The sequence below is a fragment of the Oenanthe melanoleuca genome, chromosome 1 (assembly GCF_029582105.1).
Source record: "Oenanthe melanoleuca isolate GR-GAL-2019-014 chromosome 1, OMel1.0, whole genome shotgun sequence".
Taxonomy (NCBI): domain Eukaryota; kingdom Metazoa; phylum Chordata; class Aves; order Passeriformes; family Muscicapidae; genus Oenanthe; species Oenanthe melanoleuca.
This window is the reverse complement of record NC_079333.1, coordinates 26,379,055-26,500,950: the sequence shown is the minus strand read 5'-3', so window position 1 is coordinate 26,500,950 and position 121,896 is coordinate 26,379,055. Positions and strand designations below refer to the sequence as shown.

Here is a 121,896-nt window from a genome sequence, read left to right as displayed (position 1 = left end):
TAAAGAACGAAAAACACCCAAGGAATGAAAAGCACCCAAATGTCAACTGCATACACAGAATATTGCTCTCCAAACAAGGCAGCTGGTGGTGACTTTCTGTTTCTCACATTACCCATGTTCATACACAGTCTTTGGTTTGTAAACTGTGTTGTTTTCATTTCTCTCACTAAACTCTTACATGTTTCGGTGCTGTCGGCTTCACTTCAAGGACTACTGAGCTGGGTTTGCTCCAATAGGAATGTTTCACTAGCACTAAAACTACTGGGCTCTTGGAATTTTTGGAAGTGCAGGCCATAACCAAAATGCTTTTTTTTAGCCCTTTCTGCCATCTAGTGCTCATCCCTGCTTGTGCAGTTAGACTGAGGAGACCCTGGGGCTCAATTCTGTACCCTAAACTGAGCTCACGGGCCACAGTCAGCAGCCTGGGGAAAAGACCTGGGTTTCAGAAGCAGTAAGCAGCTCTTGCTAGGTCCAGGGGTAGAATGTGATTTCCAGAATTTGGGCTAGAAGGATTTGTGTCTTCAAACTCACTTTCCCACCCCCCCCCCCCAACCATCTGAGCCATAATTTTAATCAAATATTGTCATTTGCAAGCTTTACAATTATAGTTGGGTTGGTTCTTACGTGGTGTAGTTAAAATTTGAGCCCATTCCAAGGAGGATGTAACAGATCAACAAAAGGGTTAAAATAACTTGTCTGAATAGCCTGCTTCTTGGGGTTCTGGACTTCCACTTTGCTCCTGTAAGTCAAAACTCCTCTTCCTTGTCAACAAGTGGAGGTGGCAAAACAAAGTTTTTATAGAGTAATGTCACCTGTAAGTTTTATTTGCCTGCCCTGGCAGAAGAACAACCAAGCAAAAACAGTAACAAGAGAATTGCAGTGTTTTCCCCAATGCATTCAAACACAATCCTTTTGTCTCTGCTCACACTGAGCTGCAGGCCCATCTACCTTTCTATAAGAGGTCTAGACTACCTTCATGCTTAATGAGGGGGGTTACTGACATCTTCCTGACAGATGCTTGTTCTTCCACAGGGAATCTGGGAAGAGGGAATTAAATTCTGCAGTGTAACCTGGCCCCTCCTGCCAGGCTGTCCAGGGGTGGTTTTTCTCTCATCAGGCTGCAACAAATCTCTCTGCTAATGACTCTCTTAAAATTTTCCAGCATGAATCAATAAGAACCAGGCATGCCTTGAAAAACCAGGAGCACTTATGTCTGCTTTAGGAAAAGTAGGACAAGAGTAATCTAGTTCTGCTATGCTCTGCTGAAGTTACTCTCCTTACTGTTCTTCTTTAGGTACAGTCCACCATTCTTGTCCTACGAGTCCTCTCTTCAAAATGGGAAATAACCTAGTAGGTGGCCTTTAGGAGCAAACTGTATCCAGTTCATCCATTTGTCTCTATGTATGTCCAAGATCCCAGGCCTGAGTCTTTCTCACCCAGTCATCTACCAGTATGCACTTCAGATATTCTCCCGCTCCAGTGACCCTATTACCACAGCTGAGGGCTCCTCCTCCATCCCTAACTCCTCCAGGACTGGCACAATGCTCCGTGTAGGTGTGAGGCAGATTAATATGGCAAAGCACAACACTGACTATGTGTGAAAGGGTTAGCCATGTATGCCTTGTGGGATAGTACAGCAGCAACACTTGGTTAAGCATACAACTACTAGCAACGTAATCAGTCAGGGATACATCTCATTGTGCTTTTGCAGCGTTCTCTGGGAGGGATTTACAAGCTGTTCTCCCCCTCCACCAAAGCAGGCAGGCTGGAGGTAAAGCTATTCCAGCTGGAGGAAACCAGTAGGAACCTAAGTAGCTTGGTCTAGTGCAATGGAGTCTACGGAGAGTATTGTCCAATATTTCCTGTTGGGCAGAAAGGAGAGACTGGGACATTACTAAATATAAATAGCAGGGCGCTCTGTCACATTAAATACTTTACATGTTCACACCCTTGTCTGTACACAGCATGCAGGATGTTGGGGGCTTTTTTATTTTCCCCATGACTGTGCTTTCCTGAAGTGAAACCGTGTACCTTGCTTTTGTAGAGCTGAGAGTCCTGATGCACACATGGTTACAGATCACATATAGTGGATAAAGAGGGAATATTATACATAGTGGGAAAGAGGAATATTATACATAGATGTAAAAGTGGGATATAGCGGAATTGCCCAGTGCCTCCCATAGTCAGCTGAGTTGCAGTCTGGCAGGAAAAGCTTTTGGAGGCAAGGCAGCATGCAGACTTCTGCTTAAGCCCCACTAGAGGCAATCTTCACTTGTCCTTCTGAGATGTCCTGGTTTCAATAAAGCAAACGCAAATTCAATCCAAGGCTCCCCAGACACAGTCCTTCCTCTGGAGGCACATGTGTTACCCTGCTGGCGTTAACATTAAGTGGTGGGGCTGTGTCACAGCGGTGTGTCTTTGTTGCCTTTCCCATACAGAAGCAAGAGGTAAGAAAGTTCCTCTTCGGGGCTGGTGTACTTTTCACAATCTTCTTCGTTAGGAATGTACCGTGTTCTCTGTGACAGAGCCACCTCCAGTGCCTATAAAATTTCGGGAGTTAACCGATGGCAGGGAAGGCTCTGCCTCAGGGCTTGGTACCTCTTCTTTGTTGTCTCCCACCACCGACTCCTGCGAGCTGGTCTCCGGGCTGGAAGCTGCCTGGAAGCTGGGCTCAGCCCCGAGGGGCTCGTTGATCTGCAGGGGAAGCAGAGCCCGGTGCCGCATCAGGCTGTCGTCACTGTTCTGGGCCTCCAGCGAGTTCCGGCGCTTGGCGTTCCTGTTGGCCATGGCGTTCTTCTGCGGCTCCTCGAAGCTCAGAGACAGGGTCACCGTCCCGCTCCCAAAGCTGACTTTCTGCTTGCACCCGCGCTGCTGCTGGCGCTGCCGCTCGGCGCAGGCTGGTAGAGGAAAAGGGTCCTCGTGGTTGCTCTTGCTGCTAATGGAGGAGGAAGGGGTGGAGCCGGTGGAGCCCCCCAGGCTGTTGGAGCGCTTGCGGGACACGTTGCTCCGTCTCAGTGTGGCCCTGGCGGCCACTTTGAAAGCGTGGGCAGCTGTGCTGCAGCGCACCTCCTCGATTGTGTTGCGGGAGGGCTTGAAGAGGATGATGTAGACTTTGTTGAAGAAGATGCAGGCCAGAAGCCCAAAGCTGGCAGCCAGTATTGCAATCACCTCCACAGCAGACACGAACTTGCCATACGTGCTGGCATAAGCAGGGATGAAGGAAATCCACACGATGAAGAATATCAGCATGCTGAAGGTGATGAACTTGGCCTCGTTAAAATTCTCAGGCAGCTTTCGAGACTTGAAGGCGAAGAAGAAACAGATGGCTGCCAGTAGGCAGGTGTAGCCAATGAGGAAGCCGAGTGCCATCAGGGAGCCTTCATGGCAGGTGATGAAGATGATCTCATCCTCCAGTTCATGGTTTCGGTAACTGGATGGTGGGGCCGTATAGAGCCAAATCACACAGATGACAATCTGCACAAATGTGCACAAGAAGACCAGGAGGAACTGAAGGTTGAGGCCCCACCACTTTCGGTGGAGACTCGTGGGGATCTTTGCCTCGAACACAAGGAGGACACGGTTGGTTTTCACCAGGATGCAGGAGATACAGAGGACAAAGCTGATGCCAAAAGCTGGCTGCCGCAGACGGCAAGTCCAATTCTGGGGCTCACCAATGAAGAACAATGAGCTGGAGAAGCAGCACAGCAAGGAAAAGAGGAGGAGGTAGGATAGCTCCCGGTTTGTGGCCTTGACGATGGGTGTGTTGCGAAATTTGGTGAAGACTCCCAGAACAAAGGAAGTCAGGAAAATTCCAAGCACAGCAAAGAGAGTCAGAGCAATCCCAAAGGGCTCAGTCCAGGCCAGAAACTCTATCTGCTTGGGGATGCAGGACGTGTGGTTCTCGTTGGACCAGTAATCCTCGGGGCACTTGTCACAGGCACTTGCATCTGAAAAAGAAGGGATAAGGAGAGGGGAGGTTTGTCAGAATGAGAGGCTGAAGTCTGAGATGACATATATGGCAGCTACACACTGGCCTTGATCTTTAACACATGGAGTCTTCCATTTCTGTGTGCAGATCCCCAGAGTCATATATTGATGTCTCAGAGTTTCTTACACTGAAACAATCAACCTCTCATGGGCCATATAGCAAAATACAAAGCATGCTTGGTTCTGGTTTAAAAGAAGTCCTGCCTCTGCACTCACGTTTTTTGTAATCCATTTCTTGGCAAAACTTTGTAAACTTTGATTGCTATCAGCTCCTACACAGGCTCTGTTTTTTCCTCTTCCTTGTTCCTTCACTTTTATCTTCTAATTCTGTCTGTCTTTATACCTCTCACACTTTTATCATCATTTGAATATCCTGCCTTTTTCTATTATAATTAAAATTAAAATCGTGCCTGCTTCCTTCAATGCTTTGAGAGCCTATTTCATATTCCATGGAGGCAAGTCTTAGTGTTTAAATTGCTCTTCCCTGAAGGCAGGCAATGCCCTTGACATCCAGCACATTCTCATTTCATGTTGGAATGCCAGGGAAAGATGTGTCTTAATGATATCACTCTCCCTACACCCAGCAAATGTGCCACTAACACTTGCAAAGGGAAAATTGCTGCCTCCATCTCCTTCGTGAAAGTAGTTGTGCCTGCTGTGATGACATGCCCATGCCATTTTTTTTTGCATTATCAAAAACCAAGGGCCTGCTGCTTCTGCTCTTCTGTGACTCAAATGGGTCTTGTGGTCTTTCAGGGCGGATTACGACTCTTTTGATGGCAGTAGAAAGGGGTTGAGAGCAGGGAGTTGGAGGTTTGAACTTACCTGTGCTTTTGGGATCTCAGCAGGATAGCAAGGGGCTGCAGCGAGTCCACAAACTCCTTTAACAGCAAGCACCCTCTGAGTTTTGCACCTGGGCACAGACACAGGCTCTGACCATAGCTTCCAGAGCAGAGATTAATGCTAATGAGAAAGTCAGGAATGCCCAGCTAACGACGCCAAAGGTTTGCAAACTCTCTTGTTCTTGAGGTGCGGTTGGAGAGACCATCCATGACCTGATATGACACTGCTTTCCTAAGGATTTCTTGCCTCACCTAAAGTGTTTATTTGGAAATCTGGCACTAGATGTGAAAGCTCAGTCAGAAGCTGTCATCACCAGGTCATTTCGTTTACATCCATTCAGCCAATAATTCTTATTTTTCTTGTGCCTTTTACCTGGAAGCTCGTTACAAACTGCAAGCTGCAGACATAGCAAAGTTAATTTTGTGTAGCAGGGAATCCAGAAGCCTCTGCCAGAGACAGGGGCAGCTATTTAGCACCACACCCTCATGACATGCTTTCACTGCTGTCTTGTGGTGGCTTAGAGACCGTGCTGCCACTGAAGAGAGTAAACCAGGTCTCCCTCCTCCTGCAAGGCTACTCATTCTTTCCCCCTCCCTTGTGCTGTTAACACTAGAGGGCATTCTCATTCTAGTTGGAAACACGCTCCCAAGAGTTTGTTTTTAGGAAAGCCTGAATCCAACTCACTCCATGGTCACACAAGTACCAGCACTGCTCCCAGACAGTGTGGGAGCAAACAGCTGGGGAAGGACAGATTGTTTCCACCAGTAGCATTGCTGTCTCAGCTGGATAAAACTGGTTGTAAAATTGCTCTCTATTCCTATAAAATTGGCAAGCACAGGACATAAAGACTACCACTGTCAGCTGAAATTGCAGCAAGAAACTGATGCAAAAAAGAAGACAGTCACCACCACCTCAGCACCTCCGCACCACAGCCAGCTTCAAAAATTATGTGAAAAACACCAGAAGACCCCTATTACACGTGACCAGAAATTGCTTCTCTTCAATCTGAAAATGTTGCTTCCAAGTATCCTGTAGTACTATATGGTCATGCTAAAAAAATATAATTCCTGTCTGATAGGACACAAATTAGATTCTCCCAAAGAACACTTGTTCAGTTTTGCAAGCAGTTTACTGAATTGTTAATCTCCAGCAAAATCCAGCAAGGTCTGCAGTGTTTGCTGGGACAGTGCACCGGAGAGGGTCTGAGAAGGTCCTGAGTGCCTTACAGTGTGGAGAGAACTGATATCCTGAAAGAATTTACTTGTCTTTCTTATCCTGGGAATGCCCAACTGAGGAAGCACTAGCGGTGTTGGAAATTCATAATTTTTCAACCATTTCTAAACCTGAGGTTACCTTTTCTGTCTCCTCCAGAACATGAGTGGTTTGATCCAAGCTCCCAATGAAACAAACAAAAAACATATTCATGGGTGCTTGGTAGGATCCAGATTCTGATCTTTTGCAGTGCCAGTGATCAACAGAACCTGTAGCTGGTGAAACCATAAAGGGAAATATTCCTCTCTACTTGTGAAATCTGGGATATAATGGATTTTATTTCTTTGTAAAGCATGTAATAAAACCCTGACATTTTGAGGAAAAGACAGATCACTACAGAATTTAGGATGGGGAATCTCTCCCTCCTCCAGGTTTTTGGAGGAAGAAGAGCTATGGGTACAGTGCAATAGAGTTTGCTTGTGGCTGCCTGAGAGGATTTCTATATGGAAGTTATTTTTCAAGTTCTCTGCCTTAATTTTCTTAATGCAGAGCAGAAGGGACAAGCAGGCTTAGCAGTAGACAAGACTCCTGAGGACCACAGGACTTTAAGCTTCTCAGAAGTCCCTCAGACTTTCTGTGAAGCCTTCTGTCAAGGCAGGCAGGAGCCCAGCACTGCAGGGAAGCGATTTCAGCACAAGGCCCTGCGGCTCTGCAGGCGTTACCTGTCTCGTCGCTGTACTCCCCGTCGGGGCAGTCCACGCACTCGAAGCAGCAGGTGGGCTCCCCCTCAATGATGCCCTTCCTCGTGCCAGGCAGGCAGTCCCTGCTGCAGTTAGAGAAAGGCACCTGCAAGAAAAGAGCCCCAGCTCTTAATGGTTATTGGTGTTAATGGTGCCAGTGCCTCACTTTGGCAAGACCTTGGCTTCCTCCAAAGGTATTAATGCTTGGTTGGCATGCTGGATGAAGAGTCTCAGATGTTCACTTCTTCCTCCCACAGAACAGATACATTTTGCACAGTTGTCCTTCCTCAACCCACTGCAGTGAAATTTCTTTGAAGGAATTCATCAAGGAAGAATAAGGAAGAGCAGCAGATCTTTGTAATCTCCACTGTGTTGTGGGCATTGCAAACTGGAATGTGACCATGATATACATACCCCAGAACAGTCATTTGATGATTAGAAGAGAAGACCATCAATCTCTACTGGCAGGAATTTAAGTCAGCCTTGGAGATTATGGGTCCTGATGTCTGATCCCCAATCTGATATATTGCATATTGTCTGCTAATAATTTAATAATTAAAATGGTTTTCTGAAAACTCACTTCTTCTTTAAGAACACAGAACATCTAAAATTGCAAATCAGTAGCACTTTATAGATCCAAAGGTTTCCAGACCTTTGCTGCTGTAAATGGTATCACCTGCTGGCTGTGCATTTATGCTGTGCCTGAGCCCACCTGAACATTGTTGTGTCCTGGCAGCAAGTGGTTGCACAGGCACACTCACTGCATGCCTGAAGTACACTGACACAAAGACTTCAGCATGATAAATGGAAGCCTGGGCCTTTGTAACACAGAGTCATGACCCAAGGCTGAGGCTGAAATTTAATTTCCCCAACTAAATTAAGGAAAAAGAGTTGGCAGAGAACATAGCTTTCTCACCTCAGGAGAGTTAAACCTACAATTTCCACTGCTAGCAAAGTACCGTGCTCCATACATAGTTAATGGCTGTTCTATTTGGAAGACTCCATTCACCTTTTTGCAAGTTTGATGCTAGTTTACCCAAGTGTTGCCAATCTGCTGATCTCCAGGAACCTCCTGTGCTGATGCACTTACACAATGAGCCCTAGCTATGGTTTGGAAGTTGTCTATATTCAACCACAGGGGAAGCAAGGCCCTCACTAATGACAACTGCTGTGCAGAGCTGACTGCTCTGTGGCTCAGGTGAGCACAGTCTCTTTTGCCTATCACTCTGAAGTGCAGCTGAAGCACAGTTTGGGAATGCTGGTCCTAAGGTGTTCATCAAGATTACATCATTGATGGGACAGACACTCCCAGCTTGAAGCACTCTTTGCTGTTAGTGCCTATTGCTATAAACACAGTGTTGCTATTCCTTGGGACAGTCTTTGAGCAGGCAGTGCATCCATCAAGAGGACTTCATCAGTCTAGGCTGTATTTCCCTAGGCTGCCACCAGTGATTTTGAACAGAGATGAATCAAAGGCCTGGCTGAAGTCACACACTGCTTCCCCATTATCTACTAAGTTGAGCTTCCAGAGAGGCAAATTAAATTGGTTTGGCATGATTTTATCTTGACAAATACATGTTGGCTTGTTCTTATCAGTTTATTATGCTCTAAGTGTTTATAAACAGTTTAATTTTTTTATCAAGTCTTTTAGGTTACTGAAGCTCAACTCAATTTTGTGTAATTCTCTTGGTTCTTTTATAACTGTTTTAAAAACAGGTATTACGATTGCTCTCTGATCCTTTGAGACATCATGTGTCCTCCACATTTCTCAAAGATGAATTGCTAGTACTTTTGTGATTGCTTTGGCTGAATTCTTAAGTATTCTGTGGGGAATTTCATCAAGTTCTGCTAAAATGAATCTATCTATCTTACCTACTCTTTCACTCAGTCTTTTGCAAGTCTGCCCAATGCCGAAGTTCCTGAAATTTAAACCTACATTTGAACTTTTGTTGGGGATGACAAGAGGCACAGTGAGTGAAATACTGGCTACTCCTTTTGAACAGGGCCTTTTATCTCAAAGAAATTGGAAGTCTATATGCTGTGAAAAAAAAGGCTGCAGCAGACACAGAGATTACAAACCCCTCCACTGCACAAAATTTACATGCCCTGGCATTACACTCAGCAACATCCTGTCACATTTTTAACAACATCCATAGTTTAGGACAGAGAATGAAGTTAAATATTGCACTGCTGTAGGGATTTAGACCAAGAGAACACAATTACTCAGTTTAAGTAAAAATCAATAAATAATTGTTGGGAAAAGTGCATTTGCAACCATCAGAAGGAGGGATTATAATTTCAGATTGTTTTAAGTTCCACTTGTAGTTTGTGCTTAGAGACTCCAAGTGGGCTTAGAAAAGCTCTGAGCTCAGTATTTCTCTGGTTGTATGCTCTGTTCAATTCAAGCCTCCTTCAGAGTGCTCTGGACTTGAACCAGAAGTGAAGTTGGAGTAAAGCAAAGGCTGAACTCATGCTGTAACTGTTTTGGGTAAGTAGTTAAGGCACAAGCATTGCCTGATCTATCAGCCAATGTGAATAATCACCTGGAAGTGAATTGCCTTGTTCATTAATCAGGTGCTGGTTTAAGACATTAAAACATCGCAGCAGGGCCTGGAAGTGACATTTCTGAGCTAATACTCTACTCCATGTGTCAATTCCCAGACCAGAAACCATATGCCCGCTCAGTATTCCCTCTGGGAGACAGAGTTTCTGCCTAGCTGGCTGCTGCCAGCTATGACAGCAGTTCATCTGGCTCTGGTCTGGTGATGTCTGCACCAGGTTTCCATCATGTGGGTCAGACACAGCCTGGCTGCTAGTGACAATAATTATGCCAAAAAGATTTCACATTTGCAAGAGAGTGGAGAAGGACCTAGGCCTGACTGAAGTCAATTGATATATCTTGAGATCACTACTTCTGAGGCTGCAGAAGCATCCTCATGGAGCATACAAAAAAAAAGGCAGCAGGTTCTGGCATCTTCCACTATTTGAGCACCATGGCCAAGTTAACCCAGGCAGATTGACAGGGCTTGTTCTGTTTGCAAGGCAAGGGTGTGAGGAAGTGGGTGAAGCCAGCAGAAAGAGTTGTAAATATAACTAAGAGCAAGAAGAGACACTTCTTGATACAGAGATAATGGGAGAGAAAGAGATGGCTCTTTTCAGCAATGAAACTACTGAGCTCAGGAAAATTTGATTTAGTCAACAACCAGAGTTGGGTAATGAACTTCTCATCCCTTTTGAAACACTGTTATAAAATTCTACTCTATCTGCTTAGGCCAGAAAAAAGACATAATTTAAAACATTAATACCCAGGGTCAAGAAATGTACAGAAGGGGAGGAGACATTGTCTGTTATTTCAGTGCATAAGAAGGGTATAAAAGACTATGGTGGAGACTGTGTATACAGTAAGGTGAATGGATCCTTTAATGAGACATGGAGCCATAATATGAAGAGTGTGCAGGGCTAGTCAAGTTTCAGCTTATGGATCTGGAAAACATTGCTGTGAGGATTTAAGCACTTACCTCCTTAGAAAATCCACCCCATAGGATCTTGTTTTCATTGATAAAAAGCCTCTCCCCCTTCTTGGCATAAACGTTGTAGTGCCCAACCTCTTCAAAGACGACTGAGCCATCCTCCGGAGAGAGATGCCAATTGATTATTGAGTAATTTCCTACCAGGTCCCCAAACTCATCAAAATCCACTTGCTCCCCCATGTTATTGGTGAAATTTAAGTGTCGCAGATGCTTGAGAACCTAGAGGGAGACAGAGAGACACTATGAATGCCTGCGTGTTACAACCCTATCACAGCACACATCTGCTATGGAGACAGAGAAGGATCACTTTAATACAAACCTTAATCTCTTCAAATGTTTTAGTTGCAGCAGTAGGAGGTTTTCTATGACACAGAGCCTGTACAAACCTTGTAGACAGCACAAGGTATTGTGGCCCTCTGGGTGGCTGGCAACCCATCTGTAACACTTACTGGTGCTACCCCATCATAAATTTAGCATTCCTCTTTGGTCCTCTGAGTCACCTCACTGAGCCCAGAGCTCTTTGTTAGGGCCAGGGAAGTGACAGCAGCCTCTCATGTGTTTCAGTCACCCATGCATCTTTCTCACCCAATGTACTTTAGTAAGAAAACCCCAACAAATCAAGCTTATTTGCCATATTGCAGACCTGGAGAATTCTTACCACATTTTTTTTGCTTCTGTCTCATGGTTGCATAGTTGAAAGTAATCACATTCTGCCTGTTCCCAGGAATTGTTTCCTGTAATTTTCACCTCATGCCTTAAAGTGTCATATAGAATCATAAAATCATTAAGGCTGAAAAATACCTCCAAGATCATCAAGTCCAACCATTAACCCAGCACTGCTCTATTCAAAGATATATATAGGTATATAAATAGAGCACTGCTCTATTCAAACCATGTCCCCGGGTGCCATCATCATGTTTTTTGAACACTTCCAAGAACAGTGATTTCACCACTTTCCTTGACAGCCTATTCTAAAGCCTGGCTACTCTTTTAGTGAAGAAATTTTTCCTAATATTCAATCTAAACCTTCTCTGGCACAACTTAAGGCCATTTGCTCTCATCATGTCACTTGTTACCTCTGAGAAAAGAGTAACCTCCTCATTGCCACAAGGGAGGAGATATATAGAGAGTGATAAAGTCCCCCTAAGCCTCCTTTTCTCCAGCTAAAAAGGCCCCTCCTTTCCTCAGCCACTTCTCATCAGACTTGTTTTCCAGACCCTTCACCTGCTGTGTTGCCCTTCTCTGCCCTTCTCTGCTCCAGCCCCTCCATGTCTTTCTTGCAGTGAGGGCCCAGAACTGGACACAGCACTCGAGGTGTGGCCTCAGCAGTGCCGTATATGGGGGAACAATCCCTGCTCTGATCTGGCCATGCTATTGCTGATACAGGCCAGGTGCCATTGGCCCTCTTGGCCACCTGGGCACAGCTGGCTCATGTTCAGCTGGCTCTCAACCAGTATGCTGCATGTCTCTAATCCCAGGGACAACTGTAGTTGTAAAGTTCATGATCTAGATAGCCTGACAAGTAAACCTAAGAAACTGCAGCATGAAAGAAAGCCTTTACTGGCAACTGTGTTACAATTCATCCACATTGTAGTTATGTTCAAAAAATAATTGCTGGTTTATGCACTTATCAGATTTCTCCCTAAGTTTACCTATGGAAAGATGAGTTGACTCTGAGGACACCTGGCTGTCAGCTGCCCTTAGACCTCAACATCATAGTAGCTGCTGTGGTTCTACTGCCTGTGACAGCTTGCAAGCCCAGTCTCTCTCCCTCTCTCACCTGTGAGTGCCCAAACATACAACTCTGGATGGCAAAATGTAAGAGAAACCAAAACTAGATCAATTTGTCTGGGCAGGCAGAGCTCTTTTCACCTCACAGACAGAACAGACAACATTGTTTGGATGAATTCTTTTCACCTGGAAAAACAGGGACAGGGGAACAGAATCACTTCATTAATTCCTGTCAGTATTGCTAAATTGCCTCATTTTTCTCTGTTTCCTTTTGGGATCCTCCTATCTCAAGTTAAAATCCCCAGAGCCACAGATATCCTCCTCCCACTGCCTGTTTCAATGCCAGCCTGATAGAGTCTGAAAAATCATTGTAGTACTACAGATGATGTGGCCAACAATACCTTTTCAGCTTGTGTGATGTTGATGGAAGGATATCAAAATATTGCCACAGTATTCAGTCTTTGAATAACAGGTGAGACAGAGAAGGCAGGATTTTTTCTGTCTTTCTCATCCCTGTTGCCCCTCCTCTGGAGACCAGCTCACCCATAAGGTGTGCAGATGGAATGATCTCACCAAAGAACCACAACCTGTCCCTGGAAGATCCCACCCAATGACGGACACAGCAAAAGAATGTGCTCTGTGCTGGCACTTTGCTATGGAGGGCTGGGGCATTGCCTGCTGTGGGTAAGGAAACAGAGACTTCTGCCCTCTCATTCTTCTCATTCCTGAGGGGTACCCAGCTCCATCAGCGGACAGTGGGAACAGAGCAGAAGCAGCTCTGAGGTCAGAATGGGTGACGAGGTCTGCAGACCCACAGTGATGTGTTGTCCTGCTTCACCTCACTTTGGCCTCATCTGCACAGGGGCTTTAATCTTGGTCTGCTTGTTACCAGAAACTTTGTCTGTCAGCAGTGCAGGTGTCCAGCAGGTCAGCTCGCATTTCTTTGCAGGCTCTGGCACCTACCACAGGGTGACAGCTGCAGCTTTGATATCCAAATCAGGTTTGTCATTATGCTGAGCCTAATGCCATGTTTCTCCTCACTCCAACTCAGTATAGCACTCCTATGCAGCACTACTGCATCCTTCTGAATGACACCAGGATATCCTGAGTATCACTGCTGGGTTGACTGTTACCTGTATAGACGGGAGACCTTGCCCTTGTTTGGACTGCAGTTGCTACACACACCAGGAGACAATCTTGCAAAAGCCATATTGAAGATCCTTCAGTTCAAGTCCTGCCTCTCCTGTTCAGTTGCAGCAGCAGGAGGCTTACTGGTCTTAGGGTCAGCAAGATGAATGGTGGAGAAACTCCTGGATCCTCTGAATGCAATTTTTTGTTTGTTTAATTTAGTAACATTCATATAAATTCATCTGTTCCTTTGCCTTCCCTCCTGTCATCAGGTTTCTTAGAAACTAATACACACCCCTGGCTTTTAGTGGGATTTTGTAGGATTAGTTTGACAGGATCTTTCCCTTGGTCACAGACACACACACTACACCTGAGGATTCAGGTTATAAATGATTTCATGTATGACCTGATATGTCCATCTCAGGGTTAATTTATATAAAAGCGGTGATCTGCAATTAATGCTGTCTTTCCCCAGGCAGAGTATAACAGTCTCAGCTCTGCAACTGTAGCTAGCAGGTACAAAATGTGTATCACAAAAGGCACATGACCCGATTAAAATCCCAAATGAGAGGCAACTGGAACAACAGAAATAACAAAGCCTGTTTTTTTTTCTTTTCAAAAAACAACAAAGTTTTTTCTTCAAATCTGAATTTCTGAGGGGCAACTTGTAAAATGAACTACCAGAACATGTTCCCTTTTTTCAAGAGCAAGAAAGTCCCAGGATCATATGTCTGTATCTCACAAGTTCTGCTCTTTACAGGGTGAAAATACAATTTAAACAGACAAAGAATATATAAGAATTAAACTTTGAAAGAGGAAGTTGTAGACTCTGAATAACCTATTTTATAGCCACCAGTTTATCAATGATTAGCTAAAGATTTTACAGTTAAAAATGTTTTGTAACTAAAGATAGCAACATGCATAACTCAATCCACACAGACTTAAAATACTGTCTTGGTTTGAAGGACAGGTGTCTGCCAATAAAAGCAGAAGCTTCTCTTTGAAATGGAGAATGTAAACCCCCCTCCCTCCAAATTATTAAAATTTTGAAATTAAGGGGCTCTCAGGCAAAGATATGGGAATTAGAAATAACAGTTCTTTACTAGGAAAATTAAAATAGAAATACAATATTACAAGAACAATCCCAACCCTGACAGAGTCAGAATACAACCTGACACCCTGTCAGTCAGGGTGTTGGTAGCAGTCCCATTAAATGGTGGCTACAGTCCTCCAGCAGTGGCAGATGTGGTTCAGTTGAAGCAGTGCTCCTGTAGAAGGTGCAGTTTTCTTCTGAAGGTCCAGAGATGATGTGGAAAAGGTCCAGTTTTCCTCTGGAATCCAGTGGAAAGGCGGTGCCTTGCTGTCCAAAGTCTCAGTTTTTATCTAGGAAGGAAAGGCTTGGCTCCTCCCCCTGGCTGGAGCATCTCCCAGTGGGATGATGTAATTTTATCAGTCGTACAGTGGGACTCAATGGCCCAGCAGCAGATGATATCTTCCTGGAGGGAGGATGGGTTGTGGAAAAGATAAAGATGATTGCCTCATCTTGTCTTAAAGATGGACCATTAGCAGATGGTATGTGCCACGGAGCTAAGGATCACTGCCCCACCTGGCTTCAACAGATGGGGATAGAATACACATTTCTGGCCACATCCTGTGTTGCAACCCAAGACAAAGACTCTGCTTCAGCCAGGCCAATAGCATGTGCCAGGGGTAGATGTATCATATCCTGGAACCAAAAGTTTATGAAAGAAGTGCTAACCTTGTGGCTTGGATACACTCAGCAGCTGGTGGAAGCCAGTGGGGAGAGCATTGTGCAAGGTACTGTCTTCAGATAATTATTTCTGTAATTTTTCCTTCTTTTCTTTTCTCTCTGTCACAGACTTCATGTTGAATTGCACTATTATTGGAAAGGACTTGCAACCTGCCCTCAAGTTCACTCTCCCATACCACTCTCCTGGTAAGGCCATTCCTAGCCATGCAGCATCCCATACTTTATTCAGGACAGATATTCTGAGTCATGTGCTTTCATGGGAGGATCATAAAGCTGTGACATAAATACAGTTGTATTAGACCAGGCTGGCAGCTTACCTGCCCAGGACCCTGTTGTACTGTGGCCAACAGCAAATACCTACAATAGAAGCACAGGGGCTGTGATACTTCTCCTGAACACTCTCACCCATTTTGCAGTTCAGTGACTTCCTGGGCCAGAGGTTTTGTGCCCAATAACCTTCAGGCAGATTTTCCTTCTATGACGTTGCGCATTTGTGTTCTGCACCTGTGTGAACTTTTCACATCCACAGCCTCCTACAGCACAGAAACCCACATTTTATGAGACAAGCACCTCTTCATCCCTCTTGGAACACAGCAGCTACGAATCTCTTTTGATGACCTTCATGTTTATATTGGCAAAGAACTGTCATTTGCTGGTCATCTTTTCCATGCCTCTCAGGACTTTATAACTACCTCTCTTCAGACACCCCTTTCTCAGGCTGCTAAGCCCTATCTGATGTTGCTACATCTTCTACAGAAGCTGTTTCACTGTCTCTTCTCCAAATATTCCCAGTCTTCTTCATCAGTTCTGAGCCTGCACATGATACTGAAATGAGATGCACCAAAGGGCTGAGAAAGTGGCCCCAGGACACTCTGTTAACCTCTCTGTCCCTTTCCCACTGCGACTATTCTTAGAAGTGCGTTTGCTTTTTTTCACTACTAGTCAGACAGACCTGAGGAGTCCATCATAGATTAGATCAACCTCATTTGTGATAAGTCAGGTCTCATAATTTATTTTTATCCTGTGCTGACTATCTTTCAACCAATACACATATAAGTTCTGAATTTGCTGACAGACCACCAGAAAATGCCTTCAAGAAGCCTAAACATACTCTGTGAATAGAAGTTTCCTTATCCATACACATCCCAAAGCCTTTAAAGCACTTCAGGACGTTTGTGAGGTTGGGCTTCTCTTTAGAGAAGTCATGGTCTTTCTTCCTCAGTATATTCTATTTCTCCTTCCTATTTTTTTTTTTTTAAACCCTATTTCTAATAATGGGCTCAATCTGGCTGTGTTAGTTCCTCGGATCTCCTCCAGAACCTTTTCAGAAAATTGATGTCTCATCTGTCAACTTGCTAGGCCTCAAGGCCTAAGATTTTTGAAGTGAGAAGATGGACACTGCCAGCTCACAGTAGCTCTTCAGCTACTTCATCTGTGAGCTCTGGCAGATCCCTTGGGTAAATATTGTTCACTTGCCCTGAAGTATCAAGGTTCATTTTTCTTTTGTGTTCCATAGTTTCTTCTATAGTAAGTTCAATTAGACAGATCCTCTAAAAGTCCTACATAAATAACTAAACCTTCTTAAGTTTGTCCATAAGGAGCACACTTTTCTTCTGTCATGGCCTTACCTTGTCTTCTGCAGTGATAATCTATGGCTCAACAGACAATCCTACTCCTGAAGCATTTAAAAGAGGATTTATGATCTTTTACCCCATTTCAGGATATTGCTTATTCGCTTTTCTGGCCTGCCTTATTTTATTTTTACATTTAATCTGCCAGAGTTTATGAATTTTCCAATTTTACTCACTGGACATAACTCAGTTATCTGAAGGATGCTGTGTCACTTTTGACAAACACAACCTAATACCTTTGTTTTGCCTTGCAAGTCCCTTTCTCCCCCTTTTCTTGATCTGCAGTATACACTCACTTTCCGTCACTAGTATTGAGGCTGGTGGCAGGAAAAAAATCCATTTTAAATTTTGGATGCTGTCAGCAGAGAATTTTGTGTGTGCATGCATGCCCAAAGCTGAACTTTGAGCTGTCCTCTGAAGCACAAGCCACAGGCTAGTTGTACATTTTGATAGTACCTGGACTAAACAATAGTGGCATGACCTAAATACTCCAATTAGTATCAAGATATGAGACAGATCCACCAACAAGGAGGCTGATTGCAACCAAAACCTAGGGGTCAGGGCTAGAAACAAGAAAGTGAAGATCATGTTTAGAAGAAAAACACTGGAAGTAGGGCAAGATCCAGGAGATGAAGGAGATGTGTGGAGACAAATGTTGGGAACTGCTCAATAACTTTGGCCAGCAATGCTTGAGAAAGGCAACTGAGAGGAGCTGCACAATATAAACTGAGAACTTTCACCTTGACAGACCTCTACCATGCCCCTACCAGGAAGGGCAGACCTGGTGATGTAACACTGTGGGGAAAGCAAAAGTGTGTGAAATACCAAGCAGCTAAAAGCTGTAAAAGTTGTAGTCCTATTAATTCTTAAATAAGTGTAAATAAATGTCAGTATCCAGGCATGCTATGAGCTGTCCTTTACTCTGTCTGAACTGTGACAGGTCCTTAACTAGTCTCCATACTGTCAAAGGTTTAATGTCCTTGGCTTCTTTCTGCAGTTCCTTTCTGATGTGTTTCCTCCCTAGGTCAAATGGTTCTGCAATGGAAGAGAACCTGGGCACATTACAGGTGTCTGTCACCATAAAAGACAAACAATTACCCCTCCTAACACACAGTTGCTAGCGATCCTGTCTGACAATTGACATACATTTTCCCACGCTTAAGTTTTAATTTCTGTCTACCTATCTCTCTTCAGGCCTGTAAAACAGTTCTGGACTGATTGGTACCAAATGTTTTGCTCTTTGGTTTGGTAGAGTGGCCATGCTGAGAGCAGCCAACAGTACCACATCGTGGCTCAGTGTGAATGAAGATGAAAAGCTGGCAACTGTCCTCTAAATGGCAAGTCCTGACTTTCACTTTGAATTGCAGAAGGCCCAATCTCCTCTCTTTTTTCAGGTCTCTCATCAAGCACATGGAGAAGATGCCTTCATAATCCTGTAACAGGCACAAGGACTTGAGAGACCAGCTATTGCATTAGGCCAGGAGTCATGGTGCTCAGGACCTGGGTTTTGCCAGTGGTCCAATATCACGAGGAAATATGCCCAGGACAGTTCTGAAAGAGCCACTCATAAAATACTTTAGGAGAAACGTTCTCTGAAGTAATAGTTTTTTGGTGTTTTTCCTTTTATCATTTCACTTTCAATTTCCTATGTGACAATCTTCGTTTACAGGCTAGCAAAGTACAAGTTTTTACTTTCTGTGCAGGAATTAAGGACTTCTGAATGCCAAATCAATCTGATTAATGCAGAAGCCACTTTATTGTGTACCTTATACCTTACTTATACATTCTAAAACTACTGTTCACATGATCATGCATTTTTTGATTAGTGCCTTTATTTTGTCTACAAGCTCTGCATGCACTTTGCAGGAAGTATGATTGGTTACAGTCCAGTTCTTCACCACTCACCTTTATCTTGGTTCTGCTAATCTTGGTATTCTGCTTTTCAGCTTCTTTTTTCTTAATTTAGCATAATTTATGTTTCAGTAGCCTTGACGAATTTGAGAGCATTTGATAAAAGGACTGAAAAACAGCTAAAAATGGCTCTGCTGGTGCACCTGGTATAAATTATAGCCTAAACTATTAAAATACATCGCTGCATTCCTGTATCAAATCCTTAATTCCTCCTGCATTTGCTAATTTGGAATATCTTGTTCTGCCCGTTTTTTATGTAGGGCCAGCTCTTGGGCTCTCTGGAAGGCAGTGCTGTCATCACAGCATCAAGCAGTTCTGACACATAGGAGCTGAGCAGGCAGGAAGGTGCTGGCCCTGGCCCCTTGTGTCAGTAATACCTGTTTCCAGAAGCCTGAGGCAGGACAAGATGAATTTCACCCTTCTGTCCAAAGCATTCTTCTTGCCAGCTGGAGCTGAACTTTTCTTCTCCTCTATAACCTCTCCTCCCTCCCTGCTGCCCTTTGTAGACCAAGAGGGAAAGCATGTAGTGCTGATGCTGTTTTTAAAACCAAGATGACAGAATATGCCAACACCATTAATCACACCTTTTCCCAAAGGCCATCCAGAAGATAATGGAATTCTTCAGCCAGTGAAGGATGTGATTCATTGCCTCACACCACTTGCTACATTCACAGAATCATAGAATATTCTGTGTTGGAAGGGACCCATAAGGAAGGCGCTCATCAAGTCCACTCCTGGCCCTGCTCAGGACACCCCAAGAATCACAACTTGGCCTTGTTGAAATGGTTCTTGAACTCTGTCAGGCTTGGTGCTGTGACCACTGCCCTGTGGAGCCTGTTCCAGTGCCCAACCACCCTCTGGGTGAAAAACCTTTTTTTAATATCTAATCTGAACCTCCCCTGTCACAGCTTCAGGCCATTCCCTTAGGTCCTAGTTCTGGTGATCAGATTCCACCTAAGCTGCCTGGTTTGTATCGGTTTACTGCTCTGAAGAAGTGACTGTTAATACTTTTTATCACTATAAGGGTAACTTAGGTGGAGAAGCTGAAAGGTACCCAGGAACAGAGCTGTGATTCTCACTGTAAACACCTCACAAAAAATTGGATGTCTTCCTGTTACACACATCCAGCTGCATGCACAAGGAGTGCCTGGTGTGTAGTTGGGATACTGAGTACCTCATGCCAAAATAATGAAAACCAGTCAGCACCTACTGTGCAAGGCCTGGGCTGTAGTCCAGGATTGAAACTGTCAGGTTGGTAACAGGGCAGATGAACAAAAGGAGATAGACTCTGGAAGGAGGGCTGGTGTAGAAGAGAATAGATGGTCGGCCAGAGATACAAAGAAAATATTCCAAGGGAAATTTGGCAAGATGGGATGGACATCCCAGCTCTGGTGAAATGCTAGATCTGCACTAAATTGAAAAAAAGAATGAAAGCAAGAATTCATTCAATACTCAAGAATAGCTGTGCAAAGCCTGAGAAAAACTCAAGAACATTCAATGTTGTTATGCTTTGATAAGAACCAAATGACTTCCTTGTAAAGCTAGGAAGGTCATTGGATAACACAATTGAATGTGTATGACAGAAACAATGTGCCATATGTTAGAAGTAATAATTTAAGCTATTCATAATCTTTATTGAAGAAAATTAATTAACCGCTCAAGACAAAGACCTGTTCATTATTGTAGGCAGCTCAGTAAAAACACTCTGTGTGCTATGCAGCAGAAAGAGCAAACAAAATATTAGGATATGAAAGTAAGAAAGAAAATGATACTGAAAATATAGCACCAATAGTGTAAGTCTCCTCTGGAAAAAGCTGTTCATTCTAGTCATTTGATCAGAAAAGAAGAATGAAATTAAATGAAGATCAGAGAGGTTCAGAAGTGGTGATAATAACTCTTGGACAGTTAGTCTTCCATTTCAAGGGAAATGAAAGCATGGACTTATTTAATTGTTTATAGCACACGTAGTGATTTGTGGGAAAGAGGTGATACATCCTCCCCCCGCAAAAAAAAACCAGAGACCCCTGTCCCTGCAAAGGCAGCTGACCTTATTCAGGTCTCCAGAGAAATACATCCAGCTGACATGACAAGATGTGCTGATTGTCATATTGTAACTGATAATTGTTTCTGTTCTGCTTCTGCCGAGGATATGATCCCTAGGCAGATGGAGGCTGGATCTCTCTCTGCCTCTTCCATTGACCAGTGCCCTGTCCTTGAGGAGGGGCAGCACTGGTGCTGACATGGGGACCCATGCATATATTATGTCCTTTCTTTGTAAGAGAAAACTCATTTGGTATTTACTGGTGGTGAATTCCTTTGCAAACCTGAGTCTGAAATGTTTCTGAAAGACCTGTCTGATGAGTCACAGAGGCTCCCATAGGAATCAAGAAATGATCTTGCAATGTTTTGGCATTGCATGGCTGCTTTTCCAGACTGATTTAATCATCATTTAGGAGGTTGTAGGACACAGTAAGGATGGGACAAGATATTTTGTTTTCCTAAGGTTCTCCACAACTCCTGCTGGCCCTGTGCATACCTACAGTTCTAAATGCAGTCGTCCACAGAGCATCAGTCCTGAGCCTGTAATCTGTAATGCTTAGTTGATAGTAAACAGCAACTCACATAGGTGTGCAATGGAAAAAAATTATTTTGCCCAGTGTGACCAAAGATTTACAGGGAAACGTGAAATCCTGTCAAGTGAAATTCAGTACAAAAATTTTTTTTAAGTCAAACTCAAAAGTCTGACCTTCAAGTGACAGTTCTTTTTTAAACTGCAATTACCTTTTTTTAGTGGGAAAAAGGGGAAACAATTCATTTTGAGTCTGTCAAAATGCTGGTTTGGGCAGTGATGTTTCCATTAACTGCAATTAGTGAATTTAACTAGCTCTAGAGTAGAAAAAATATGACAAAATAAATTTTTTACCTCTGTCATTTTCATGTTTTCTGTTTTAAATTAAGTTCTAGCTGTATGATGGTACCCAAACACATTTGTATGGCTCAAATCATGATAGTGAAGTATTAGTTTCCTAGAATCCAAAAAAATCCTTCCTACAAACAACATCAGGACTTAAGGCATCTGGAGTAGCCAGATTCAGTGTCATCCCAAACAGACTTAATCTGATCTGCTGACTCCAGTAGGTTTCTTCTGAGGAGAAATGGCTGAAGTGACAGCACCTCTCCCCTCCTTAAATTCTGTGAGCATTAATTCAGTTCCTAGGAATCAGGACAAAAATCATGGTAGCAAAATGAAAAAATAATGTCTATGGAAAACCCCTAGATGTAGGATATAATGCTATATAAAATCAAGGAGGCTTCTGACTAGTCTCTGCTCCAGTGCTGTACAAATATAGAATAGTGGTGATGGAGGGTCTCTGAACTCCACAGAATGGAAAAAAATCCATGGGCAAGCTAGAGGAAAGGATTGACTATACCATATGCATGATAAAGCCATTATCAGTTCAGAAATTTGCCTGTGCTCATTAAAATAAAAGCTCATTAATTAGAGAGTAATGATATGTTGCCATCCTCATCATACAAATAGACCTCAAATAGCAGTATTTATTATGGTGGGCTCTAAAAGTGCAAATCCAACACAGAATATCCAAATAAGACTGAAAAACACAGATGTTGTATTGACAGAAAGCAGAACATAAAAAATCCTGGAGAACAAAGAGGAAAAAAATCACCAGGCAATGTATAAGAAATTCCTTGAACATATTAAAATTGAAAGGTGTCATGTATGCCAGATCCTCATGACATTAAGGCTGTAAGAGACAGATAAAGAGGATGGAATGCTAAAGAGAGAGCTGAGGAGGAAAAGGAAGCTACATGAATGATGTGTTATCACCCTTGCTATCAGAAAAAAGTCATAGACATTCTCATCTCAAGGGCACTTGTTTTGGAGCCATAATGTGACATTAACTGAGGTGGAAAGTCCTTAAAGAGAGATTAGAGGGCAGCCTGAGCAATTTAAATTGGATCTTAAAGGCTGACAGAACCAGACAGTTCATCACAGCAGTCCATGAGCAATAAAAAGAGCACTAATACAGTAGGTTTATGATATACTCATAAAAATGCCACTGGCTTTGAATGACAAAGTCAATATGCTATCTAATCTTATTCCACAGCAGCCCCAATCCACCTTTATGCTACACCTGCAAGTGTAATATATTCCCAACACTGTGTCCAAAGTTCTGCTCAGTGTCAGCCTCTGCAACAGCTGCCAAGAAAAGACAATACTGTAAAAGGCAGAAGTGGTCCTCTGAAGCCAAAGGCTGGTTAGCCTGACATGAATCACAGGAAAAACAATGGAAAACAAGAGTTTAGGGCTGAGAGCAATTAATACAAAACTATAGGACTAAAACATAATTGCTGCATAGTAATTATCTAGTAACATTTGAGGAATACAGATCTTCTTAAATTCAAGTTGGGTTGACTGACATACCCCTTCAGAAATGAAATAACTGAGCTTTATACTTCACATAACATGGATCAAGAATTGCCCAACAGATACCAACAGAGGTGGATCATCAGTTCATGGGGAATTCCTCCAGCCTCAGTAAACCACTCACTGTTTTCTAATATGTTCATCAGTACCCTGGCAGCAGCTACAAACACACTGGTAAGAATATTTGCAGACAATTCACGGATTAAGATAATGGTAAATAATATTCAAGAAAAAGCATTTCCCCTCAGATTGCTTTCAAACATCTGTGTTTAATACAGAGAAACTCAGGCTTGTGCATCAAGGCATAAGGAATTCATGCCAGGCACAGAAAGGGTACCACCTGCTGCAAAGTATTACTGGCAACTAAATGTCACCTTTCCATTGCATGTGGTGGCATGGAAGGCTCAGGTTCCTCGTGCTCCTACAAATGAGGAAGTAATAGGAGTATGCAAATGTGGGATTTTTTTCACTGTCTGGCTGTGCTGAGTCTGTTGAAGGAATACTGAATACATGCCAAAAAGAGGGACAAGTGAATGGACAACGTACAGAACTAATGCAAAAAACATACCTTATGACTAAAAGTCCACTCTATTCAAATTATCAAGCTAAGACCGAGGAATAATTTGATCAACGTGCATAAATATTATATGGAGAAAAATGATTCATACTTCATCTGGACTTTTAAATCTAATAAAGCAAGCCTAAGTAAGGACCAATGAAATTAAAGGTCAGTAAATCCCAACTGGAAATCAGACATGATCTGTGACAAGAGATGTGGCCTGCCATGGATCATACTAATTAAAAAAAAAAGGTCTACTAGTCAGCATGTCTTTGGGGAAAATAAATCTTGCTAAACACAAGTTTGGCTGTCAAACACAGCCCTTCAGAAGTGAAATACCTAGGCTTTAGCTGGATCAAGATTACTTTCTTTCCTGAACATGGCATAAATTTGAATAATTAATTATACAAAGTATTTCAAGCCACATGATCATTTGGAAAGTGCATTTAGACTCCATTTAAACATATTTTAGGTTTCTGCTGAGGTTTTGTGGAGAGAGATGGTCTCTGGACAGAAGAAGGTAATTGTACAGGTACAATGAAACCTAATTGTCAGAGCTGCTAGATGGTATTTTGTGCTCCTGTCTTTAATTACAGCCATGGCATGAAAAAAAATCAGAGCTACTTAGTCTAAACTTGATGCCATAATTGCTTTGGTTTCCACTTGCAGCAAATATAATATGGAGAAAGCCATTGGATACAATATCCCAGGTTGCTGTGTACCTAAGGGTAAAGGATCTAATGGCAGGAGTCCTAACTGAGTAAATGATGCTTTAATGCCCTTGGGACATCACCATACTGGACAATAACTGTTGTGGTGAAGTATCTAACAGCTTAAGATAAGGCTCATCTTATTAATTAAAGTTTAATATTAAATAATACATTAAAAATAGTCTTATTGTTAAAGGTACTAGTAGATACAAAGGTTCAAATGCTCAGTGTTTCCAAGTAGTATAATTCGCATATGTTGTCTTGTGTAAACAAAGTCTGATTGAAATGTTTTGTTTTTTTTCCTGGGAGGTGTTTAATGCCATCCCTACCCAGCTGTGCAGAGAACAATTGTGTAGATGTGTTCCTTTACAGCCCTTTGCTGTCGCTTTCTTCAAACAGCCCTTTATGGACCAGTCTCTGCAAAGCCCCAGTGAGGTCTGAAACTGCATCCTGCACAGAGCACTGCTGATACTGCTCTGAAGAACTGTGCTGCTCTCTAGACCAGAAGAAAGTCATAGCTTTCACTGTAGATTTGTTCCTATTTGGAGCTATAGGAAGAATTACTTAATGCTTGTGTAAGCTCTTTGTTAGAATGAGAACCAACAGATTCTTCACTCTAGGTGTCATTTCTTTTAACAAAACCATGGTAATTCATGAAACGTGAGTTCAATGCTTATTTATAATCTATTCAAGAAGTACTATCCATGGGAAAAAAAATAGTCACAAAGTTTCTTGTAGTCACAGTCTGTTAACTGAACTCATGCAAGTGTTTCAGATATTCAGAGTGGGCAAGCACAGCCATAGGTCCCATCAATGGTCAACTAATGTTTCAGGGGATTCAGTTACTGTGTCTGGGCACATGTTCCACTTGGCTACTGGCTTGAATCTGTTTTTTCCATTTCCTCTATCAATGTAAGTCTTGGACAACGACGAAATCTCATGTCAAGACTTCAATTTCTTCAGTCGTTCATGTCATTCTTCTTACAGACACTGGTAAAAGTCCTTTCAGAGTGAAGTATTGCTTCTAGTCCAGTTGGAAGATCACTCTTATAATTCTACAAGGCAAAAGGCTCATCATAAAAAGTAATTTGTTCTTCTTCCTCCTAACTTCTGTGTGGAGCAACAACCATCCTTCATAGTGGATGAAAGTTCACTTTGGGGATAAAACTCTGTGACTGGTTAGTAAAGTGTTTGTGAAGATAGCTGACTACACAGAAAGAAATGAAATAATAAACTATGCAATGATTATCATGCCTTTGAAGTTAGCTTCAAGCCTACCTTGGAATAAATGGAATTTTTTTATATATATCCACTTGTTTCCTCATCCCACTTTGTGAGTGCCTTTAGGAAGGTCTCAAGGTGCCCTTTGTCACAAGATCCATTTGTGAATAGTATCAGGAAAGGTCAGTCCTGGAAGAAATTTTCCATCCTTTTGTGCAACAAAGACACGCTGTGCCTTAGTAACAGATACTGGTGACATCTTGGTGATTCAAGGGATAATTTTTATCTGAAGTTGCTACAGAGCGGCATTATATGAACACTTCATGAAGCCTTCCCTAAAATTGCCACTATAGGCTGAAAAACTGACTTTTCCCCAACTAACAGAAGTACTTCACAAATGAGCTTCATAAATATGAAAAACGTCTTTTCAAATACAGCCTTTTTTATAAAGCAGCACATAAATGATTATATTAAAAGTGACTTTTATGAAAAATTCAACGTGTTTGTGGGCAGACAAGAATACTGTGAGTTTGGTCATCAAGCAATGTGCACTACCCCAATTCAGAAGAATCTCAGCCATTCTTTACTTAGCAATTAACAACCATAACTCTGTTGTATTTGCTGCATGTAGTTCATTCACCCTTCTTCTGGTAGTGTTGTCAAGGCAATCATTTCGCAGCACATTTTCCACTGGTGAGTCCAGTTAAGTCTTTTTCCTTTTAGCTGTAGAGACATCTAAATAATACTCCATCTATTGTCTGCTTAGGTAATGCTCTCAGCTGATGGCAAGCTGTTATCTTCTAACTGATGAATAAGCAATTGTCTGTTATTGCCCTGGTGGGTAAATAGCTGTGTTTGCTCTATTGACCCCCATATTTCTGTGTGTGGCTCAAGTTGTGTCCCCTCTCAATTCTGTCTCCCACAACACAGGCCCACCTCTTGCCTTCTGTTCACAAATATATGTAATGCAGAGTAGGCAAGGTTTTGCAGTTGCCTGACATTCAACAGTTTCCTCTGTTTTCCTTGTGATTCTTCCCAGGTGACTAATTTTTCCACCAGTCATAGCTAATAGCTGTTCTGATACTGCTTAATTCTGTATACCATAAAGCAGCTGGTTTTGAATGTTCAGACAGGCCTCTAGTTTAATATACATAAAAATTGATTAGATAAGTCATTAGGCTCAAAGGTCTATGTCATCTAAGGCATTATTTACTTCTTTAAATCCTTGCCCAATCAATTTCCAGCCAGGCACACACGGCTAAATGCAAAGCTGGAGAAGGCACCAATCCATTTTTACCTCTTCACAATGCCTATCACCGGCACTGAGGAAGGAACTGTTGGCTGGGAGGTGCACAAGTGCAATAAAAGACTTTAGGTGTTGCTAGGTGAAGCCAATTTGTATTTGTTTTTATTTTGGGGAGCAGCATATGGCAGCTTTTCACTGAGTCTGAGGTCAGTCATATTTCCAGGCATAGAATGATACACACAAGCATGTCTCTAACCTGTGACTCATTTCTCAGCCCTTGCACTGTGCTTTGCCTTGGTGCCTAGAGGAACTTTTATTTTCCACTCATGCTAAAGTTCAAAGCCTCCAGTGTAGCAGCAACCTGCAAATTGTCTGGGAGTCAAAGATGCTCTGCTCAATGACCCTGTGACTGCACACCTTTGCCTCCTCAGATCCTTGGGAGCCTGTCTTCCCCATTTAGTCACAATGCTTTTACTGTAAGACACAAAGAGAGGTCCAGCAGCTGCTCATCGAGAATCCAAATGAATGGAGAGAAACTGAGTGACCTCAGTCCGAAGAAAAAGATGGGTCTTTCATCTTCTCACACATTAATAATATGAAGCAGGAAATATTTGCTCTGAAGGACAGATTAGGATTCCCTGTCAGTTTTCTCTCTATTTTTTTTGCAGGACCACATAGTGTTTGTAGTGAGATACCAGAGAGGCTCCTGCAAATGCTCAGAGGGAAACTGAAAAAAGAACAGATGGATTTTTTCCTAGAAGTGACCACAGAAATAGCCTCATGAGCTATTTGACTAAGAAAATGAAAGAACTTGAGGGACTTGAGAAATTTTATTAGAAAATATATTAAGAAAAAAGGGCTTAAAAACCAGACTGTTAAAGCAGTTATGGAGAAATAGGCCAAAAATGTGGGGAATTTTGAGAGAGGCAGCATCAGTACAGCAGTTCTCAGCCTGTATACCACGTCTTGCCATAACTTCCCATTTTTTCCCACAATTTCCATTCTGTAGCTTATGGAAGAGCCTGTGTTTGGGGTAGGCAAGTACACAAACCAGAGCAACACACAGAATTAGCTCTACTTGATAGGGTCTCCTAAAAAGTCACAACCCTCCAGCAGAAGAGCATGGTCTGACAGCCAGAGGTATTGGAAACCTTTTGGAGGATTTTTTCTGTTGCTCTGTTTGCACCCATGCACTTTAATTCTTAGTGCTTTTTGTAAAATTTTGCCTTGCTCCAAAGTGACAGAATTTATACATTTTGTTTGGGAGTGCCCTGCACCTTTTTGTTACCTGAACAAAACAATGCAAAAAGAAGTAATTGAACTAATCTTGTTCAATATTGTGCAGGACACAACAATGGCACATGCAGACAATGCTGTCTGCCCTTTGAAGGTATCTTGATTATCTTCTGCCTTGCAGTAGTGTAGATTCTTAAAACAAGACAGCTCAGATCACTCAGAATAAGGGCAGCACAGACATCCTAATAAAATCTGCTATTTTCTGCAGAGTTCTGAAGCGCCAGCTGCCCCATTTTCAGATAAAAGATTCTGAATTCCCTGGCCAGCTCTATATGTGGAATGAGTGGCACAGGTTCCTCTGGGAACAGCCTGGATGCTGTCCTGCCTGCTTGCCAGATCTGCCTGTGCCTGCATTGCTGCACATGCTGGACAGCCAGTCCCATCTCCACTTGGGAATGCCCATAGCCAGCTTCAGAGGCACTGGTAAAACAAAAGGAAGCAAGACTGGATTTGATCCGTCACAGATCACTGACCCAGGTAGAGAAAATGAGAAATAGTTTCTTAAACAAGGAGCTAAAAAAGTAAATATGAAAGTTGGTAGTTGATATTTCACCTTAGGAGACAAAAATCCTGCGCTCCCCATGCTGAAGCACACATAGAGCCTTTTTTAAAATATAGATGTAAATTCTTAAAGGGAGAACTTCACTCAGTTTAACCAACTCACAGTGATTTGTGCTAGGCTGTCCATTTCAAATGAACCGATCACTGAGGTAAAAATACTGAGTTTATAAATGGATCTGCACAAGCACCCTCCACAAATGATACAGAACATCCCCCAAATGATTTGTGTTGTAAGTACATAAAATTAGCAATTATCAAATAGCAATAAAAACTCATACGTGTTAATAGGATAATGCCATTGAAAGGCAACAAAATTAAATGGCACATAATTAAATTGTGGAATGTGTGGTTTTTGCTCCCCAGCAAAAACCTGCTGGCAAGGGGTGCTCTGGACAGGAGCTCAGGCTAATGGAGCCACAAGTTCAGCAGGTTCACCTTATCTGTACCACACAGCACCTGGCCAGTAATTGCACACTGTGAGCAGCTGCCCTCCAGTCACAGGTATGGAAGCCTCCTAACACTGTCCTTGCTCTATCGGGTCATTTCCCATCAAGAAAACCCTGACTTGACTGTGAGAAAGGGAGCAGGCAGTGAACACTGGCAGAAGTACCACTGCAAATGAGATTGACTTTACTAGTAAGATTTTCTTCTGTGTGGTTGTCAGAAAACCACTCTGGAAATGCTGGAGGCTGCATGTTTGTGAGGTGAACTCATTACTCCCAGGGCTGAGGAAAGCTTCCTGAAGGTAATGAGCCGCAATGCCTGGTATGAAGTAGGTGTGCACACAAATTTGGCATTTACCTGCTATTCATGTGTTTGATTTTGAAACAAAGTGAAAAAATGCACAAGTAGGCTTGAAAGCCACAATATGATAGTGGTCATTTTAAGTATAACCTGTTCCTTTGTAGCATTTCTTGCCCAGTGGGGTTATTCTCTACATACTCCTTCTTGATTCTGATTCCCTTCTGTCGGGCAGGTATGTATATCCAAAAGCCTAGATCAGCAGGATGCTTTAAATTTTGATGTGTATATCCTTCAGAACTCAACAAGCAAGGCAGAAATGAGAGGTCATTCTTCCCAACCATGGAATCTTCAACAAACACATTATTTTACTCAGCAATGGCATGAATATCCAGCTTTACTTTCCAAGCTGACGAGGCATAAAGTAATGAATTAATCTACATTTATTCTGGATAATTTTTACTGACAACAGTGAAAGCTAAATCTGTCTGCAACTTGCCCATTTCTGCCAGTATTTTCCTGAAAAGTGGAATAGCTTTGAAAGACAGAAACTTTGGAGATAACTAGCAATTGCAGGATTTCTTTAAATCAGGGTCAAACCTTGCACTCATCAACTCCTAGTAAAGTGGTTTTGATAAACCTATTCAGGCACCTAGAGCAGTGAAAGTCTCATAAGTGCCAAGACAAAGCCTTTTACTTTGATCTGACTGATGTTTTTGAGTTAACTGAGACTAGACAGGAACCAAACTGCAGTACCCATGTAAATGTGACCTGACAACTGCAGTTTGTGGCAAGGACAGCCTTTGTTTTGGTAAGACTGTCCCAAAGAGAAGAAAATACCCATGCAAATGGGGAGGTGATCCTCCATTTATTCACCTGTGTTGTTCTAATTTCAGGCATGTTTGGGCTCAAGCATTTTGTGACAACCAGAATAAGGCAGACAGGATTTGCTATGTATTTGACATATCATAATTTGATAGTTCATGCTGGTTGTGTTAAGAATGCAGTAGATATTAAAACCACAAATGTGAATACCACACTGGACAGCATGATTAAACACATAGTAAGATAGAGAATATTCATGAAGGATCAGAAGAAAAATGCCAGAATATGATCCATGTGCCAATGGGCAGAATGCATTAAATGAATGGGTAAACGGGACTAAGTTGTTAGTACAATTTCATCAGTTCACAAATACCACTGCCAAATCAAAGCAGCTATCTATTTTCTGCCCAAGAGCCACACATTATTTTTCTTCATTACTCAATCTTCTTTAGTTTGATCCTATATAAGCTTAAAACTGTGAGGGAAAAAACACAGCCTGCATGGAAAATTGCTGTGGGATTGCAAAAGATATAAAACTTGCCAAAGAAAATGAACTCTAAAAATTGTTTTCTTTGTTTATGTGTTCTCCCCAGGCCCTCTTGTTTATGAAAGGCTCAATATATGATCAAGTTACCTTGCGTCAGCCAGGCTGTGGTAATTGTCTGTGTGTGCACTTTTGGCCTGCAGCAAATGCAGGAAAATGTAACCTGGTTTAAAGCCCTTTCACTGCAGGCCTAGCCCAACTTACCTTACATTTCCTGTGGGATGACAGCATGCACCTACCTCAGACACAGTCCCACACTGCATTCCAGGAGCCTTATGCTGTGTCTGAGACCCAGGATTATGAAAGGCACCCTAAAGGGCATTTGGGACAGCTTGTTTCTCCTTCTGCAGGTATATTGCACAGGCACACGAATGAAGGGCTTACCTGCCATGCCTCCACCTTCTTTATGTCTGCACAGGACCCATTTGTGAAGAGTCCCTTCCCAGGGGTACAGGTATAAATATCCTGCAGGGCATGGGCGATGGAATACACTGCCAAGTACACGTTATAGGATATCCGCAAGTGTGTGTAGTCCAGGTACGGTGTCTCCACGCTAGTGATGTTCTCATCCCCTGTGCATGGAGGTCGGAAGGCAGACGTTCCATTTCCAGCTCCCAGCCCCTCTTCATGGCCCTTGTGGAAGGAAGCTGAAGCAGGAGGATTTTTTGACCCATCAGGGAGATAGCAGTTAAATGTCTCCTCCCAAAATTCCTTGGCAAAGCCATTGTTGGTGGACTTCTTGGGATGCACCTTCTGCAGGAACTCACGGAAGCCTGGGATCTGTCCTGCCTTCAGTGCAAACCCAATGGTGCTGCCGATGACACGGAAGAACTCTGGCATGGCTATTAGGGAAGAGCTGGCCCAGGCCTCGCTTGCCAGCCAGATCTTGCCAGTGATATTTCTCCTGACGATCTCTTTGATGAGGGGCTCCAGATCTGGGCCACTGGAAAAAACAACAATCACTCTTGCTGTGGAGTTCTGGATGACCTCTACCACCTGCTGAATCTCCTCTTCATCTGAGTACTGGGAGATGAGCTCACTAAAATCTATGCAGATATCTCTCTCCTCCGCCTCTTCCCGAAATTTTTCAATCCCTGGCCGGCCATAGTCATCATCAGCTGCGATTGTTCCCACCCAGTTCCAGCGAAAGTACTCGATGATGTCTGCCATGGCTGTGGCCTGGTGCTCATCGTTGGGGATTGTGCGCAGGAAGGACTTGAACTGGTTCTTATTGCTCAGGAGGCGACTGGATGAGGCATAGCTGACCTGTCAGAGCACAGCAAACAAGCAAAAGACACCATGAAGTGAAATGCCTCAAATAAATTGCCTCCATTTAGAATCACTGGCAGCCTGGGAGCCTTATTTCCTTAGCCTGTGTCCGCAGGTGATCCACGCTGAGGACCTGCTCATTCTTCTAGCTGTGCCTATCCTACAGAGGCACCTGAGAGGCTGGAGCCAGCCTGTGCCCACCTGCAAGGTCAAGGATCTGAGGGAGAGAAAAATGGATACTAGATTGGAGGAATGGCAAAGATTTCTGTCAAATCCAGAAATAAAAAGAATGTGCCATCTAGATAGATGAGGGCAATGCACTGAATTAAGACAAAACACAGGATTTCTCTGTCCTGAACCAGACATGAGATAGCAGGATGATATTGCCATTCCAAAGCTACTCTGTCTTTCTCTCCTTGCCTTTGACATCCATCCCCATCCTTAAACAGGATCCATCAGGCACCACGTGCCTTTTATATACAACCCCTGTCAGTTGACATAAGAAGAATGTATATCAGCTTCCTTGATCCTGCAGAGTGTTATGGTAATGCTACTTTATCAGGTTCCTGATTGCTGGCCAGAATCAACAAAGAAGCCAGTGGGCAGTCCATGCTTCATAAGCCCCCATGTTTTATGGTTAAAATTGGATTTTATTTCCTTTTCTAAAACTATCAAGAAATATTTTATTTTCCTAATCAGAACAAGTGACACATGCTCTTAAGATATAATCTGAATTACCTACAAGTAAGAAGAAAACCGTAAATTCCAGATAATAACAGTTTAAAGATCTGGAGAACTTCTAAAACACATTTTGAGATTGTTATCTGAATTCTTTATGACTGACTCTCATTTGAAAAAGTCTTCTTCAAACAGTTAATTATGTGCAAAGTGGAAATTTTCAGAAAACCTTATCTTCTCCTTAAACTCTGTTGTTTAATGTTTCTGCAAGAAGGAAATAAAGTAGGTCTCATAATGCAGTTTCAAGGGTCTCAGAAGTAAATCCTTCTTTCCCAGAGCTGCACTGTCTCCTGGACAGGCTCATGCCCAGTGCTGCTCACACTGCCATCAAACTTTTGCCAGGAGGAACAGCAATGTGTCCCACTGCCACACGTGCTGTAAAGGGACACAGAGGTGAGGTGCTGAGAAACAGAACAGAAGTTGTAACATTTTCAGTGTTTACGTCAACAGAATGAGTAATGAGCCGTACACTAATTGTAAAATACACCTCCAACTCCTACTGAAATGCAGGGCCTAATAAACCTAGATTTGCTAATGGCCTTGGTAGAAATGGCTGTGACAATTCTACCCAATATCTACTGGTCTAAAAGCCTGATTTCAGTTGTCATGCTTCAACTACCTGGCTGAGACTTCGTTCCAGAGCTGAACCTCCTGACATCTACCCTTTTCTGCAGCCTCTAGATAAGGCTACTGCCTCATAGGACAAATGTCATTCTCTATTTAAAGAGGAAGTCTGAGAACTGCAAACATCTCTTACATTCAGTTGAACTCACCAACCCTTCTCTGCTGCCCTTGTTCACCTGGTAATGTGATGTGTAAATCAACAGTGCCCCTTAAGATGTCATCAGGGTGTTTATTACATGCCAACTTCCAATGCCACTCTGGTCACTTCACAGTTAGCATATTAATTAATTGGCACTCTGATCAATACCCAGATAGCATATTCATTAAACCATTCTTGCCCTGCTCAGTGATCAAATGTACAGTTTTTCAGACTCCTGCAAAGGAGTCAGACTGATAAGACTCAACAGACAAGATATATTACTGTGCACAGGGCAATCAAGAATCCTTCCTTCTTCATTCATGGTGCAGATGGGAATTGGAGCCCTGGCTGAAACAAAGATACATTTCTCAGGACAAACTGAGAGCACATTCTGACACAATCTTGTTATAGGGGCTCTTGTGAGCTCTGGCACCTCTATTAATTTTGGAAGAGGAATGGGAAACGTTAGACTATACAAGGTAACACTTAAATGGATAAGGCCAAACACTTTTTCCAAAGCTGACTTCAGTGCAGAAATCTAAAATCAAAAGCAACAACATTAAGCCCAGCTTATACTTTGCTTAAGGTCTTGGCAGATCAACAAGCCCCTTAAATGAAAGGATGGGACCATGGATGCTGGTACTGACTCCAGGAGAGTCAGAATGCAGCCTGAAGGATGTTGCAACACAGGAATTGGCACAACCACATCACCACACAGGTGACCTCAGGACAAGGGCATATCCACATGATTTCACAAATGTCATTTTGGATGCCCTAGGCCAAAAGAAAGGCAGGTTAGCTCAGAAGAAATCTCCACAGCATCTGATCAGCAAAAGCAACAACTTTACAGGTCACCTACTTGAATGATCAGAGATGCTGAGAGACCTAAAGAGCAGCTGGCAATGACGAAGCTCTGCCTTCAGTGGGTTCTGTGGGAGCTGGACCAGACCAGAGAGTCACTACTGTGGAGTAATGACACAACTAAGGTGTCAGAGCTGGCAACTGTCACTGACTGACCTAAAATACCTGTATTCACAGACTAAACCACTCTAGAGGACTCCAGTCCTCCTCGACTATGCTGCTATTGGCCAAATGTTGTTACGGCTGCTCAGTAACCTTTGTATTTGGGGACTGCAAAGTGCTAGCAAGACACATTTCTATAATAACAATGACATTCATCCCCCTCCCACCTCCTCTTTTTATTGTTTCTCTCCTTAAAGTTCTATTTAAAATGGTGAAGATTAAGCAATCTCTGCTTAATCTCTGCAGAACAGAGAAGCAGGCCACTTCTGTAACCTAAACCAGTAAGGTGGAAGCATACCTGAGGTATGTAAAAGAGTCCCAGCAGATTGGCCACAGCAGTGGAGATGCCAGACCCAGTTGCTCCCACGACTGCAATGGTGGAAGGGATATGTTCTGAGCAGTTACAGAATTCATCCAGGTTCAGAGAGTCAATCTTGTTCTGGGCCACAAAACTGAGTGTGGCCTCCAGGGCTTTCGAGACTGTATTGCAAGTGTCAAATATCCTGTATCCCAGAGTCATGTTGGGAAGCAGAGTTGGGCTACTGTTTATTTCTTCTATGGCAAAGATCATAGCCTGGAGCCAGCGGAAGCCTCGGAAATTATACCTGGGGAGCAAAAATAAAAATGAAATGGAGTGAGAAGGAGGAAAACAGAGGAAAGGAGACCAGGAATGAGGCAAAGACAGAGTGAAAAATTCCAGATACAAAAGGCAAAAGCAACTTGTGCTATTTCTTGCATCCCACTAAATTTGGAAAGTTTTGTTTTTGTCTCTGCTGGCTACATAAGTGGCATGCTTATACTATGAGGTTTACTTCTGGCTTTCCACTTTTCAGTTTGGGTGCTCACTCCAGAGCACTTTTCTAAGTGAACTTTTCTAAGTCCCCTAAAACCTGCGAAAGTTGAAAGACAGCATGTCTGGAGCGATGACTCTGGCCTGTCCCTTGTGCTCAGGACCTAAACCTGATCTCATGATCCCTGAGGAAATTAATGTTGTGATCCCCTGACTGAAAGCTACACCTACCAGGTTAGCTTCCAGGCTTCTCTGACATGTTTCTGAATGCAGATGGCAGTGTCTGCTAAGCCTGTGCTGATGCTCGGGGACTTAGGCTCGGGGATACTCCTGGAGTGTGTCAGCTCCTCCTGGCTTTGGGCAGGCAGAGCAGGATGAAACACAGCACTGGCATGCTGCTGGATGCAGAGGTGCCCAGGAGCTCTGCTCAGGGAAATTCAGCCTCACATGACACCTCTTACTTTGTTAGAGAGAGCACAGTCAGACTGTTCATACCAGAGAACAGAGACATGCTATACATAAAAGTCCCATGCAAACTGGTAACTTGTTAATTAGATACTTCAATGCCTTCACTGAAGGAATAACTTTTCTCCTTATTATGATTCTCTCTCACATTTGCTTTAGACAAGAACAGAAGATGCCCTCAGAGCTGGCCTGTGAAACTGAAACCATTTTTTGAAGCCTCTTCTCTAAGATGGAGAAGCTGAGTCTTCTGATTATCTTGTACCTGTGCATGGAGCTACGGCAGAGCTGCAGGCTGGTGGCAACTGTCCTGCAGAAGCTGGGAGTCCCTGTTTGTGGCATCAGTAGCCTGGCAGTGAAATAGCTGAGGCATGGTTGTTTATCCAAAAAGGAGAGAAACTTCTTCGTAGAAAGCAGCAGCAAGAAAGTGCCTTTGATATTATATTATACTGAAGTTTTACTGTGTTTTCTCCTATGAAGTTGCCCTGGCAACCAGTTGTGTGCCTGTGAGGCTGGCGTGTTTTAGGGCAATGCAGCTGGAATGGCAGAATCTTTCATCAGCTGAAACCTGCCCTTCCTTGGAATGCACTATGGGTCAGGATACCAGTCAGTTTGCAGTTTTGTGCTGAGGTGCAGGTGAAAACAGGGAAGTGTCAATGCTTTTATGCTTGAGACCCACTGGTAAAAGTGATGGGCCCCAAAACTGGAAAATCCTGGGGAAACAGCCTGCCCAAGAACAGACTGTATATGAAAGGGTAAATTGTAGGTTTCACATGAGTTACATTTTGAAATGCTTAGAGAAATGTTTCCATTACTAAGCTGAAGATTTCTAAAGACAAGCTTCATGAAATCACAGCCTTTCAGTCTCTGAGATATATGACCTAAACATTTTTAATTACTGGATTAAATTAATTGCTTCCAAAGTTGATGTTAGCTATGTCTGACTTTTTCAAAGCTGAATGAACAAAGCCACATTACTTCCATTCCAGGAGTTTTATCTAATTCATCTGGGGTCAGAATTTCTAAAGATATCACATCTAAGGTTTATCTTTAAGTCTTAAAAACTTAATTTTTTCAACTTGACTTCACCTCTCCAGACATCCTTGGCCAAATTCCAAATGAGCTTCAGCTCTGAGGTTATACCTTGAAACCCAGACGGCACAATTTCAGTGCAGATCTCTTCAGGTCAAAAAGTTTGAGTCCTTAGTTATAACTTATTATAGTTATAACTATAGTTATAACTTAGTTATAACTTATTACCAAAGGGGCAGTTAGCTTTATTAAGATTAGTCTTTAGAAGCACGGGAATGTGGATTACTGATAGAAGTAATTTGGTAATTTTTTGGTAGAATTATTTTTTGCTCTAGTTCCAAACCATGAAGGAATGAGATGCAACAAGAGAGCTCTGGAATAAAAGGGCAAGGCTCAGAGGGATCGAGGCAGTGAGCCCTGTGTACAGGAAGAAGACGTGTTGGGCACACCATGTTGCATCATGTGGTCAGTAATGCACACTGGGATGAATGGAAACAAGGAAAGGTTTTGTGACACTTCTTTTTTAAAAAGCTACACATGTTTACAGATATTTTTAATATTAACAGGATTTGAAGCAAGGAGCCATATTCAGGCTCTTCATGGAAGAGAGAAAAATCTGATCATATTTTCTATATTTGTTTAAATGGAAACCTCCTGAGAACCTGGGAAGTTCAAAGATACCACTATGCTACTGGGAAAAGGCTTCACACATTTGAGTATATGCAAAAGCAAATTTAAGCCTGCTCACTTTAAATTATACAGGTGAAGTATGACCTAAAATTATTTTGCCTGCTTGAAAGGAATTTGGCTTTAATTTTTTAAAATGCCACAAGGTGGTATCTTCAGATGGTATCTTCAAAAGCAGTGAACTGGATCATCTTACCCTTTACTTCAAAGAAATATTTGGCATTTAATTCAGTAAATGCAGACTAAAGCCCACAATATACAGTTGCCTTTGTTTTCCTTTCTGACATATGCTTCTGATGAGTGTATATTTACAGTATAAGGCCTCTAGTTCAGGTACTTGCATTTGGAATAATTTTATTTTGGAGGGAAAGGAGAGTAGGGGCTGTTTTCTGGGAGCTAGACCCCAAAATATCTTTAAAAAGCTTTCAACAATTTATCTTAAATGAACCTAGGCAAGAGACCCGCAGTTCTCTTCACTTGCACCTTTGCTGACAGCAGCATTGGAAGCTCAGGAGGAGAGCATCAAATGGGATAAAGACAGCACTCTTCACTCTGTCTTCTCTAACACCTGATAGATCTTCAGACAAGCTGAAGCTGACTGTCTGAGGCAGTGCTGTATTGGTTCTGTAACACAGATATGGTCAGACAAAGGCAGTGTTGCCAAACTGTGCTAAATGAAGCAAGATCCAGTTTCTATATTTTGTGGACAATTTCTCTCTCACTGTACTGCAAGTTCCTAGTAAGGGATTGCAGATGGGTTCCTTCTGTGTACGTGAGGGACTGCTAAGAGCAGCCTTTGAAGCTGGCAGTAGGTCCCAGTATTGCAGCTGACCTTCCGTGCTATGCTGCTGCTGTGATTAATATAATCAGTCACTGGAATGCTCTGTCAACCATGCAGAAATTTGACTGGTAATTTCCATAAAGGAACTGTACAGTATTTGCTATCAGAGGCAAGCTTTCATTAGATTTCCAGAATATTTAAATAGCCACTGGTGTTTTCTTGATGGAAAAGAAGCAGCCTCCAAAGCTCATTTTCTGCCGTATTACTTTACAGGTGTGTTCACACAGTCTCTCATTTTATGAGATGTGGTGCTATGAAAAGTGGCCATTAAGCTCTAAATGAGAGTTTAATGTAAACAATTCAGAGCCCACAGGTGTAGAGGGGAATTTTTATTTACACTCCTTCCTTTCCCTTCTGATACTTGTTCTCCCACCTCTTAGAGTATTCAACCCACTGATCTTTCTACTCCCAAGGAGGAGAGAGAAATCAGAAACAATACCTGGCTGTAACTGTCACCTCTGCAGAGGACAGCTGTACAGCAGACCAGTTTGCTGGAAACTAAACATGTCTGTCAAACATTGCTCAGGATGGCTTAAATGCCCCAGTCAATGTTTCAAAGCAAGGCAATGCAAATTAAGGGACACAAGCTGTCTGCATGGTTTAAACTTCCCATAGCTCCATCCCCTGTCTGTTTGTATGGTTTGGTTTGAACAGCTCTTACTGTCTAGATCCAGCAGAGAAATTGATCCTGATCCTTGCTAGTCTCCATAAAGAAGTAATTCACAGCCTCATGTGTATTCATAACCTTCATTTATCACACTTGCAAGGTACTAAGCAATGGATATGAAGCATAAAAAGGAGAAAGTGATGTGAAAGCTCTGAATACAGCTTTCACTTACCCTCCCATATCTGACAGGTACTCATACTCAGAAATGGTGGCAAAGCCTGCATATACCTTTTGATCACACCAGCACTCCTCTTTCTCTAGTGGTTGCATGCACATACTAATTTCTCTGTCCTCTCTTGATTTTCAGTACATTAATTACATGTTATTGCTGCTACTACCACTGTTATTTCCAAGGGGGATGACTTTCAGTCATTTGTTTGGTTCCTGCAGTCATAAGTATAATGAGCTGCTTACCACTCTTACAAGCAAGGACTGTGGGTGAGGGGAATGCTGCAGAACAAAGAAAATCAAAAATTAAAAAATTTCAATTCAGAAGGTGAATGGAAGAAAGAGAAAATTATATAATTACATGTTACGGAAGAGATTCCAAATATCTTGTTATACATTCAGATCTGCAATGGAATTAGCAAATACATCTACAAGGGCTAGAATTAAAATTCTGTTCTCTCAGATGGACAGAGAAACTCAGTGGGCTAAAGAGTCCTGGAGCCATGCTCTACAAAGTCTTGTGCTATGACATGGGGACAATGTCTCACCACAGTTTCACAGCTTGAACGCTTTGTGTCGCAGTATGGGACCTTGGCTAGACATGATCAGAATACAGGAAAACTGCTAATCTCCCTGAAATCAGGAAGGGACAGAGAAATCAGGTTATGAATAGACCTCTGGGGGTGCTGACAGGGACTGAAATGGGGGTCAGGGCTTGATTGTGCTGTGCTCAGTCTCTGTCTCCACTGCACACATCAGATGTGCATAAGCAAATGTTGTAAGGCAAGTTGCTGCAGCAGCACCAGAGGCATACAAAGACAGGAGGTGTATTTATTTCAGATGCAGGATCCTTGATTGCTGGAACAACAAACAGGAAACAAAACTGCTCTCGCTTTGTGTGTTCCTATCTAACATTTAGTGTGGCAAAATCATGGGTACGTTTTCACTTCGAACTCTACAATGCAGTGTTTAGAGCACAAGGATGCATTTTCAGTATCAACAGCACAAAAAGAATGTGGAACAGATTGTTACTGTTCCCTTTTCCTTTCACTGCTGAGTTATGTATTTAGTTTCTAAACAATCATGTGCCAGGTATGTACAGTAGGTTCAGGCCAGTATGTTTGCTGGTCTGGAGAGAAAGATGCTGAGACACAAGAGCATGAAGAATATAAAAACTGAGAAAGTGGAGAGAAAACTGTCCTACCCATTTTAAGAAGCTCAAACTGTCCTGTCCATTGGAAAGCCCAGTTTGGGAGCATAGGTATGGCACTGAACATAGCAAAATGTCCAAACAGCACTGATCAGGTTGAACAGAAAAGAGAGGAAAACCACATTATCTTAAGTTGTTTGATTCTGAACTCTAAAACAGACCAACTACAGGGTTTCAGTGGGACCCTTAGGTCTTGTCATGGAGCTTCTCGTATGGTCTGATGACTTGCTGCTGCAAAAGAGCATGGGGAGAGAGAGAGGATACTCATCAACCCAGAGTGACCTGGGTCTAATTTTCTTTTGCGATATGAGACACATTATCCTACGTAGTAAAGAGATTAAAAACTGTATGCAGCCATCTGAAAAGCAGGCAGGTATAAAATTTATTAGCCTCAGCTTTGAAAAGATACAGCAGTGCTGAAGAAGGCTCAGAGAAGAGTAACAAAGGCAGGTAAAGGTATGGGACAGATTTAGCACCTTTGGTTTGACAATGTACAGTCACATTTGTGCTTCCTTATGGATTTCTATCTAATTTCCTAATCTATGGATTTCCTGCCCTACAGAAGTTTTTTACTCAAGATTGGGGAGATTACTTTGTGAAGAAACTAGAACCTATATTTTTTCTGCCCCTAAAAATGTAAGTGTGATAATTCTGGACCAGTCAGTTGCCTGGAACTTAGGAAACTCACATCCGATAATATAAGATTTTAGCAAACAACTTGAAGAATGTATTGGACTCCTAGAGTCAGCATGCACAACCCTGCCACAGGTTAATGCCTGATCACAGGGTCCAAAACCAAAACTAATCACCATGATTGTGTTGAGAGACTTCTGTACAACTCCAGCAGGAGGTATTTTCTGACTTTGAAATTGCTTAAAACCGAAAATCCTTCCAGGAAAAATATCTGCTCTCAATATGACGTGTACCAATAACAAGGAATACACACAAACATTCCCAGGTATTTACTACCTCTGTCATTAAATTCTGATGACCAATCTCAAAGAGTCTTCTCAATCCAACCTCTTTTGAATTAAACATTTCTTGCAAATGGATATTTTCTGGTAAAGATGTGTGCAATGAATAACTTCCAGTTATTTCAGGTCCAACCATCCCCTTGTTCCTTTTGTAGTTTCTACTGTCTCTGCAGCTAGATCTCTGACCTTCATTCTTTCTCCACTTGGATTACACTATCAACTCACAATTTATCCAACTCCCTGAAGGATATGTGCCACAAATGCCTGTCTCTGCAGGCACCTTTTTCTCTTTTGCACTTACATCTTCTTGGTGCAAGGGTAAGAAGAACAGGGATTTTATCCAGGTGAATTTCAGCTGGAGGATACCTTTTAGCAGATTGAATGCCACCCAGAAGGATCTCTCATTCTGTCATTAAAACAGCTAGTCTGGCTTTTCAGGATATGCCTGTTGTTGGCAGTGCTACCTCATTAACATGCCTTTTGGCAACCACACACTTGTAGTACTTGTGGTGGAACATTTTCCAGCTGTCTCTTCCAATAATGTGACCATGTCAAGACAGTCATTGAGGCTGACCCAGAGTCGACAGAAATGAAAGCTGTTTAGTTTGCAAATATCTGCATTGGCCTGCCTGCCAGCTGGAGCAGGAGGAGAAGACAATAGAGCTGAAAACATCCACTGCTTTCCAGCATTCCACTTCTAAAATATGCATTTGGAGAGAAAAAAAAAAGTGCTGAGAAGCTGGCAGAGATTCTTGCTCCATGAAATAGACATTGCACATACATTTAGTTCAGGACTTTCCTGTGCACACACAGAAGAAGCCAAAATAATCTGCTTATTGACACTTGTGTGTGCTCCCTACGACAGGTAATGGGGATGATCTCATAACCTAGATGGGTGTGTCTTGCTCAGTGTCTCAGTAGGAAACCACACCTGAAATCTGTGAGTGTAACATGAATGCTCTTGGCCACCCTTCATTGCCATCTGCAACAAAACCGTACTGGATCTCCAGCCTAGGAAGAGAGGTCCAAATAATTCCAGATACACAGTTCTTTACATATGATAACAGAAGAAGTCCTGAAGTGTTTTCCCATTGTCATTGTCATGACAGAAATCCACATGAATTTCTTATATTTTTTTTATATAATGTTCCAGTTGCAATCAGTTTCTGACACACTTTCCACTTGTTCTGTGTATTATGTGCAGGCTTGTAATGCTAAAAATTCCTCATGTTTCATCATAAAAATCTGCTCTTTAAAAATAAGAGAAATTGTTTTCATCTGCATTTCTCACTCCAAGGTTAACTCCCAAATACTTAAGACAAAACATAGATGTGTTGTTTACACAAAAGAAAGGAACTCTGGGTGAGAAAAACCTGGGCTCAAGTTTGGGACTTTTACAAAGTCCTAAAGAGACATTTATGTGTCATTCACTGGGATTTTTCAAAAGCCGTAACCTGTCTTGGTCACCTATCACTTATTTACTTGCTTAGGCAACTTAGCAATTTGTAAAGTCTTGGAAGATGACAGGCAGAACTGGAATAAAAAATTGATTTCTAAATTATTTGACCATGCATTACTTTAATCAAATTAACTAAAGGACACTATTAGTAATTTTCTGTCCTGCTAGAGAAGCTAGTTTTCAGATACTATTCAAATGCTCCCTGTGAATGGCCAGATAGATCAGTATATTAATATTTTGGCAGCTTCAGGTTGTACAAAGATTGCTCTCTTCTGGTGTCCAAATAGTATTTATGTTACAGTTTAACATTCAGATTTGATGTTTCCATTATTTACTTCATACCTTCCAATTGCAAGCATCAGATTACAGACTATATTTACACAATTTAACGTCAAGAAATATGAAGACTTCCCCACCAAAACTTTTTATTTTCCCTTTTACCAGCTTACCTTATACACTCCACTGATTCTGGCCTTGATTTTAGATCCTGGTCTTTAGCAGCCACTCCGAAATGAATGGGGAACAACCCTCCAAGAATAATGTCTCCCTTCTTCTGTGCCCGTTGGTTTGGCCCATAGGCAGCAGTGCTCCAGGTAAACAGCAAAAGAATCAAGTAGCAGCTATATGAAGTCATTGTTCCTCTTTTCACCAGGGGGTTATAGGAAGCAAAATTGGAAAAGATGATGTAAGAAGGCAGATGTCAAAGCTTTTCCTTTCCTTAATACAGCGCACAGAGGATTTGGGGGACATGTTGGCAAAGAGATAAGGAACAAGGTGGGAACCACAGTGCTGGTGTTTCTCCCTCTGTCTTCTCCATTGCAAGAAAACAATTCAGCTGCCCTTCTTCCTTCATAACTGAAGTATTATGGAGAGCCCATCTTTGAGAACTGTAAGAGAAAGATTTGAAAAGTGATTCCAGCTATACACCAGGACCCCACATTGCCATGATGATTCTACTTTGTTAAGCCAAGCCCTCAATATGCCCCTGAAGCTGCACCCACTCAACAACCCACCTGGGACATATCACGACCTTGGCAAAGTCATCCAGGCACCCTGGTGACACAGCCACACCTCCTCAAACAATGTCAGATGCCTGATTCTCTGCCACATATCTAAGGCAGGTTGCTTAATCCTCATATGGTTCTGTGTGACTCTGATGCTAGCAGATGCTGTAAAACCTGTGATCTGATCAATGCCCATGAGAAGAGCATGCTGTGAGACCTTGGTGGGCTATTGGGGAATTAGGAAGCATCAAATGCAGTAAGAATCAAGCCTTTCTCTTAAGCAAATAACCATAGTAATCTTTTGGTGTTGGTCCATCATCTCCTGTCCATTGATAATTTTTATCCCTCTATCTTCGAACTCATCCTTGCTAAAAATAAAACAGGTTCATCAGAAAAAGTTCTTTTGCATTAAAAGAGAGAATGAATTCCAGGGAAGCATTTGAAACCAAGATACTTTTCCATAATGAATCATGAAGGCTTGAAAGGTTCGGCAATCATGCCATTGAAAGCTTAGCTACAGCAGCCTTTGAAGCCTGTTTCCTGGGGATGAAAAATACTGCAGCTTCTCAATGCTCAATACATTTTCCCTGCAGCATATCTACAGGCCTCCCAGATGAAGAACTAACTTAATTTTGAAAATGTCTATGGCTACAGGAGAGGAGATAGCACAGAAAATTCACAATGAACATCTCTTCAGCCTATTTAAAACAGCGACCAGTAGTAAGAATCTGAAGTTAGTCAAATTTAGAGCAGAAGCAAGGCATACATTGCTAATCCTGAGGACAATTAATTTCTGAAGCAAGTCATCAAGAATTTTTAACTGCTGAGAAACTTTTATATGAGGCTGACTTATTACCACTAAATGCAGATATATAGATTTGATTTTCACCTAGGTCAAAAGAAGAGCTGCTGCAGGGAAAAACTGAGATCATGAGGATTCTTCTGTTAGCCAGTCTGGATAATCATGCATGCTGTACGACTACCAAGCATAGGGAACTATTTAATACATTTTTATTACAATGAAGGTTTGGGTGCAGCAGACAATGAGAGGGGAGAGACAAACCTCCGATTGCTCTCATGCCTCTGTGTTCACTGCTCTTAGCTGGGCAGACACAGCAATTCCCTATGGTGGATCCACTCTAAACTATTCTTTGGCCCTGGCTTGAACAAGTGCATTTTTATTGGCAAGGGCAATCAAATCTTTGGCTAGATATCAATATATGTCTGGTATTGGCATGTGGTCCTTTGACAGCTGGATGGTAGAATTTTTAGCAGAAACCAAGATTAGGAGGGGATAGAGCAATGCAACAAGTGAGTGTCATGAAGTGTTTGGGTTTTGATCTTTTCTGGCAGATGGATGGAGGTTTCAGCTTCTTCAGTGCCCAACAGAATAAAGAACAAAACACTTTTCCATATTTCAGTTAGAGAAATGTCATCTTCCTCCCATCACATGTGGATTCAGAAAAGATACAAACACTAGTGGAGTGCTGATGCAGTGTCCTGAGGTGAGAACCAGCACAGGCAGGGCCAGCACTTAGAGGTGAGATGTTTGAAACAGGGCGAGTTATTTCTGAGGAGACATTGCAAAGACATGGGATGCTCTGACTAAAGCTCTTTAGCTCAGCTCACACCCTCCCTCAGCTCCCTCCAGGATGGCAGGGACCTGGGGACTGCATGTTCTGATAGGTGCAGGGACGGCATCCCCAGAGTCTGGGCAAGGAAACATGTGTGAGACTCAACCAAGGTGGGATGAGGTCAGTGACTTCTCCATCTGCTGTGGGAGCACCACAGCCTGCTGATTTACTACTCAATTTTTCTGCTTTTACTTTAATAAGCCTTTCTTTTGCCTTTGGAGTTATTAGCTTATGAAAAAGGAAACTGTTTCCATCAGCAGCAGACAGACAATATAATTTAGTTTGCTAGGTTGCTGTGGAGGGCTTTGGGCTGATGCTACTGAGTATTTAGGAACTCTTCACAAGACAGTACATGGCTGAAGTATGAAATGTAAAAAAGTAAATTCTCATTTTTATTTTTCTTTTCTCAAAGTAGACAAAGTCAAAACATCCAAACTGGTAAAATACATTAAGTTTTAAAACGGCATTTACAGCACTTAGTCCAAGTTGTAATTCAAGAGCATGACAATGAAAAAAAAATTACTCATTCATGGTATAGGGCATTAGTTGATATCCCCCTGAATAATTTGGAACTAGCAGTTCTCGGGGACAGGACACAGAACTGAAGTAACATCAGAGGTGATGTCTGGGAACAAGATGGGCTGTGTATATATAAAGCACAACCCTGTGGCAGCAAACTGAGGGATAAATGTCAAAAGATGAGCTGGCACAGAAAAGCAAAACTAAGTGTATGCTCAGCTCCTCATAAATCTCAGTGTCCAAATTTACAACTCTCCATACCTAAATTTCAGCTATAGCTGGAAAACCAAGCTCATTTAATGGGAGACAGAGGACTCACAGCTGCTTTCAAGTGCCCTGCACACCTGAAGATGAAAATATTTGAAGATACCAGTTTCCCAATGAACAGTTGTGAGCTTGCTGCCAGTGCACCAGATAATATCCTCTAGTAACAACTTCTGTTGTGGCAAATTTTCCTTCAGTTCTCTTTTATTTAATTAGATTAAGATTATGAGCCTCTTCCTTATTAAATGAAAGCATTACAGAGCCAATGATTTAATCACCTGATGTATCCTTCCAGACATAAAACTTAGCTTACTACAGGTGGAAATTGTACTACTAATAGAACAAATTAATTTTGTCCAGCAGTTTTCAGCTAATAAATAAAAAAAAGATTAAATTAACAAACAACTGAATTAAGATGGAAACCATTGCTATTATTTTCCTTTGCAAATGTTTTTACATGTAAAACATTATCTTATATTAGGTCATAAATTCTTTGATTATGAGCTCTTTGATGCAGTACACCTTTTCCCTATACATGTACTCAGCCACTAAAATTCTATAAGATGACTTTTGCAAGAAAAATATAAAAAATAAATACTAATTTTTTTTTTTTTTTTTTTTTTTTAAAGACATGGCCTGATTTTTAATCCCCTCCTGTTTTAAAAATAATTCTCAATACTTTTCCACTCTGTGTCATTAACTATCAGACATTTTGTTTCTGAACTGTCCTGGAAGAGAGCTTCTAAGCTTCCATGGAGAAGTTTGAACTGGTTCCAGGAATAGAATGAGCTATCAGGCAACCATTGCCATGACAGAACAGTAGATGAGGTGGGGAGGGATGGTACCTAGGTACAGCTGTGGATACTTGAAAAGCTTGCAGCAATCCATACCATTTAGACAGTGGAATGAAAGTTTTAGTTGTCAGACTAAATCAGGCAGAAAAGCCAGAAATGTTCAATAAATCTTTGTTTTTTGGGATGAAAGGAAGCTGAATGGCACACTCATGGCATGCATTACTTATGAAGTAAATATTAATCATACAGTAACTAACCACAATTCTCAACAGCAGCTGCTCAGGTACATCTAAGAGCTGGCATGGGAAGGATCTCAAGTGACCATGAAGCTGCCCCTTAGCCAAAGAAGGGCTCAGCAACAGTAGGGCAGTTCCTGCCATATCTGCTCTAAAACCTTGTCAGGAAGAAAACCAATCAGGGCAGCTTCCTCCAACACTTCTCTGCTCTTACAAAAGAAAATGTTTTCTCACATCTAACTTTAGTGTTTTTTGTTACAACTTAAGCCAGTCTTCTCCCATCTACCACATGAAGGCCAGTGCCTCCCTGCTCATAATCATCTTATTTGGGATTTGATTCACCTCCCATTTTACTCTTTTTTTTACACCAAGCACCTGAGCTCGGATTATTCTTGTTTCATTCCTCTGGCCTCTGCCCAGCATGTCTCCACATTTAGTGTAGACCCGTGCCCAGAAATGGACACAGTGTCCTTGCTTGGCCCTTACAATCACTGAGCAAAGTAGTAGAATTATTTTGTGTGTCTTGCAGGCTACAGCCCTGTTTGTATATCTCAGCATGGCATTTGTCTTTTTTGGAACAGCACGATATTGTTAACTTATGGTAACTTATCAGCTAAACACAAAGCAAAGTTCATCATGTTTATATTCATAAGACCATAAAACCTCACAAGAAACGATCATCTTCCAAAAGCTTTTCCCTCATATTCAGTTCAAAGGTAGAACCTGCTAAATTTCACATGATCATTCTGGACACCAATAAGGAACCAGCATGGACAAGTTCAACTAAGTCTCCTGGGCTTTAAAGATCTTTTCACATCAGAGAACTGGGGAAAATTCCTGGTTACAGCTGTGGAAAAAGGGCTGTCCCAGGCCCCAGAAGACCCTGGCCTCCCACGCAGCAGGTTTGTTCTACTTCTGGGAGTACCCCAAGGAAGCTAAAGAATGACACTTCAGTGGATAATGGACACAATATAAATCATCATACTCCTAAGACCAGATCAGCCTTCTAGTACTTAGGTACCATGACAATATGAGAAAATGTAAATTGTTCACATTTGTCACCAGAGCAAGCATTAGCTCAACCTTCCTGCACGTCTTTGGTCAAAATGAGGGACAAGTGCATCAAAGATGCAATCAAAACCAGAGTGTTGGGGTGCTCAAATGCAGGAGCTGTGCTTGCATTTTGTGGAATTAAAACTGTTCCATCTTTAAAAAAGGCAAGGGTTAACTGAAAATCTACTACAAAGAACTTTTTGCCTATGAAGGAAAACACAATTCTTACACAACACACTGCCTAAAATAAGGAGATTTTTATCTGGACAAATAGCATGACTGAGAGATGGAATCTCAGCCTTGGAAAAATCTGGAGTATTCGTTTGAGTGTAGAGAAAAATCCAGATCTAGATTAATGATCCTGTTCTAAAAACATTACCCACACACTCAGTTTTGAACTAAATACAGAATGTGCCATTAAAAGATTTTGCAAAATTATCAAGACCATCAGGGTCACCAGGACAGTATCTCCGTGCCCTGCTATTAGCTTAAGGGCATGCTATCTGTTATATTTTTCTGGCAGAAATCAAGATGGTAATAAAACTATTATACTGCAGCAAATGCATGTTAAAAGTGATATATTGCACCTGGCACTCACCTGGCATTGCAAATGCTAAGAGGAGGCCAAAACCATGGCACACAAATCAGCCAAAGTTGCTGAAACAAGTCTTAGTCCATTCAAATCAAGAAAGCCATATACTTAGCACTAGAGACTGTGGGAGGAAATGTAGGTCTAAGAGCCTAGTCTGGTCATGGAAAATCTGACCACTTGTTCTAGAGTAACATTCTCAGTTCTCCAGGATAAACTAAACATTAAAAACAATACAGTAAAACAGACAACTATAACATTTAATTCTGCTATGCCTGATATACTCAACATCATCAAGTTTATCTGAGAGTTACCATTTAGGTTTCCAGAGTTTTTGTATTTATTACATTATTTTTATATAGCAGCCAGATCTTTAGCTTTCCTTTACTCATAAAATGTCCAAATAATGCAGAACCCACTATGAAAATGTGGAGTCCCACCCTGATCTGTTTAGCACTACAAAATACCAGAGTGACAAAAATATGCCTTGAGATCAAGAAAGCCTAAAACGTTAGAGGCTAATGTCCCAGCCTCTCGGGAACTGCAGATATGGAGAATGGAACCGGGAATAAGCAGAACAGTTTGTTTCACAGAGTCTCAAACAAATCTGGTTCTAGCAACAGCAGTCAAAGAGCATCAGCTCCTGACTGTTGCATAGCCAGGTAAAAATCCAAACCTGTCCACAGGCAGCATTTACCATGTGTGAATTTAACATGGAATTACAACACCTCTGATCTCCCTCCCACTTGAGCACAGGCTCACGAAGTGCATACAATCCCATGTCAAGCATTGTAGCTGTGATTGCACAGCTTTGTAGCAACCACCTTTCCATCAGGACTGTACCTGGCTTTGGGATTACATAACATTTCTTAAGTAACTCGCATCAGCATCATGTTCAATATCCCTGATCAGTGCGATTCGGGATGCAATATCCCTTTGCGGAAATAATTCTGTTTGCTGATGGCAGGAAGCAAAACACCAGAAGCAGCAATAGAAAATACCTTAGAGACACTGGATGCACTCAGCAAGCACCATTAGCAAACACAGAGCTGTAAGTGGTTTTTGAGTGCTGAGTGCTTGGTGGAAATGGTGGAAATCCATGTGGAGGGTGACTTATGTCCTTGGAATAATGTCTTCACAGGTGTGGCTGTAAGTCAGGCTGAGAAGCAGCTCCAGGGACCTCACAGGCATGATTGGTTTTGCTCCTCTGAAGGGTTTAAGTGTTTTCTGCAATAAGAGCTAAGGCTCATTTCAACAAACCATATCACAAACCTCTGAAGCAAATACTGGAAGGGAGTAAGACAATTCTACAACTCCTCTTCATTCCACTCCTGTGCCTTCTTCAGCACAAGTGTGAAAAGTGCATGTGTTTACACATCCAAGGGAACATTGGAATGCATGAGTTTATCAAGGCATCTTGGATGAGAAACAACCTGTGACAAATTCATTAGAACTGCTAAGACATGTTAAAGAGCTACAGCACCAAAGAGGATCCATGCAGAACAGGTGGGCTTGGAGGGGCTTCCAAGTCCTAGGGAGTTCCAGAGCCACAGCAGCCCATCTGCAGCCTTTTGGGAAATTGCCATAAACCCACCAGTTATTCATTAGTCTAATTTATCGTGGGAGCTGCATTGCACCCTTGAGCAATCTCAGGTTTAGAGACTACAGGTACCAGGGAATCCATCTTGCCTACATCTTAAAGGTGTCCTGTTTTGCCTCTCTGTGTTCAGATTCTGACCTTCTGTTGCTGCTCCATGGTTTGCTAAATTGGCTGTTTCCTATCTCACCAGTTAAAAAGCACATTTTATCAATTGTTTAAAATGGATGAAAACATGCCTTTGATATTATACCAATCTAAAGACTTCCTGATAGTTTAAATTATTTTTGCCTTATATAGGGAGGAGATTAAGGGAGACTCATAAGAGCTGCAATAAAATAGGAAGTGAAATACTTTGCTAAGGTAACATTTTTTATTAAATTGATTTCTCTGACTTTTCTTTCTCCTAAAGAAAGTCTCCACCATGCTAATTATGCTAATGAATATGCTTTTTAGTCAGAGATACTTTACCCCATCCTATATTTTTGGGAGTGACTAGACCCTCCTGAACAGATGGAGAAAGAATGCCTAGGGGATCTGGAGAATGAAGACAATCTACATCCTTGTGGCATGGTCCATCTGGAACTGGGATGTGGTTTGTGAAATTTGAATTGTTCAGACTTTTGCCTGCAGGTGAAACAGCCATGCAGTCACCCTGTGTGCCTTTCAGGGCACCTTACATTCCTGCACATCATACATACATTCCTGCATCTCAAGCAAGTCTTTCCTGGACATCCAATGCAGGAGCTCTGCCAGCAAGTGTCATCCAACCAAACTGCTCTTAGTTTCTGATTTGCAGATTTTATATTTTCTGTGTGTCTGGCCTTAGGAAATAAAAAGTGTTAACAGGTGCTGCATTCACAACCCACAAAAGTGAAGTCCACCACTGCAAAATTATCTTTCCCAGCTTCTAATCTATCTTCTTTCTTACAAGAAACATCTCTGGGCCTGGCAAAAGGACTGAATTCCCCTAGCAAAGTCCTTTTTTCTCACTCACCATGCCCATAAAACAACACAATTGTGTTATGCTCTTTGCATAAACCCACTTTTTTTAAGATTAACTTTTCTATGAGAAAATGAAGAGTCTTCAGCTCAGTTCTTTAATAGCAAAAAATGCCAGTCACAGAACACAGTTTATGAAACTGTGTTGCTGTGGTCTTTCTGGAAAGAATAAGGAGGAACTACCATTGTTATCAACTCCTGGATGCTCTATACCTTACATTTCTCTCTAATTTTCGTCTCTCTTCTCTTATGAAAATAATAGGTTAGAAGGACTGGTCACCAGGATAGGACACCTTGAATGCCTTTTTTTTTCTGTTCTACATTGTGAGGCAGAAAAGAACAGAGAAGGGGTCAGGGAGGTGCCAAAGTAGTCAGTCATTTGTGAGTAGCTAGAGTTAAAATGACACAATTTAGTGGAATGTTATTCAAACTAGAGATGTCACGCTTTTTGATTGGCCAGCTGGTTAGCAGACCTTTGTTAGCAAACTGAAAGGTCAGGGAAGATGAAATAACTGAAAAAAGAATACTCAAATAAGGCAATGCATAATTATGTTTCTGTATTTCTCTCAGTTAATCAACCAATTTTTGATCATTCCTCTACAAAACAGCAAGAGCTAATAAACTCAGACTATGTAAATAAACATGAGAAGAATCTCATTTGTATCAGCAAGATTCTTATTTCCAAAACCTTCTATGATCAATTAGGATTAAATGCAAGTCCCTAGAAAAGTCAATCTGAAGCTGCCCTGTTAAGTGCAGCTTTTAAATAAACTGGGATAGCATGTTTCTGATTACAGTTTGGTATGGGTTTGAGGGAAGTGGTGTTCTCTTACAGCTAGTATGGGGAAGGACCCTTGACATTATACCTGCTTCCTTATCCTCACTGGCTGGGCAGCCATATGTCAATTACTTTGTCTGAGACTTCACTTCCCAACTTGTAATAATGTCCAGAAATAATTTTAGAAACATACTGTAATTACACTTCGTCCATGTCAACAGACGTCAAACTGAGTATCAGCTGAATCAAGGCGGATTCAGGCTTTTCTCTAGCAAAAAAATACAGATCTGAGAGCTGACACTTTTTCAAATCCAGCTTGGTCAAATTGCTTACAATGGGAAAACATATTTTGCTTAGTAATTTCTTTTAATTTTACATTATTTTCTTTTTTAAAAACATCTGCGCTTGAAGTAAAAGGCCTTATTTGATCAATTTTTTTCCCTCCAGAATCCTCAGTGAACCAAACAATAAGGACAACTGTAATTCTGAGCCAATTTCAACATAAATCCAATTCAGAAAAAACACTTAAGTATGTGCTCAACTTTAGTGAGACTTGTCTTTAATCTAGTAGATTCTAAAAGCTTACCATGTACTTTAGTCGTTTGATGAATAAGAGACTAAAGTAGCGTCTGGCTTGTTGCACCTTTCTCGTTTATACTATTATTAAAAACAAATAAACACTTTCTTTGTGTTGGACTTTTTTTTTCTTATACTGAGTCCAGCACGATTTATTAATAAATTCTTATGGATTTTTGTGGCCTTTTTTTCCTAATCTTTTCTCTAATATTTCTAGTTCTCCACTGTCACAGGCTGCCTTTTCTTTTTCTTTTTTTTCTTTTTTAAACATTTTTCCATTGCTTATTTTCTCTTCATTATGATTTTCTGAACACAATAATTATTGTTCCTTCTCCAGTTTTTTTTCTCTCTCCTCCTTTCATTTTAGTATGAAAACATCATTTTTTATTTTTTTATTTCTTTTGCCTGTACACGACGTGTCACCTCTTCCTGTTAGAGAAGGCAGAAGTGAATAGGGTCCTCAAGAGAAGAAAACAGATTCAATGTAAAGGGAATATTGGAAAAGTCGTCAAAACTGTCCAGTGAGGACAGAAGTTCTTCTAAACCCATAAAATCATTAAAATAGATGAGTGAAAGGCAGAGAAGAAATTCAAGAGTAGAACTGCAAGAGTGAGGGAAGGTGAGCTATGGGCACAGACAGGCATGTGTCCCACTCTAGTCCTATAGTGAGAGAAAGCAAGTTTTGCTGAGTTTTCTTTGCAGAGCTGGCTTGTGCTAGCATGTCCTATGGAATGGGGCACAGGGACGAATACAATACTGTACACTATACACTGACCCCAGGAATAGCAACAGTGACCCTCATCTGCCTATGCAACATGCTGAAAGATCAACGTGATCTGCAAGAACAAGTTTATCAGTTATTTACTTTATTCACCCAAGAAATGCTGGCTGGGCCTGTGTGGCTGCACTTTGTGGCTGCAGATGTCAGTAAGATGATACCACAGACCCATGACATGCAGCCAGTACCGGCAAGTAGCAACACCAATGCAAGCAGCCAGCACTGCCCTCCCCTATTGCACCACCTGCCTTCTTCAGGGATACATCACATTATTTACAGGTCTGTAGGAAGCAAACTTTCCACAATGATTTGTAAAAGCTGAAGCAGACAAGTGTAAATGCTTTTCTCAGTTTTTTACAGAATTAATCTTGAACCATACAGATGCATGTTGGCTGCCATGTAACATAAGAGGATGCTGGAAATCACCATCCAGTTTCAAATCACAGTCCATTAGGTATAAGAACCAGCCTTCAGCAGAATCCAGTGATGTCTGCTTCAAAAATATTGTGCTAGACAATTATAGGGCTAGTGTCTAATAAAGGGCATATCTAGCTCCACCAGCTAGCAATTGATTAATGTCCTAAACAAACAGGACAAAGTTATATGAAAACCAGCCTTAATTTTATGAAAGGAAAAAAAAGAAAAAGCAAATACTCTCCTGAACAAGATATTCCCCTACTGGAATTTCCCTGTCACTCTCCTCAGCTGATACAATCACCAAAGACATCACAATGTCGCCGTGATTTTTTATTGCATCACTATTGGAGGCATCTGGAGCTCCAAAGAGTCATCAAAATAGATCTGAAACCCTCCTGCAACTCATGGTTGAGGCAGTTTAGGTTAAGCTGCTGTGATGATGCAATTAACCAAATCAGCTGGATTTGGCACTGAGGAAGACCAGGAGCATGGCACTTGCTGGGGAGACTTCCCAGGTGAAGAGCATGCTCTGTTTAGTAGACTAGCACCTCAAATAACTAAAACCAAAGGAACATGTTTAATAATGTTCAAATGTGGGCTTCTTTTGACTACATCTATCTCAACAGGTCCACTATCATGCTGTTAAACCAGAAAAAAAGCTAGGAATTGTATCTTTCTAGATACTTCTAGATTCATTTAGTTGGTGAATTTAGTATTATTACTAACGCATTCTTTGGGAATTTTCATATGGTTTTAGCTGGTAACTAAGGTATTGCTTAGTGAGAGTAAAGACTGCAGAACTCTAGTGAAGGTAGGGACAAGCAAAGATCTTTAGCTTTCGAAAGAATCAGTATTCACAGCAAAGGACTTAATCCATTATCCTCACTGTACAAAAAATTCATAGGAGTGCATGTGTTAGTTTTCTTTCAGCAGACAACACCTTATGTTCTTGAAACAGCATATGATGGAAAATAATATATTATCTTTTCTGGCAAGACTTCTCTCTGATACAAAGCAGGGGATCCCAGGCTTTAATGAACTGAACTGTTAGGCTTTGTGTCATCTGCCTTTCTAAATAGGGCCTGTTCCCATTGTGTTAGATATCACAAAATAATTTTTTCAAGTTCATAATTTAAGCATGATTGGTGAGGAATACCAGAACTTCAGGGCAGAAGAGACGACCTCCTCCTTTGCATCATTTCCATATCCAACACAGAGTTCCCAGCAGCTTGGGAGTAGAAGTAAATACAGGGTTTGAGCCACTGAAAGAATGGAAGAGCACCCTGCTTTATTGCACAAACTGGCATGATAAGAATGATTGAAGGCTCTCAGCTGGATAGGGAGCCTGGATGCTGGAATATCAGCTGTGTGTCAGGAGAGTGGAATTGCTCACTGTGGATCTAAGGGCAGGGAGGGAGTTCTTGACCAGCAAGCAAAAAAGTAATACCAGAACTACTGGAAGATATGTGAAAGCTTTCATGGTCTTCATGGCCCATTCTGCCACATAGTCCAGAAATCAGAAGACACCATGGCCATGCACTTTCTCTGTGCATCCCTGAGAAACAACCACGTTAATTTACCACAATGTGGCCACTTCTCATTAACACAGCACTTTCAAAAATAATATTCTTTTATTGACTTCCCCCTGCTCCTTTTTGAAGGTGATCTTTCAGGAGCAGCAAAACACCTGGGGTCACACTCTGGTAAGCCCCAGCCACCTTGCCCGCCTACCAGCTATGCAGCTCTATGCGCTTCATCTCCAGGACAACGGTGTGACTTTTGGAGGCTCTATGCCTCATTTAGTCCTAGTAATGGCCTAATTGGGTTGGCAAAATGCAGGAGCAGGACCAGGAGCATGATAAAAAAACAGCTCTGCTGTGCTTATTTCAGCAGGTGAAAAAAAAGAGAAGGGAGGAGGGAGGAGGGAGGAGGGAGAAGGGAGAAGGGAGAAGGGAAGGGGCAATGGAAAGGCTAACCTACCAAACCCATATTTTCTACCTCGACTGGATATTTATGTGTGTAATTTTATTTACAATGGGGCATTATGCTGACTATTTCTGCTGGTGACAGGATTGATGTGTCAAATGAAAGAGTACCAGCCGAGGGCAGATTTGGATAAGCTTTTCCACTTCCAGTAATTTTCTACAGTTGTTGGCCCCCTACCCACAGGGCTTCACTCCATCCCCACTTAGTAAGGGCTGAGATAATGGGTGCTCTCCTTTTCTAAATGGGAGGGGAAAGGTGAGTGGGAGAAACAGTGAGAGGAAAGAAAGATGACAAAAATGACTGTTTCAGGAACAGCAGAGGAAGCAGTTCATACCACTAGCCAAATGGCCATTCACCATTCCTCAGTCATAGTTTCTCTCCTGGGAGGAATCTTGCTATCTACCCAAAGAAAACCATCCTATCCCTCTTCTGAATTATTCCAATTTTATTTCCTGGCATCCCATAAACCACTCAAAGAATGAAATGCTACCCCTTGCCTCAGAAAATCTCAGAAAAAGAGAAAGAAATATAGACCCTTTTATAAGTTTCAAAAGGTGAGGAACCTGTTCCTTTAGGGATCTGTTCTTCAGCAACAAGAAGAGTGAAAGACCAGGAAATGAACCAGATTCCCCTTCACCTAAAGCGACAAACCAAAAAATTGACTTCACAGTGGGAAGGACAGCCTTCCTTCTGGGTGGTCTTTTTTTTATGAGCTCTCATCATCCCCAACAAGATCCCAGCTATTTACCTGACTTTGTTTCCTCCCTTTCCTCTCTGAGTGGGAGTCTTATATCATCTCAGGTTAGAGTCACCTTAAGCTGGAACCAAAATTGCTCATGCAGCATTGAAGTCACGGAAGTGCTATATGCTTGCCACTGTGTAAAGCACAATCTATATCTATTTTAGTTCTCTGCCTTGGGGACTGGTACAATATATGTGTTTTATTCATGTCTCATATTAAAACTTTCAAGAATATCTATTTGGCTGATAAAAGTTCCAGAGGATCCTGCTATAAATCAGAACATATCCTCACTGGTAACATTTAAACAATCTGATTGAGTCTTGGTGATCTTTTTTTACAGCACAGCCCTATAAACATTTCCAGCAACACAACAGCAGGGTCAGCAAACAGCATGGAGCAAGTATGAGCATCAGTGGTAGGAAAAAACCAAGGATTTTCAACCTCTCATGCTTCCTTTGGGAAACTCACTGGAATTGCTCCTAATAACCTTTTACTCACATTTCCTGCCTGTTTCTTATTACAATTTCCTTGCTAACTTGGAAAAAATGTGTTGAGGGGGAATTGCTGTACCCGACAAGTGGCCAGCAACAAGATGATTTTTAAGTTTCCTGGGGTTCTAGTGGTAACATAAAGATTTCCCTGTGGGAGCTCAATCAGCTCAGCCACAGAATTGTTTTTGATGGACTAGAAATTTTTAGTGCTTGCCTTCATCTGGTAATTACCTCTGTACCAATACTAGTGGTGTGGCTACAATTACAATATTCAAGCAGAATGTGGCTTCAGCCAGTAAGAGGGGGCAGATTTTAACTAGACTTGGAGCTTTAAACAGGACAAATTTTAAAGATCGTCATTCCCACTGACTGCTAGTGTAAAATCAAATAGGAAGTGTAAATTAAAGTGTTAAGCTTATCCAATTATGGACCAAAAACGCATTTCCAGGCACAAAAATATTTACACTAAACCAGAAGCTGTCTAAAAAAAAAAAAAAAAGTTGGCAAGTTGGCAATAGAGATGCTAAAAACCACTTATTGTAGCAGTGAAGGAAGGGGAAAGTAAAAACCATTAATAAATGCTAAGATTCTAAATATGCAGAGAATTTATGAGGGAGGTTTATAAGATCAAGGAAAAACTAAACAGTTAACAGAGACAAAGAAGCAAAAATTATATTTTTATAAATATAAAATGTGCCTGAGACTGGCCATGAGCCCATTGCTAGATGTGGGTGATAAAACCGTAAATGACAATCCAAAAAAGGCGGAAATATCGAATAAACATTTTGTCCTTCGCACATTGTTTTGTCCTTGGAATGAAGCTGTAGAAAGTATCATCCCATATTACGTCAGCCCAACAAAATTCACCGCAGGTAATAAAAGGAGATGTGAGACGAGATCTGCTAAAATTAAATGTTTTCAAATCAACAGGCCTGGAGTCTAACATAAACTAAATATGGAGTTCTCCGAATCACTAGTGTTGATACTGAACAACTCATGGAAAAATGGGAAAATTTCAAAGGGTCAGAGAACTGCAAGTGTATGCAGTTATTAAATAACTACTACAGAAGGAAGGCTTAGGAAATTATAGGCACCATACCCCAATACCAGGCTGGGTACAATAATGAAATTAGTTAAGCCAGAAATCTTTCTAAAAATCAATGAGGATAAAATACTATTAATTCGAACCTTCTTTTAAAAAATCCCCACAGTTCTTTTTATGAAATCATGAACTAGATAAAGACAACTATATAGAGTACAACATGGACATGTCCAAGGCACATGATTGACCAGATTAAAAGTTCCAATCAATAGATTTAAAACTAGTTTATGAATAGATCTTAAAGCTTTTGTTTAAGGGATAGTATCAAGGAGAGACTTTTTCTAAGTGTATTTTCTAAAGTCACCACTCAAAGATCAATCTCATTCTGAACCTATCCCATATTTTTTAATCAGATTGTAAAATGAAGCCACGTTTGTTAAAAGCTGATACTAACACAAAAGCTAGCAGTGAAGAAGATAGTTTTAATGTATGATTGATCACTAATGTTGGCATGTACAAAACTAAACTCTCTCCTGGGCACCAGTGATTTTCTGTGCTGTGTTCAACATACTCATCTTCCTCGTGGCTCTGCATTGAAATAACACCACAACTCAATCTTGTGTTTCAAGGCTTCTGTGGACAGCCTGCAGGAGGGAGAGGACTGCCCTTTTTTCTGATGCCCAATTTACCCGCACGCTCTAGGATGCTTGAAAGAAGACAAAGCTTCACTGATTGGCAGCAGCTAGACTGAGACCCTGAAAAAGTTGCAGCAGTGTCCTGCTAGGACACAAAGGATCTATTTTTTCTTAAGTGCGTATGTTGGTCTAACTTGCTCACATGCTGAGGGTCAAATTTAAAGTCAGATATGGAATTAGGAAGGAATTTTCCATCCCACAAAGACTGGCGAGAATCCCAAGTGCAACTAACTCACTATTTTCTCTTCTTATCTCCCTAGACTTGTACAGGGAGATGCAAATAACAAACTTAAGCCCAAAGATTTAATAAACTTACAAGATCCTCAAATAAAAAAAGGGACATTTTTTTTTCAGGGGATGCAATCACTGCATGACTGAGAGGCTTGATTCTCCTGTGTCAATATGGGGCAGAAGGCATGCACAGTGTTTTGGTAAGGGAAGGGTATATGAGATATTGTATGTCCCACAACAGCTGTATTGAGAGCTCCTCAGGACACAACACAAGCCTCAAGGCATAAGGAGAGACAGTGTGTATAGATGATGATGTAGATGTGCCACTGTCATAAAATGAGAACAATGTGATACTGAATTCTGCTGCAGATCATCTAAACTTTGGTTGTTGAGGAATTCCTTCACTTAGACGTTTCAGCTGTTTATGGCAATCCTCCTAGACTTCATCTAATCAAAATGACCAGAAAATCAGCTAAAAAGTAGCCACTGGTTAGAACTACTTATGGTGTTGACAGATCAGCTTACTGACAAGGAAAGTGTTTCCTATAGTGTCAGCACAGTAAAAGTTGAAGTCTAGGTCACATGTATACTTGTCTCAAGCATAAACAGAGGACCCTGATAAGTTCCAGATCTAGAGCCTTTTTCCTGTGGGTGCTACTGTAGTGAAGCAGAACAAGGCTGGCTTGATGTTCAGATAGCAGGCTAAACCTGCAGTGTTAGCAGTGGTGTGATGCCTTGTTTTGACTTACACACTGAAGAAAGCAAAGACAAGGCCTCAAAAGGAGGATAAATATAGATGAGCAAGAGGTTATTTCACTGATATCTCACCTTTTAGAGAGCGGCCCATACTTACAAAGAGAAAAGCAAACACTGAACCTGGAAATACATTCTCAAACCCTCACTAAAATGATGTCTGACTTTCTCTTGCTTTTAACTGTACAGATTCAATACTTGAAATGTGCCCTTGTTAAGACTAAATCTACCAGATCTGTAGCCATCTAAAGAGCAATATGTGACAAAGTGAAAGGGAATACTCTTCAAATTAACCTATCAATGGTCTCCCTTCTCACTATTGAAAAGACAGACCTAAGGTGTAACACAGGAATGCACTTCAGCAAATCTGGATTTCTGTAAACTAGAAAACTCTATCAAAACAGCAGACTGGCAGTAAAAAAGCACCACCACAACAGTCAAGGCAACAAACATAACAAAGTGATTTTGAACAGCAAAATTTAATCAAATCATTCAACTCTTTTGTCGTTGCTTATCTTGATTATGTCAGACAATATTGTTAAAGGGTCTTGCTAGCGACTTCATGATATCACCTTTCCAAATTAAAAGGGACAAGGCAGACTGCTCCTAAAATTTCAGAAGACAGCATATTCACCTCTTTCACTATTTACAAAGCTGAAGGCAACAATTTCAAACAAAACAAAGCACCCCCTCTGGGTTCTTCTGCAAGGAATCAAGGAGAGCACAAAACTACTGTTACCATTTGTGACCTCTTTCTGAGCTATGTTAGCTACAGAAACATTGCTAGGAAAACAGTAATAGGAGGAACTTCAGTAAACAACTACATCAGCAAGATTTCAAGTGTTCAGTGTATACAACTAATTTCTTGCCAGCTTAATTTCTTGCTCAGTCATTTACTTCTTGTGAAATGTTGAATGCAGCAAAAGAAATCTGCTTTTCTAGCCAATCAATAGATAACAATTAGCTATGACCACTTTTGTGGAGGATGGAGGATGTTGAGACTGAATAATTGTTCCTCAGCAAAATGAAAGAACACAATATTATTATATATAACATTATAATAATGATCTGTGTACACCTCTCATTGCTTCTCTCCATGGATCTAAGACTTTCTAACAAACATTAAATTAATCCTTGCCACCACACTCTTGAAAGACAAATGATACTTTGCTACAATTTGTTGCAAGTGGGAGAATGTAATGAACAGCTAATGCTTACACATCTAATTTTAAAAAATGCTTTCATGATTTCATTTCTGAATGCTTATTTAATTTCCCAAAAGTGAAACTGAGAAAAGTATACTATTTCATGCCAGTCTCTCTCCACCCCTTCGGCTCTTTGAAGCCTTACAACATCAAGCCTGTAAATTCAATTTCTCTGTCTGGAGGCTCAGATCTAATAGCTCTGTCTGGAACAGCAGTATCAAGGGATCTTGTCTTCAGAGTTTAGAGGAAAACAGCAAAGACCTTACTGGAGAGACAGAAATAAAAATTATATTATTTGTTTTAGAGAGAGAGATTATTAAGAGGTGACAACTACAAGACCGTATTACTTTTATTAGTAGCTTCTCAGTATTACCTTGTATACCAAAATTTATGCGCAGACACAGAAAAAAAATAATGTACTCTCACCTATATATAACTTGCCCAGGTTCTCACTCCAGCAGAAATTATCACTGCTCATTTCAGAACAAGACACAACAAGCTGGGATAGTTAACTTCCCACCTCAGGTCCCACCATCATCTCCAACAATTTTAATTTCTGTAAACACTGAGGCAAAAGGGCTTAATGTTTCTATCAGTAAGTGTCATCATTAGCAATGAATATTCTTACTGCTAAGACTTACATCATGCACTCTTACATCATCACTTTTTAAAAACCCATTTTTTGCCTGCTGTATTCTTGGGCCAGTAAATTTTCAGTGGTGTTTTAATGTTCTGACATAGTTACTGGCATACATATCAAGGCCACTTTTAAAAACCCACAGAGATTTTCTATCTTCAGTCCGTGCTGACTGAAGGACACAGATGGGTAAGTTTCCCAAACATATTACTGTACACATGTTAAGATATCAGGAAGAGTCAATGCTCAAACTGTACTCATGAGAAAAAAAATGAAGACTGCTCTGCTGAAATCCAGAAACCCAAGTTCAACTCTTCCTTTTCCTTTTTCAAAGGTGAGCAATTTTTCAACCAATTGTCCTTACCATGGCTGTTTGTCATCTATTGCATTCTATTGAGAGCTATGAATCAGACACCACCATTGCTCATATTTTTGTATTTGGGTGATTAATATTTCTGAATTTTAAAATGTACGTTTATATCCAGGTATTTCATGTATTTATGTATTTAAAAGCACATAAACCAGTCTGTGTCTTTGTGTGTTTGTCTGCCTATATGCTATCAGCCTAGCTGTTCTTATCAACTTTGCTGCATCTTCTGGGATCTAGCCATATTGAATAAAGTTTGCATCATGGCAGCCCAGCAAAACTTGCAGCTTTAAAACAACACAGTTTTTATGGAAAAAAATGCAATGTCTCATTTGCAAGAGCAGAGATTCCAAACCAGTATGGTTACATAGGTCTATCACCTTAAGAGGTTCAGGCCTTGAGACAGGTTTCTGTTTAAGCACAATTTACTGTTAATGCATATGACACATCTTGAAATGGATCAATCATTGCAGTTAGATCAGTTTTCCCTAAGCCAGAGTGCCTTATAAAGACCTTTAAATATGTAGACTTTTAAATATAGATCAATTTCCAGTAGAGCTCCAGAAAAACACATTGCTGAATAAACATAGTTACAATAATTGATAATAGGAAATTAAGAAATTAAGTGAAAGTAAGAAATTCCTTATATAACTTTTATATGCTTCCATGATTTGATTTACATAATTTCAGTTTCTCTGTCAAATCAAGTATAATCCACATCCTCAGTCTCCTCTTCCTTATTCACAGAGAACCACAAACATCAGCTGTTTTGTTTGTGAACATGTTGGCTGTCTGCTCAGATGCCTGGCTCAGGTCTCAAAAACTGGTGTTTTTACCTAGGCTGAAGAAGACATATCTAACTTGCAGAGCATGGACCTCCAAACATGCCTTGCCAATGGTAAGACCACACAGCAAGAGGAAAAAATCAAATTTGCAGTGTGGGGAAAGTGAGACAACGGGAAATATAGGGAAAATGCACAGCCCTAGAAGCCAGGAGCTGGATTAAAGGAGAACATAGCTTTGAACAAAGGTTCAAACTCAGCTGTAATTTTTGAGTGCAAAAGAGGTGTTCAGACAAACAACATTTGATGAGCTTCCTTTCTCTTGATATTGTGTGATCTTAAGAAGATCAAAGAGTCATGCATATGCTTTCTGATTTCCAAACTAATAACAACTTAAGACCATGGAATAGCTAATATTACTTGAAGAACTGTAAGCTAAATTGATTCCCAATACAAATATCTAAACAAATATTAAAATCTGCGTAAAGCTAATTAAAATTTCAGAATCTGCTTTCAATTTTACCATATTTCTTTTGTAATTACCTGATTACTTATATATGATTAAATCACACTGTAGCCAGGAAGCAGAAGTTTTTCCTGAAATCACAATTGAACCTGAATGATTATTTTGCTATTTTATATAAATGAGTTGAAATAACTTCTTTCATGGAAACACATGACCTAGGACAGAGATGAAGAAATAACTAGCTCAGCTTCACAACATGAGCTCAAGCCAGTACTGCTTTATTCATCCATTTTTTTCGTTTTTTTTCTCAGTAGAGAATGAACGAGAATGACGAATGACCCTTCGATTTTTCAATTGAGATTCACTTTACCACACAATCTGTGTTTACATAGTCATAGAGTATTCCTAGAATAATATCATGTCAAGCAGCTGTTACTGTAGTTTTATATGTATCCATGTAGAGTCTTGGAACATGCAGAATATTTCTGCATGAGAAAATGGCCCAAGAAAATAGTATAAGAAGGACAGCTCAGTTATCAATCGGCAGAGGAACCACAAGATCCTCTTTCTTTATTTAGGAAAAACAGAGGTAAAGTGAGTAAGAACTGGGATAAGGTTTTCAATCTGATATAGTTATGAATTTTGTTCAGAATGAGGACATCTGTATATTTTTAAATGGAATTATTACTCTTAATCATTTAAGTTGTAATGTAAACATGCACCATGTTAAACAGATGTCAGGCCTGCAGAGGGCTTTACAAATGAAATAAACTGTGGGAGAGACGTTTATTTTTTGCCTCTTTACAATTTACACAATCCATGAAGATAAGAATTTTATTGCTTTATTAATAAAAATTAAAGATAACAGAAAGCAATGAATCTAAGCATCTGTTACCACCCACAGTTTAAACAGTTGACTGAGAAGAGACTTTGTGCTGCAGCAACAATTACAAAGAAGTAAACGTTGCTGTACAAGTCATGCCAAGGTTCTCCAAGCTGTTCTTGGCATAAGACCAGCAAAGGTGAAACAAAAATAGCTTTATGTCATCCATGCAATAGCCCAAATCAGGCCCAGCCCTGCAAGCCACAGTGTAGCTACAGGACCGCTCTATCACCCACTTGCCTGTGGTTCCAACAGGGTATTTGGTAACTGAGGACCATGGGGAGAAGTTGAACTTTAATTCTCACTATGTTTTCCCGAGGCAAAGGAAACATTAAATGAGCTGGCTGGTACCACGGCAATAGGTCTCTGCATTTTAGAAGCAGCTCAACTGAAAAACCTCTCCTCTGTGAACTTTTTGGATGAAACAATGCCATAATATTAACTTAGAGCACTTTAATTTAAACTGGGCTAAGTACACAGGGAAGATAGCAGAGAGTACCGGCAAGGCAACCGAGAGCAGCTCAAGGAGGCCTTGGGGTGTTGGCAGATGGAAAGACTGACATGACCCAGCAATGTGCACTTCCAGCCCAGAAAACCAACCACATGCTGGCTGGACACCAGGTCAAGGGAGGTGATTCTTTCTTTCTACTCCACTTTCATGAGAGCCCATCTGGAGTGCAGCATCCAGCTCTGGGACCTCTGACGTAAGAAGCCTGGAAAAGAGAAGTCTGAGGGACACCATATGGCAGCCTTCCAGTGAAAAAGGGCTACAGGACAGATGGAAAGGACTTTTTACAAGGGGATGTAGTGACCATACAAGAGGTCATGGTCTTAAACTGAAAGAGGTTTAGAATAGGTACTAGGGAAAAATTCTTTCCTGTGAGGGTGGTGAGACACTGGAACAGGTATCCCAGAAAAGCTGTGGATGCCCCATCACTGGAAGTGTTTGAGGCCACACTGGATGAGACTCTGAGAAACCTGGTCTGATGGAAGGTGACCCTGTCTGTGGCAGGGACGCTGGAATCAAATGATCTTAAAGCCTTCTTCCAACCCAACCATTCTATGATCCCACAGGTCATTGTGTTCAATTCCATCAGCCTACAGCATTGAAAGGAAAAGATGAGAGCCATGAGTTATCTAACTCATATCTATCTATGACATATATATATCTAACTGCCAGCTCTTCTGGTGAAATCACTCTTAATTAAGAGATATAGGTCTCATAATCCCTATGAGGGATGTGACACCAACAGGTCTCACATCTGACAGGATGTGAGCTCTTGCTCATCTAAAATACTTAACCTAGGAAGGATACATGCATTGTTAGGTACACAGCAGCACTGCTGCATTACATGCTTAACTAAGAATTATGAACTCCCTTTCTAGTTCTAAGGTTATTAGATACCTGAATAATTTTTACTGCTTTGCTTCTGAAGAAGGTGGTGTAATACTAGTGTGAGCATCAGAGAGATACATTAACTGGCAATTACTGTCTAAAGCCAGAGACAAATCATCAAAAGAAAAGAAGAAAAAAGGATGAACCTCAGTGAGGAGCAAAATATTTAGGCCTTTAAATGTTTCATACGCTTAGCAAAAATTCCTCCTTTCAATCTCTGGGCCTGAAAATCAGATCATTTTTCAAAATTGAATGTAAGTTGCCATCTAAACCTATATTTAGATCAAGGACATGAATATGAATGTAAGTATCCAACAATAGAAATCTGAACCTGAAAATTATAGTTGTGCATTTTTTCTACTTTAATAGTCCTTGATACAAAATGGGAACTTGTTACACTGCAATTAGACATTTTTAAAAGCTCTTTCAAATCTTTGGATGAAATGAAATATCTGGATGCCAAGCTGTTGTCAACATTTTTATTGTCTGGAATTGTATGTTTAAAATTCTATCAAGTCAACCTTTCGTATTTCTGAGACAGCTATTTCAATGTTTTGATTTACTACAAGAGACCTTCCAAACAAGGTCATATAATGTAGAGGTGTTTCAAACACTGCCTATAATAATAAAATCTTAATAGTCCACACATGTTGCATGCAAGCATACTCCTTATAATTTACAAGGTGTTATTGTTGTTAATGGACATCCTTCCAAACCAACCTGCCAGTTTGCAAATTGCTAACAGCAACACGAAATTGTGAGGACAAACTGCACCCTTGGTGTCACCTGCAGTCTTCTGCATTCCCCAGCTTGTTGGCACAACTATCAACAATTCTCAGCTACACATCAGAAATTCTTTGGGTGAGGTACACAAAGAGAGATGATACAAATCATGTCAGTTCTGTCCATTTTGCAATGTTAATAGAAATTAAAGCAACAAACAAGATTTGTTTTAGACTTCAGTAACTGGAGCTATTGCTCTGATAAACATCACAAAACACGTATTGAGTAAGAAAATGAGACTGCTAGAAATCCCCTCCCAGAATAAGATTTTCATTTTAAAAGCAGCAAATATTAACAATGTCATGGCATTGCTTGTAGGAAAGGCATTTTGGCAAAATTCTAAAACTTTTTGGAAAAATAAGTCATTTCAGAGTAAGTAATTTACACTATTTTGATAGAGTGCATTAAAATAATCTGTTCCTCTATAATAATCCTTATCAATGGTCTCTTCTCACAGTCATTGGTGTTTTCAGTGTCATCTGCCAGGCACTGTTGCCAACCTAAAGGTTCTTAGAAATACGACCATCTGCAGCTATAACTAGCAGTAGTCCCTACCTAGAAGTATATGAAAATTAAGTGCTATACAGCTGTGCCAGCAGCAGGCCATAAGTCTATTTCTTTTAATACATTTTGATGGTCATTGCAAGAAATAAGTTATTAGAGGAGAAAAAAAACAGACATTATATAGGGAAAGCATCTCATCCTCATACAAACAACAAAAGGGGAGCACTCAGCCTTGTTTAATCTTGTTGTCCCTGTTCACTCCAACAGGGATGATGTTCTTCCCACATTTCCCTTAGACAGGAAGAGAGCAGACAGTGCCAGCTCTCCATCTGCCTCAATTCCCACCCCACTGCTGCCTCGTGAGGTCTCCCCGTGTGCTCCAGACCCTCTCAATGCTGTTGGTTTCAGTGCTAATCCTGCAGCATCTCTCATTGCACTGTGTTGCCAGCTGTGGTGCTGATGATAAAACATCAGATAGAGTGATTCCAGTTTGACAAGTAGGGGAAAATGGTTATATCTAGGCCCCTACATTCATACCTTCAGTTCTATCACTGCACACAAGAAGTCCAATGGCACAAAGAACCACTGCACTTCTCTCCATATTATTCACCTATGACAACAACCAGAATGTATGGATATTTCTGATTGTACTGAGTGTCTTTCCATTAGGAGTATCCAATTGTTTTTGTCCTTCATAAAATGACTCAGTTTACCAACTGAATACTGAAATAGACTCCATGGAAGCAATGAAAATAACTAAAGCGAAACAACCACCAAACACTTAATCTACTTCATTCTGGCTATTTCCAACATATGGCAACTGATCACGCCTGTGTCAGATTCCAGCCACAGAGTTCCTTATGCACCCATGGTCAAAGCACAATCTCAGCAAGTACCTGTGACTTTGGTAATCAGACACTATGTGATTTCATTTGAACTTTCATTTGAATTTCATTTCAGTTTTCAATCTAAACTAAACACCTCTGTCTTTCATGGCTGTCAACCAAAACTTCAGTATTTAAGTAGAGTAAAACAAATAGAGCAAGTGTTGCAGAAGCTTTAGAAGAAGAAGACGTTGCAGTTACTAACACTGAGGAGCTAAAACTCAGGTCCTTGAAAGTTCTTGAGATACTCATCACCCTCTTTAGGCACAAAGAATTTTCCACCCCTAGAAGTGTCATCCAGCTGCTCCTTAAGCCTGGAGGACTGGGATATCATCTCTGCAAACCAGTACACTGACACTGTGCATCCTGCACCACTTCATGGAGAGACATGGCTCAAATCTCTCAGCTGAAAGCTCCCAGGCAGAGTATTCAAAGTATGTGATCTAACTGTGGAGGAGGGAGGGTAAAGGCCTGTTTAAGATTAAGCCCAGCTTTCTGATTGATTGATGCTTTCGAAGGCTTTGATATGAAAATGGATATGACACGTCAGAGACCATTAACTATGTAAACACTGCTTCCCAAGAAATGAAAGCAGCAGTAATTGTACCCTAGCTAGCTGCTGAAATTACTCAACTCAGGACTATCCTGGGAAGTAAAAGAAGTACAATACGCTATCAATGTGTTCGTTAAAGACAGAAGTCTAAATGATGTAAATTATTCATGTTTATATATGCATATATATATTCACACATCACTGATGTTATTTATGCTTGTAACCTGATTGCAATGCTTTAGACAAGGATATCATATGGAGTAATGTACTGAAAAGACATCACAGCACAAAAAGTGGAACCTATTTCTGTTGTTTAGAAACCAGAGTTTTATATACAGTTTGTCACTCACTAACTGGATCCAGCCCCTTCAATCTATAATACATAAACCAGGAGAATTACAGTTGCTTCTCTAAGGTGGGACAAGGACTATAGGCAGATTCCCTGAAATAATAAACACAGGCAGTAGAAGATTTAGTATTACAGCTTGGTTTATAAATCTATGTGTTTTTCCCATACTGAAGGCCACTAAATGGAGGAAATTCATCAGCAGGGTATAACATTTTATAATTTGTGTAAGAATATGACAGTCTCACAAAATATATGGCCATGAAGGCATAAAGTATCTGTGGAATTTATATGTTGCACAGATTAGTTGTCCTTTGAGCAGATTGTTGTCTTTCCAACACAAAGTTCCCATAAGGAATTATCTCCACAATTCAAAATACTTACAGAATGCTCATACAGAAAGAATGGCATCTGGTGTAGAGCGTACTGGTTGGTGTTGACTGGACATAGCTTAGTTAAATTTCATCTCAAAGACTAAATGTAGAACATGTTCTGAGAGAGATCTGAAAACTGGATCTTTGTTGCAAGTCTTGGACAGTTGGCTTGCCCAGGGTTAGTCAAAAGGTCCTGGTGAGTACCAATTACGATACATTCAAAATATTTAAAAATATATAGAGCTAAATTGGTCATCTTGGAAGCAGCTACCATAGCAGACTGAGTGTGGTACATGTGGACCCATTCAGTCACGGCTTCCCACAATAGGGTTTCAAGCAGTGTCAAAGAACTGAGAAGAAATGTGCGTTGTGTGCAGCAAAGACAGCAGAGAAGTGAAAGGTGGAAGATGGGAATAAGGAAAAAATCCCCGCCACAAACACCTACTATTGAGTCCAGACATTTAAACTTGACTGCACTGTGCCTTGCTAGAATATCAGAGATAACTGCAGCATCTGGTGGAGGTGGGACAGGACCTGCAAAAGATGTACTCTGTGCACCTCAAAGGGTACTCACTAAAAATTTTAAAGGTACCTGAATCTTTCTGGGAAGATTAAAGGGTGCAAACAAAACTGTGTGACACCCAGGTCCCTAATCTGTAAATTACTGATGAACTCCATCACCACCAGACCTCAACCTCCCTTTTCCCTTGTCACTGTGGAGTTTTGTGCAATGGCCCATGTGAACACAGCCATGAGTGGATGGTTCCATGGAGTTCCTGAGTTTGGTGGACACTTTAACACTAACAGCGAGTATGAGAGACATGTATCTGTTGCATTCACTGGAACAATCAGTCTGCTCCCAAACCTTATGATTCCATGTCTAGCTGGTACCAGAGGAATCAGGAATAATGGGGCTAGAGGAAATCCTCACACAGTATTACATTCATTCAACAGCTTGTCTTTAGTAATGTTCCTTCACACAGGCAATTCTAAAACAAACTTCACAAGTAAAAGCTTAATTACTGGTGCCAGGCCATGGGTGAGCCGGAGGATAGAAAAACAGGAATGGGGAATGAATGTCCTCCTTTTCAGGAAGATTAGGGCTACAAGGTAGCAAGAAAGCACAGAGGACACAAAGCAGAAAACACAGGTTAGATAGTACTTGGAGGAAAGGACAACATTTGTCAAGCTCTGTCTAGAGGAGATGACATGAAATTTAAAGATGAGTCTTTCATCTTCTTAACCTAATCTGCCTAAGACAACTTCAGCACTCTGTTGCAGGGACCAGCTCTCTTTTCTGTTTTGCAGAGCGTACTGTATACCACTATTCTGGTTTATAACGTTCTCCTAAGTGAAGACAAGTATCAAGTCAGGAGTCCCATTGCTTGCCAAACCCAGAAGACTCTGAACAGTGTAGTAGTGCTAGAAGGACTTGCTGACTGCAGGCCAAAAGTCAGCAGAGATGCTTACAGCAGGAATGATTTATAGCAACAATTCAATACTAGATTTTACTTTGGCTTGCTCCTAAATGTTGTGCTTCTAATAGTACGTATGTAAAGAACCCCCAAACCCCTGGTTTCTCAATGTTTTAATTCAAGATATCAAGTGTCCAAGAATATCAGCAGCCCAATAGGCAAAGAGAAGCATCGAAGGTCAAATTCTTACAAGTAAAACTGATCTTTCCATAGATTAGCAGACCTATATATACATTGATTATTCATGTTAATCATCTGAAAAAAATCAACTGTCTTTAAGTTTAATGATTTCCTGTGTGTTTGGTTTGCTCTGACAAGTTGGTGCATCAGTTATCTATCCTTTAAAGCTCCTAATTGCTATTTTCAAGTAAAAATTATAATTAGGAAAAATTACTAAACAGATTCCAAAATTTAAGAAAGTGTAATGAATTTATTGTTACTCATTAGAGGTCACTTATTGTGTTTCTAACTTATTAAGTTGAAATATCTGGTTGTAGATGCTGAATTCTGTCACAAGTCTCAAAAATAGTGTATTTCTGCAAATCATTACAGAATAAAAAAGTCCATCAAGAAATTCCTGTAGATACTAGCATGGACATCAAGATAACTTTTTTTAAACAGATGCCAACAGTTTAGCTGCAATGATCAGAGTATTCACATAACTTACCTACTATTTTGGTTATGAGATGTCTTTGACTGACTATGACTGACTATGAGATGTATTGACTGACTTTTATCATTCATTTCAGAACCATGCGTGTACCTTCTGGCTGACTCACAGCTATGTAATCATTTTTTGAGAGGACTGAATTCCATTTCATGACTGGCTACAGGCTGCATCATAAATTCAAGACTCCTCACTCTCCACTGATCTCCCACAGATGCCAAAAGGAAGCTTGTACAGAGATCAAAGGAAGAATCTGGGCTCTGTGTAGTAAAATAAAACTTTCAGTTGTTATTTTTTACATCACATTCAACTGCTTACTGGAAAATGTTCCCTTTGCTAGGATCATTGCCACCCTTGCCTCCTTTCTCTTTTCCCTCCCCCATCCTTCTTTCTTTTCTCTGTCTTCCTTTTCTTCTTGTTGCACGTGTCATTGCAGATTCCCACTCCCTGTGCACTGTGTTGCAATGGTCACTGTAACACGTACATCAACCACAAGTACTTGCATTCTGACAACTCCAGAGGAGCACTGTTTCAAACCTGTCTCCAAACTGAGGACATAGTACAATGGCCCTCACTTTCTGCTCAAAAGAATATTGCTTATTTATATCTGCAATGCCACAGCTGGTTTAACACTTGCTTCCCCTTCCTTCCCCCCAGCATTTTTCAAGAAACAAAAATCATGATGCAGGCACTTACTAACTGCTTTACCCACATCAGAGACTCACCCAGGTGCTGTATATCTCATCCACCAAAGTATTCAACACCAAGTAGTCTCTATTCCAGGCAATGGCGGCAGAAACAGGTTAATATGCCAGCCCCAAGTGCTCCAAATTAGCTATTAATAAATAAAAATTAAAATTTCAGCAGCATAAGGCTTTTCCTCCAACTCCAAAATGGATTTAGATCAGTAAAGCTGGTCTCAGACACAGGGGTTCTAGTTGTAAGGACCACATGAAGACTGCAGATCAGAGAAGTGGTCAACCAACCCTATGCACAACAACAGTCAATTGAATTGTCCAGAAAATGGAGGGGAAAAGGATCAGATACTTTTGAACCCCTCTGCTTTGCCTGTTCTCATATGCCAACTGCACCATAAAACAATGCAAAGCTTTTTGGATGGAAATTCCAATGTGTTTAAAAACCCCCTGTTTCTAACCAAGGTATTGGTTACCTTACAGACCCTGTGAGGTACAGTTCTTATCCTCACTTTTTTGAAACTGGAAAACTGAAAGAAAATGGTTTGTCTGAGATCATTGTCCAGGCCCAGAACAGGTTCTGGAATGGTCTTTCCAACTGAGTCACTTGATCGTGTTGCTTTCACCATCACTTCATGTAGGCATAAAGAGATTATAATCTCTCATGTTTTGTGATGTGAGCAGTTAATCTCACCTAACTTTCTCAGCTGAACAAAAAAAAAAAAAAAAAAAAAAAAAAAAAAAAAAAAGTGCTTACATAGAATTAGCCTTGAAACATCAGCAGAGAAGATTTTGGTATTAAAGCTACCTGCTCTCTGTCAATGCCCTTCCTCAGTCTACTTGGTGTCAATAATTTTCTCAAAAATTTGTTGGCACAAATTAGTGCAGGTAAAGAATTCTGCACTCTTGCAGTTAATAAGTGACTGAGAAAGGCTGTCAATTTATGCAGAAGAGGTTGTTTGCAACCAAAAATAGATGCAACAACTTGCAACCAACATGCAGATGGAATGAGAAAGAACTCATTCCCCTGTCTCACTCGACATTTTTGATCATAATTCAGAAGATAATCCTAATAATTTTATCAAATACATAGAAAATATTGAGATTTGAGAATGGTAGAAAGGATGTCAGGCTGACAGATCTGTGAACTGAATTCTTCCACTGAGCCATAAAGCTCATACAGGAGGTAGCTGTTCAACCTTTTCTGTCAATATTGGTCTATTGACACTTGAAAATGATATAGAAATTTTGCCTGCTTTTTACCCACTCCATCACTGGCCCTTCTGAGAAGTTAAGGTGTCAAGTACTGTAATGAGATTTGACACACACTTGAGCACAGAGTTAGGATCACCCTAATAATTTTATAGATGTCTCCAAACATAAGCCTCGTCATGTCCTAGAACAAAAGAAATTTATTTGGGATGCTTTGTATGGTTTCTAGTCACTAACCTGCCATTATCAATCCCTTTTAAAAATAATCACATTTCAACAGCTTCAATTACATCAGTTAAATGCAAACTAGATTTTGGAACAGTATTTCATCTGAACAGCCATCACCACTGCTCAGTTAAACATATTCCTAATAATCATCCAACTAATTTTTCTGCTCTCACAGCTAGAAAAGATGTAAGGATTTGGTCACAGCACAGAGATCAATGGCCAGACCCCTGTGAATGGACAGAGCACAGAAACAGATTTGGTTCTTGGGGCTGAAACTTCTATTTCACATTGCAGAGAGAGCTTAGTCCTGCAGCATGGTGAGAGGAGAAGCATAGAACAGTAAGCGAAAGAAGTGCACAACTGCCCAGCCTCAGACTAAATCAAGGAGTTAAGGGTTGTAATTTCCACAATTAGCATAAGCATTTTCAAGGGGCACTACAGTGCCTGGGAAATAGCCTTAGCAACGCCTCACTGATACTCCCCTGACCTTGCCCCTCCCAGCACATCCTCTCTGCGTTTACACCGGGTGGTGAAACTCGAGTAGGAGGCAAAATAGTTCCAACGGCGATAGGGACGCTACTCAAAAGGGGAAATCAGAAAAAGCCTGCAAAGTCACTCTTCTCCATGATACATGACCAAACAGGAGAACTGCACTGGCTATGGCTGGGAGATGTAGGGCTACTAGTCCCCTCCTCTGCTCCACTGAATCCAGCCCAGACTGTCCAACAAGGTTAATCTAGTTCGCACCATGACTGCACAGAAAGGCACACAGAAGTGGTTTTGGGGGGCAGAGCCTGAGAGGGAGCAGGAGGAGAGGGTGGTGCAAAATGGACCACCTGTTTCAAGTAGGAAAAAAAAAAATCAGTAAAAAAGGCAAACACTTCAAATAAGTACGAAAATAATTTTAAGTATCATATCCTATATCTACATATGCAAAAATTAAGATTTTAAGGGCAGTTTCAGGACTTCTCAAAAACTCTCTTCAGACATGTAGTGAAATTTGTTTTGTATTGTGTAAGGCTTCAGAAACTTGTAATTATGGTATAAATCGGTTTTCAAGATACTGCTATTAGCCACTTACTATCAGGACCAGTGAGGTGATTTTTTTTCCCAGCGTGTGTGATTTCAGTAAAACAACTTGTTGCTCTTTAAAGTTTTGTTATGAATTACTGTTCTTTTTCCCCTCAATATTATTTCTAGATAACTTCAGCCAGAGAAAACACCTCAGAGCTCTACGGAAATTTCTCCTTTCGCCTGATCCTACATGTATCAGAAACCAACCCGTCCAAGATTTGGGGAGGGGAGGCGGAGGGGCCCCTCCGTGGAATTACGTCTGCATCTGGCATGGCCGACCGGGCTCAGCCTCAAGTGCCCCCGGCTACCTGTCGCTCTCTCCGCACCCCGCCTGGCCGGGGGCTCTGCTTCTCCAGGTTCCTGCGCCCCAAAGCCAGACCCGGCGCTGCGCAGCGCTCCCCGCCCGTCAGACCCCGCTCCCCCGCGTACCCCAGCGCGGGCGGGCTGGTCCCGGCGGGAGCGCTGCCCGCCCCGGCCCCGCTCCAGCCCGGGCGCGCACCCACCTGCCCCGCGGGCCCGCGCCCCGCTCACCTCGTCCCGCCGCCGGGGCTGCTCCTGCCGCCACCAGCTGCTGCCCTCACTCCGGCGCTGGGCAGGGCGGCGGCAGCAGCATCCCCCGCCGGCCCCCCAGCTGCCGCGGCGGCACTTGCAGCCTCACGGGAACCGGCGGCGAGGGGAGGAGGGGGTGGGGGAGAGAGGAACCCCCGGCCAGGGCCCCGTCCCAGCCCTCCCCGCCGCCTCCGGCAGCCGGCCCCGCTCCCACGGGCCACGCAAGGCGGGGCGGGCGGCGGCGGCGACCGCGGGGACCCGCCCGGGCGCTGCTCGCTCCGCGCCGCCCCGCGCTGCCCCGCAGGTAGCGGCCGCCGGGCGGGCACCGCGCGTACGGCCCCGGAGGCGCAGGGGCGTCGGATACCTCTCCATGAGTCTCCCTGCAGCCAGGCTTCGGGGCGCTGACCCCGCGGTTCCCCGTGCAGCGGCACTCAGCAGGTTGGCACACGGGTACTTAACCCTGCAGCAGGACACTACAGTGGGAGAAAAAAAAAAATTCCTTGCTCAGTTTTCTTTTCAAGACTGGGGTCTTCTTCCAGCTCACAACGAAAAAGTCTGACCTCCTGGTTTATGCTGTTCTCTGGTACCTGAAGCTCATACAGGACCTGTATTTCTTGAAGATGAAAATCCTCATTTTGCTCTGTACATTTTTTTTTTTTTTTGTGATTATGCAGATTTTTACAGCTACAGATCTGCTATACCCACCAGTGGATTTGGATCTTAAGAATTGAAATGCAGAGAACAAAATGTTTTCATTATTATATGGTAGCACTTACATTATCATGCTGCTTTCCAAGTCCAAAAATCTTTCAACACTGTTTGAGAGCAACAGTCTTTTGGGATCTTTATACAGTTTGTATTTGAAAACTCTTAACCTCATAAAATGCTTTTTTTTAAGGTAAAGTGGCATGTAGCCCTATACACAGACTCTGGTGCCATTCTACAGCCCAGCCTTAGAGGTTTGGATCAGTCCTGAGCGTGCAGTTTACCTTTGACAAATAATAACAACAAAAATGTTGTTAGAATTGCAATATACTGGTGAGAGTAACAGAATATATTAAAAGTGTGTTGTATTTTTACCTTGAAGAGGTGATAGAGACCTTTATTTCTGAAGGAGATTCATGAGACCTAACTTTAGTAAATGTATAGTCCATGTCTTATTATATGTATTATTACAGAATTACCCACAGACCTGAAGTCACTTACGTACCCAAATAGCATCTAATGTATTAGGATACAGCTAATTTTGCTAAATAATTGGTTTCCCTCTCCTACTTCTACTGCAGTACACTAACTTTTCAAGAAATAGGTCATCATCCTTTTGATAGTAAACACAGTATAATTGCACAACCATAATAAAATGCCAGAAAATACTTTTCAGATAAAATAAAAAAAATAATTACTGATTCCAAAGGTGAAAGAATAGCTTTCTTAATTCTTAATCATGCTTAACTGGAGATGGTTCCAGATACATGGTTTACAAATTCAGAGAATTCCCTCATAATGTTGTATTAAACATTGATTTATAGCCCCAAGAAAACTTAACACTTCCATGCAGCAGTCAAGTGTTAAAGTTTCAAATCCTAAATCAAAATAAAATCTTGTTTGATGAAACAGTACAGATTTCTTTGTACACCAAGTATTTGGACTCAGGCCCTTCAGGGCTATGCTGTAGCATGGCAATGAAATGAAACTTTTTTTTTTAAGGTTGTTCTCTTGTTGTGAAGAAACTTGAGGAGAACAGGAAGTTGGTTATTTTAAATATTCATGTAGTTGTGGGGCAGAGACAGAAAAGATGAAAGAAAAAACTTTAAAATAGCAAACTCCAAACTTCTTAAAAAAAATCTGTAAATCATCTACTGCTATATTTATTGCTGCACTACCCCCACACAGCCAACCATGCTATTTATGCCACAGGGGTTTTTGTGGCCCAGTACTTCACACATAGTTATATCAAATAGTAAACAATGCAACAGAAATTTTTATTTTTTAATTTCTCTCAATATTAATAATAGCTCCCCATTATCTGTGACTTTATCACATTGTGATGGCTTCTTCCACCATGACAGTAGCAACAGAAGAAAAACTGTTTCCAGCAATAAAAATTGGACAAGGAAGTGGCAGCAGGACAAGCTCACTGGGACAGTCTTTGATCTTGCTGGACAGCTCTTCGGCTTCTAGACCTCAGCAACACAAGCCAAGGTATTAGGATGACATCCATTCAGGGTCCCTTGTATTTAACCCTATGCAGCATGGCAGGCATTCTTCCTCTTTCTTACCTACAGAGTTCGGGCAGAGCATACCAGAATGCACTTTATCAGGCACCCTCAGATCCCTGTGTTTTGGGGAGCCCAGCCAGATGTAGAATGCTCAGTTCTTTCCATTTCTAAGCAGATTTGAACTCACATCTATCAATTAACAAGGAAATAGCCTAAACAGCTGACCATGGAGCATTCCAGAGGAAGAATTACCTATGCTGCCCTTTTCAAACTCATGCTATCCTTCACTTTGATTCACATGGCTTTATTTTTTTTTAAATTAGGTGGGAAGAAAGAGTAAGCTACTTACACCAAGGAAATATTAATATTCTGAGTCCTGTGCTAATGACAGTCATTGCGGATTTGACTCTATTGCCCTTGTCAGATGAAGCTGACATTTTTAGTAAAGACTCTGGACCCAAACCAGCTTCAGTAGTGACATGATTTGGAAGTCCTTACATCTCAACTTCTCTCTGCCTTTGCCATATACAGCAAACACATAAATACATCATAAAAATAGCAAGTAAATGCCAAATATATTTTTTAAAAAATTATTTCCTTCTTTATTGCAATACAAAACAGCATCAGTAGCTCAGTGATACAATGCCTGTGAAAGGAGGAAACCAACAAATACTGAGAATCGCTTCTAATTCAAAGGCACATGCGAGAGCAAAAGAAAAAGGAATACACTGAACTACTGAAGCTTGGTTCCTTTGAAACTACAAGTCAAGCCTACCTTTGAATATTTCCTGGAAATACCACAAGCTGTTAAAGAAGGAAAAGCTGGGAAGGGCTGAGATTGAATATCAGGCCTAAGGATAAAGAAGAGAAAAGCTGAGGTGGTAAGAGACTTCTCTGGCTTCCATGATAGTGTGGCCACCTCAACTGCACTGTGGCCTTCAGAGTTTGATCTCAAAGGATCAAAGGTGACATTGTCATGCCAGTCTGCCAAGTTGCAGCAGGTCCCTTGTGATGGAAAAACACTTTTGGTGTCAGTGGGCACATTCTTCAGGGAGTTACCAAGGGAGTCTCACAGAACAGGGAGAGAGTCCAGAATGACAGAAGGATGCTCAGAAACAACTACTTTCCTCTTGTAAGAGTTTTGTTTGATTGAAAGGCTGTTATGGTTTTCAGCTGCATCTCATCAGATGCCCAGATGCAGTAGCAACTCAGTCCAAAACAGATTGGGAGAGGGGATAGCTGGAAAGGACTCATGGAAGAGTTCATTTGTTGCAGTGGCATGTACCCAGGATTGATGTATATATTGAGCAGAACTAAGGTAGATAGGGTCTCATGGACTGTCTTTTAGGGCACAGCTGGGCAAGTTATGCTGGCTGATGATTCTTTTGATGATGTCTCTGATGATTCCTGGTCAGGAATAATGGCTCTGTTGGATGGCATTGCACAGCCATCTTACACCAGCTCTGTGAATGGTTTTCTCCATTCCAAGTTAATTTCTAGCTACAGTAGGAAATGTGCAGATGCCATGAGGTGATGGAGTCTCATAAAGGTGAGGGGAGTGGTGAGGTCCTGTGTTGACATGAGCAGGGCAGGTGACATCTTGTAAGTCAAAGTACTGAAGGCTCCTCATTGCATACAAGCATTTTGTTGATTGTCTTAGCTGTGAAGGACAAAACTAATCTCACAGAGGCATTTTCCTGCAGAAACTCTTCAGAGGGGCAATTCATCCCATCATCTAGACAAAAATGTAGGCCACGCCCCAAACAGAACTCTTGCAGCTTTCAGGTCAAGTCTCTCAAGTCAGGCAGCACTATAAAAGAGCTTGGACAGTTGCTCAATTCACTCAGTCCTTGTCAAGTGTATGAACTGGTGCTAGGACAGGCTTCCTATTCTTATAAGTTAGCCTCTTCCATGCAAATAGTGTTTGTCAGAGGTATACTTCATACAATGGATGTGGATATAAGTGCCTTGAGCCAGTTGCTGGGAAGCTGAAGCCCAAATCTGAGCCTAATGGCTGAGTCTTTGTCCCAAGGCCTGGCATGCTGAAGAGAATTATAAAATGAGGCCAAAACCAGCCTCTCCATTGTTTTGTTCTGGAACATAAGTGCAGGGACGTATGTGACCAGGAGATTGACAATGTCTGCCTCAACTTCTTAAACTACTTTTATTGCAAATAAAAGAAGCTGTACTGATGGTTTGAAGACTGACAGCCCAGAAGGCTGAGGTCTTCTTTCTGTTGTACAAACTGAGCATCACAAGCAAGGCATATCCCAGTCTCCCTCTACCTTAGAATGTTCCTCAGCTTCAGCTTGTATTGGAGAAAAGGCTTTATTAAAGCCTTCCTCTCTGCTGCGACTGAATGGTGAGTACTCAGAAGAAACATGCAAGATAAGTTTTTATAGGGATTCAGAGAAAATTTGAGCTGCTAGGTTGTGAAGGAAATGCTGGAGAGAGACTGGGGCTTTTAGAGGGGTGTGCTTTGGCTGTGTAGATGTGGCTATATCACTGTCTAGTGGCTGTCCCATGGAACACAAGTCCCCTTGCTGCAGCTAGACTTTGTGGATACACCACGTGCTCAAATAATGAGCTCTATGTCTTTTAAGCCAAAAATTTTTCTCCCCCTGCTGAGGAACATGAAGTTTGTGTATCTGCAACAGATGGATCCCTTACAGAGGAGGAGATTTGCTCTTGAAGGGCAGTTTATGTTGTTTTGGTCAGTGCAGGAATGAAGAAAGGGATCACCTTTTGGTTACTAAATGCTTAAAGATTAGCCTGGTATTGCACTACCCAAAATGAAATCTACTGGTCTGGCTAGGAGTGAAACATAAACAAGGCAAAATCTGAATTAAAAGCTGCTAGAGAGAGACAGCACCCAGTGTGCATTGGATAAAACCAGCAGCCCTGTGGACTGAGAACAATCCAACAACAACTCCAGCCCAGCTCCACAAATGTTATTGAACAAGTCTCATGAAGGTGTGTCCTATGTGAATTAGCCTTAAACAAAGAGGACTAAAAATCTCAAGCCTGTTCCTTCTTCCTCCCTGCTGTCTTGGTTTAAAAAGTTGAAAAGTCATGATTAAATTGGCTGCACTTGTTATTTAATATGTTTTATTTAGTTTGTATCTATGATTTTTTAAAATATTTATCATATTGCTAAAGAATGGTGACTGTTTTCATAGAAACTGGAGATGGAAGAGACCCAATAAGTTCACATCCAGTCCATCCCCCCTGCTGCCACTGCCCAATTGTTCTGCATGTATATTTTCCAGGACCACCTCCAAACTAATTTTGAAATGTTCTACTTTCTTGGCGAGGGTCTGTGCTCCTCGTGTACAGATCTGGAAGTAGCTGGTGATGTCCATTCTCATATATCCTTCCCTCCTTTCCCCCTTCATCTTCTTGATTCTCACATTTTCTTTACTCCTTTCCCTCTTAATCTTATTTGTTCTTGTATTCCTTCTTTGGGCACAGGTTTTTCTTATTTGGTTATCCTTAAATGTTTCTTCTCCCTCCTTGGATTTTTTAAAAGGATCTGTGCAGTTGGGCAGGGCTACTCTGGCAGATGCAAGCATCCCAAGCAATATCATTTGAGCAGTTATTTATTGAGCAACCCTACCCTGGAATATCCTGTCCTGGGGAGTATGAAAAACCAAAACAAAATCTCAAAGGTATTTGCTGAATATCAAAGCAGAAGCACACAGAGAACATTGGCCCTCTATTAAACACAGCCAAGCACAATCTTCTTAAAATCCTATTCTGTTATAATTCTTTGGCAAGGAATTTTCTGCTAAAGATATTACTTAGAACTATTGCAGTTTCTTTGTTTATTACCAAGTCCTTGCGCTGGTTTGATCTACAGGTCACACTTGGCCTACTTAGGGCAGCTTAGTGAGCTGGCTGTTTTCCCTCATGACAGTCATCTTGTGCTTCAGGAGCTAGCCATGGATAAAATAACGGTTTCATGTCCATTTTATGACTGCAAAGAAAACTTTCCAGATGTGAGCCAGGCGAAATGGATGTGGTCATATCTGCACCAGAAAGCTGCCAGCTTCAGAAAATAATCCAAGAGATAGAACTTGCTTTCCTCATTTGAGCTCCAGAGCCTGTTAACAACTATTTAAGAATCAGTGTGGTTAACAATGTCTCTGTTTGATCATAAATTAAGAGATAACTAGTGTGAAAAAACAGGCTGCTGAGGATGAAGCTTTCCAGAATGAGCACAATAACTGAACTGAAGGCAAAATTTACCAGTGTCTGGCTGTCTGCTATTCTCAATCAGTCTCCTCCTGTATTCTCTGACCTTTGTTTTGCTGCTTTTTTTTGTGGTTTTGTTTGTTTGTTTTTTTAAATTTTGCTTGGTTTTTATTTATTTTTTATTTAATTTTTAATATTTTTTTTTCTTCTGATGTCAGTTCTCTCACTGTCTTCCTTTATTTCCACATCTATATTTCTTCTCTTTATTTCCATCATTTGGTTCAGGTCAGCTACAGAAAAGACTTGCACACTTTGCCCTGTCCTTTTTACCTTAGGCTGAAGCACAAAACCAGCACATCAGCCTGAGGCAATAGTGATTATTAAGTCTGCAAGTCTGTAAATGTTATTCCCTTTGTGTTAGTCTTCAGTTAGTGAAATGTTGGGATGGAAAACCATCAAATCTAACCTCAGAGGAGGCTTCCAAATGTCTCTTCAGCACAGGCAACCCAAGCAAAAGTTATACTATTAGATTAAAAACAAACACAAAAATCAGAAATACATTGAAATTAGAAGACTTTTTGAAGTTTCAGGAGTGTTTTCCCTCATATATTTAGAAGGCCTTTTGGGGCACCTATATGTACTGAAAATTTTCAAGGTGAAAACTGAACTGTAAGTGCTCACTTACTCTTGGGAAGCCTCTTGATCTTCTCTCATGTTTCCCATGGCTCCTTTGTTCCCATCCTTCCTATTCTGCTGCTCTTCTGTCAAGAGAATGAATCACAGAAGTGCTGCATTTCAGCCAGATTTCTAGCCATATGTACATATGCTTGCTTTTTGGGGTTCCTCTCCCAGCACCTTTCTCTTGTAATTTCTATTCCATTTTTGAGTTGCACATACAATCTGCCCCAAAATTGTAGCATTCTCAGAGAATTTGCACTTTGAATAATAAACAGCCTTCTAAGAACAGAAGATTCTTAATTAGCTCACACACTAACTATAATCTTAAAATGTGATTTATTCAAACAGTCAATTCTGTTTCATGTGATTGCAGATATGAGCAAATTTTGACAGATTGGCTGGGTATAGGTTTTGTGTTTGATTTTGGTCAGTTAGGTATTATCTGCCTTGACAAACATTAACTGAGATGAATCTTAAGTTCAGCTGCTGTAGTGGTTAATTACTCTTGATGATGAAAGTTAATAGCTATTTTTCTCTACAATCTTTGTAAGTCAAGTTTGTCAAGTTTTTACTCCAGTAAAGACTGAATGCTAATGCACTGTTCTACATAAATCACAGGGATATGCCTTTCTAGAAATTAGTTACTGTCTCCTATTATTATCTAATAGCAATAGACATGAAGAACTGGTGGAGTGAGCAGTGATGTAAAGCAGATCCTTTAGGATAACATAACAGGAGTTGTCTGAAGGTATAAGGCCCCATCAGAAGATCTGAATAGACCTCTGAAAGCTCTTTATGCAGTAAAGAGTCAGCATGTGGCAATATTTGCTCCTAAACACAGTATTTCAGCCAGGACCTTAAAATTTGAATGAAAAAAAAAATCTTAAAACCAGGATGAATGTCCATATCTTTTCAGAGTCACACAAAATGCCATCAGTCTTCCCTCTGCACTTCTACTCATTCACAACAATCTAACCACTTTAGATGATATTGAGTGAGAAATGAGATCATAGGAAATTCACACACATTGACATTTGTGCATGTATTCATTAAGGTTTAGGCCTCAACTGCAATGAAAGTACTTGGACATCTCAATGGACACATAGATGAACATCAAGTTCATCCAAACAATGCTTCCCAGAAAAGTGTTAATTTTTAAACTGGGGATCTTCTGCCTCTGATTTGCACTACTGTGGCAACATATGAAATGTTGCATCAAGTGCAAGTATTCTTACTTTAAGACAGATGGCCTTAAAACTGGAGATGAGCAAGAAAAAGGACATAAGAATGATGAAAGACTTGGGAAAAAAAAAGCCTCAGTGAAAATTTGAAAGAGACAGATTTGTTTAGTTTATGAAAAGGAAGATGGAGGTGTGAGTTTATGACAGCCATTTAGTACCAACATGGTGGTGGGCAAAGTGTTAAATAGAGCTCAGGTTCAAAGTAAAAATCAGTTTTCTGGTACTAAAAGGATAAAAAGTAAATAACCTTTCCCGCTTAGTGTTCCAAGATAGGCAGAAAGGGATGGGTAAGCTCTCCACTCCTCAGATATGGAGAGACACCCATTTGCCTGCATTTACACCCAGACACCTAGTCCAGCAAGGGACACTTATTGGTATCTCAATTTTTGCAAATTCAGACTTGAAATCAAGTTAATTTGGTAATATTGCTGACAAATAGTTGTCAGAACAATTACCAACCATTACTCATGGAAAATATTTTCTGTTAAAAACTGGGGTTTTTTTAGTAGTCGGACATTAATACCAAATCCAACAGTCTCTATCACAGAGGAAGTCAACTATATATTCACAATGCTTCTGTTTTTATAATATCCCAGGCTCTGAATTTATGCTTTCATTACTGTATTGTTTGATCATCAGTCTTAATGAAGCTCCCATTAACCACCTCTGCTTTCCTGTGGAATGGTCACACATACTATTCAGCCATTACTGAATAAATCTACTCATTATAGAAAGGAAATAATTAATCTCCTCTTGTCTTCTGTGTCACAGTTGCTAATGGGATGATATGATATCTAAAATGTAGATTAGAAAGTACATTGTGTTCCTTTTTAAAAGCATAAAAAGTAATTTAAAATGTTGCTATTGTATTTGTCTACTTTTTGTCATACCCTTTCCCACACTTATCATGCTTTAGAATGTGCTTCTTGGGTAGAGTGAGTCTTCAAGGCTTCATGGACAATAAGAAATTTTGGGCTGGTTTTTAAATACTCACATTTTGATCAATATTGACATTGTGTTTGAAGAGCAAGGGAAAAAGAGGTAATCATGTTTAGCTATATGTCCTACTACATTCTTTTTCTACATCAGTCTTAATAGTTTCCATGACAAGATGCCTTGACTAAGGAAGTATTTTGCTTCTTGGAAAGCTCTTTGCTCCAAAACCACACTTGTTTATGTATTGCCTCTCCTTTGTACACAAGAATCAGCTCCCTGGAATTAATATCCTCATTCAGTTTTGCAGAGATAAGTTACAAGAATGAGAAACTCTGCAAACAAACAGTCTCTGTCCTGCTGGGCATTGATTTATTCCACAGGCTTCTAGTGCTAGGTATTTGTAAACCTTTCTACCTTGCCAGCTGTGATTTGGTCTAATTGTCTGCAACAAGTCTTGGTACAATCTTGTTTCTCTCATTATCTGTCAGTGACTGGCCAGTTTACCTGACTAATGCCACAAGCGCACCCATTCTGCCTGGTGGGTGATTCAATAACTAAGTCACTTTTGAAATAAAACAAAACCCAAATAATTCTGGATTTTTATCAAAAAGAAAGAGCCTAACAAGATACTTAGATGAATATAATTTATCACCTGGTTGAATCTGAAGTTATGGATCCAAGAAAATCCTCCTAGCAGAGACACAAGGTCAAGGGATTCCTGTTTGCCTCCCTGTCTTAGGTTGCAACTTTCAAACCAGGACACCCCCTCAGATCCAAACACTCATTTATCCTTCTTTGTTGTGTGTGGTTGACTGTGGAGGTGGACAGGAAATTGGGGAATAGATCTGATTAAAGACTCATAATTAAAAATATATATATATGTGTTTAATGTGGTCCTGTCTCCTATACAGACCCACAAACATTGGTATCACCATGACTAAAGAGGCTGGATAGGAGAGAAAGGGAATCTGCCAGAACGACGAGCAATAGCTATAAAAAGTGGCCTGAAAGTATCCCTCTATTCCTTGAGGTTTCCTGAAACAATTTTAAGTGTTCCAGAACCAAAATATTAGCATTTCCATTTTCTTTATTGATTATTTGATTCTTCTATGATTTTCTTTATTATTTGATTATTGCATAGTCCTCCATCAGTAGTTGCCACACTTACTGCCTTCACTGTTTTCCTTCTCTTCTAGTCTTTATGCTTACATTGAGTTATTTGCTTTTCTAGTAGCACTTTCAGCCCTCAGAAAATATTGTAGTTATTAATTTTTTAACTTTTCCCAGAATCCAATTTATTTTGCTTGGAGTTTGAAATAAACCCATCATCCATCATCTTATAAGTTAGGAGAGAACACTTGGCACTGTAACTTGGTGTTAGCAACATTTTTCAAACTTATTTTTTAACTGCTGTTTTGTTTTGCATGATGGCAAAAATTTAGTAATTTGTATTGGCTTTTTTTTTTTTTTTTTTTTTTTTTTTTTTTAAATGGTAGCTGGTTTTATTTATTTTACTCTTTGTTTTTAGAAGTACTTATGCAGTCCAAGAGGACTTACAGTGATTACAACTGCTTGCATCTCAGGTACTGGCTGTTTACCTTTCAGCTTCTTGTGAAATGTGGTAGGCTAGGAGATGCCATGTGAAGATTAAAAGCCTGTCATATTCATATCCTGAATGCTGTCCTCAGCTCTGGTCTTTCCTACTGAAAACAGGATATACTGGAACTAGGAGAGGTACAAAAGAATAAGGATTGTCAGTGAACTGGAATACCTCACGAATTACACACAGGCAGAGATTAAATATGCTGTTCATCTTGAAAATGAGGCAGCTGAAGTATGTTATGGTAGAAGTCTGAAAAATCATGAATGGAAAAAGTAAAAGATAAATTTGCCCTTTCAATGCCTCCCTCAGGACTGTTTTGGTTTTCAGGGAGGACTAGAACTGGTGGATTTTAGAACCTGGGAGACAGTTGAATTACATTTGGACTGTTAATTTACTCCTTCCCTCAGCATTTGTCACTGGTCTACAGGGGCAGTATGCTGGCTTCTTAAGTGGACCTCTAGTACAACTGAGGATGGCTGCTCTCACCTGAATAGGCAGCCTGGAACTAGGGAAGGAGAGGTAGAGAGGAGGCCTGGATGCATTAGGCTGTGAGATCAAGTTATCAGTGAGACAGAGCTGAGTGATGTGATTGCTAGTTGCCTGCTGGATGGGAAAGGCAGATACTAGGAGAGTGGGGCAAGAATCTGCCTTTTCCTCTCCTGCTCTTGCATTTTCAAGTGGCTTAGCTCACAGTTTTTACTGCAAAGCTGCTGTCTTGTTTCTTACCTTCCCCATGTTAACATTCTCTTTGTGACCCTTTGACTTGGGCAAGCAGCTTCGTTCTTAAAAAACTCTTTCAGCATAGTTATCATATAAGTAATGTGTTCATGACCATGCCTGTCTGCATTCCTGCCCATTTCACAGACACAGAACATTCCCTAAATCAAATATTGGAGGCAAGGTATCAGGTAAAAAATATCTGCCCTGAAATAAACCTTACACATTCCATAACATTTCCTTTGTCACCAGAAGCCCTGCAAAAATTGAATTTCTTCTGCAGGCTGCTGCTCCTCTCTTCTAGCCATCACATTTTTCATTCCAGGCCAGCTACTTCAATGTTGCTGATGGTTTCTCCTTGTTGTGCACCCAATGTATAAACAAAGATCTTTTTGCACAAAACAAAGTCGAGTTATCATCTTTGATCAGATTGTTTGGATCAGGTTCAGCTGACAACTACGGAGTTGTTTTTCCACCCCTATGCATTTTCAACATGCTGTAAATCCCTTATGCTTGTGGGATTTCTGTTTGTTTGCTTGGGTTTCTTCAGAGGTTAACTTCTCCAAAAAGCAGTGTGGAAAAGAGAGGAATGCAGCAAATTTCCCAGATCCTGAGGAGCAAAGAATGTGTGTTGCTAGCAGAATATGATTGCTAAGAAACATCTTGGATGCCATCAAGCTAAAAGCATAAGGGCTGTGAAGTCAAAGAGTGCATCCACAGAAAAAAGGTGAAGCTGAAGCTGTCAGGTCTTTGAGCATATGGTGCACACATGAAATAGATCTTCAAGACCAAAGGTTAAAAGTTATTTTTTAACTCATGTAAACAGTTCTTTGTGCTCCCACAAAGAACTCTCCTTTTGTCTAGGGATGCTAAAGCTTTTTTGTAACTCTGGGGACCATTACCTTATCTAACAATCAGAGACACTAATGCACAGAGAGTTGAGGTGCAAAGTCAAGTCATGCAATCAGAAAGTAAGGGCTGGCAAAGCAGAGACTGCACCTTTCTCTTTCGACCTTGTTTTTACAACATCAAGGATTTAATTTTTTAAAAGGCCAAACAATTTTTAGTAGTGTGTTTATTACCAGGCTAACCCTTCCTATAGCCAAAAGACTATCAAAAGATTGCTTTGTACTGTGGTTTACCAAAGGGAAGACTGATGCCTATGCAGGTAAATACTAATACTAATACTAATACTAATACTAATACTAATACTAATACTAATACTAATACTAATACTAAAAATTTTCTGGATACAGAGCTTGACAACAGCAATCCAAGGCATGTTTTGTCCATGTTTATACTAAACATCAGTGCTCCAAGTTCAGATTTTATTTATGTTTTTAAGTGCTTACATAGCTCTTCACTTGCCCTCATCAACCAGGAATGAAACTAGAAATACCACAGTACTGAACAGATAGACCAGATTGCTCTTACAGTACTGTAGATCATGGAATTGAAATATGAATTAGTTGTTTCTTTGATCTAGAAAGTCCAAATAACACCTAGAGTACCATAGTGATCTACAGGAAAGGGCATGATGGAATGTATTCACGTTGCCAAATGTCTGCGATTTTAAATGAACCACACTAAACACAACCAGGCATTCAGAAAATAGGCAAAGGTATTGATAAAGAAAGGACTACTTTAGAAGAGTGCCTGATTTGCAGTATCTGGGTAGGCAGTTTACAGAGAAGTCTGAAGCAGTTTTGGATTCTGTGAAGGCCTGATTTTAAAGTATCTCTTCTTCCTAAAATGTCACAAGGACCCTAAGCTTACCAAAAATAGTGAATTCAGTGGAGGAAGAGTAATAGGGGATATTTGAAACATTGTTACACTGATTTTGAAAACCACTTTTTCCATCTGAACTTCTGAATATTTTAAATCTTTCAAAACATAAATTTTGAAAACCTAAAGGTATTCCAGTTGAAAAAAAAAGCCTAATTTTGAAAATATTAAATTCAGATAGCATAACCACATAATTTCTTCCCCAGATTTTGCTGAGTCACCAGCAGGGCTGATTTCAAAGAATTGGCTTTTCCTAATAAACAGTGTTACTTTAGAAAATCCATTACCATTTTAAGAGGCACTGTGTTCAAAATCAATGCAAAACTCCTCACATGGGGGCCTGGGAGCCCATGCTGCTTGTCAGTAACAAACATATCACCTGGCGGTAACCATCTTTTTATCAACAGCTGTCAAAAGGTACCAGTCAGCAAGATCAGCACAGAAAAAAAAATGGTGCTGATGCAGGTATTCTGAGTAAGAGGCCTGACCAAGTAAGATGAGGAGGTGATAATGACTGGGTTTTTTTGGTTGGGGTTTTTTTGTTGTTGTTGTTTTTGTGTGTTTTTTTGTTTGTTTGTTTGTTTGGGTTTTTTGTTTTGTTTTGTTTTGTTTTTTGTGGTTTGTTGTTTTGGTTTTTTTTTTTTTTTTTTTTTTTTTTTTTAACAGAGGCTGGAATTACTGGAGTCACATGGATAAGCACACAAATTGGTTCTTTGCGGCCTGCAAATGAGACATGAAAAAATTTGCAGGGAAATGTGTCTATTGCTATATGGTCTCCAGCATGGTAAAGCTCAAAAATTCCTGATCAGGTTTGGAAGTTGGTCCCTGCTGCCTGCTGCCAGCTTCCTGGCACTTCCCACTAGCTGTCTCTGCACTGTATTGCCGATGTAATGCATTTCCTTGGGTGTCTGGGAAGTGAGCAACTATAAAAAGATTATTATGGAAAAGTCTGTTAATACTACTGTGTACTGATTGCACATGTACAATATTTTAAGATTTAGGAGCTATGGAAATGCCAATGGCTGGTTTACAAAACAAAGTTATTAATAAAAGATTAAGTGTATTCACTTGGATGAATGACAAGCAGGGATATTAGTTTTAGACAGTGCAAAAGCATATTCTGACAAAAATATGGGGTTATTCAACCAATAAACCAATGCTTCCTTTAGTCTACATTTGTCAATCTGTTACTTGCAAGCCTCTGTCTTGACTTGTTTTCTCCATTGTGCTATTTTTCCCTTGAAGATCAAAGTCTGCCCAGGTTCTAAATATGTTTGTTATCCAACATTCACTCAGAAACAAGCACATCCTTTTTGAACCCAGTTCTAGCAAAGCCCAGAATGTTGATTTCCTGTTGGAAAAGTGGTCTGCACTGACTGAGATTAGTTGTTGAGCAGCTGGCTCAACAAGGAAGAATGGTCTTGTGGATCAGAGTGGAGTGATTCTCAGGAGATCAGATTCTGTACCTTGCTTTTTCACAACTTTCCTGAATGACTTTGGTCAAATTGCTTAACTTTGTGCTTTTGTTCTCTTGCAGTGCCACGGTACTTGTCTATTTTTCTTGGGAAATGCTTGTATATTATAGTGATGCTGAGAAATAAAGCACCTAAATGTCTAGATAACTCCAATGCCAATTTCTGTATCTGCCCTGACATAAACCTCAGTGCTACAAAGATACCAGGACCCTCACAGATGCCTTCTCTCAGTTAACTTTTTCTCAGTTTCAGTGTTTCAAAGTTATGTTTTCTGTTTTCTTTGGAACTATTTAGCTCCATTGTTTCCAGGCTTTCCTTATTGCTGAAATGTTTCATTTATGCCAGATTATAAAACAGATTGTAGCTAATGGAAACAGCCGTTTTATTTTCTTCGTATCTACTTTCAAATGCAGGAAATAAGCTTCTTGGAATTTGCAACAAGTCAGCCATCCTTCTAATTTCATTTGAACCATTTCTCTGTAGACAATATTTAAAAATTGCAGTGGTCCTTGTCAGATATTTTAGTAGTGAGTTGGTTCTACACAGAATAAATGTGACACAGATAACTAGAGCCTAGACATGGCTCCCTCACTGAAGGTAACAATCTCCCAAGTACATTTCCTTGTGTCTGAGACTCCATTGCAGTTTATTCTTGGAATTTATTACTGTAGCAGAGGTCCAGAACACCAGTGACTTGGTTTTCACTCCCATCAGGGACATTGTAGGGGATGAGCCTGCAATTCTTTTTCCTATGACTTAAAGTGGCAGATTCCTCCTTTAGTTTACTAATCAAGAAATTTTGCTTAGGTTAAAAAAAATTCCCCCTTGTTTAATTTTATGTCAGGCTGGATGACTAACATGGCAACAACCTCTCTTTTGCTGAAATCAATTGGGCCTAGCACTCTGCTGTAGAAATTGCTAAACAGAATGAAGCTTTGAACATCTTTACTCTTTCATGTGTAAAAACGCATAGAACACCTATATTTCCAAATATGCAAATAGACACAGGTAAGTTCACCTCATTTTACCAGTCTATGTGTACTCACCAGAAGGGTGAGCCTGTGATGTTTCTCTTAATTACCAACCAGCATGGTCCATGCAGGATTGTTTACAGGGCCCGTTATATCTTCTAGTTCAAAGTTCCACACTTTTACCTCTTTTCACAGATCTTCTTCAGATTAGTCAAGAGTAGCTCCATCACTCACCTGCTTAATCACATCAGCTGCTCCCTGCTCTCAGTAGGAGGAATAGAGTAACCTTGTTCCTCTTTATAACAGGCATTTTTAACCACTGGGCACACAGGTCAGAACAATCTGTGTTCTCTATTGTGTGTAAAATCTAGCTCACTTCTTCCTGAAACTGTATTTCCACCAGCTATATTGGACTACTTGCTTAAAATAAAAGTAGTGCATCTTCCCACTGAATGCTGAGAAACAGTATTGCCATCATACACAAAAGATTATTTTTTCTGTTTTTTTTTCTCACTGAACTACTTTAAAGGTGCTAATGCACCAAAATCTAGGTTTACCTAACTAATCCTCAGAAGCCTGTGGTGATCTGCTGTCTTCTTCATCTTTTCACACAAATATTTTAGTTGTATTTACATCACCTGGAAGAGAAAGAAAGGCAAAGGCCAAGTGCAGCTGCCTGCTGTCCAATATACTGTATTTGTTGACAGACTTATTAGAGATTTTTTAAGGAGTTCACTTGAATTAGGAGTAGTACTTCTCTTCTTGATTTGCCTGCATTTATTTTTGGGCTTCTTATGCAACTTCCTTCAGGTAATGTTTTCTCCATCCACAAAGGCCTCAGTGACTTGTTTCTGAGCTAAAGAGACCTAAGAGCTGGCAAGATCAGCACAGAGATTATTTTACCTTAAATTATTCAGATATTTATAGTGAAAATTAGAAAAAAGATGCTTCTACTAAAATCAAGGTATCACCTACAACAACCCAGGTGATAACACTGGCTTTGTTCCAGAATATTGTGTATTCTTGGAACATGCAGAGCTGCTGCCACAACTAGATGGGTGGGACACTACTTTATTTTTCTTTCTTTTTTTTTTTCCCTCTTTCCTGCACATGTGAGAGGGAGAAAGAGATGAAAAAGGAATAGGGTTTTAAGTGTTTTTCAAACCTTATCAAGGCAAAAACTTCTATTATTATTGCTTGTATAGCCAGAGCAGGAATATACACAAAGTGTCTCAGAGAAGATCAGGAACAGATAAGTAACATTTTTATATAAAGTCAATAAATAATTATGGCAATGTTTCCAAGACTTTAAGTCCCATGTGCTCCACAGCTTACCTCCAAAAATGCCCAGTGAAAGCAAAAAATTGGCTGCTAAAAATCCACAATCACGGGACTTTTTCCTTCATCTACTTTGGTTGTACACTGTAACATTGTGTTATCATGTGAGGACATGATAACACTGTCTTGCACCTTAAAGTGTTTAACTCAAGAAGAAATGCGGAAAAGAATGCCTTGCAAAATGTCATTGTGACATCTCTACCCAGCTTAACACTTTTGTCAGCATCATTCCACATTGCATAGGGGAAGTCACTGTAGGTGTGTAATAATTGTAATGCTGGAACCTTCCCCTTAGGGTTCATATTCAACTCACTTAAGTGCTTGGGAATTGTCAGGGGCATGTAAAAGAATGGATTTCCATGTCTCAGAAGTACAGAGTGTTAATGTAAACTGAGAGGATAACCTCTGACATTGCCATTTATTGCCTGATATTTCTTCTTTTAGTGGTATTACTTTCTCCTCATATTGTTACTTGTTTCTGAAACTGTACTTATTTGCACCAATAAAACATTCAGGAAACAGGTGATGGAGAAGAGTATACACAATGGAGGTGTACAATACTATGGAGCTTAAAATCCACTATGTACCTATATTGATACATGCCTAATGACATGTGTTTGATAACCAAAATTATCAGGTCTCTTTATTCACTGGTAGATCCATCCATCTCCCAGTGCTTCTCTCTAGGTCAGTTGAAATCAGCCCATAAAGAAAATACGGTGTGGGGAAGTCTCTGGCATTAGAACATAAACTTTCAACAGATTTTTAAATTTCTCTTGGAAATGCTGAAAACAATTTGCAAAGATTGTCTTTGGAAGCTGGGGGTGGAGGAGCAAATAATTAAAAGTGTAAAAGGGTTGTTTTCACATTTTATATGTTCTCATTCTGTTCCCAGTTTTGTTTAGATTGTATTGTACTGTCACTATTGAATTGAAATTAAATGCTTTGGCTAGATTTTTTTTAAGGTTTTACAAATAAAATTTCATAATTTCCCTTTTAAGAGTATACTTTAAATTCTTAATGATTTATCTGAAAGGAAAATTGCTTTCTATCAGTTGCAATTTTCACCTGCATGGTTTGCAAGTTTCATTTAATAGGAACTTCTCCCCTTAGAGTCTCTGTCCCCGTCTCTGATGTGCTATCATCCATATTCTCATTTGTCTGGATGGATTCAATTCTTCCTGTTGCATTCAGTTGTCTGAATAACTTCAGACTTTCAAACACACCTTATAATTAATTTCCCCTCTTTTCTAAACCTCAGTCCTCTTGTCCCACATCATCTTTGCCTTGACTCCCTCAAGACTCTGTTCACATGAATTCTCCTTTCTCCTGTATTTTCTTCTAGCTTTACATGGAAATTTCCCAGAATAAGAATGGAGCAAATTGCAAAGAATTTGTTGAAAGTGGGCTAGACTTGTGGGATTGATCATGAGGCAGGCCTGAGTGGAGGGGGAGACGTGACAAGAAAACTACAATGCAACATTAAACACTAGCAGATCGAATGCATAGGCTCTCGATACCTCACGTCCCTAAAGTGTTGTAGATGCACTGGACAAAGGGTGGAAAGGGGGAGATGCTGGTGAGATGACTTCTGTCCATCTAGATCACGACAAAAGAGTGGCAGCAAACAAAGTTGATGGTAGCTAGGACTATATTGACAGCAGCATTGACAATAGATTGTGTGATGGGAGCAATGCTACTACTTTTTGCTCAGAAATTCTTAGACCACATCTAGACTAGCATGTCCACTCCTGGGCTCCCCAATGCAAGAAAGACATAGATAAATTAGTGCAAGTTTGGTGGTGATGCGACTGGAGCACTTGCACTGTGAGGAGAGGACAAGGGAGCTCCCTCTGATTGGTCTGGAGAAGAGATACCAAATTGCATCTTTCCAACAACAGCAAGGAGATTATTGAGAGGATGGAAACAGGCTGCTCGCAGTGGTGGATGGTGAGAGGTCAGAGATAGAAGCCAGAAACTGAAAGAAGAGCAGCTCAGGCTTGATGCGAGGTAAAAATTTTTCTCTAGAAGGACACTCAGCAGCTGAGCAAACAAGTACCCCTGGAAGGGTGTGTCATTTCCATCCCTGAGTGCAGAGAAGGGCAAAAAACCTGTGGAAGGATCAGGTGAATAAGTCTTATGAGCAGTGGCTAAGGGAGCTGAGGGTGTTCAGCCTGCAAAAAAGGGACCTTACTGCTCTCTACAACTACTTGAAAAGAGTAGCTAGATGTGGTGTTGGCCTCTTCTCCCAGGGGCAACTAGTGACAGGAGGAGAGGATGTAGTCTCAAGATGTACCAGGAGCAGTTTAGGTTGGACATCAGGAGGAATTACTTCCCAGAAAGGGTGGTTTAAACATTGGAATGGGGTGCCCAGGGTGATGGTGGAGTCACCATCTCTGGAGGTGTTTAAGGAAAGACTGGATGTGGCACACAGTGCTCTGGTCTGGTTGATGTGGTGGTGTTCAGTCAAAAGTTGGATCCAGTAATCATAGAGGTATTTTCCAACCTTATTGATTCTGTTTTTCCATGATTCTGTTTACAGTACCAGGCAGGACACGGCCCTGGGCAGCCCAGTCTGGCCTCAGCAGTGAACCCTCTGGAAGTGTGAGGGGGGGACTGGAGCGCTCCTGGTGCCACTTCCAGTCCTTGACACCGTGACCCCACAGGTCTCCCCTAGCATGCCCTGACGGCAGCCCCTGCACAACCCCTCACAGCCCTTCACCACCCCCTCACAGCCCCTCACCGTCCCCTCACAGCACCTCACAGCTACTCATAGCCCCCCACAGCCCCTCACCATCCCCTCACAGCTTCTTATAGCCCCTCACAGCCTCTCACAGTCAGTCCCCGCACAGTCCCCCACAGCCCCTCACAGTCAGCCCCCTCAGAGCTCCTCAGAGCCCCTCAGAACCCCCCACAGCCCCTCACAGCCCCTCAGAGCTCCTCACAGCCCCTCACAGCCCCCCACAGCCCCCCAGTATCCTCACAGTCCCTCACAGCCCCTCACAGTCAGTCCCCTCACAGCCTCTCACAGCCCCTCACAGTCTCCTCACAGTCTCTCAAAACCTCTCACAGTCAGTCCCCTCAGAGCCCCTCAGAGCCCCTTCACAGCCCTCACAGCCTCTCACAGTCAGTCCCCCCACAGCCCCTCAGAGCCCCCCACAGCCCCTTCACAGTCCCTCACAGTCCCCCCACAGCCCTTCACAGCCTCTCACAGCCCCTCACAGCTCCTCACAGTCCCCTCACAGCCTCTCGCAGTCAGTCCCCTCACAGTCCCCCCCACAGCCCCTCGCAGCCCCTTCCAGCCCCCCACAGCCCCCTCAGGATCCCGGGCCGCCGGCCCGAGGGAGCGGCGCCTCCGGAGCCGGCAGGGGGACCTCGCGCCTCAGCCCGCGGCGCTGGCGCTGGCGCTGGCGCCGGAGCCTCAGCTTTTAAGGAATAAAATTGATGTGGAATTCAAGTGAAATGGATGCGGAATCCAAAGGGTCCCAGGCTGTCAGTTCAAGCCATGTTTCCCGCCTCAGGGAGTCTGGGGAGCGACGCAGGGAGGGGGCGGGGGACATCAGTCCCGCTGGGAGTCTGTGGGGACTGCTGGAAAGAAAAAGGAGGAGAAAGACGAAATAAAGACCCAAGTCCAATGGCCTGACTGGGGATCGTCATCATAAGACATAACTATGTGGTGCACAGCCACTGAAGGTGTTTGTGCTGGGCTTTAGAGTGGGCAGATACAGTCAGCACCCTGAAATTCCTCTGTTGATGGGTGTCAGGGATGTGATACTCTTGAATCCAGACTTCCACTCACTTTTTACCAGTGAGAGGAAGCTCAGGAGAGGTAAAACTGATATGAGAAGATAAGTGGCATGGTTCCTACCTCTGCTCTGGGATCAAACGGCTGCTTTGCATCACTTTAGGGAAAGCTGGAGTTTGATGTTTCAGTGTGTTATGCTGATCAAGCGTTTTTGTATTTTCATTGATAAAACCGTCTATATTCCTGTACTGAGGTGTTTTTATACACTTTCTGCCCTGGGTACAGACATAATCTTAAGGGACTTAACCACTGACCCAATAAAAAAAAAAAAAACCAAAAAACCATCTTCTTTAAAGTCTAATTGAATTTCTATAAAGGCTTAGGTCTGCAAAATAGTTTTCACTCCTGAGCACTTCTAGCCTGCTTTCTCATGATTTCAAAGTTCTTAAGGAATACCTTTGCCTTTCAAGTATAAAGTCAAACAGATTGAATTAATGCAGAAGAAGGAATAAGTTGTTACTGAGGAGTTCATTATTTTAAAATATCTTTTCCAAAACAGCTGGACAAGGATGGCTGGCCATGTGACCTGTTCTTCTCCCTCAGCATAATTCTGCCAATTTCAGCCAATCCAATCCAATCCAATCCAATCCAATCCTACCTCAGCTGTGTCACTCTCTAAACAGTAATTGGACAGTATTCTCAGGCACAGAAAAAAAAATCTCTGAAGAAAGAAGATCTCACAGTTTTAAGATAATCTGCTTCTGGATGTCTGATCTACTAGGAAAGGCTTCTACCTCACTTACAATATGCTCTGTTGCCATAGGCAACTTGAGAAACAGAAGCTCTGGCTACTCATAATTCTTTCAAGAAACTACCTAGTGATAAAGGAATAGGATAACAAACATCTTTTTTTCTTTCCTTGGCTTTGTCTTGGCTTTTCTTTCCACACAGAATCTCTTGCTAGGTGTCAAAATTTGTTTCCCCCCTCATATTTTGTTACATGAATCCCTTTCTATTCCACAGTACAAATATATTATATGCTGGATCTTTTATATATGTTCAAGAAACCTGATTATTCTGACTCTTTCAACTCAACTTCTTTGTCTCCCTTCCATGCAGCAGCACATGCTGGGAGATGACAAGCTGGAAAGCAGCTTTGCAGAAACAGTCCTGGTGGACACCAATCTGAACATAAGTGACAAAGAAACCTAATGGTATCCTGGACTGGATTAGGAGGGGCACTCTTCCCCCACTCAGCACTGGTGAGGCCACACCTGTAGTACTGTGTCCAGTTCTGGGCTCCTCAGTAAGAGTCACTTAGTAGAAAGCATCTTTCACACCTTCCTTATTTAATCAGTTGTTTTAAGTGTTGGAATACTGGATAGATTAATTAGGTACTTTCTCCATTTTCTTCATCACCTGCCTAGGTTGAACTCCATAAACTCTACATTGTAAACTTGCTTTCTAGAGACTTAATAATCCTTTTTCACTTCTCCAATTCTAATATTTTAACTTTTTAAAAAATATTACTTATGTTTCTGGGTACTGTAGTGTATTTAACAGTGCAAGGTAAAGAAGTAAGATCTCTCCATTGCTTCTGTGTCATAACACAATTTTCACACCTGTGCAAGTCTAAACCAAAAGCATGTTTCAGAAGAGGGCAGGCAATATACATGGTGCACCAGCTGTGCACATAGGTAAGTAACTGCAATCTGAGCTACTCAACTCATCTTTCAATTTTTTTCCTAGGTCTATGCCCTTTTGAAATAATAAGCATTGCTTGTTAGAAACATGTGGCTGGCTATAATTTTTATTATTTTCATGAAGTTTTTTGAAAAATTTTGTTTAAGACATTAACAAAAGCAATGGACAAAAGATATGCTGGTCTCAATATCAAGAACACACTGAGTGCAGGATAATTTGAGCTTGCATATCTGCCATAAATTTCACAAGTACGTGAGGAGGTTTGACAAGTGAATGCCTGTAAGAATATCCTGAATTTCTGGACCTCTTTGCAGAATCCCTCCTTGCTAGTGGCAAGCCTTGCCCATCTTTCCTGGAGTCTGTGAAGCAGCTCTGCACTTGATGTATGTGCACTTCCTGTTGCAAACCAGCCTGGTGTGTCACTCATCTCCTTACAACTTCTCAATCCTCAGCCATTTCCCATCTTTCTCAACTTTCACCAGTTTTCCTGTCTAATTGTAGCTTTCCTCTTGAAAACCTTATGGCAGTCCATCCTGAAATCAGAAAACATGTCTTGCTTAAATCCTTCCCTGTGCCCTCTGCCAGCATTATGGTCCTCCTAGTGCAGAAGATGGAAAACCAAGGAGAGATCAGTTATGAACTATGACAGCCAAGCATTCCAGTGTAGAGGAGTATTTTATATATATATATATATATATGTATAAAATTTTATGTTTTGCCTTCTGAGTTGGGAAAGGAGGAAGAAAGAGAATTTGAAATCAAAACATAGATAGATTTCTTTAATAGAATTACTGTATTTTCGTGATTGAGTGTAACCCCCAGTAGCAAATAATTCATCTGGAAGAGGAAAAGTGCCCTAAGGCATACTTGCCATGGGGTGCTTTGTTAATAGCAATCTCTTCAGAAGTAACTGTAGAACATTCTGGAAATGCAACACTCCACTGTTCCATCACTTGTTAACCATAGGGAAATATTGCTTGTTGCAGTAGCACTGGCTGGCATTAAGGAATTTTCAGTAAAACTAACTGACTTTCCTCTTTGCCAATGACCTGTATGCTGGGAGCAAGTGTACACTCAGCAAGTTTTAAGATGATAAAAGGCTTGGAGGAGTGGACCCCAGACAGTTGTGTGTGTGGTCATCCTGAGGGGTCTCAAGAGGCTGGGGAAATGAGTGGAGAGGAACCTCTGAAAAAAATCTAGGGAAATCCAAAGTCCTGCACTTTGGGAGGAATAGCCTCATGCACAGATACAGGCTGGGGCAACCCATGCAAAAGCAGCTGAGTGGATAAGGACAGGGATGGCCTAGTGGACAAGCTGAAGATGAGGCAGCAGTGCGCCCTCGTGGCAAAGGCAGCCAACAGTGTCTGGGCTGCATCAGGGAAAGCGTTGTCAGCAGGCTGAGGCACGTGGTCCTGCCCCTCTAATAAGCACTGGTGAGCCACCCTCTGGAGTCCTCTGCCCAGTTCTGGGCTTCCCAGTATGTGAGAGACATGGACATACCGGAGAGAGTCCAGTGAAGGACTACAAGGATGATTAAAGGACTGGAGCATCTCTCATCTGAGCACTGGCTGAGTACATTGGGTCTGCTCAGCCTGGAGAAGAGAAGCCTCAGAGAGATATCCTGACTGTGTATAAATGCCTGTAGGTAGGGTGCAAAAGAGGCTAAGCCTTTTCAGACTCTTTTAAGTGGTGCGTAGTGACAGGCCCAAAGGCAATAGGCACAAATTGAAACACAGGAGATTCTCTTTGAACACCAGGAAATCCTTTTTACTGTGAAGGGTGGCTGAGCGCTGCATCAGGTTGCCCAGATATGCTGTGGAGTCTCCCTCCTTGGAGATATTCACAAACTGTCTGGACATAGACCTGGGCAACTTTTTCCAGGTGACCCTGCTTGAGCAGGAGGGTTGAGCTGGACAATCTCCCTAGATCCATTCCAATCTCAACTACTTGGTGATTCAGTGCTGGTTAATCAGCGAACCTGAAGCAAACTATCACAACTCTGATTCTCATAACAGAATTTTGTGTTAGGGCATTGGATATGAGTTTGACACATCTTTGCCATTTCTTTGTTAACATTCTCTGAAATTAAAATTTTTTTGCCTAAAAGTAAAGGAATGGTGTTTTTGAGTGAAGCTGTTCCATGCTGTGGTACGCAGTGGGTGTACAGACTTTCATGTACTTGCCACATTGATAGAGTCACTAACTGAAAGTGCTGAAAGCTGCCAAAGAAAGAAATTAAGTGTATGAGGTGATAACCTGGAAATCTGAATGCATTTGTATGGAGGACAAAAATGCCAGCACATCAGCCATGCTTTTCCTGTGCCTTGCTACTGTGCTCATTACACCTGCTAGTGCAGAGGAGTAATGTGTTTCCACACACAGAGACAATTTAAGATTTTCCCTGAAGCCCACCTGCTTTTTGTCCCCCTTAAATCTTTACCTGCAGGAAGAAATTAGACTTGATTTAAGGGAAGAATAGAGGAGGTAGAGGAATTGAGCAGTTAATAGAAGGAGGTTGGCAGCCTAAAGCAGAGGGATGGCAAGGGAGAAAACAAACAACTTCACCAATTAGGAACAAATTAAGGATGGAAGTGAGTTGTTAGATAAACCTAACCCACCATGTTGTTTTTTCCACTAGTTATAGCTGCTGATGTACCTATCATATGTAGATATGTTCATATGGAACCTCCAGTTGCATCACTCTCAGTCATTACAGCAATACCTTGTTTATTCTTTTGCTTCCAAGAAGTAATTCTGGAAGTGTTTCCTCCTTGAGAACACCAAATGTTGGTGATGATGATTTAATGGAAGGAGAACAAAAACAGCAACAGAGAAAAAGACAAATGTTTTAATCCGTCATTAAATAAGTTTTCTAGAAAGTATAAACTTACAAAAAATTAAAACTTTTACCTTCTAATAACATTTGAATGATATTAATCTGAATGAAAATATTTGGAATGTTAGTGTAATAGCTTAAAAAACTGACTCCCAAATAGTTTAGCTAACTCAAAAGGACATGCATTTCTCTCACACAATTGAAAATGCAGTAAAAATTGAGGTGGAATCTAGCAACTCACATAATTTTACAGAAAATAATATTTCTACCCAACAACTGCAGAGAATTTATGTTCCCAGACTGCAACTCTGAGCTGAAATTTATCTTGAGAATATGATGCTAATGTCCCTGCTCTTTCTGAAAGTGTCAGACCTACAAACACAATCAAGATCTCAGAAGAATTTTGTCTCAGTTCTGCTGCATTCTTCTTCCTGAAAGATGTCAGTGCTGTTGAAGAATATAAAGTGCAGAGATCATTCAAGATTGGAGAACTGATACATTTTGAGCGAAACAAAGGATCTTTTCTAAAAGATAAAACTCCTTCCTATGGCTGAACATACACAGTGTGTGAATTGCTCCTATCATCAAGGTCTGAAGTAAAATTAAGAAAGGAGAACATAGTCAACCAAAAAGGGACATGACATATGTAATATTTTTTCATTATCTGCTCAGCCTAATTTTGTATGGCTAAATATACACACATATGATACCTCATGGTATCATTTTCTATTCCTGCATCCACCTGAATAACTGTTACAGCTCTCAGTCAGAATACAGAGGAACAAAGTGTGGAGGTACTAACTGTCTGAGCATATTAAGCTTGGATGATATAAAAAAAATGAAGGTAATCACAAATTATGTTTAAAGCAAGTATTTCCTTTTGATTATTTCTAGTTTCAAATGGTTGATAGGAATTCCATGACTTTTCTCAGAAGGTGGGCAAGTGCCCTGAAGTTCCTCTTTCTGATGTGAAGCTTTACAAGAAAGTCATGGGTACATAGCCACAGTGGCTCTGCCAAAAGCCTTTATGGCTGGCTCATAGTTAGGCAAGAGGTTTGACACTACATGATGTTCAAGGTCCTCTCCAGCCCAAGTCATTCTATGATTCCATGGTTCTCTGATTCTATGGGTAATAGCCTACCTCTGATTGTGTTTGCAGTGATGGTTATGATTCACAGATTGCACCTTAACTCTTTCTATTTCTGAGACATTCTGTGACCCATGCAGATCTGCTTTCTCCATTGACTCTCAGGATTTTACATGGTCACAGTGCATAATAAAATATACAACAAAAAGTTGTCATGCAGACAGGCAAAGCATCATATTTACTACCATTCTGGAGCAAAAATAAAAGCAGACAACACCAGGAAGTCAGCTTCAGCCATCACACAGAAGTGTTGCATGTTGTTCTGTAGGGCTTCTGGGGAGGATTCTTGTACTGGCAGAACCTCTAAAAACATGGGAGCTCATGCTTTGTTGTGTGCAGAGGTGGTTCCCAGTCAGCAGTCTGGCTGATGGCCACAGTTTCAAGCTGGATATCTTCTAGACTGCTAGACTGACACCTAGAATAGATCAATATGTGATTTACAGAAGTGAGAAAAATAAAAAATAGGTGTAAAAGCATTGATAGTAAATGTCCAGTTATCTTAGAATCTGAGAAAAGAACAAAGTGGGGCTCAGGACCCTTGGCTGTATAGGGAAACAGGACTGAGAAATGCATTTCCCTCTTGATATGAGGAAAATAGATTCTTATGTCAGCATGATTCAGTGCCAAATAAATCCTGGACTGCTGAGAACTAGTCTCAGAACAAAATAGAGAAATTAAATGCCAAGATGAAATTCTGTTCCCGGTACAAGATGATTCTTTCAGCCCAGTGTGTGGGCAGCTTGTGGTAGAGCAATGCCTTGACTGCTCAACTCTGTGATGATAGAGATCTTTCCGGGCACTTCATGTAAGTTCATCTCTCCCTGCCCCAACTCCACCTTTCTTATAAATAGTGATAGGCAAGGAAGATTTATATAGTTCAATGATTTTAGGAGCCAAATCTACCCCAAACCCAGAAAAAAAGAAGGATGAAACTACAGAAAAAGTTGATAAGCTGGTGCCATGGCAGTCTCACAAAGCACAAAAAAGAGAGAGAAATGCATTCCAGGATAAGACAGGATAAAGATGCTTTGACTTACAGGATAGACTAAGTTGTTACAGGAACTAAATTGTCCTAGGAAGTTCAGCTTAAGTCCAACATGAAACCTAACTTTCTGTCAGCAGCTTGAAAGTAGGTAAAGGTATGATTATGAAGGGTAAAGCCTGTGAGCTGAGGGACAGTAGAGCTGAATGACAGGTAGTAACTTACTCTGGTTGGTAGACAAGATATTTCTATTCTTCTTTAATATCACAAAACCCAGAAGAAGTGCAGAAGTGATCACTACAACCACAGCTATAAGTGGGCCAAAGAAATTTATCTCTGCTTGCTTAATTTCATTCTCTTTTATCTCTGAATAAGAAAACAGAGAAGATACACATAGCAAAGATTTCATTTGGTGACAATTAATTTAAATGCTCAATCCGAAAGTTACATGAAATAGAAGTTTAGGCTGAGGTCCCTGGCATCCTTTTTGCTTTAATACTGTCAATAAATCACTATCCACATTGTTTTATTTCCCTTTCCAATAACTAGTGAACCTACCTTGTCTTACTGGTCACTTCAACAAAAGTAAAGCAAAGTACTCTTTCTGAGGTTTGGATGACATGTGAAAGATCTGCAACTTAATTCATTCAAGAGCCTATGAGGCAGCTACCATGCCAATGCTGCTCTGTGCTACCATGCAAGTTGGAAGAACCTGGAACATGTTACTACTTGGTGTCTGCTGGAAATGATGGTCAAAGCCTAATGAAATGCTGTAAGGGATGTGAAAGTAGCAGGGAATTCAAAGGACTTTCCCTCTATTTCTGGTTTTTGTGTTTTTGAGGTTTTGGTTGGCAGGGTTAGCAGCTGATAGAGCTTCAGTTATTGCCAAACAAAACTTATGTTTGTATGGAGTTCCTGGTTTCTTACCCACTATCACTGTGTGTCAGGTATCTATTTTCATAAGCCAGAGAGGAGAGAAGAACTGAAGAGAGAAAAGGAACATTCAGCATTATAGCTAAAATAACCATTTCAAGACTCATGAGTAATGTGCAGAGCTGGACAAACATGAGAAGACTTCTGGATTGTATTTTAATAGGATTTAAAAGTCTTAGAATGCAAAGACATCAGAGGCAGTTTGCCATACCTGGTGTTGATAATTTAACCCTTTAGCTAAATTTATATTAAGGAAACTGCACTGTGGAACTTTTTTAGAATAAGTGGCAAATTTATTTTACATTTGCAGTAGAAAGGTGCATGCTTATACTACATGCTACATTTCTTGCAATGCTACCATTCCCTCTTGCCTTCCTGTTCCTTTTAATTGAAGCACAGCTCTCCATCTTCAGCATTGTGTGAGAGAGACATGTGCAAGCCTAAGGAACTTATGACCAAAGTAGGAATTGCCTTTATTTTGATGTTCTTGTGCCATAGCTTACAAACAAAAACATGTGAAAAGCAGTTGTCCTGGTCCAGAAGAGAAATAAAATACTGCTTTAGTTTAAAGAAAGGATTAGCCATGTGTAACCTTGAGATAATCTGGCAGTAAAGTCATACTGGAAATCAGGTCCCCAGCTTCTTCTTGCAGGAGGTGTCTGAAAAAAGACACAACCTCAGAGAAGAAAAATCCCCAAACAGTCATTTTGGAATGTGCACTTCATTCTGCCAAATGTTATGAAAACCACCAGGAATGCTTCTAATATTAGTCCAAGTTTCATGGTCTTTACACTTAAACTCAGCACAGTCTATTTGGCAGTTTGTGAGCCAAATATGGTCCATGGGACTCTTCTGGTTAGCCTTCTGCCTCTTTCTAAGGAATGATTAAGAACAGCAGCTCAAGCACTTTAAACCAGCAAAAATGATTTAGTAAAAAAACCACCTTTTTTACTACCAGGGTACTCAAACTCTGGAACAGTTTGTTGAGAGAGGTTGTGGAATCTTTATCCTGGGTGGTGTTTAAAATTCAACTGGATAAAGTGCTGTGCTACTTGTTGACCCTACTTTGAGCAGAGTGGTTGAACTAGATCACCTCCAGATGCCTCTTTCAACCTCATCAGCTCTCTGATTCTGTGAAGTGACAACCTCTCCCAACAGCTGCCACCTCCAGAGACTGGTTGCTGCCTGATTCAGACTCTTAGGTTGCTTTGCTGCTACTGCAGCATTTTCCAGGGAGGGGACCAATAAGGCTGTGTTCTGGATCGTGCAGCAATTCCTTCTCTTTGCCCTCTCCTTGCTGTAATAAGATTTCCCATGTGGAAAAGAGAGGAAGTTCAGTGGTGAACAGGATGGAGAACATACAACCCTTTTAACCAACTTCTACACCTGCTTAGAGTTCATTCCCTGCCTTGACCATGCTGCTGCCTGTGATCAGCTGTGCTGCAGTACTGCCTGCTCCTACCCATGCAGAAATCAGAATGGGCAAATGGAGACTTACCTATGCCCAGTGGGACTGAGACAAGGCTTCCCAGCTGCTCCCTAAGGTGAAGCAAACAGCTGATATTAGTGTGGCTTTTTGTAGGAGCTGGGATATTCAGCTTGCTGGTAACGTTGTACAGCTTTGTCACAGCATCCTGGGAGACATCCATGTGAGCTGTACTGCTGTGTGTTATATTCTCATATGAAATCAGCCAAGTCATCTCCTTGGGCTCTGGATAACCTCCACTGGAAGAACAGGAAAGATTCAAGTATCCATTGGGCTTTAGCTCCTCAGAGTGCAGTTCTGCTATCTCAGGTTGACTATAGTTGGCTGCAATAGACCAAAGACAAAGCATCATGAGCCAGCCACACCACATTTGCGACAGCCCCTACCAGTTATTTAAGATTTTCAGGCAGAAACAAGTCTAAACAGTTTTCTTCAGGAATACAATAAGCATTCCAAGAAGGGATTTGTATGGCATTTTTTTTTGGTATGTATGTAGACTTGATACTTCTTGTTCTCAGGGTGTTTCAAGGATGCAAGTCTAATCAGCCAGACAATGGGTCTCTGTCTTTCCCATCTCTTTTAGACACATTAATACCTCAGAATAATGAAATCTGGCCTGCTCACACATAAGGACTTAAGCAGAAAATGGGAAGGGACCACAATGCTCTCTACCTTTGGCTTCCTGAAGGGTAAGGGGAAAACCACAAACTTCTAACTGTGAAATGTAAAGAAAGAAGTCATCTGAGAGAATTCAGATGGGGATAAGTTCAAAGTGCAATGCTGTCTTAAGTAGAAATATTCCTGGTTTCTGTCAGTATTGTAAGTAAACATCAATTTGTGGTAGGGTCCCTTTAGCTTAGGTTTTCTGATGGAAATGACTACAGCATAAAGGCTTTTTATTTAGTGTCATTGAGCACTCATCGCAATCAATGAAAAATACACATGTTCCTTTAAAAAGCCAAGTTTCCCATGCAAGAAGTAGTGAAACAGGATTGGAAAGAACTATTTAAACACAAAATATGAATGATAAATGGAAGCTTTTAACCAATACTCTCTCTTAATTAATCTAGATATTCTTAACCAGGATTTGTTTGGTTAGAAGTTCATAGTAAAATAATAGACTATAATGGAAAAAAAGACAGAGGGAATGTTAATATAATATTGACCACAAGTTGGCACATAGCAAGTTAAAAAAAAACCCCAACAACCTCCCAAAAATCAGAAAAAAATCCTGAGAAATAGACTCAAGATTTCATTGAAAATGCTCCACTATTTTAGGGCCAATAGGACTAAAGACAATACGGAGAAATATTGGAGAAGGGAAAAAGGATAAGTCTTAAGAGGGTCTCAGTCTTCTACACACACACTCAATGTGTTGGAACAAGGATCTAATTCTTGCCCTAGAGAATTCTTAATATGGATGAATGAAGAAACATGATGTTGCTTTTATTTTCTCTATCCTAATACATAATGCATAAAATTTAGCTTAGTCAATTCAATCCCCCCAAAATGGATATGAATTCAAAATAGAAAACACCCCACCTTTCTTATACCCCATAATTTAGTAAAGTTGTCCCTCAGGAAAGCTCAGGGTCTGATTTGTTTGGCTGACTGCTGTCAGACTTCTCGTCTGGAGTATTTATTCTCTCCTTGGTATTTTATAGGGATGGCAGGAACATAATTCATGGCTTTGAAACTTGCCACAATGTCCAAGTGATTTAAGGGCTTCAATCTTATTGACAGTAAGCAAGTGGAAGTAGTGGAATATGCCCTGAACTTCTCTTTTATAGCTTCTGGAACCTCAATTTACTGAAAACTGGCTGCATGCAGGGTGTGGGTTACCTATATGGGTTTTGTGTTTATTAACAGAAAAGCACGTTTCAGGAATCTTTTGTATTTAAAGATAATGTCTTCCAAAAAAACCTTGAGATTAGATTAAATACCTCAAGTGACAGCAGTCCATCAAGCCCTTAATATTTTTCTTAATGGCTTAATCACTTTGATCTATTTTCTCAAGTGACCATCTGCCTTCCTTCCTTCCAGACACTGACTGTCACTGAATTCATTAACTAGCCCTTAAATTATTATTTTTCAAATATCCAATATTTAACATGTATTTTAGGTTCTCACATTCTAGAAACAAAACTCTTCTCGTTATAAGGTTATAGAGTAATCAGATTATTGTTTTAATATTTCTAGTTGGACTGTACTTTTTCCAACTCCACTTGAGCTTTTTCCACACTTTTCAGTTTTTCAACATCCCCTTTAAACAAGCAACCGTAAGTCTCTCTTGTGACATCATTTCAGTCTCAACACTTTGAGCAGTGCATATTTTGAAACAGCTTCCCTAGTCTCACCTACTTCCCTTATTGATCTATCCAGAGGAAGCACTGCAGACATGCCACAACAGCAGACTTTCCAGTTAAGCTGCTTGTCACCATGATCCCTACTTTGTATTTTTAACAGACAAAGTTTTCCACTGTGAAGCTTTCCTTTTTCTTTTTTCTTTTCTTTTCTTTTCTTTTCTTTTCTTTTCTTTTCTTTTCTTTTCTTTTCTTTTCTTTTCTTTTCTTTTCTTTTCTTTTCTTTTCTTTTCTTTTCTTTTCTTTTCTTTTCTTTTCTTTTCTTTTCTTTTCTTTCTCTCTTCTCTTCTCTTCTCTTCTCTTCTCTTCTCTTCTCTTCTCTTCTCTTCTCTTCTCTTCTCTTCTCTTCTCTTCTCTTCTCTTCTCTTCTCTTCTCTTCTCTTCTCTTCTCTTCTCTTCTCTTCTCTTCTCTTCTCTTCTCTTCTCTTCTCTTCTCTTCTCTTCTCTTCTCTTCTCTTCTCTCTCTTCTTTTTTTTTCCTGGAGAAGGATCTGAATCTGTTGTTATATAAGTCATGGTGGCTGTATGAAATACATCTAACATACCTATAGAATCCTAGAATCTCTTGAGTTGCAAGGGACCCACAAAGATCAAGTACAGCCCCTGGCCCCACAGAGGACACCCAAGTGTCACAACCATGTACCTGAGACTGTAGTCCAAACTGTTCTTGAACTCTGTCAGGCTTGGAGTTGTGACCACTGCCCTGAGGAACCTGCCAGTGCCTGATCATTTGTCCCCTGGGTGAAGAACCCTTTTCTGACATCCCGCCTAAACCTCCAACTGGACAGTTTCATGCTATTGATATATTTTACTAAAGTAACACATAAAAATTAAATGTTTAAATTGTATTCAAAGGTACTGCAGTGTTTCTGAACGCTTTGTCACCAAGTGATCTAGATAGCTTTGTGTGACTGCCCTGTCATTCTTTTACAGCCTTCAGTTTTTCTTATGCCCATTTTAAGTGGGACACACCAAAGTACAAAAATCCCTCCATATATGATATGAGATGTAATTAAAAAGCAGCATGTAAGCAGAGGTGCATTTCAGTATTTGTAATTTTCATCTAATTACTTTGAAGAGCTTGACTTTCTTTAAAGTATTGTTTTATACTGTTCCTTCCTTTGGGAGTTTATTAAACAGAGAGTAATTTGTAAGGAAGACTACAGCACATTGTTAAAACTGTCATCCTAAACTAAATCTTAAATGGTGTAGGAGACTTTTAGTCCTTCACATGAGATATCTGTAACATGTTGCTCAGATTTTGGCTAAGCAGATAACTGATTAAACTACTTGAATTGACTGAGCACTCGATGCTACACATCTTGAACTGAGGGCCTTGATACCGAGTGCACATTGTGAGCTTCTGAGTTCCGAAACCTCACTGAAAATGCTTCTCCAGTACATCCTGGGAGAATCAAAATTAACAATCTATGTTTTCTATCTGTGGATCAAGGGAACACCTGCTAGTAGCTGGTACCGTATTTTCTGGCCTGTTCTCTTTTAAAGCAGTATGCTGAAGCCTGAAACACCACTGCAAGTTAGAAGCTGTTTTATTAATGACTAGCACCATCACAGTAGAAGACAGAACACAGGCATAAGGATAAAGGTTACTAACAGAATAGTTTAAAATAGAGAAATATTAGGACTATATATTAGGGATTTTGAAAAAATGAGAAAATATGAAGAAAACACTGGGGCCTCACTTCCATTTCCCTTCCTACCTTTTCCCCTGATTACAAAAAATTCACTGATGCAAAAAATCAGGTAGAATCTCATCAATGTATGTATGCATTTTTTCTTCAGAGGTATTTTCTGCCTTCCTTTAACTGAACATATGAATTTCTACTCGTCCATGTGAGCTGCTTTTTTCTTCATTTTCCCTGTGATTTATATGATCATTAAATAGCTGTGTGTTTGCAGAGATCTTGCTATGTTTCAATTCTAATTTGCCATGAATGTTGATAACTACCGCTACTTTTAAGAGAAGGTAGTTTGTCAGATGCAAATAAACAAGTTTGTTTTCCAGAGTCCTAAAAGCCATAAAACGTGCAGGAAGCAAGTCCCTTATCCATCTTGAGAAATTATACTCCAGAGCAGCCACATTTTCACTGCCTTGGAGACAGGACCCATAGTTGTGGACTGAACAAAATCACAGAGAATCCCACAGACCACATGGCAATTGGAAGAGACTACTTACCAATGATGTGCAGTGAGCACTCAGATTTGTGTATGACCGCTCTTGATTGTTCAGTTATTTTTTGCATAATAATACACTGATAGCGTCCCTCATCCTCAATTCCTGCATTGAACAACTGCAGGGTCCATTTGCCCAGGTCCACCTTGGTGCGATTTATATATTCAGGACTAAGGTTCTCATGTTTTTCTTGGCCATAATATACTTCATGCACCACTTTAATAGTGTCTTTTTGCCAAAAGATTATTAAATTGTTTACGTCAATTTTCTGAGAGTTTGGAAAATGGCAGGATAGGTGTACAGTGTGATGGAGAAATGCCTTCACTGGATGCACACTGGCAGCAATACCTTAGACAGAGAGAGAGAAAAATTAAGATTTCCACCAGCTACAAAAGAATGCCAAGTTGTACTCAGAGACCCAACACTTGACAACAATGCAAACAAAACCGCCATCATTTAGACACAAATTCTCCCACTAGGTATGACAGGACATGTAGTTGTTCAAACTGACTCATTTAGTCTTGTAGAGTTCAGGTCATAAAACCGTTTCTTATTTTTCTTTCTATATTTTACTTCCCATAGAAGGCCTACCCACAGAGTTCATGAGCATCTATATTTTACAAGTCTTATCTGCAGGCCAAAGATCCAAACAATTCTTGCTTGCAGAATCCTGAGTGTAATGAAATTCTGCCACAAAGAAGATAGTTGCACAATTTCTGTTTAAAAAGTTGAATTAATTCTCCTAAGAAAATATCACAGTCTTAAATTCTTGAAGAAACAGTGAAGTACACACTGTGTGGTAAATATGAGTGTCTAGGGAATGCATGACCAGAAGGTCAGAAGCAGGTGAACACTTTCAGTCTCAATGAAGATTTAATCTAAAGTTTAACGACAAATTAAATGTCAGATTTAACTGTTCTGTTAAGTTCTGTTGCTGATCTTGTTAACAGGAATGGTTAATAAACACAATTATGCCTTCATGCAAAGAAAGGATAAAGTGCACTACACAAGGGATGATTTTTCTCCTGCTTTTCCCTATGCATGTGTACATTATTACGAGTAGTGGTGGTCTGGGGGGACTGTGTTTTCTTGGAATAAGAAATGCAGTCCTCTGTCCCAGAAGATACAAACATCTCTGCTGTGTTCTAAAGGAGGAGAAGATTTACAATCTCTCTCCTGGTGCAAAGTTTTGACTGTTCTTCCACAGCACCAGACTGCAAAATTATCTCTGTGGCTGCTTCAAACTCCCGTTGTCCCATATCAAACTGCCAGTTTTCAGTTTAGTACTGTTCTTCTGTATAATGCACACAGGTGATACACACATTTTAAAGACAGATTTAAACTGAGAATTTAAGAGCAACATAAAATAAGTGTAACATAAAGATATAAAGTTGAAGAGAGAAAGTACTTACTATATATATTTTATAGAGTCCCTGCACACTATTTAAATATATGTCACATAGGCTATATGACCTTGATTGTGCAATAGAAGTGATTAATACTACTAAGAAATGACCTTCTTAGTGGATGAGAAAGTATCACATAGCAGGACACAAACAATCAAAACAGTTTTAACAATTAAAAATATGCCTTTTACCTGGGAAAAAGATCATAGCACAAAGGAAGAATATGCAGACCTCCATGACACTGTAAGAAGGAAAGAAAGAAATACATTAGAGGTTAAAAACACTCCGGTACTCCCAAAGAAGTGGTAAAACAAGAAGTTTTAGCAAGAGAAATGTATTGAGAAAGTTAATCTCACCTTTTTCCATAGACTGGGGCAATGGCTTCTATGTGTTTCCCAGCCTTTAGCAACCACAACTAGCATGCCATGGCAGATCTCTGGTTTACAGAGAAGGTGATGTGGTGCAAGATTACTGCAGACTGTGTATGCCATGGGAGGAACAGAGTGTCCCTGAGGTGCCAAGGGCAAGACAAGTACTCAAAATGCCTGGAGCAGAGCAAAGAGGAATGAGGAGCATGCTTGGCCTGGCAGTGTGGGGAAGAAGATGGGGAATTGAAAGTAGAGGGGGAGGAGGGTGTGACGAAGAAGGAAGAGGTGGGGGGAGACGTCTCGGTGGGGGAGATGTCGGCTACCAGAAGTGACGACGTGTGTGATCTTCAGTTTTGTGACAGGAACCTATCCTTAACAACAGCAAACGACAGCATAGAGAAATCTGATGTTACATGATACAGACAGCTGATGCTAAACAGCACACAGTTCATGGTAAAAAAAAAAACAACAAAAAACGTTTCTTGTTAGAAAACAAGAAAAAACCCCATGTCATGTCTCCTAAGCAAAACACCTCTCTGGCTGCTTGGGTTCATGTGGTGTAAGGGCCCAAAGCCCTGGTAAATACCCTAACTCCATTCCCATGCACCCTGAGAGCAGCACTTGCATCTGGTCTCTGCTACTTTGCATTTTAGCAGCATCTTTGTGGTTGTTGTGTGCCTTTTCCACATATTTGAGAGAAGCCTTCATACCACTCTTGCCAAAGTTCCTTCACCCTTCTCCTTCAAACAGCTCCAAAGAAACCTCTTTTGCAGGAGCAGATGTAAAACTCTTCAGCTCTCATACCAGCTAAAAACAGTGAGATCTCTGTCGGCTGTCCTCACTAGTAGTATATTTTCCTGATGGATGGTTTCCTATTTTTTGTCATGTTTTATTTTAGGTTGGTACATTTGGGTCTTTACCTTTACTCCAGGTCTCTGGTGTCTTCTTCTGTTTAATACTGAATGCCACTCAGTCCACTGACGTGTATTGTGAGTGTACTGTAATGTACAGGACTGACAATGGTATTTTTTATAACTTCACCCTTTTTTTAGGAAAGGGGGATAAGAAGTCCACGTGGCTCGGAAGATATAGATAATTTTCTTTTGATCCACCTATCATAGCAGAAGAGGTGGGAGGGGAGGGAGGGCTCATGCAGAATCCATTGTCATTGACAGAGGTAATTCTTTTTCTGCTCCAGCCACCCAACTGCATGGTAAACTTTTAAGGGGTTTTCCCCTCCCAGGCAAGGCCCCACTGAACTAAACCAGACAACTGACTGCCTAAGTAAGAATGCCTGTGCCAAGCCACTGAAAATGACAGAAACTACTGTGCAGCAGTCATATTTCCATCCTATAAATAAGAATTTTGGCTTTCAGTCAAGTGAAAAATAAAGGGTCGCTCTATTTTTTTTGATTCAGTGCAAGTGTGTAAGAGGAAAAATTAAAGCAATTCAGCAACTATTGACAAGTAGAGAGAGTGTACTGCATGTTTTGCAATGACTGTCTCACAGAAGTAAAGATCAAAACCAGAAATGAAAAGGAGAGTAAGAGAGAAAAAAACCCAGGCAAAAATACCAAATAGCACTGTATGCCTTCCTTTATGGTTTGGATTTGGAGTTGTGAGGACAGAAGTCTCAAAGTTTCTGTAAGTTTTCCTGGCTGCCATCTTCCAGGAGAAGGCAAGTTTCTGGGGGTGGTGGCATGAAGAAGGACCCTGTGAGTCTGCAGAGGGGTGTACACCCACCTTCCCTGCAGAGGGGAATTGCTTGCCACTGAGTGTGTGACAAGCTGCTTCTCTCATGGGAGCTGCTTTATAGAGAATTGCTGAATCATAATTGGGCCACTATAACTTCAGTGCTGCAAGCAGCTTTTCTTCTCCTTTTTTATAAAATGCCTTTAACCAACAAATGCAAATCCTTGGAGCCGGTGTCCAGAAGACTGAAGGAAGGGAAATTACACAGTACCAACTGTGGGTTACTTACACCATTCCTTTGGCATATTCAATACAAATCCTGTATCAATTCTTTCTTATATCTGCAGGCCATTGAAAGTCTTGCTGTGTCCCAGAATTGACCAGCAATCAAAGGGGGCCAGGTAAGAGAAGAAAGACAGAAATTGTGTGTGTGTATGTAAAGTTTTGCCATTCATGGGCTGAGTGCATCCATCTGTGGAAGTGGCACTTTTTCACAGTGCCAGTGATAACTGATAAGATGGGACTGGTTTGAAGACTCAGGGCTTTAAAATTATCTCTGAATCCTGAATAATGTAGGGTCAGTCCATGGGGAGGTAAACATTTTCCCTTGCTAAATAAAGCTAGCATACATGGTGTGCCTTCCCTTTTGGTGCTTTTCAGCCATTCCTGGAGGTGTCTCCATGACTCATAATTACAAATCATGTGTGGATGTCAGACATGAAAATGGAGAAGTATATTAATTGAAATCATGTCAGTATGCAGTCAGGAGTCACACTCAACCCTTTATTTACTGTCTCTGCAGTGCAATCACTGAAAGGAGAAGAAACCATATGAGCACATGCACCATATGCACTTTACAGGCCTGATTCATGAGGGCTTTGGTTTGGTCCAAACTGGTCTAAGAAAACTCATGAGGTAGTTCCCACTTGGCTCAGTACAGGAGGGTTCCTGTCCTGAATCATAAAATTATAGAATGTTAAGAGTTGAAAGAAACCTTAGAGAGCACCTAGTCCCAAAGCCCCCTGCCATGGGCAGGGACATCTCCCACTAGACTTCTTATGTTGGGGGCACCAGAACTGTACACAGCACTCCAGGTGGAGTTGGAGAGGAGAGGAGAGGAGAGGAGAGGAGAGGAGAGGAGAGGAGAGGAGAGGAGAGGAGAGGAGAGGAGAGGAGAGGAGAGGAGAGGAGAGGAGAGGAGAGGAGAGGAGAGGAGAGGAGAGGAGAGGAGAGGAGAGGAGAGGAGAGGAGAGGAGAGGAGAGGAGAGGAGAGGAGAGGATCACCTCCCTCAGGAGGGAGCCCAGGGTATGGTTGGCTTTCTGGGCTGTGAGTGCACATTTCCTGCTCATGTTGAGTTTTTCATTAACTATCACACCCAAGTCCTTCTCCACAGGGCTTCTCTCAATCACTTCACCAACATGTTGGTGTCTTTGGGATTGCCACAACCCAGGTGTAGCCCCTTGCACGTTGCTCTGTTGAACTTCATGATGTTTGCATTGACCCACCTCTCAAGTGTGTCAAAGTCCCTCTGGATGGCAAAAACTCTAACATCAATGTTTGGGGAAAAAGAGCAACTTCATTCCCTTTACTTTTGAGGGCAATTGCCAGAAAGCCCTGTGTGACTTACTGACTTTCTGTTGGCTGTTCCTTCCAACCCAGCATGTGAAACCCCAATAGGCACAGTGAAGCACGAAGGTCTTGGAGTCAACAAGAGCTTTGTACTGGGTATGCTTGCCTGAGTTTTCATTTGCTCTCTTTTTGGCTGTTTTGGATGTAGTCATTATCTTTTGAAAGACATGGTCACATCTGTGCTAACGTCTCCTAAGTTCCTGCATTTCCCTTAAGGTCCTTCCAGGATGTTCCTTTCTTGCATATTCCCACAGGCAATTAGCTGGTTTTTTTTACAACAGGTACACATATTCTATGGAAAGGGTCTCTTGCCCCATATTGAACTCAAAACAAAACTAAACACTGAACTAGTAAATTACTCGTTTTATTCTTCTAGTATGGGGAATTTTTCTAAAATTTCCACCCTATGCAACACTGAGCAGCTCCATGAGCAGTGCTGTGAGCTTCCTGAAGCCATGACATCTGTAACAAAGACTTTCCACTGCTATCCCAGGGGCTTGTAAATGAAATTATCCTAAAAATGCCTTTATTAGCCTTTCCCCATGTTGTAAATACAGGTTGATTTGTACAAGTCTTATCAAAGGAAATCACACCTTAAGAAAATGTCCTTAACATGGCAAATTCGGAGGATTCTATGATGCCCTCCACCCTAATACTAAGCCATATGACCATATAACTATCCAACAAGAGACATATTTTGAAAACATGCATTACTCAGGCAATCTGTGTTTCCTACGTGCTTTTCCAGTCAGAAAAGTGTCTCTGTTTTAATTAATTGCAATTTTTCTATAGCTCATTCTTTCATTCCAAATTACATTTAAAAATTCTGGGCTTGCTGTTTAATTATTTTTTTTTATTACATGAAGAAAACCCAACCCTCTGTCTTCCTAATGTTTGATTTTTGAATGTATTTTGTATCCCTTCCCATTCAGCAACATCCTTTTACTGTATCTAAGATCTTCAGGAGAACCCATGACTTCCACTATGATTCTAGGATCACTTTGCTCTAACATCTAGAAAGTCCTTTTTAAACAACAATTAAAAAACACCAGTTATTTAAATAGTACCTTTGGTCCAGAGATCATGGAGCATTCCAGTGCCTCTGCAAGCAGAATCCTTCATCCATGACTTGGGCCAGGTATCTCTGAAAGAGGGCACAGCAGCTGCCTAATGACACAGAGTCCCACTGCACAAATCATAGGACACAAACGTGTTCTCCCTACAAGTGAAACCGTGGGGGAAATTCGGAGGGGAAGAACGTCATCAAACCAGAATTAGACATTCGTTTGGATTAGCTCTGGTATTTGAGTTCCACCTAAAGGACAGGTCAAGTGTACATATTTTTCCACAGTTTAAGCCACATCTGGCCTCAGAGTTGGCAAGTTGGCTGAACCACTTCTGCATCACAGGTGACGTCTGTCCTCCTTTCCCAGCTTTCACACTTGCATCAGAGTTAGTAAAGCAAACTAGTCTGCTGGGAAGTAGCAATTGCTGGGTTCACAAATCAAAGCAGCCTGTTTGACTTTGCAGTGAAACAGAAAGGGAGCACACCCCTGTTCTCACACAGGTCACAATTTAGAGGTGACAGCTGGTTCACAGGCTAGTCAGTTGCTGGAGACTCTTCAAGAGTCATTTTACTGAAGAGGGAATGTAAATGCTCTCATTCCCAGGCTTTCCCTCTTCGAAGCCTCCTATTTCTGCACAGGACACTTTGGCTGGAAATGGCATCATGGCTACACAATGCAGTACAGGCATAATTTCAAATAGCAGTTTGCAGGGCACCTCTGGTGTCAAGGTGTGTACTGTATACAGAAAGATGAATCTATATTTGATTCCTAACTATACCAACACAACTAACAAGGATTAACTGCCATGCAATATATTTATTCTATGCTTAGTCGTCAGGTGTTAACATTCTTTATTTTCAGTAGAAGTGTTTCAAAATCAGCTGGGGATGTGACACAAATCTCATACTGCTTTTCAAACAGAAAGATCTCTGATCAGGTGCTACTTTTCTTGCAATAAATTAATCTCAATTATTAAATGAAGATGTGATACTCAGTAGCTCATTTAAATGAGCCAAGCCTCTGTTCTAGTGGAGAAATCACTCTGGGGACACATACTGATTTTCTCACAGTGCTTCTTATGGCACATTAACTTTGCAAAGATAAAGGAAAAGATGCTGCCTTTTGGTTTTGGTTTCTTCCTTCAATCACCAGAACTAAGCTGTGAAGCAAGGAGACCTGATTCTCATATTCACTGATGTAAATTAGGACCAGCCTCCCTATAATGTGTATGATTGGACAACACCCTGGAGATCCACTTTGGTCCTTTTACCCAGGTCCTGATTATAAACATCCTGCTCCAGGAATTCAGGAAATTATTGTGCTGATGCCACCGTAGGATGGGCTCTGGCTCATTCTGCTATAGCCTGGTCATCTTGCTCCAGGAATCAAGGGATGTGTGTGAAGCTGCTCTGATAGCAGCTGTGGCTCAAATGAAACAGAGAGCAGCTATGGAGTCACTTCACTAATAGCAATTATGTTTTTATGAAGGTGTGTTCCTACTTGTTTATAGGAGCATTACAAATGCTTGAGTCTGTAACTATCCAAATCATTATCAGATAAAGAAAAAAAGGCTAAAACACTCAATCAAAAGGATTACCATAATACTGCAATACTTTCTCCAGTGTTCCTGTCTCAGAGGGCACAAAATACTCCAGTATGGATCTTGCTTGATAACTGAAATGTTCATCCTTTCCTCTGTCCTCAGTGCTTGTCTTCCACCATGTGCAAAAAGGCCAGATCACAGAAAATCCACCCTTTCCTATCATAAATACATTGTGCTACTTATAGCAAGTACTCTCTGTGCAAAAGAAGCTTCCTCTTTTTAAGCTGAAATTCCCCTTTCAAGGCATATTTAATTCTCCCACAAGTGTCAGTGTTATTCACAGTGTCCCTGAGCTGCAGCATATCCCCAGCCTTCACGGAAATCTTTGCTTGGATTTTGCCTGAAGGAAATAACCCTTTTTTTAAGAAGACTTAGTTCTTATGGCTGGCAAATACCATTCACTTTTCTTTGTTTAAGGAAAAATGGATCTTCAAATATAAAATGCAGTTTTTTGGCAAAGACTGAAGTTACTACACTGAGGTTATAAAAAGCAGCCTGTCCTTCCCCAGTACTCCACTGCTGAAAGTCACCAAGTTAATTTGAGAACTGATGACACACTAAAAACACATCTGAATGGATTACTATGTAAGCACAGTGATAGAAGTAGTGATTCCATAATATTTTTGGGAAGTTGAAGAAATTTAAGACCATATCTATGCCACAGCTACCCTTCTTGCCATACTCTCATTGACTTTTCTACATGACTGAGTAAAGAAGTTGTGATGTGTTTGACTATTTATATGTAAAATTCTTTGATAAATTGGTAACTTCATTTTCTTGTACTGCCAATTTATTTGCATGGAATTTGATTTCTCCTGTAACCTCATTATGATTCTGCCAGCTTAGTAAAACTTGTAATTTAGATTTGTTTCAACTTGGCTTATGAGAATGCAGTGAGCCTCATAAAAGCTCAGCTTAATGAGTGCAGTTGCTCTTGTCAGCTGTAGATCAAACAATATTCACACCTGAGTCTCTTCTGTCTGAATCACATTTCATACATGGCATTCAAAAAGGGGCTGCCTGGGAAGAAAAAAAAAAATCCGTCCTGTATCCTTTGCCTATTAAGCATCTGTATCTGTTGCCTATTATTAGAAAATAATTCCAAATCAGTTTCTGCATGCATGTTTTTCTTTGCCCAGGACAAACTACTCAACAGCTCTGATTAAAAATAGAGAAGTAGGCTGTTAGGAGTGAAGAAGGGGAAGTTTTTTTCTCCAGTCTGTAGCAATCAGAGAACTATAATTTACTTTTAACAGTTTCCTGTGAATGCAGCCAAAGAATAATTTCTTCAACTAGATTGATTGAAGACTAATTGGACCTAATTTAAGTGTTTTCCAAACATGTTCAGCAAAAATCTAAAACCTAGGAGCATTTACAGGCTTCAGATTTTTTCCTTGCATGCAACGTAGTCTTGCAGTTAACAAGAAAAACAGGAGAAGTGCATAAAATTTTCAGAGATGATGGAGTATCCTCATCCTACTCTAAGATGTCACCAAAACTAATGATGGATGAGACCTAAACATTACACTGGAAGAAATTAAATTGAAAATGTTAAATATTCTTTGTCTTTCTGCCTGCAGAGTCTCACCATTTATACTGAATGTCATACAAATTTATTGAGATCAGTTTTCACCTGAGTCAAATCCCTCACCAGCCACACTGGGTGCAGTTGGATTAAGAGGTAGTTCTCTTTGTATAAGCCTAACTTTTGATGAGAAGGGATGTGGTTCTTAGTTCATGGTGAAAGTTTTGCTATGCATTTATAGGTTAGCTTTATCTATACTTTTATTGATAATAATATGTATTTAATGGGGATAGCTGTGTTGGCAATGTATTGCTTTTGATGCTCTCTTAAAAACTTGTTGGGTGACATCTGAAATAGGAAACCAATGTGTCTAAATCAGAAGAGACTCTAAAAAGTTTGAAGCAAGACAGAGACAGTGTGTAGGCAAGGAAAGAGAAACTAGATCAGGCTTTAACTGAAACACAAAAAAAATACATGAGAAGATCATACAGAGGCAGGGATTTTACAGAATAGAATTAGGAGCTAGCAGCTGATAAGAAGGTTTTTAAGAAGAGTTTAGTGATAACACTCTAATAGTCTTAGAGGGGAAAACATACTTCATGGTAGATCATAACTAAAAGGTAAGCAATTATTCAGAAAGACAGACTGAACTTGAAAGCCTAGGCTTAGAGTGAATTTTCATCAGAATTTCATCCACTTCTTTGTCTGTTGCTAAAAGAAAGACCTTGGAGTTGAAATTGAAGAAATAACAAAGATAACAAAGTAAGATTGAAAATAGATTTCCAAGTTGGCACATATAGAAAGAGGAAATATGTTCTATGTTGAAACTTGGTCACACAAAACACTGTGTGTATGACTAATACAGCACAACCCTAAAAGCTGACAGGTATTTGGAAAGATGTTTCCTTGTAGCCTAGATTCCAGCTCTGAAAAGGTTTCCCTTGGAGATATGTAGCAGCAAGGACAAGATGATATGGTGTGCAAAGAGCCTGTGCATTGTGCATTGGGGCTGCAGGTTAAAAAAGGCTTGGCAATCTGGAGCTGCTTGTGATATTGCAATACACTCATGTCATGATAGGATTATAGGTGCAAAAGATTTATTGAAGCATATGGGGACATAAGCCTGTCACCCACAGCATGGGTGTGAATGCTGCAAGCAGCCCAGATATGCTCAGCAGACACCCCAAGCTGACAGAGGGCCACAGTGAGGATGCCTGAAGTCTTAATTTTTGTATGCACAGGCACTACTTATCTGTTAATGTTAGAAAAATTTTACTTAGGGTAGGCAGATGTTCTGAGGTACTTAGCAGAGTGGGAAAAGCACAGAATAAAATGATCAAAGGCAAGCAGAACTGGTGTATGAACCATGTGAGGATGCAGAGAGGTTTTTTTTTTAGAAAGCTGCTATTGATTGTACTGGCAAGGAGGTAAAGGACATCCTGAAGAAAGAGGTCTTATTACCCTAGGAAATGGTGTGGCCTGAAAGTAAGTGCTGCCTTCCTTGGAAACTCCAGAAACCTTCCAGAGGAACTATGTGATCCAGTGCCTAAGGCTGAAGTAGCCACCAGGAAGGCAGGTGAGAAATCATGAGGAGCCCAAAACTGCAGTGTGGAATCAGTGGCAAAGAGAACCACCCATTTTACAGTGACAGAACCCCTTTAGCTATACGTAGGATCTGAGTTTTCTGTTAAAGGCATAAGGGATGGCAAAATATTGTTCATTATCCCCAGAGCACTAAATGCTGATGTAGGAATGGTGCCTGAGTGATTAAAAAGCAAGATGAGTTCCATACAAAGGTGTGTTACAGTAAAGAACAGGGAAGCACCCAAGGTATTGTTAGGAGGTATCTTGACTCTGGAGATAGGATTAGAAAATTGCTTTGGCAAAATTCCCCTAGAGTCTCTGGGTACCACCATGGCCAAAACCTCTGTTAAGTGGCTTGAGGGTACAAAGCACAAAAAAAGATTGAGAAACCAAGCTGTCTTCTTTCTGCTTCCACAGTCACAGCTCACTTTGAGAAATGAAAAGCATGGAATATTACCAAAATGGGTTGTACTGGACAAATCTTAAAATCTAGGGAAGGTGCATTTTTTACTATGAACTGATGAGGCAAGTTTTATAGGCAGAGAAATATCTTTTATTTATCCAAATATTGGCAGAAAAAAAAAGGAGGAGCTTCAAAAGGCTTTAAAAATGGCTGATATCCGGCTTTCTTTTTCCTGTTGTATGAGTTGCTCTAATAGGAAACATGATCTCTCTACAAATCTTGCTTAATTTAGAGTATCCTGGCTACATCAAGACTACTATTTTAATTATAATTATAATTATATATTATAATTATATATAATTATATATTTGAATGCCCACATCCAGAAAATGAGAAATGCTAAACATAGTTAATGAGGAGAATCCAATGCTTCCAAATGGAAATTTTGGCAATTAGCACACTGAAGAGGGAGTCACCCACATGAGTCTATGGGAGAAGCCTGCAAAAATATGTCTTCAATCTGACCACTTTCTAGGATATGGCTTTCTCATTCTATGCTAATAGGTACCTGATTTCCCTCAGGATTTCCAGCCTACAAGCTTGTTCTGCTAATAGGTCCCTTGCTCACCTCCTCGAAAAAGAAGGATGTACCACTCTATCATAAGGACACAAGCAAATCCTTTTTCCCTTCTTTAGGAGGCTCAGGTTCATCAGAAGATTCTGATTTACTTTTTCACACTGCAGGACTACTTTGTGTACCAGGCTAAAGGCAGTTTTAGGACCAAATGCCTTCTGAACCAGCTCCACTTTGCACAGAAGAGTTACAAAATCTCTTGGTCAGAAAAAGAAGGAGCATAATGACCTTCATTTACTAGTGCTTCAAGTGGAATGTGGGAGCTCTGGATTCATGTTGCTGTCCCCAGGACTGTACTAAGAGTTTTGTGTTAAGTATTATTATGCCAGATGCACAGGCAGTGCTTGGGGCTGTGAAAAGATCAGGAGTGACCTCTTCCTTGAGATTACTTGCAAGCAATATTTGCCCTTTCTGATTCACAGGTTCAGGAGAGGTTGAAAATTGCCATCTACCAGGGAAT

General features: G+C 40.9%; 2 protein-coding genes across 4 annotated transcripts; both read right to left on the bottom strand.

The window, feature by feature from the left end:
* Positions 1–636: 636 nt before the first annotated feature.
* On the bottom strand, positions 637–75,173 carry CASR (calcium sensing receptor). The gene is made up of 7 exons (XM_056502312.1): positions 74,961–75,173; positions 43,167–43,604; positions 34,726–35,032; positions 31,019–31,900; positions 10,301–10,531; positions 6,765–6,888; positions 637–3,947 (listed from the first exon to the last, which is right to left on the bottom strand). The coding sequence occupies exons 2-7, from the start codon at positions 43,349–43,351 to the stop codon at positions 2,497–2,499; spliced, it is 3,180 nt and encodes a 1,059-aa protein (XP_056358287.1). The 5' UTR covers positions 43,352–43,604; positions 74,961–75,173; the 3' UTR covers positions 637–2,496.
* A 25,243-nt stretch (positions 75,174–100,416) lies between these two features.
* Positions 100,417–115,795, bottom strand: CD86 (CD86 molecule). 3 transcript variants are annotated; one of them, XM_056501697.1, is made up of 6 exons: positions 115,688–115,795; positions 111,122–111,171; positions 109,528–109,872; positions 104,981–105,292; positions 102,775–102,915; positions 100,417–101,982 (listed from the first exon to the last, which is right to left on the bottom strand). In XM_056501697.1, the coding sequence occupies exons 2-6, from the start codon at positions 111,165–111,167 to the stop codon at positions 101,963–101,965; spliced, it is 864 nt and encodes a 287-aa protein (XP_056357672.1). In that variant the 5' UTR covers positions 111,168–111,171; positions 115,688–115,795; the 3' UTR covers positions 100,417–101,962. The 3 variants fall into 3 exon arrangements, with proteins under 3 accessions (XP_056357672.1, XP_056357664.1, XP_056357676.1); XM_056501689.1 differs by lacking the exon at positions 115,688–115,795 and adding an exon at positions 111,287–111,520; XM_056501701.1 differs by lacking the exons at positions 100,417–101,982; positions 102,775–102,915; positions 115,688–115,795 and adding exons at positions 102,972–104,141; positions 111,287–111,520.
* Between the last annotated feature and the right edge of the window lie 6,101 nt (positions 115,796–121,896).

What these genes read in the sequence shown, in the direction of transcription:
- CASR (XM_056502312.1), bottom strand. Translation starts at nt 43,351, where the DNA reads ATGACTTCATATAGCTGCTACTTGATTCTTTTGCTGTTTACCTGGAGC. An exon ending in GACTCTTTTACATACCTCAG is followed by an intron (nt 31,901 to 34,725) that starts GTATGCTTCCAC and finishes GTGCTCTGACAG; the next exon opens with GTCAGCTATGCCTCATCCAG. An exon ending in AGAAGGTGGAGGCATGGCAG is followed by an intron (nt 10,532 to 31,018) that starts GTAAGCCCTTCA and finishes GTCTCCCTCTAG; the next exon opens with GTTCTCAAGCATCTGCGACA.
- CD86 (XM_056501697.1), bottom strand. Translation starts at nt 111,167, where the DNA reads ATGGAGGTCTGCATATTCTTCCTTTGTGCTATGATCTTTTTCCCAG. An exon ending in TGCTATGATCTTTTTCCCAG is followed by an intron (nt 109,873 to 111,121) that starts GTAAAAGGCATA and finishes TCTCTGTCTAAG; the next exon opens with GTATTGCTGCCAGTGTGCAT. An exon ending in TATCTTGTCTACCAACCAGA is followed by an intron (nt 101,983 to 102,774) that starts GTAAGTTACTAC and finishes GATCTATTCTAG; the next exon opens with GTGTCAGTCTAGCAGTCTAG.